This window comes from Mesocricetus auratus, unplaced genomic scaffold (assembly GCF_017639785.1).
Source record: "Mesocricetus auratus isolate SY011 unplaced genomic scaffold, BCM_Maur_2.0 Super-Scaffold_100004, whole genome shotgun sequence".
Taxonomy (NCBI): Eukaryota; Metazoa; Chordata; class Mammalia; order Rodentia; family Cricetidae; genus Mesocricetus; species Mesocricetus auratus.
Window position 1 is genome coordinate 93,602,272 of NW_024429189.1, and position 143,756 is coordinate 93,746,027.

Here is a 143,756-nt window from a genome sequence, read left to right on the forward strand (position 1 = left end):
CCTGGTCTACACAGTGCACTCTGGGAAAGCCAGCACTTCAAAGATGAGACCTTGATTCAAACAAAACAAGAACAAATAACAAAACACCACAATAAAATAAAGAAAGAAGCCATAAGATAGAACATAGTATATAATAGCCATTATTCAAACTTATCCAGACAGTGGTTAGCTTTCTGAGTCTTTGAAGGCAGTCCCTTCATATTTTGGAACACACAGAGCCTCCTTGCTGTTTTAGTATTGGCTAAGACATATAGGAAAAGCCTAAATTGGTTTACTCCTTCTTTGGAATGATTATGCCTCTGAGGCCCAGTTGATTTTCTCTTCATTTTCCTCTAGACATACACAGTCATCTAGTGACAGCATAGGGAACTACAGCTACCCTCCAGCTCCTGAGGAAGTTTGTCTGCTCACCTGTCCTTTTGAATCTGCAGTGGAGGGTATTAGGTTGGCATCCATCACGACAGAGGCCACCTCAACACTGCCATGTGTAAGACTGTCTCCCTGTACACTCCACCAACAGAGATCACCTCAATTGCCATGTATAAGACTGTCTCCCTGTACACTCCACCAACAGAGATCACCTCAATTGCCATGTATAAGACTGCCTCCCTGTACACTACACCAACAGAGAACACCTCAACACTGCCATGTGTAAGACTGTCTCCCTGAGGACTCCACAGAGAACACCTGACAGCCCTCTGTAATATTGTCCTCTTTGCATTCCTCCCACCACAGACCACCTCCAAAGGCCACTTTGTAAGATTGTCTCCTTGTGTCTCTACAATCCCTTACAATCTTTCTTCCCCTTCCATGATTTTCCTTGAGCCTTAGGTGTAGGGGTTGTATTGGATATGTGTTAGTTGGGGATGGGCACTCCACAGATCGTCAATCTGTCCATTTTGACCAATTGTGGTTCTCTGGAACAGTGGGGCTATTTGTAACAGACAGGCTACATCTGTTACAAAAGAAGCTTCTTTGATGAGGGGTGAGAGCTAGCTTTATCTGTGGATACAAAAATGCATTGAGGATACACTAAAGATTGTATTGGTTTGGGGGAAAGGCAATAGTAGGGTCTCCACTCAGATGAGCTCTCCAGCCATGGGTAGTTGGCTAGGATTGAGTTGGTCTTAAATTCAACAGCTGTTGGTCACCTCAAGATAAAAGGGACTATTGCATCATTGGGGATATCGTGCATTGTGGTTGCTGGGTTTCACAGATGGATAGGACCATAGATTGCTCTTTTCCCTTGGTACCTTGCACAGCACCTTCCCATGTATGAGCATTAGTCTTCATGACGGAGGCTTTCCTTTCTGTTCCAGCTCAGTTTCTCCATGTCCTGTGTCTGAAGTGGTGTCTTCAGCAATAAGGTCTGGCCTTCAAGTTCTGGAAGGCAATATCAATAGCTCATATTGTTTTGGGAGGCTCTTGTATCTTCTGACAGTAACTCAGGGGAGGTTTCTCATGCCTTATACTGAGGCTTTTTGGGGGGTGGAACATAGCCACCTCATGTACAGTAACTCCATTTAAATAAATACATGTGGGAAATTTATTATTGCTCACCAAGCATGCCTTCATAAAGCTGAATCACACTTTAGTGAACATTTATTTATGTAGCTCTGAATGGTAAATTGTATATTTAACAGGAAACGCTCACCTGACACCTCAGCTTTTTAAAATGTTACCTTTTTTTTTTCCAAGACAGGGTTTGTCTGTGTAGCCCTGACTGTGCTGGGACCCACTTTGTAAACCAGGCTGGCCTCAAACTCACAGAGATACACCTGCCTTTGCCTCATGAGTTCTGGGATTAAAGGTGTAGACCAACAATGCCCAGCTTAAACTTTTAATAATATGGTTTATATTCAATATGAGGTGTTTTGATAAGAGCTTATCAAATTTGATGATGCATTGATAAAATGTGAACTATTTTTCTACATATCTTAATAACTGAGGATGTAATTCCTGGATTGTGGTTCTATATAACATATGATAAGCAGGTTCAAATTATACACCACACATGTGCATATATATGTTGGGGGGGTTGGGTTTTTCTTTTTTCATACAAGACTTCTTTTTTTTAAGTTCGTGACTGGCTGTTTTGAGAAACATTTCCATCTTGAATTCCTGTAAAAGCAGAACTGTCCATCTCAGCAGGGGTATCTCCAGGAAGACCAGGGCCCCTGCTTCCAGGTTCTGGACGCTCTCCTGCTCATGTGTCTACTCTGTGCTGCCTTTCATTTGAATCTTTTGGTCTTCCAACTCCACAGGTTTATCAGGGGCTGGCACTATAGTGTTATCTTTATTTTCATGTAGAAAGCTGCAAATCAGTTTGGTTCTATAGAAGAAATCATTATCCTTCATTTGCAGACATTCTACCCTGACTATGGTTTCTTCTCCTTCCTTTTTTTTTGTCAAAAGAATCAGTTTCTTCCTAGAGTGGCACTTGTATTTTAGCACTAAGTTTTGTCATTCCCTTCCAGATCCACAGGTTCACCAGCTTCCTCAAACATAACACAAGTCTCAAGAGTATCTTCATAGTCTCCAGCAAACACACAGTGGTCTACTTGCAGGAGGAGCCTCTGGCTGTCAATTCCCAAAATCTTGCATTTATTTTCACATTTGGAGAGAAAGTCTGAATCAATAACTGCTGATAATTCTACCAGAACAAACTGCTCAGCCTCCTCTGTCTCCTCTTTCTTCTCCTCCCAACTGGAATCCATTGCGGCGGCCATAGATTGCACACTCGAAGACACTAACCACGCCCACCCATAGCTGATATCTTGGATACAAGCCACACATGTGTTTTTTTTTTTTTTTTATTGATTTTTCTAGACAGGGTTTCTCTGTATTGTTTTGGAGCCTGTCCTGGATCTCGCTCTGTAGACCAGGCTGGTCTCAAACTCACAGAGATCCGCCTACCTCTGCCTCCCGATTGCTGGGATTAAAGGCATGCGCCACTAATGCCCGGCTTCCATATACTCTTATTTGTGGATGCTAGCTTCAGGCCTTTCAGATTTGACTTTATAACCTGTATCCAAAGAAACCAGGAAAGTAAAAAGGGACCACGGGGAGACCGGAGAGGGGTGAGGATGGGGGGTGAGATCTAGAGAGGGGTAAGTGGAAAACAGGTGCTACAAAGGGGGTAAGAGAAAAATCGAGATGGGAGAAGGCTTTAACTGGGGAGAAGGAAAAAGGATACTATGGGGGAGAGGAAAGAGGAGAGACAAAATAACACTAAGGGTATTTGAAAAAGATGTAGGGAAACATTAGTTTATAAGTTTACTTAAAAACATGTGTGTGGGCCTTGGAAAACAAAACAAAACAAAACAACCAAAAAACAAACAAACAAACAAAAAAGAGTATATGAAATTTGTCTTTCTGGGTCCAGATCACCTAGTTCCAATCATTTTCCTGTAAACCTCGCTTTTCTTTTTCCTTTCTTTTGTTTGTTTTTGAGACAGGGTCTCATGTAGATCTGGCTGTCCTAGAACTAACTATGTACACCATGCTGGACTTAAACTAGAGAAATCCACCTTCCTCTGCCTCCTGAGTGCTGAGATTAAAGTTGTGTCACTATACCTGGCCCAAATTTAATTTTTCTTTACAGCTGAATAGAATTCCATAGTGTATATGTACCACATTCTAGGTCTTTCCGTTTCCTAGTGATTGTGAAGTGAGCATGGTTGAGCAAGTGTCTGTAGAACAGGATATTGAGTTCTTTTGGTACATATAGCTGGATCATATGGGAGATCTACTTTTAGAGTTTTGAGAATTATCCACACTGATTTCTATAGTGGATGCATCAGTTTGCAATTTCACCAAGAATGAACGAGGGTTCCTTCTCTCTGAATCTTTATGAGAATTTGTCAGTTTCCTTCCTTCCCTTTCTTTCTTTCTCTCTCTCTTTCTTGCTTTCTTTCCTTTTTCTTTCTTTGTTCGTTTTGTTTTTCAACACAGGGTTTCTCTGTGTAGCCCTGGATGTTCTGAAATTCACTCTGTACACCAGAGAGAGGAATATAAGGTGGGAAGAGACAGGAACTCATTGCAATCTGAATCTGAGGAGCAGTGTAGGACAGGATCACCTTCTCCGTCTGAGCATTGACAGAGGTGAGAACTCCCTAGTGCCTGGCTGCTTTGCTTTTCTGGTCTTCAGCTTTAACCCAAATATCTGTCTCTGGGTTTTTAATATTAAGAACATTAGAATTCATGCTACACCAGGACTTCATGGACCTCCTAGATACTGTACCTTATCTGGGGTGATTGTGAATGAGAGCGTTTCCACGGTCTTTTTCTCAGAATGCTTGTTATTTGTATACAAAAATGTTACTAATTTTGGTAAGCTAATATTGTGCCTTGCTCTTTTCTGAAAGTGTTAACCATTTCTAGTTTTCTAACTGAATTTTGCCATCTCTTATGTATAATATATACAAATAGAGGTATTTTGACTTCTTCTTTTCCTATTTGTGTCCTTTTAATTTCCTTCTCTTGTCTTATTGCTCCAGCTGGTCCTCCAAGGCAAGGACTATATTGAAAATGAGTGAGGATAGTGAGCAGCCCTGTATCATTCTTGATTTTAATAGGATTGTTTCGAGTTTTTCTGTCGCACCTGCTGTGCGGCCTGCATCCAAGAATGTAGCGAGGTGGTCGGGATAGATGACACAGAGACCGGTCGGTTGCTTTAAGAAAACTTTATGTTTCCCAAGTCAGCTTAGGAGGAGACCCCAGTCCGCTTAGGAGAGCTCTCAGGAGAAGTCTCAGGAGAAGTCTCAGGAGAAGTCTCTCTAAGAAAAAGGAGCTTCCCTTTTTAAGGACTTCTGCCATTCATCTACATACCATTCTTTCCTCCTGGCTGGTGGTCTAATCTCCGGCCCCAGAATCGGGGAGACACCACAGGGAAACAGGAAGAGGCATCTAGCCGTAGGAGGTGTGAAAGGCATGGTATTTCAGTGAGCAAGCCCTTATCTCAGCCCTATGAAGAGCTTTAAAGCACTGAATTGTTTTCAGTAAACATTACACAGATGCCTGCTCCCAGGCCGAAGGGGAAGTGGGTTTCTGCTCAAGGTCTGGTGTCCCCACAATTCACCCCTTTTTATTTTTAAATGAGGCGCTCCTGTCTTAGGTCAAGTAGGGTCACCCTCCCTGGCCCGTCTTTGGGGGACCTTGAACCCCTGTTAGGTGGGAGTGGGTCTTCCCCACAAGTTGCCTGTCATAAGAGCACCCCAACTTTAAAATCATTTGTAATAAGGCTTTATGGCTATCGGGATTGCCATGGGCTAAGGCACTTTGAACTCAGCATGAAGCCAGAACGCCTACTGCCACTGTTACCATTCCTAGGACCCCCACTGACATAGCGCCTCTCTGTCACCTGCCCATCCCCCCGATCTGGGCCATAGCATTCTACCACCAGCCTTTCTTTGCTACAAGGGTGATTTATAGTTACAATTTGACGGTCAAAACAGTGATAAAGTTTACAATTATTTTAAGATCTACTTAGGAAAGCATTAGAGAGTGCACTTGCACAGATACATTAGGTACAATCATTGATGTTACACATGTAGCATTATAAAAAATATGAACAAGAGGCTTGTTGCACTATTTACAGAGTACCAATTTGTTCCTGTGGTGATGTAGTCTGTCGATTTAATGTCAGTAGTATCAGCCGAACATGCAACCCGAGTCAAAGTCTTTTTGTCGCACCAGGACAAACCATATTTCTCCAGAAAAACACATTGTGATTCCAAAAACAGGAACTACCGAGTCTGATATTTCAAGTGACCATGTCCTGTTTAAATACTGAAAAGAGGCTTTTGTCATTCATCACAGTCCATACCAATGTCCAAATGTTTTAAATGGGTCTTTTTTCCCCCAAAGGGAAAAGCTGGCAAAATGAATTCTGTTGTTTTAAGGTGTATCAAAGGCTAGCTGCTAATCTTCCAGTTTTGTTGGCTTTGGGATGAAAACTCACGGGTCCAGGAGGTTGATGTAGCAAGCCTGATGAGACACTGGAAATCTCGAACTGACTGTTTTATTTCTTTTTCGGGCTGTAGATTTGATGACATCAAGGGTCAGGAACACTGATTTAGGAGATCTCGAACTGGCTTGAGCAGGCTTCCACGGTCTCAGGTCCAGTTTTTTCTGTTCCATGCATCTCACCAGATGTTGTGACCGCTACTGAAGCTTTATTCTTTTCCTGTAAGAAAACACAAACATGCCCTCGACCCCAAATTAGGGTCTTCTCTACTGTCTAGTGTATGGATGTTTCCATTTGGCCTGAGTAATAGTTATTTAACTTTTATTATGTCAGAATCTGTCTGAAGCAGATTCCTCACTGGCATTTATATTTTATAAATATTTAAATGAGGAGTAGATTATTTAATGAATCATGTGGAGACTGGGGACATTACTCCCTTTTATTTTTAAATTTTGTTTGAACTGTTGAAGTTGGACCATAACAGTAGAAGGATTTGTCTACCCTCCTTAGTCAACTATCTAGGTGAATTGGGATCACTATTTAGAGTATTAGTAGATGTCCTTTAAAAGGGACATAACCATTAAGTACCTTTGAGAATCATTTAAGGATTGTAAACTATACTATGTCCCAAATAGTCCCTTTTTTTTTTTTTTCTAACCTGTAGCTCTCACTAGCTGACAAGGCCTCGTTTGCATCTGAACTGACAAGGCCTAATTTGTATCTACACAGACACCTTTGGGGGTGGGGGCCTGCCAAAGCGGCAGGACAGTTCCCTGAAAAAACCTCTCTCTCTCTCTCTCTCTCTCTGACTGGCTCTGAGGGCTTAACTTGAATTTTTTTGTTAAAATATTAACCGACTGACTGGATGTTTCTTTTGGCTATATCTAAATCGATTTAGGTAGTTTTTAACTGTTTGAAGGGATTTAAGTATCCCTTTAATCATATCCAAGGCAATTAGAACAGTTGCTTTTGTCAACATTCACGCATTTACATTTCACACTTCATACATACTGACGTGGCCATGTCCATACACACAGACCATGTATACATATCTCTCCTTGCCTAGGTTATGATTAGTTTGTTGAACTGAAACTTCTTTAACAGAACAACTCCAGTCAATCTTTTAATTAAAACTAAAGGTTGAAAAAGTCCTGTATGTCCCTCGTCATTTTTTCATTAGAGAAGCTTTGAGCTACGCTCAGGGGCTACAGCCATACCCACTCCTTGTAATTCTGTAGATGCAAAATGGAAAGGCCAGGCTTTTGCCAAAAGTTTTTAGAGATGACTCACAAAATTGACCTTAAATTTGTATCAATAACCTACCCCATATAAATGTAACCAAACATTTTTATTTTATATACCTTTGTCTTTTTCTTTACTGAATGCTAACATCTCACTTATTAACTTTACCAATTTTTTTTAATTTACCCATCTTTAATCTATCCTCCCATTGAGGATGATCCTCCAATCCACCCTCCAACTGAGGGCAACTTCTTATCTTAGGTTCCCTTTTTTTCCTGACCTTTGTTAGGTGAGGGCCTAGACATTTAATCTAATCCACCCTTTAACTGAGGGTGATCTCTCAGGGTCCCCTTACTTTCCTGACCTTTGTCAGGCGAAGGCCTGGAGATTTAATCCAATCCACCCCCCAACTGAGGGCAATCTCTCAGGGTCCCCTTACTTTCCTGACCTTTGTCAGGCGAAGGCCTGGAGATTTCATCCGGTACCCCTAGCTTGGCACCCCTTTTTAATACATACTTACTTATAGCCTTACTTGTTGGCCAGTCGTTTAAATCTCTGTTTTTCTTTACTTTTCTGACCTCAGTGGATCAGGTGAAAGACTGGAGATTTTTTATTTTATTTCTTATTTTACCCTCCTTTTTTTTTTTTTTTTTTTTTTTTGACTGGGTTTCTCTCTATCCTTTTGGAGGCTGTCCTGGAACTTGCTCTATATACAAGGATGGCCTCCATCCTACCTACCTCTGTCTCTCGAGTGTTGGGATTAAAGGCATATGCCACCAACACCCGACTCTAAAGATCATAGCGAACATCCTTCCAATCTGGGACATTTAAGCCTTCCCCAGTAATGAACCATGGACTGGCATGTTCAATCCATTTTAAAAAGCCTTCCAAGGTTTTAGGCTTTACTGTAGTCCCATGTCCTTTAAGTAACTTTTTAACTTGATACTGTAATTTAAGCTTCCCAGAACTATTCCCCATGGTTTCTTTTTTTTTTTTCCCCCCAATCTTTCCCTGGCCAGAAAAAGAGATGAACCCATTCACTTACCTCGCTTTCACGATCTCGGTGGGATCCTCCAATTGTCGCACCTGCTGTGCGGCCTGCATCCAAGAATGTAGCAAGGTGGTCGGGATAGATGACACAGAGACCGGTCGGTTGCTTTAAGAAAACTTTATGTTTCCCAAGTCAGCTTAGGAGGAGACCCCAGTCCGCTTAGGAGAGCTCTCAGGAGAAGTCTTAGGAGAAGTCTCAGGAGAAGTCTCAGGAGAAGTCTCTCTAAGAAAAAGGAGCTTCCCTTTTTAAGGACTTCTGCCATTCATCTACATACCATTCTTTCCTCCTGGCTGGTGGTCTAATCTCCGGCCCCAGAATCGGGGAGACACCACAGGGAAACAGGAAGAGGCATCTAGCCGTAGGAGGTGTGAAAGGCATGGTATTTCAGTGAGCAAGCCCTTATCTCAGCCCTATGAAGAGCTTTAAAGCACTGAATTGTTTTCAGTAAACATTACACAGATGCCTGCTCCCAGGCCGAAGGGGAAGTGGGTTTCTGCTCAAGGTCTGGTGTCCCCACATTTTTCTCCATTTATGATGATGTTGGCTATAGGTTTGATATATATAGCCTTTATTGTCATGATGTATGTTCCTTGCAGGACTTTTATCGTGAAGACATGTTGAATTTTGTCAAGGGCCTTTCTGTATCTATTGAGATAATTGTGTGATAGTTTTTGTCTTTTAGGTCTATTTGCATAACTAATTATATTTATTGACTTACATATGTTGAACACTCCTGCACCTCTGGGATAAAGCCCACTTGATTGTGATTGATGATCTTTGTAATATATGTACATATTTGGTTTGCAAGTATTTTGTTTGTTTGTTTGTTTTTTGATACAGGATTTCTCTATGTATCCTCGGTTGTCCTGGAACTTGCTCTGTGGACTAGGCTGGCCTTGAACTCAGAGATCTGCCTGCCTCTGCCTCCCTAATGTTGGGATTAAAGGTGTGTGTCACCACTGCCAGGCTGGTTTGCAAGTACTTTATAGAGATTTTTTGCATCTGTTCATTAGAGATATTGGCCTGTGGTTTTCTTTTTGTTGTGTCTTAATGTGGTTTGGGTATTAGAGTAATAGTGATTTTGTAGAAGGAGTTTGGATGTGCTCTTTCTATTTCATTCCTTTTAAAAAACAATTTAAGAATCTAGGCAGTGGTGGTGCATGCCTTTAATCCCAACGCTCAGGAGGTAGAGCAGGCAGATCTCTGAGTTCAAGTCCAGCCTGGTCTACAGAGCAAGCTCCATGACAGACAGGGCTACACAGAGAAACCTTGTCTTGAAAAAACTAAACTAAAATAAAAATTTTAAGAAGTACTAGTTTAGCTGGGTAGTGGTGGCCCACACCTTTAATCCCAGCACTCAGGAGACAGAGGCAGGTGGATCTCTGTGAGTTCGAGACCAGGCTGGTCTACAAGTGCTAGTTCCAGGATAGCCTTCAAAGCTATACAGAGAAACCCTGTCTCGAACCCCCCCCCCAAAAAGGAAGTACTGGTTTTAGTTCTTCTAAACTAGAACACTTCTATGAGATCATCTGGGCCTGGGTAAATCAGAAGGCTTCCCCCTCAGCCCCCAGACAGGGTTTCTCTGTATTGTTTTGGAGGCTGTCCTAGAACTTGCTTTGTAGACCAGGCTATACTTAATGTCACAGAGATCCTCCTGCCTCTGCCTCCTGAGTGCTGGTACTAATTAAAGGTATGTGCCACCTCCTCCTGGAAATCAGAAGCTTTTTTATTAGTACTTCAATCTCCTTGTTTGTTACAGGTCTGTTTAGGTTGTGGATCTCTTCTTGGTTTAACCTTGATGATTTGGATGAATAGAGAAGTTAATCCACTTCTTTTAGGGTTTCTAATGTAATAGGGTAGAGGTTTTTAAAGCACTCCCTTACATGTTCTGCATTTCTTTCATGTCTGTTGTAATGTTTCCCTGTTCATCTCTAATTCTGTTAATTTATGCCCCCACCCTTTTTTAATTGTGCTAGGGGGCTGTGGATATTGTTTATCTTTGCAAGGAATCCGCTCTTAGAGTAATTGATTATTTGTATTATTTCTTTTTTTACTATTTCTATTATTCTTATTTCAAATGTACTGGATTTGGTCCTTTTTTAATCCTGTTTTTCCACATTTTTTCAATTGGGTCATTATGCTGTGATTTTTCTTTGTTTTTTGTTTGTCAACCTGGAGCATGCCAGTGTCATTTGGGAGGAAGGAATCTCCATTGAGGAAATGTCCCCATTGGGTTGGTCTGTACACAGCCTATGGGGCATTGTCTCGATTATTGATTGATGTGGGAGGGCCCAGCTCCCTGTGGGCAGATGGTCCTGGGTTGTATAAGAAAGCAGGCTGAGGAAGCCATGAGGAGCAAGCATTATTCCTCCATCGTCACTCCTGTTTCCTGTCTTGAGTTCCCTGACTTCCCTCAGGGATGGACTGTTATCTCAAAGTGTAGTCTAAAATAAGTCCTTTCCCACTGAAGTTGCTTTTTGTCGTGGTCTTTTTCACAGCAATAGAATCCTGACAGGAACAATCGTTAAATCATTAACGTATGCTCTTTCTGACTTTTTGTATGTGTATGTGTAGTTGTTTTGAAACAGGGTCTTTCAACATAGCCCTTGTTGTCCTAGAACTCACTGTGAAGACCAGGCTGACTTCAAACTCTGCTTCTGCTTCCCAAGTGCTGGGATTAGAGGAATGTTCTACAAAGCTTGCTTCTTCCTGATTTTCCGTCACAAGCTGGAACTCACTATGTAGACCAGGCTGGCCTCGAACTCATAGAGACCACCTACCTCTGCCATCAAGTGTTTGGATTAAAGGAAGGAGAGATGGCTCAGAGGTTAAGAGCACTGACTGCTCTTCCAGAAGTCCTGAGCTCAAATCCCAGCAACCACATGGTGGTTCACAACCATCTATAAGGAGATCTGGTGCCCTCTTCTGGCCTGCAGGCATACATGCAGGCAGAACACTGTATACGTAATAAATAAATCTTTAAAAAAAAGGAAGGCATGCCTGGCTTCTATCTGATTTTTTAAAAGTAGGCACTTAGAGCTATAAACTTCCTTCTTATGATTGCTTTTAATATGCCCCAGAGGTTTTGTTGTGTTATATTTTCATCTTCTTCCAGGAATTTTAACTTCTTTCTTGATTTTTTTTCCCTCTGACCCACTTATCATTCAGTAGAGTGTTATTTAGTCTCTGCAAGTTCAGAGCTTTTGGGGAGCAAATGCTTGAATGGTATCCTAGAATCAGTTCCTAGGAGCAGAGAAAGGGCAGTAGTTTCTTAGAGTAGGTGGCCAGCCCTGCATATTACTGCTGCAGAGACGAGAGTGCCGGCACTTACCATATGTCGATCCCCTGGATGACAAGACTTCCTGACTGGGCAGAAAACCATAGAGAAGGTGGTTAGACACAAGTGTGTACATCACAGAGAGATGAGTCTGGCATGAGGAAACTCAGCAGAGAGTCATAGGTTTTCTGCCCCAAATAATGCTTTTCCGATGATGCAGTAAGCCAGTTCAAGCCGGATTGAAATGGTACAACAACACGTTTATTGGGAGCAAAGCAACTTCCAGGCGGGTTCGCTGGTCTCAGAGATTGTGGCCAGAGAAATTGACCTCCTGAGCCAGGTCAGGAAAGCTTTACAGATTGTGGGAGGGGTGATGATGTATCAAGCTGGGTTTGTGTCCAAGTGTGGTCAAAAGCTGAGCGCTTAGGCAGGGACTTGGGCTGCTGGCAACCTGGGGCAGGGGAGTTGCAATAGTCACTGAGACTGCTGTTTCGGAGCCTTTCCTCTTTGTTGGGAGACTCAGAGAAGGGGAAGTTTGGAGAGAGAGGGAGAGAGGGAGAGAGAGGGAGAGGAAATGGGGCTTCCCAGACCATGCAGGGGCAAACAGAAGGCTCCAACTGAACAGAGAGGACACCATGAGAATCTAACAAGACAAATTTCTTCCTTACTGATTAATCATAGACTACCACTAAAAGGAGGGGGAGCTGGTTGGTGGAGGTGAGAAAACCCGGTGGAATGGATTTGGAGGTGCAAATGGAAGACACCCAGGCTCTTCTGTCAGTTTGAATGTGGACTGGTCCCTCCCCAAGCACCCCAGGCTCACACTTGACACATGGTCGTCCTCAGTTGGTGGCGCTGTTTGGGAAGGCTGTGGAATCTTTAGGAGGTGGAAATGTCCATAGGAAGTGGGTGACTGAGGGTGGGCCTTGAGGCTTGATATCCAAGCCCTACTTGTTATGAAATAATTTTCTTGTACACTGTAAAGGCGCCTTTGCCAACCTATCTTCTGACTGGTTTGATAAAAGAGCCAACTGGCTAGTAGCTAGGCAGGAGGCATAGGCAGGACAGCAAGACACAGAAGATGCTGGGAAGAAGGAGGGAGAAGTCTCAGGGAGTCCCAAGCAGATGAAGAGAGAAACAAGATGAAGTTACCCCTGTTGAAAGAAGGCACTGTCATGTGGCAGGAGGTAGAAATAAGGGTTACTTTAAAAAGTAAGAGTTAGCTAGTAACAAGCCTGAGCTATCAGCTGAGCATTTATAATTAATAAGTCTCTGCATGGTTATTTGGGAGCGGCTGCCAAGACACAGAGAAACTCTGCCTACACTTACTTCCTGGGTATGGATGCCATGTGACCACCCAGCCTCCTTGGTCCTGCCATCATGCCTCCTCTGCCTGCTGTCATGCCTTTCCCACAATGAACTGCATGCCTCTGGAAATGTGAGTCAAAATAACTCCTTTTCCCCTGCTGTGCTTTTGTCGGGGGTGTTTATTACAGTGACTGAAGCATTTCACCGTTCTTTTTCATTTTACAGTTTTATTTAAATCCTAAAAATTGTTGCAAAATCCTATTCATATAGGCCAAGCATTTCCTAAGAGCTAAGGCTGCACATAAGTTTTTGTGTCTCTCTTTGGAGAGAGTCTATCACTTCATATTTCAGTCACTTCCCCGGAAGTGACTGTTTCTCTCTCTCCCAATCTGAGCTTCCTGCCTCTCAGCCCCTTGTAGATGCCCTAGTACTGCATTCTTTTCTGGATGTGGTGCTCTCTTAACTTGACTGTAACCTTTGTTCCAGCAGGCTTGTCTTGTAGTGATTTAGTCGTCGTCTTCTTCTTCTCCTTCTCCTTGTCCTTCTCCTCCTCCTCCTCCTTCTTCTTCCTGTTTTTTGAGACAGGGTTTCTCTGCAGCTTTGAAGACTATCCTGGAATTCACTCTGTAGACCAGGCTGACCTCAAACTCAGAGATCTGCTTGCCTCCTGAGTTCTGGGATTAAAGGAGTGTTCACCACCACTGTCCGGCTGGAGTTACTGATTTTTAAACTTGTGTCAAGTGTGTGTGTGTGTGTGTGTGTGTGTGTGTGTGTGTGTGTGTGTGTGTGTGTGTCTTAGTGCCCATATGAAAGTCTGAAGACAACTTGTGGGAGTCAGTTTTTTCTTCTTCCTCCTTTACCACTGGGTCATTTCCCTGGCCCAAAGCCCTGCAGCTTGTTTTGTGTTTGTTTCGAGACAGGGTTTCTCTGTGGCTTTGGACGCTGTCCTGGAACTCGCTCTGGAAACCAGGGTGGCCTTGAGCTCATAGAGATCTGCCTTCCTCTGCCTGTGCACTGTGGATTAAGCATGTTTGGATACTGTATTCCCACCCTTTTCTTCTGGAAAGACATTTGTTTACTCTAAGTCAAGCTTATTTTTTTTCCTTTATCCTGGATCTTGTAGACTGTTAGGAAAAGTCCTTAAAAGAAAGATTCTGGGAACTGGACTTGTAAAATGGGTGCTCATAGGAAAATGCTCAAAGAGCATATAATGCTGTTTTTGTTTGTTTTACTTTACTTATTTCTGAAGATACTTGGGGGAAATGTACATTAAATACTTTTATGCTGGGCAGTGGTGGTACATGCCTTTAATCTTAGCACTTGGGAGGCAGAGGCAGAGGCAGAGGCAGAGGCAGAGGCAGGTGGATCTTGAGTATTGAGTTGCAGGACAGTCAGGATTATTACACAGAGAAACCCTGTCTTGAAAAACCAAAACAAACAAACAAGAAACCCTCTATACAAGTGGTTCAACTGGACAGTGTAAATACATAGTGTAGAACAGAATTTTGTTTCATGGATCATGCCTTACAAGGTTAGACAGTACAAGCTGAGTCATGGAGGACTTCTAGCTAAATAGGGATTTTCACCACAAAGAATTTGCTGTAGAGGGATTTATCCAGAAAACACAGGACTCTTCCAGCTAGTGCCAGGCTGATTCGGGTGGACAGAGGAAGTGGGAAAACACCAGACATAGGGGTCAAAGCAGAGGGAAGAAAACACAAGTGATATTTTGTGCAAAATGGGAGTAACTCTGAAACGGGAGGGGACCTCTTCTAGGGCCTCGCCCTTTCTTCTTTTCTTTCTTTCTTCCTTTTTTCCCCCCAAAACAGGGTTTCTCTGTATTGTTTTGGAGGCTGTCCTGGAACTCGATTGTAGACCAGTCTGGCCTCAAACTCACAGAGAACCACCTGCCTCTGCCTCCTGAGTGCTGGGATTAAAGGCATGCGCCACCAATGCCAATGTCTGGCTCTTTCTTTCTTTTCTTCTTCTTTTTTTTTTTTTTTTTTTTTTTTTTTTTGGTTTTAGGAGACGGGGTTTCTCTGTATTGTTTTGGAGGCTGTTGGACCAGCCCGGCCTCGAACTCACAGAGATCCGCCTGCCTCTGCCTCCTGAGTGCTGGGATTAAAGGCGTGTACTACCACAGCCCAGTGGCCCTTTCTTTTTTAAAAAATGTATTTATTTTATTTTTAATGTGTATATGTATGTGTCTACATGTACAAATGTTACTCATGCATGCAGGTGTCCTGAGAGACAGAAGAAGATGTTGGATCCCCTAGAACTAGAATTACAGGTGACTGTGAGCTGCCCTAAACTGGGAACAGAACCTCAGTCCTATCCAATAGCTGCAGGGACTCTTGACCCTGAGCCCTCTCTCTGACTCCAAAGCCATTTCTTTTGGCTGTAACTGCTGCCTCTCCCCTGGAGAGCCTAACTTGGCTCTTCCTAATTCCTTTTCAGATTCAAGCAAATTATCTCCTCTCAAGAAAGCAAAGAAAAGAAAAAAAGAACCTTGAGAGTTTTTTTTTTTTTTTTTTTTTTTTGGTTTTTCGAGACAGGGTTTCTCTGTGGCTTTGGAGGCTGTCCTGGAACTTGCTCTGTAGACCAGGCTGGCCTCGAACTCACAGAGATCCGCCTGCCTCTGCCTCCCAAGTGCTGGGATTAAAGGCGTGCGCCACCAACGCCCGGCACCTTGAGAGTTTTTTTGTTTTGTTTTGTTTTGTTTTAAGAACCTGTGCCAGAAATTCATTCAACTTGAGATACTATGTAGAGCCAAGAACTAGGAACTGAGTCAGGTCTGCTCCTCGCTCTTCTGGCGCCCCCTTGTGAATTAAAATGGAACTGTTTTTGTTTGTTTTGGGACATAACCTTGGTTGGCTTACACTACCAGTCTAGCCTGGAACTCACTGAGATCCACCTGCCTCTGCCTCCCAGCTTAATTCTCGAACTGAATTCTTTAAAGTTTTCTAGATCCCATTTTTGCAGTACCAAGGAATCACCTTCTCTTTTGGCTAGACTCTCAGATCACTGACGGACTCCTTGTCATTTCTGAAGCTGTCCCATAGCCACGTCCTGCAGGATTCACGTTTTTTGGCCCTTCAGTGTGTCATTTTCTGGCGACTCAGTACAATAATTCAACCTGCCTAAGATGTCTCAGTGGCACTGTCTTTGAAAGGTTAGCAACAGAGCTTTGCTTAGCTTGTCACGTCTGTTTGAAATGTGTAATTTTTCTTTCTGCTCTGCTGGCAACATACTACAATTTGAAAATGTTCCATTGGATAAGATACACTAAGGTGAATATCACCCAGGTCAAGATAAAGAAAGCGTCTTTCTCTTTCTTTTTTTGGCAGTGTTACCACATTCCTTTCCCCTGAGTAAGAAAAGTATCTGATATTGCTTTTCCAGCATTTTTGGATGCAAGAAAAAATTTGGGGGGGGGGTCGGGAAAAGTTAAGACGGGGTTTCATATAGCCCAGGTTTGCTTTGAGTTTGATTCGTGGCAGATGAGCTTGAATTTTCTTGCTCCTCCCCCACCCCCAAGTGCTGCGGTTACAGACAAATACACGTGCCTGGAAAGTAAGTTTTCTCATCTTTCTAAGCTAATGAAAGAGCCTAGATTTAAAAATTCCTTTTCACTTTGGCATAAAATATTAAATTCTAACGAAAAATTTTCTAAATAAAGTTTAAATATTGAAAAATGTTCCAGTAAATTAAAATTTATCTTTGCAGAACTACTCTATCCAGTAAACTTTTGTTGTTGTTGTTGAGGTATAGGTGAAAGAACAACTTAGATTTTTAAAATATCACAGATGAAGTTTCAGAGGTAAGAGTTCATAAAGGTGTTAAGAGCACGATAAAAAAGATGATGGATCAAGTCTGTAATTCCAGCACCTGGAGGCTGAGGCAGGAAAATGGCATAAATTCATCAACACTGCTTGGGAGAGTCTCGAAAATACAAGACTACTCAAGTGCACACACATTTCGCCGCTTTTGAGAACTCTGCTCACCTTCGCGGACTCGTGCGTCCCTGGCGGTCTCTTTGGGAAATCCATCCTGTTCGCACCTCCCCGGCCGGAATAAAGATTTCTTATTCAAAACGCCGGAAGTGACTACGGAGGCCGGGAGGTTCAGCGTGCAGCATCTGTGACCCGAGGCCGCGATGAGCGACATGGTGGAGAGGACGCTGACGGCACTGCCGGGGCTCTTCCTGCAGAACCAGCTGGGGGGCCCTGCGGCCTCCAGAGCACCCTTCTTCTCCAGACTGGGCGGCCTCATCCGCGGCGTTACTGCGCTCTCGTCCAAGCACGTAGGTGGCTGGGGCGGCGGGGTGGGGTGGGGTGGGCCGGGCCGGAGGCGCCGGTCAGCTGGGTGGACGCGGCCGGGCGTCCGCCCCAAGCTTGGGTTTGCTGCCTGCACCGACCGCTGCGAGGCCGGCTTTCTGATCTGGAGGCCCGAGACCCTTCGTGTGCCCTCTCGGCGTTAAACCTGTGTATATTCCGTGGGGTGCTTTGAGGAGTACATGAGCTGTCAAAAGAGTGAACTTAGCCAGTGCGATTTAAGTCCTGGGCTATGGTCTCATACGAAGTTTCTCTTCCCTGTTGAGTTTTACTTAGTTCCTCCTTTCTGGAGGCATCACACACCGCAACTAACTCCCACTGCTGGCAGGGCTGTTATCTTTGCAGAGCTGGGGGTTCCTAGGCCAGAGCAAAGGCTTGGGCAAAGACGGGCTTTAAGAACGAGAAGTTACAGTAGAAGTTCCTGAACGTGCACGGATTGCGTATGGTACTGATTCAAAGCCTCAAGGAGTGTACGTCTTAAAAACATAATAATATTGTGTCATAATTTCTTCAGCGCATCTTTATCAAGCACAACTATGCGTTAAATAATGAGGAAAATAGAACACGTCTCTTTCTATCAAAGACTTGGTCATCCATTTGGGGCTTAACATAAGTGTAAATAAGTACAATGTAAATGCTAGCAGAGAGGAGCAAGAGAAACAAGATGCCTTTAAAGGTTTAAAATGTGCATGTGTTTTAATTGTAAGTTGGTGTATAGCGATGCTATGTTGGCCAGAGCTTGCTGCACACCCCACAATCATGATTTGTGTACTGAACATACCTTAGTGATTCTATTTTGCTAATTTGTATGAGTGGCCAAATATAAAAACACGTGTTTGTACTCTTGTGTGTGTGGGGGGGTGGAGGGGTGGATGGACGAGGGTGCATATGCTATGGTAGGGTTCAGAGGACAGCTTTGGGTGTTGGTCCCCGCCTTCCACCTTGTTTGAGGTAAGATCTCTTTTGTTTTCTTCTGTGCCATATACTCCGGGCAAGCTGGCCAGGGAGCTTCTGTGGGGTTTGTCTCTACCACCTGTCTCTCTGTAGGAATTTAGGGATTATAGATAAACCTCACTGTACATGGTTTTTGTTTTTGTTTTTTGTTTTTATGAGACAGGGTTTCTCTGTATTGTTTTGGAGGCTGTCGGTCCAGCCCGGCCTCGAACTCACAGAGATCCGCCTGCCTCTGCCTCCCGAGTGCTGGGATTAAAGGCGTGCGCCATCACCGCCCCGCGTATCTGGCTTTTTATATGATGGATTCTGATCCTTATGCAGCAAGTGCGTTTACACACTGAGCCATCTGCCCCTGCTCCTGAATGAAAATTTAAAGAATGTGTCTTTTGGCTTAGGTTGCAGTTTGAAGCTGCACAGGCAGCTAGATGTGGTAGTGATTCACTTCTGATCTTTTTTGTTTTGTTTTTAGATTTTTTTTGTTGTTTTGGTGTGTGTGTGTGTGTGTGTGTGTGTGTGTGTGTGTGTGTGTGTACAAAAGTGCAGATGCCCTCAGAGTCCAGAAGAGAGTGTCCTGCCCATGAGGCTGGGGTTTTAGACCGTTGTAAGCCACCAGACGCCAGAGTGGGTGCTGGGAAGCAAACTGCGGTCCTCTGCAAGAGCAGTGTGTAGTCTTATCTGCTGCATCGCCCCTCCAGCCCACGCTAGTTCTTCATTAGCCATTGGTGTGCAATTTAAAGATAGCATTGCAATCTGGGCGGTGGTGGTGCACGCCTTTAGTCCCAGCACTTGGCAGGCAGATGCAGGTTGATGTTTGACTTCGAGGCCAGCCTGGTCTACAGAGTGAGTTCCAGGACAGGTTCCAAAGCAGGAAAAAAAAAAAAAAAGCATCGTATTTTGGTGCTCAGTGGAACTGTGTGCCTGATACAGCACTTGAGTGCAGGAGGCAGTTCTTTTTTACTGTTTTGTGTGCTCCAGGGATTGAACTCAGGCCATCTGGCATGGCAGCACACACCATTACCCACTGAGCCATATCACCACCCCCATTTTGAATTTTTTTAATTTTATTTTATTTTTTTTCTTTTCTCTCTCCTGCCTGACTACCTGCCTGCCTCCCTCCCTCTCCTGCCTGCCTCCCTCCCTCTCCTGCCTCTATCCCTCTCCTGCATGCCTCCCTCCCCTGCCTGCCTCCCTCTCCTGCCTCTCCTCCCTGGATTCGAACTCAGGACCTCTGGAAGAGCAGTCAGTGCTCTTAACCTCTGAGCCATCTCTCCTCCCATTTTGAATTTTTAAAACCTATTTATTTTTATTGTATGTGCATTGGTGTTTTGCCTACATGTATGTCTGTATGAGGGTGTCAGATCTCAGAGTTAGAGATAGTTGTGATCTGTCATGTGGGTGCTGGGAATTGAACCAGGGTCCTCTCGAAGAACAGCCAGTGAGTGCTCTTAACCACAGAGCCATCTCTCCACCGCCCCCATTTGGAATTTTTTAAAGAAGTTTCTCTGCCAATCTTTACTAGCAAATGAATGAAATGCAGAGGGATAATAGGTTAACCTGAAAATAATTATTCTTTCCAAGGAGGGTTTTATGGGTCAGGGAATATAACTTTTCTATTTAAATTACAATAATTGTATTTTTCAGGAAGAAGAGAAATTAATCCAGCAGGAACTGAGTAGTCTGAAGGCAACTGTGTCTGCTCCTACTACAACACTGGTATGTCTGCACAGTCCACCACACTTGCATGTGAAGCATGGTTCCATGTAGTATGATTTTTTCAAACAGCACTCACTGAGCAGCTATTGAATGAGTAACTGGCTGCTCTACATTGGCAATTGTGAGGCTCTTTGCACATCTTCAGATTAGGACCTCAGTTTTTGTTGTTATAGGTTTTTGGTTTTTTTTTTCATTGACATGTACTAACTATATCTGTATAAGGTACAATGTATCAATTCAACACAATGTACACAATGTGTATTGCTACTTAACATTTATTACACTTGAAAATGTTAGTGTTTGTATGTTTGTAACCCTGTGCTTATGTGTACAAGCCATAATGAGTGTGGAGAAGAAGACAAGTTGGGGGAGTTGGTTCTCTCCACTACCTGTGTCCATAGAATTGAACTCAGGTCATCAGGCTTGGTGGCAAGAACTTTGACTCACTGAGTCATCTTGCTGGCCTGACACTTGTAAAAATGAGGTGTCTTTTCCAACTAGCATTTGTTCATCAAATGTTTAGTGGGTGTTTTTACAAAAGAAATAATAGCCGGGCGTTGGTGACACACGCCTTTAATCCCAGCACTTGGGAGGCAGAGGCAGGCGGATCTCTGTGAGTTCGAGGCCAGCCTGGTCTACAAGAGCTAGTTCCAGGACAGCCTCCAAAGCCACAGAGAAACCCTGTCTTGAAAAAACAAAAAACAAACAAACAAAAAAAAAGAAATAATAAAATATGTATTTATTTATTTCGAGGCAGGATCTTTCTGTGTAGCCCCAACTGACCTAGAACTGATAGGCCAGGGTGACTTTGAACTCACAAGGATCCACTTGCCTCTGCTTCTGGGTACTGGGAACAAAAGTGTGTATTAACACATCTAGACTGTGGAGTCCTTTTTGTGTGTGGAAATGTTTATCCCCTAGGAAAAATCAAGGCCATAATTTTGCATAAATACATGGTCATAAACATGAATATGCGAAGTCTAAGAGAACATGAATGCATCTTTTTGTAGTTATAATACTCAGGGAAATAAGATTCAGTGGATGGTGGTGGCACACACCTTAATCCCAGCATTCAGGAGGCAGAGGCAGATGGATCTCTGTGAGTTCAAGGCCAGCCTGGTGTACAGAATGACTTCCAGGGCAAGCTCCAAAGCTACACAGAGAAACCCTGTCTCAAAAACCAAAATAAAACAAAAAACTCTCTCTCTCTCTCTGACAAATGTTAAAACAAATTTAGTAGTCCTAATTAATTAATATGTTAACAAGTTACCTTTTACTGCTTTACACACAAGTAATTTGAACTTAACTGCATCTCCCTAATATTTTCCTAAGATATACTAACACACACACGCACACACACACACACAGAGAGAGAGAGACAGAGAGAGATACAGAGAGAGACAGAGAGAGAGAGAGACAGAGAGAGAGATACAGAGAGAGACAGAGAGAGAGAGAGAGAGAGAGAGAGAGAGAGAGAGAGAGAGAGAGAGAGAGAGAATACATCATGTGCTGGGGTTAAATGTATGCCCATCATGGCCAGCTATTTTTAAGATTTAAAAATTTTTTGAGACAGGATCTGATGTATCCCTGTATCCTGTATCCAGTATCCCTGGCTGGCCTGGAACTTACTACTATGTAACTGAGGATGACCTTGAATTTATTCTTCTGCCTCTATGTCCTGATGTTGGGATTACAGATAGTTGTTTATAGAACAATGAATTTTCTGTATTCCTCCTCATTTATGATCCTGACATTGAATCCAGAACTAAATGTGCGCCATCATTGCCAAGTTTTAATTTCAGACATTAAAATAATCTGAGCTTTTCTCTGTTTTGAAACATATTTTTATTACTAACAAAACTATGCTATAAATATTGCTAATGCAAATGTCATTCTGATAAAATCTAGTAAAGAATTTGTTTTGGATGGGTGGTAATGCACACCTTTAATTCCAGCACAGCCAGAGCAGTTACACAGAGAAACCCTGTCTTGAAAAACCAAAAAAAAAAGATTTTTAGTTTGTAATGGCCACACGGGTCATGAAATTATGGGGCTGGAGAGATAGCTCAGCAGTTAAGAGCACAGGTGTTTTTCCAGAGGACTTGGGTCAATTCACAGCACCCACATGGCAGCTCACAACTGTCTGTAACTCCAGTTCCAGGGGACCTGACACCCTCACACCAATGCACATAAAATAAAATTTAAAATAAATTATTCAAAAGAGAAATTATGCCTCTCAGTTCACAGTATTGAGTTATTTAAAAAGAGAAGAGTACTTATACAGCAGATGATTATACATCTGTAATATAATAATGCTGAAGAAAGCCTGTGTTGAGTTTGATTTTTTTTTTTTCCCGTGTCTTTTATTCTAGTCTACAACTCCTGGGCTCACACAGTCCTTTGTTAAACTCCTAACTCAGTTCCTCAGTTCCTGAGTGCTAGGGTGATAGGAATCCAGCTGGCTTGCAGTTTGATATTTAAAATTGAATATTTTCATTACAGAATATATTATCAACTTGTATCAATTTTCTAGATGTTTTCATATGATGAAGCATATTCAAATGGATGTTCCCCCCTTTGGTTTTTTGAGACAGGGTTTTTCTTTGTAAGTGCTCTGGCTTTCTGGAACTCACTCTTGTAGACCAGGCTGACCTTGAACTCATAGATCCACCTCTGTGCTGGGAGTAAAGGCTTGTGTCATCACCATCCCACTCAAATTGATTGTAAATGCCAAATATGACCAAAGTGTATGAAATTTTGTCTAGTCAAACTTTTCTGGGCACATAGAATTAAAAATAGCTTCAGGTAGTTTATAGTGTAATTGTCAATAAAATATTTGAACTAACTCTTTGACATCAATAATGTTAGTGATTGTTAGAAGCAACTTTTATTTCTATATTCTGATATTAGGGAATTGTTTTATAATATGTATATTAGTTCTTCATCACCAGGATAAATAACTCCCTTGTTAAATGAGTGTGACATACAGAAAAATGAAAGCATTCGTTTGTTTACATAGTGATTGGATATTTCACTTTTCAGAAAATGATGAAGGAATGTATGGTGAGACTAATATATTGTGAAATGCTTGGATATGATGCTTCTTTTGGCTATATACATGCAATCAAGTTGGCCCAACAAGGAAATCTCTTAGAAAAAAGAGTGGGTATGTATAAGTTTAAGAACTTCTTTCTTTCTTTTTTTTTTTAAGGTATTAACCACTATAAAATGATGGCTGATATATAGTATGTTTCTAGAGCATTACATTATGTATTTTTTCTTTTTTTATAGTCCTAGGATTTTTTTATAGTCCTGGGATAGACCCTCACATACTAAGGCAAGTTCTCTACCACTGAGCTATATTCCACCCAGATTTCCAAGGCTAACACTTTAGAACACAAAGCCTATACATAAAACCAGCGTTCCTGGATATGAATCATTTTGAAGTTACAGGGAAGATTAAAGGGTGCTTGATCATGGGATAGTGAGATGCTACATGCAGATGTAAAACCCAGTAAACTGGACATACAAAGCCAGTGAGTTTCTTATATGTAAATTGTCCTTTAGTAACTCATGCTTTTTTTGGGAGGGGGGTTCAAGACAGGGTTTCTCTGTATAGCTTTGGAGCCTGTCCTGACACTCACTCTGTAGATGAGGCTGGTCTTGAGTTCACAGAGATCCTCCTGCTTCTGCCTCCCGAGTGCTGGGGTTAATTAAAGGTGTGCACTGCCACCACCAGCAGTAACTTATGCTTTAAGAAGCCTGTCTAATTTCATTAATTTTGTTTGTTTGTTTTTTGTTTTCGAGACAGGGTTTCTCTGTATTGTTTTGGAGGCTGTCCTGGAACTCTCTCTGTAGACCAGGCTGGCCTCAAATTCACAGAGATCCACCTGCCTCTGTCTTCAGAGTGCTGGGATTAAAGGCGTGAGCTACCAAACCTTGACTGTTTTCTTTTCTTTTTGAGACAGGGTCTCAGTATATAACCCTAGCTAGCTTTGAGCTCACAGACATCTACCTGCTTCTGCCTCCAGAGTTCTGGGATTAAAGGTATATGCCAACATGCATGTCTGAAAAAAAGGGTTTTTTTACATTATTGTTGAACATTATAGGAGAAGTGAAAAACAACTTCATCTTTTTCATTTGAAACGGGAGGTGTGTTAGATATGAATGTATTTGAATTGTCTAGAATTCAGTCTTGGGAGGAGATGGTACTGGTAGATTCCAGATTCAGGCAAAATTCTAATGTTTATTCCTTGTGTAGTTTTCCTTCTCCATTACTTTTTCACTTTTCTACCTTTACTGTTTCTTCCTAACATTTTTTCAACATTGAGCTATTTTTCTTTATTCCCTTTATAAGTTATCTTTTTTTTAGTTGAGAAAATAGTGATACCCCTTTTCTTTTAATACTTAAAAAATGGGCTGGAGCTCAGCAGTTGGAAGCACTGACTGCTCTTCCATAGGTCCTGAGTTCAATTCCCAGCAATCACACGGCAGCTCACAACCATCTGTAATGGGATCTGATGCTCTTTCTGGCATACAGGCATACATACAGATAACACTCATACATAAATAAGTCCTTAAATATTGAAAGCAATTTTAATATCTTTATTGCATGTGTGTGTGTGCACATGCCACAACACATCTGTAGAGGTCAGAGTCAGCTCTTCCTGCTGTGATGCCCTTCTTAGTGTTAGCCATGTTGGTAAGGGCTCAGAAAACAGGTTTGAATGGTCGCCCATTGTATGCCGCACACTGCAGTCACACTTACAGGTGACAACCTAATTGCTCCAGTTGGAGACTCTCTGCAGTGGTAGAGGAGAGGTTAGAGACAAACATAGAAGTTAATAGTTATAATGTTAAAATTACTTCCATGACCATGGACCATGAGATGTTCTCATAGAGTCAGGTCCAACGTCAGTGGAAACTCAATTTCCCTGATCTCTGAGTCTGGAGTTCTGTAGAATGTCTTTAAATATTAAAGGCTAGACTTTAGTTAGACTTGGCTTTGGTCTGGCCAGTTTTTGTTTTGGTTTCCTTTGCAAAAATACGGGACTTCAGCCTACTCTCTTGTTACCTGATTGACCACTGTGTTGGCATAGGCAGGAATTCCTGAAAACAACAGATAATTGAAAATACTGGGACTAGCAGTGGTGACAAATATCTTTATTCCCAGCTCCCAGGGCAGAGGCAGGTGGATCTCAGTGAGTTTTGAAGCCAGCCATATGCCAGGGCTATATATAAGGATCTTGTCTGGAAAAAAAAAGAAAGAAAGAAAGAGAAAGAAGGAAAGAAAGAGAAAGCTGGATATATATTGGTGGTGTCTGTTTTTTTTTTTTTTTTTTGGTTTTTACGAGACAGGGTTTCTCTGTATTGTTTTGGAGGCTATCGGTCCAGCCCAGCCTCGAACTCACAGAGATCCGCCTGCCTCTGCCTTCCGAGTGCTGGGATTAAAGGTGTGAGCCACCACCGCCCGGCTGGGTGGTGTCTTAACTTGCTTTCTACTGCTGTGGTAAATCACTGACTGTATTAGCTGCATTCTTTAGAGGAACAGAACTGACAGCATGAATATTTACATGTGCAATTGATTGGAGTAGCTTTCAGCCTGTGGTCCACCTAGTCCACAATGGCAAACTCCTGACAGAAAAGCCAGGAATCAGGCAGTTGTTCAGCCCACAAAGCTGGATGTCTCAGCCAGTCTTCCGTCTGTGTTGGGATCCCAAAGAAGATTACAGATATCGTCGGGCTGACAACAAAGATTAGCCATCACACTCACCAAAAGCAACTTGGAGAAGAAAGGGTTTCTTTCAGTTTACCACTCCCAGGCCATAGTCTCACTGAGGGAAGTCAGAGCAAGAACTCAAGCAAAAGCTACAGCAGAGCGCATGCAGGAATGCTGCTTGCTGACTTGCTCCACCATGGTTTGATCCTTGTAACACTCAGAACCACTTGCCTAGAGGTGACACTGCCCCAGTGGACTGGACCCTTCCACACCGGTTATCAATTAAGAAAATACCACCACAGATTTGCTTACAGGCCAGTTGGATGGAGGCATTTTCTTAGTTGAGTTTCCTCTTGAAGTTGACAAAAAGACTAAGGTGCCTAGGTGATGCAATTATTCCGAATAGCTGTTGCTACATTTTGATTTTTAGACTTAACACACATTTTTTATTCCAGTTTTATTTTGTACCATGCACTGCTCTCTGCTTCTTGCCTGAGGGCACAATGTGATCAGCTACCTCCAGTTCTCACCACCATGTCTTCTCTATCATATTGTCTTGTTCTCAGATTGTGAGCCCAAACAAACCCTTACTTACTTTGCTTTTTGTTTGTTTGTTTGTTTGTTTGTTTTTGAGACACCGTCTCACTATGTAGACCTGGCTGCCCTGGAACTTGCTGTATAGGTCAGGCTGGCCTTGAACTCACAATGCTCCTGCCTCTGCCTTCTGAGTGTTGGGTTTAAAGGCATGTACCATCACTCCTGGCTTTAAGTTGATTTATTACATGCTTTGTCCCAAGTTTTAAGTAGCTTTTTGAAAAAGAGTTTGTTTATTTATGTGTATGAGTTTTGTCTACATGTATGTGTGTGCACTGTGTGCATGCCTAGTGTTGGTGGAGTCCAGATTGTTGTCACTTATTATTAACCTGAATGCTGGGATTGCAGGCATATACCAATATGCTCAGTTTTATGCAGTGCTGGGAATTAAACCCGGGACTTTGTGTATGCTAGGCACGCCCTCTCCCAACTCAGCTGCATACCTAGTCCGTACTTCATTCCTAGTCATATCGGATATACTCTGTAAGTCATACTTCATTGTTCTTTATTACATCTATTTTTAAATTACAGAGCATCCTTTCCTTTATTCTTTGTCAAGACAGGCTGTTTGTTGTAACAGAATTAAGGTTTCATTAATATGACCTTTGAACTAGTTTATTGACTTTAGTGTTGGTGACTTGGGTGTGGGTGATACCTTAGCTGAACAGGTGTGTCCTCAGTGAGAAGACGTAGCTTCTGCTAAAAATGCTCCCTGGTCTCGTCAGCTTTTTCCTTCCTTGTGGACGTAATAGCTGTTTTCCTCATCACTGAAAAAATTTCAGTGAGTTATGCTGCTCCTTTGTGGTTATGAGGCTAGAAGCTGCTAAATGATTTCTCATGTCATACAATGGACACAGATGCATGGGTAAGGTTAAGGATAGCTAGCAGTAGTGTCTCTATTGAAAGGGTTAAAAGGCTTGAGAAGAAAGAAGAATGAGGATGAGAGCTAGGTAATCAGGCCCAAGGTACAAGGGGACTAACTGTCTGGGTTTGAGTCATGGTTCTATCATGTAATAGCTATAGACTTTAGGATGTTAACCTCTCTTTTGATTTCATTATTATACTGGCATAGTAATCATACGTACATCATAGAGTTGTTTGGAGAATTAAATTAGGCAAGGCTTGTAGAGTTATTGACACAGAGTAACTAATAAATATCATTGCCAATATAAAAAGTGGCCAGAAATGCCATAAAGCACATGGATTCCATGTTCCATTTGTCCTGATGTCTGTAAAATGTATATTCATCCTTAGTCCTAAAGTATATTTTTGAAATAGAATGCTTAAGATAGCGAGTATATCTAATGTTGTAGACAGTGTGTCTTTCCTCAACAATTATTCTTACTCAACACTGTCTTCAAATTGAGAAAATAAGATATGAGTAACATGATTATATCAGATAGGCTGGTTTTAGACAGTTCATATGATAATGTAAATAAATCATCAGTGACTCAGTGCTAACTTAGTAACTAGATTGTTGAGTAATTATGTGTTTGGCCCTAAGATAGAGAATATTTGATTGATTATGCAGAGATTCTCACTAGAACTCTGACATTCACAGGGCTTTGATTGGTATCTACGTTGTAGAACCTGTAGTTGTGAATGTGCAGGATAAAGAACACCTGAAATCTTCTTAGAGCAGTTTGTTAACCTTGTATTTTATACTTTGTTTTTATATTGCCTATAACTGATACATTTCACTCTTAAAAGTTGGGGTAGATTATGGCCTTAACTTAACAGGGAAGGAATTTTGGGGGGTTACATAGTAATGAAAACTTTTTCTTCATTTTTTAATAGGTTATTTGGCTGTTTCTTTATTTCTACATGAAAGTCATGAACTTTTGCTTCTTCTTGTGAATACAGTGGTAAAGGTACTGTATCTCATTGTATGCTGGTTAGTATGAAATCTTATTTCTGCTGTCATATGACACTTCTCTTTAATCACAGTTACTTAAATTTTGAAAGTGTAGGTGTTCTTATGGCATTGACTTAGAAAAATATCTTTTAAAGACTTATTTTTTACATTATATGTAGGTGTAGGGGCAGATGCCTGTGGGGGTCAGAAGAGGGCATCAGATCCCTTGGAGCAGGAGTTACAGGCAGTTGTGAGCTCCCTGGCACAGGCACTGGGACTTAAACTCCAGTCCTTTGCAGGAACTACCATTGAACCGCCTCTTCAGCACCTAAAAGGGTTTTTTTCTTGTTTGTTTTTAAAACTCTGGTTGGTTTGGAGCTCACTATGTAGACCAGGCTGACGCCCGACTCACAGAGATCTGCCTGCCTCTGCCTACCAAGGGCTGGGATTAAAGGTGTGCACCACATGCCTGGCTCTTTATTTTTGGCATTGAACTTCTGATCCTCCTAGATCCACCCCTCCTGAGTGATGAGATTGCAGTGTGCACCATTACAACTGGTTTATGACCAGTTTATGGAAACCGAACCCAAGGCTTTGTGCATGCTAGACAAGCACTCTACCAAAATAACTACACCCATAGCTCTGTTTTATTTTTCCGTGTGTGTGTGTGTGTGTGTGTGTGTGTGTGTGTGTGTGTGTGTGTGTGTGTGTGTAGGACCTTTCTGTCCTCCTCCCCCTTCTTTCTGAAACAGGATCTCAAAGTGGCCTCAAAGTCACTTTGTAACTGAAAGATGGCATTGAGCTCCTAACCCTCCTACCTGTACCTCCCCAGGGAAGTAGGGATATAGGCCTATGCTGCCTGGATTATGACATTTTCGTACAAGTATTTAGATGATCCTGTGATTTCTGCCTTGTGTCCATTTATGTGATGTAGTAAGTATTAATTTGAATATTTTGAACCATCCTGCACCTCTGGAATGAAACTGGCCTCATTATGGTGCATGATCTTTTGATTTATTCTTGAATTATTAGGTGTGTTAGATTTTGTATGTTTTACACAGGGTCATCATGTTTCCCTGGCTTTCTGCCTGCTTCTCCCTCCTGATTGCTGGGGTTAATGTGTGCTCTATCATACCTGGCAATCTGCAAGTGTTGTTGTTTTTTTTTTTTGGTTTTTTTTTTTTTTTTTTTTTGGTTTTACGAGACAGGGTTTCTCTGTATTGTTTTGGAGGCTGTTGGACCAGCCCGGCCTCGAACTCACAGAGATCCACCTGCCTCTGGCCTCCCCCCACCCTGGGATTAAAGGCATGTGCCACCACACCCAGCTATGGACTTTCTTTTTAGTTAGATTTTATGCATTACTGCTCAAGTCCTGTTGCTTGTTGTTCATATATTTAAATTATCTCACCTTTGTCTGATTTTGTTAGTATGAATCTATAAATTTATTTATTTTAGATTTCCCAAGTTTAGTATAATATAAAATTTTAAAACATGTTCTGGTGATTTTTAAAAATTTTGTCGGTATTGCCAGACTTTGGTGGCACACAGCTTTAATCCCAGTACTCGGGAGACAGAGGCAGGTGGATCTCTGTGAGTTTGAGGCCAGCCTGGTCTACAGAGTGAGTTCCAGGACAGCCTCCAAAACAATACAGAGAAACCCTGTCTTGAAAAAACAAAACAAAACAAAAAAACCAAAAAAAATTTGTTGTTATCTATTAAAATGTCTCCCTTTTCATCTCTAATTTTATTAATCTGTGTCCACTTTCTCTTTGGTTGTTTTCCCTGAGTGTTGATCTCATTTGTCCTTTCAAAGAACCAGATATTCCGTTGAGTCTTTGTTTTTATTTCTTTTTCATTAATATCTGTCCTTATCTAATTTTTTTCCACCTACTGCTTTTAGATTTGACTGTTCTCGTCTAGCCAAGACCCTAAGATACATCTTTACACTATTTATTTGCATTTTCTTTGATTTTTTTAAAATTTCAATTCTATTTGTTATTATGATTACTGCTTGTGTGTGTGTGTGCTCAAGTGTGTGCCGCAAGAGTGCATGTTCCATGTAAAGGTCAGAGGGCAGCACTTTGGGGAGTTGGTTCCTCCTCTGTGGGTTTCAGGGATTGAACTAAGGCAACCAGGCTTATGAAGCATTTACTTTACGTGCTCAGCGAGGTTGTTCCCTTCTTCAACTCTTCTGACTAATTTTAGCTTAAGCTCTATTCTGCCAGTTAGTAGGACATTAACGCCTGCTCCATCCCCAATTCCATTTCCTTGGCTACTCTTTTCCATCCTTTCACCCTAAGGCTATCTGTGTTTTGAGTGTGAGGTGCATGCGTGGAGGCATACTGGGGGTTTTGTTGTTTGCTTTTTTTAATGCAGTATGGCATTTTGTGTCTTTCAGTTGGTGAAATGAGGCAGTTAGTATGTATGCATAGTTAGTATTGCAAGGCGTCTATTAATTCCTGCCATTTTGTTGACTTTGTAGTGTTAGCTGTTTTCTTGATCCTCCTTTACTTAACGTTTTTGTGTGGTTTATTTTTCCTGGACTTCATGAATATGTTCATGTTCTTTTCAGTCTGAAAGATTTCTTCAAGTATCTTCTGTAGAATTTACTTAGTGTTGGGGTTGGAGAGATGGCTCAGAGGTTAAGAGCACTGACTGTTCTTCCAGAGGTCCTGAGTTCAATTCCCAGCAACAACATGGTAATTCACAACCATTTGTAATGAGATCTGGTGCCCTCTTTTGGCCTGTGGAAACACATGCAGACAGAATACTGTATATGTAATAAATAAATCTTTAAAAAAAAGAAAGAATTTACTTAGTGTTTTTTAAATTTCTTCAGCCTTCTCTAAAGTTTTTTTTTGTGCACATTATTTGTAGATAATAGTGGGTTTCATTATGGCATCTTTATACCGGTAGACAATGCAGTTTAGTCATGATTACTCTATTGTCCTCTCTTGCCCCTCTGACTCCTGCTAGTCCTCATGGTCTCCCAGCTATCCCCCCTGCTATGTTCATGACTTTTCCTTGTGTGACCCAATGAGTTTCACTAGTGTTATTTACAGGAGAGTAAGTCAATGCTTATCAGCAGGCATGTGGGCACCTCACTGGTGGCTGGCTACACTGCAGAAGAAAATGTCTACCCTGCCTCCAGACAACTGCCTTATATACTCTTAGGAGGACTGGAGCCCAAGGGCTCTTTTCTCTTCCAGGACAGAGTGTTGATGGCCCATTCTTGTGCAGAGTCTGTGCAGGTAATTACAGCAGCTATGAGCTCAAGAGTACATATCCATGTGAAGGCTGGAAGTTAGCATCCTGTCCTCCTCCCACCTTCTCCCTGGCTCTTACATTCTTTCTGCCCCTTCCTCATGATGTTCCCTGAGCCTTGCAGGGGTGCTGTAGATGTTCCATTTATGGCTGGGCATTTGACCATCATTCAGTCTCACAATGTTTACCAGAGAGTCTCTGTAGTTACCATTACCCTGTTTTTGTTGCAGGAAAGCTTTTTTTTTCTCTCCTTCAGTTTACAGACAACCTTGCTGCACATGGTTGTCTGGCATTTGTCTTTCAGAGCTTGAAATACAACTCCAAGTCTTGCTGACTTTAAAAGTTTTGCTGAAAATCTGTTGTCTTGAGGAGCATGCCCTTACCTGACTTGGTGTTTGTCTTAGCTACTTTTCTCTTGCTGTGATAAATCTCCATGACCAAGGCACCTTATAAAGAAAGCACTTAACTGGGCTTATAGTTTCATAGGGTTAGAGCCCATGAAGCAGAGCAAAGGCATGGTAGCAGGAACAGCTGAGAGCTGGCATCCTGATCTACAACCATGAGAAGAGAGTGCACTGGGAATGGTATGGGCTCTTCAACTCAAAGCCCACCCCCAGTGACACACTTTTTCCAACAAACTTCCAACAGTTTCACCAGTTGAGGACCAAGCATTCAAATATATGAGCTTATGGGGGTCATTATCATCCAGACACCACGGTGTTTCTTACAGCATTTAATACATCTTCTGCCTATTTGACATTTGAGGCTTAAGATGATCAGGAGGTTCTTTTCATTTATCTGGTACCCTAAATGCCTCCTGTACTTGGACAGGCAATCTTTTTCCTTAAGTTTGGGAAATTTCTGCTATAATTATATTGATTATGTTTCTATGCCTTTCTTAATGCACATGATTTATAGATTTTATCTCTTCATTGTGTCCAACAGATACTGAATGTTCTGTTTGTACTTATTGTTTTATTTATATTTGTTGTGATCTGACTGTTCCAATTCCTCTACCCTGTTATTCTCCAGATCCTGGTATTCTGTCCTCCCTGATGGGGGATGTTCTTTTATATATGTTTCTCTTATTGGTTGATGAATAAAACACTGTTGGGCCAATGATGAATAAGGCAGTAAGATAGGCATAACTAGGAGAGGAGGAGAAGTCTGGGAAAGGCAGGCAGTAGAGCCCACCAGGATCAGTTGCCATGTAACTGCCAAAGGAGTTAGGGGTCCAGACCCTTCTCTGGTAAGATAAGACCATGTGGAAATGTTTAGATTGATAGTAATTGGTTAATAATTAAGGCAGAGCTAGTCAATAAGAAGCCCAAGTTACCAGCCAACAGTTTCATAATATAGTGTCTGTGTGCTTATTTGGGGCTGATGTGTGTGCAGCTGTGGGACCAGGCTGGCGGTTAAGAGTCACCTCCGCTTTATCCATTCTGTCAGTGAGGCTTTCCATGGAACTTTTTGTTTGACTTAATTATATTTTTCATTTACAGTATTTCAATTTAGTGGGTTTTTTTGGAATTCTGCTTTTATACCTTGTGTTGACATCTTTATCGAATTCAGCTCTTGATATTCTCTTGAGATTCATTCACAGTTTACATTTGCCCACTTTGAGGTTTTGACAATATAATCATTCTCTTGAATTCTTTGCTTTGAGGCCACTAATATGAACTTAGCAGATTTTGGAGGAGTTCTGTTACTTTGGTTCTCGTGGTTCTGGAGTTTTGTAGTACCAAGTTGGTGGCTAGATTTCTGTTTTTAAATTGCCCTGGTGGAATGGAAGTGCTTGCAGTCTTCAAGAGAGACTGGCTGCATAAGAGGGCCAAAGTACCATTTTCCCTCTGCACTGGAGTCAATTCTCAGCACTCACCTTGGAGAAGAATTCCATCTGCAAACACAGTCAGTGTCATTGGGATAGCCCACTATGAATATGCAGTAATCAAAACCCATATAGAGTGCTATGTCGACTAGCATAATAGTTATTGTGGCTATGAATGGAAAAGAAAAACATTAAGGTTGCTGATGTTTGGGGTAACAGAAACAAATTAATGTTGGGGTGATAGAAAAAATAAAGGAGGGAAAAGTAAGTGGAAATGGGAAGCATTAGTAACAAGGTTAGAATGGGAGAGGAGGCAGTTTTGACTAAATGTTGAATGAAAAGAGAAAGGTTTAAAAAAAGGCAGTTATAACTTAAAACACTCTCGCTTTTAGGAGTCTGAGACAGAGATGGCACAAACTGTGTCAGCCCATGCTCTTTAAGAAGGCCTATGAAGAGGAAATGGACTAGGAAAGAATAAGAAAGGAAGAAAAGGAATGAAGGAGAATAGACAAAGATGAACTTGGCATGCCTGGATGACATTGGATGTTAAGTCAAGGTGGAATATATGTAAACAAGGAGAGCTGGTTGTCATGTAGAGTCTGAATGCAATCCTGCTGCCTGCCTGCTGGTTCCATGTCCCCCTGAGCTCCCAGATGCCTGTCACACCTGTGCGCAGTACTTCAAGAGTCCATCTGAGGACCACCATGAGATGGCTAAGTGGGTGAAGTGCTTGCCTTGCACTGATGACTTGAGTTCTGTTCCTGTTCCTTAGCTCACATAGGGCAGGAAGAACTGACTCCACAAAGTTGTCCTCTGGTTTCTACACACACTGGCACACATGAACTCCGCTCCTCACACATCATACACATGAATACATAGTTTTTGTTTGTTTGTTTTTACGAGACAGGGTTTCTCTGTATTGTTTTAGAGGCTGTCGGTCCAGCCCAGCCTGGAACTCACAGAGATCCGCCTGCCTCTGCCTCCCGAGTGCTGGGATTAAAGGCGTGCACCACCACCGCCCGGCATCACATAGTTTTTTAAAATTTTTTTAAAATTTGATTTAAATTTGATTTTAAAAAAAAATCAAAAAGGTTGATAGCTAACCATACTTCTGGACTTTTGTCCAGTGTCTGGCTCAACACTTGAAACCTGTGTCTAAGTTACTCCGCAGATGAGTTGTGATTAGGATCTTTTTTTTTTTTTTTTTTTTTTTTTTTTTTGAGACAGGGTTTCTCTGTATTGTTTTGGAGGCTGTCCTGGAACTCACTCTGTAGACCAGGCTGGCCTCGAACTCACAGAGATCCACCTGCCTTAGCCTTCCGAGTGCTGGGATTAAAGGCATGTGCCACCAGTGCCTGGCATGATCAGGATCTTTTATTTTACTGTTAAACTAGAGTTTGGAGCCATTACCCACTTCTGAATGCTTTCCCTGATTGATTTTTTTTTTTCGAGAATCTAGCAGAACTGTCAGTCATCCATCATTTTCTAAAAGCCTCAAGCCTTCCTCTTTATCTTTTATCAGACTTTTGATAATGTGAGAATGTCTGTGGTGTGGTCTTTTCTGAATTTGAAGTCATACTATATATGTCTGTATGTGTGTGTGTGTGTGTGTGTGATTGTACATAAATGTTTATACATGTGGAGATCTTAGGTTGACATCAGGTTTTATTCACAATTGCTCTCCAGTTTACTGAAAAATAAATTTGTTTATTTACTGTGTGTGTATCCTGGGGCTTGAACTCAGGTTATCAGGACTTGTGCGCACACGCGCGCGCGCACACACACACACACACACAAACAAATGTTTTTTTTTTTAGTTTGAAAGAGGAGCTAAAGAGATGACTTGGTCCTCAAGTGCAAGCATAAGGATCCCAGCACTCTTAAAAAAGCCATGCAAGATGACACAGTCTGCATTTTGTATCACCTTTCATGTAATTCATGTAATTTTAATTTGTGTGTATGAGGGGGGGCGGGCTCTGGAAATCAATTTAGATTGTCAGGCTTGCTCAGTAGACTTTTTGTTTTGTTTTGTTTTGTTTTTTGAGACAGGATTTTTCTGCAGCTTTGGAGCCTGTCCTGGAACTTGCTCTGTAGACCAGGCTGGCCTCAAACTCACAGAGGACAGTCTGCCTCTGCCTCCCGAGTGCTGGGATTAAAGGAGTGCACCACCACCCTGCAGCGTTTTTAAAAAAACATACTGAGCCACCTTACCAACCTTTCTTTCAAACTTTTAAAAAAATATTTAAAAGTTTATGTTAGATCATTTTATAGACCATATGTGTATATAAGTATGAATGAGCATATACTTTTTATTGTATAAATTCTAAAGCTCCGTCTATATTAACTAGAAAAGTATGTAAACTTGTTTTAGGACAAGTTTGAGGGCAATAAAGTTAGGGGAAACTGGGCTGGAGGGATGACTCAGCAATTAAGAGCACTGGCTGCTCTGCCAGAGGACCTAAGTTCAATTCCTAGCAACCACATGGTGGTTCATGGCCATCCATAATGTGATCTGGTGACCTCTTTTGGTCTGTGGGTAAAACACTGTGTATATAACAAATAAATCTTTTTTTAAAAAAGTTAGGGGAAATTACTGAGTAAGCAGGATTATTATGGTGTTAAATTTGTGCAGACTGTCTCCTTTCTTAATGGCAGGACCTGCAGAGCACTAATCTGGTAGAAGTATGTATGGCACTTACTGTTGTCAGCCAGATTTTCCCTCGAGAAATGATCCCAGCTGTTCTTCCATTAATAGAAGATAAACTTCAACATTCTAAGTAAGTAAATTATTTTAACATAGATGTCTATACTATATATTTCAAAACAAAAATTTATTTAAATGTACATTTTATTTCTTCCTCCACAGTCCCATACATCAGTACAATGTATCTTAATCATATCCACCTCTTACTCCCTAGACCCTTCCCAACACATCCCTTTCGCCTTCATGTGTTTTCCCCCTCCTTCTAGTAATACTAACAACAGCAACGACCTACTGAGTCCAAATAGTGCTGCCCATATATGCCTGGGTGTTGAAGCATCCACTAGAACATGAGCAACCTAATGGTGGCTGTGTCCCAGAGAAAAATGATTCCCATTCCCCCAAGCCACCAATTTACAGTAGCTTTTCAGCTAAGGCTGGAACCTTTTGAGCCTTTCTACTATTCATGCTGGAATGTTAACTGATTTCATTTTGTGCAGGCTTTATTTATTTATTTATTTATTTATTTATTTTTCGAGACAGGGTTTCTCTGTACTTTGGAGGCTGTCCTGGAACTCGCTTTGTAGACCAGGCTGGCCTCGAACTCAGGCTGGCCTTGCACTCACAGAGATCTGACTGCCTCTGCCTCCCGAGTGCTGGGATTAAAGGCGTGCGCCACCAACACCCAGCTGTGAGGTTTTATGTAGATAACCATGTCATGTCCAGAAGACAATCTTTCTTGGTACTCCTCCACATCCTTCAGCTCTTATAGTCTTTCCTTTCCCTTTTCCAAGATGTCACCTGAGCCTTGTGGGGATGGTATTGGTAGTAGAGATGTCCTGTTTAGGGCTGAGTAGTTTCTTAGCACTTTGACCTGTTACAAGTCTCTGCATTAACACTGCCCCACTGCAAAAAGAAGTTGTGCTAAGGTTGATAAAAGCAGTAATTTCTATTTAGAAGACAGCTTGACAATGTGTTCATTTAGGGAAGTAATAGTAGTAGGTTCTCTCATAGAGCCTATGACCCCCAAACATAGACTTTTGACCAGGTTTATAGTCCAGGCATAAATTCCCTCCTGTGGAGCAGGCCTCATACCCAATTAGAGATGATTGGTCACCCGTAACAGTCATGCCACTATTGCACTGGTACATCTTGCTTGGCAGGTCAGTATTGTTGCATATAGGGTCTATCTCTATGGAAGACCTTTGGTACAGTACTATTGTATTTGTCAAGAGTTCTCTAAAGGAACAGAACCAATGGTGTGTGTGTATTTATACACACACACACACACACACGTACATATATATATATATGTACACCCATATAAAGACTTTATTATATTTTAAGTGTGTGTGTGTGTGTGTGTGTGTGTGTGTGTGTGTGTGTGTATGTGTATCTGTGTATGGGTATGTGCATGTGAGTGTAGGTGCCAGCAGAGGCCAAATGCGTTAGATCTAATAGAGCTGGAATCACAGGTAATTGTGAGTTGCCTGATGTGGGTGCTGGGAATTGAACTTGGGTCCTTAGGAAGAGGTTAAGAGCACATATGCTGGGTGTATTGGTACCAAACCTTTGGGCCCAGCACTTGGGAGGCAGAGGCAGGTAGATCTCTGTGAGTGCAAGGCCAGCCTGATCTACAAAGTAAGTTCTAGAATAGCCAGAACTGTTACACAGAGAAAGAAAGAAAAACAAACAAACAAACAAATCACAAGCTGGGCATTGGTGGCTCACGCCTTTAATCACAGCACTCGGGAGGCAGAAGCAGGTGGATCTCTGTGAGTTCAAAGCCAGCCTGGTCTACAGAGCGAGTTCCAGGACAGGCTCCAAAGCAATACAGAGAAACCCTGTCTCTAAGAAAAAAAAATCACATGCTCTTAACCATTAAGGCATTTCTCCAACTATGTATGTGTGTGTAGTATATCTACATATATAGTATAAAATTATTATTATTTATTTTTTTATTCTTTTTGGTTTTTCGAGACAGGGTTTCTCTGTGGCTTTGGAGGCTGTCCTGGAACTAGCTCTTGTAGACCAGGCTGGCCTCGAACTCACAGAGATCCGCCTGCCTCTGCCTCACAAGTGCTGGAAAATTATTATTAAAGAACTTAATAAGTCGACTTTAAAATAGTAACAATAGCAGATTTATCCCTGAAAATTGAGACCCTGGTAATTACTCGGTCCTTGAGACTGGGTGCTTCATCAGTCAGAATAGTCGCACAGTGACTATCTCTCATAGGAGTGGACGGAATTGGGATACAACAGGGAAAACATAACCCATAGTCTCTCACTTCTAAAGCCCAGGTTCCTCAGCAGTCCTGTCTGGTGCTGGAAGCTCAGAAGGTTCCTGGCAAACCCATGGTCCCTAATTCACGTTGAAAGTTTGGAAATGCTGGTTCTTCTGTCAGCAAGGGAAGCAGCAACAGCAGTAACAATGGGCAGATCAACTCTGCAGTAAGATGGAGGCCAAGCCAGCAAAAGGCGGGATGGTTTTCCTTTTGCTGTGCCCTTTTCTTCTAGGCTGCTACTAAAAGTGCAGCCCAGAATTGGGGTGGACCTTCCCAAAGGAGTCCAGGCAGTCAGTACATACCTTTAGATGAGGCTCCATACCCAGATGATTCTGACTTGTGGCAAGTGGACATCAAAAGCAGCTATAACAATTTTGAAAGTTAGTCATCAGAGAGAAAGTTTCCAGGTCATTTCCAGCTTGATTAAGAGCTTGCCATTTGTATTACGACCCAACACAATGTAATACTATTTTGGAATGTTAAATATACTTCTTAAAACAGATGAAATAAATGATGTATAAGAGGAAAAAAACCCCAAGTCTCTAACAAGTTTGTATGTAAATGTTTTTATCAAGCATGTGTAGGGTTGGGAGCTGAGGCAATGGCTTGGTTGGTAAAGTACATGATGTGCAAGCATGAGGACCTGAGTTCACCTGAGCCCTCCCCCTCGGCACTCAGGCAAAAGGCTGGACGCAGAACATAAACCAAAATGTTGGGATCTTCATCAGCAAGGTTTTACCATGTAGTTATGGTGGGCAACCAAGGGCAATGGCAATTGTGTTGTTTTGGGGGCCTTTGGGAACTTCCTGACCAACGACTCATCTAGTAACACGTTTCTGGGAAAAGTGTTGTCTACTGCTACAGGGCACCTCAGCTCAAACCTTTTCTTTTAAACTATATATTTTAATTAGCTTACAAAGCTATAGGTTTCTATAAGCCTCGAGAAGGGCTTGCTGTACTAGGGTGTTCCTGCCTGGTACTGTGAACCTAGTCACAAGCTCTTGTCTTAGAAGGCCATGGGCCATATGGGGGAATGTACTACAGTTGTTTTCCTAAATGGACATATTGTTAAGCTCTCAATATATTTATGTTTAGCCGGGCATTGGTGGCGCACGCCTTTAATGCCAGCACTCTGGAGGCAGAGACAGGAGGATCTCTGTGAGTTCGAGGCCAGCCTGGTCTACAAGAGCTAGTTCCAGGACAGCCTCCAAAGCCACAGAGAAACCCTGCCTTGAAAAACAAAGCAAACAAACAAAACTATATATATATATATATATATATATATATATATATATATGTTTATCATTTTTTTCTAATTTGAAATTATAAGATTATATGTATTTATGTGTGTCCTATGTGGGTATATGCATGTGAGTACAGGTGTCCACAGAGATCAGAGGCATCAGATGCCCCTGGAGCTGAAGTTACAGGTGGTGGTGAGCCATTTATCTTGGGTGGTGGGATTTGAACTTGGATCTTTTGCTTATCTGGTATGTATGTTTCTCTGAGGTTAGTCCCCAGCACTGAAACACAACAGCAAAAGACAAAATCAAAATCAACCAAAGAAGCAAAAAACTAGAAAATAGTTTTTCATTCAAAAATGAAAAAATGTTGCAGTTTTGCTACATGTTTGCTAAACATAATCTGCTACAGATTACACTTCAATTTATTGTCACAAGGCTTTAAAAACAAGTCCCAGGAAGCAGAGGAATAGCTTTTCTTATCCACATGCTCCTTGTGCTTCCCTATCCCTTCAGTATTTAGAGTATCCTTGCCTACTATAGAAAACAGTCTTTATCCTTGTTTAATAAAGAGACAAAAATAGAATTAAGGAAGTACAAAAATTCTCTTGTTTTAATTGGTTACAAAAGTATTCTATGCGTGTTATTGAAAGTTCTGTAACGAGGGATGTTTATAACTAATAGGCAGTTAAAGTTTCTTTGGGGCATAGTGGTTCACACCTGTGTTTGCCACATTTGCGGGCAGAGGCAGGAATGTCATGAGTTAGAGACTAGCCTGGGCTATATAGTGAGTCAATAACTCAAAAGGACTGCAGAGAGGGCTCGGTCGCCACTATGCTTGGGTGTAATCATGAAGCCCTGAGTTTGAATTCCTGGCAGCTCCATGAAATCCAGATTTGACAGCCTGCACCTAGAATACAGTGCTGGAGGACAGAGAGAGGGAGGCCCTGGGTTTTGTGGGCAACCAATCCAGTGAAACTGAGTTAGCAAGCTCCAGGTTACATATGTGGCCCTGTCTCAAAAAGGAAGGCAGAGAGTACTAGAGGAAGATGACTGATATCAACCTGGCCTCTATGCACACATGTACACACAGTCTTCCCTCCCACCAGAAGGGGTCTCTTGACATCTTACTTCTTGTCTTTTTTATACTTTGCTGCATTAGTAGAGTAATTAATTAGTAACAGATACTTGGTGGCCTAGATTACCTTGTTTACATTTCATTTTTTATCCTTAGGGAGATTATACGAAGAAAAGCAGTTCTGGCATTGTACAAATTTTACCTCATCGCTCCTAATCAAGTACAGCATATCCATACTAAATTTCGGAAAGCACTTTGTGACAGAGATGCTGGGGTCATGGCTGCCTCTCTGCATATATACCTTAGGATGATTAAGGTAAGCTTGTGCTCAGTAGTTACCATTGTAACAATATCACTATGGAATGAAAGAAAATGCAGATACTTCAATAAAATGATGAATACTTTATACCATTATCAGACTAGAGAGATGGCCCAGTGGACAAGCAGGAAGGACTGAGACCCAGATCCTAGTACCTATGTAAAAGCTTACATGTGGCTCTCCATGTAAGCCTGTAGCTCTGGTGCTGTGATCCATGTATGCCTGGAGCCCTAATGCCGAGGGAGGCAGAGATGAAAGGGTCTAGGGCTTTCTGGCTGACAGTCTTGTTCTGTGTGCAGTGAGAGACCCTGCCTCAAGGGAATAGGGCAGAGGGTGATAGAGCAGGATACCCAGAATCCTCCTCTGAACTCTGCGTATGCATAGGCACACACTCGTGCATACACATGTGTGTAGACTGCACACATGTCTACTGTACTCTCACATACATATGTTGATATTTACTTTTTTTTTTAACCAGACAAGGTTTCTCTGTATTGTTTTGGAGGCTGTCAGTCTAGCCTGGCCTCGAACTCACAAAGATCCACCTGTCTCTGCCTCCCGAGTGCTGGGATTAAAGGCATGCGCCACCACCGCCCGGCAATATTTACTTCTAAATGTAACTTTTATAAGTTGTTAATGAGTTGAATGCAAGAAAGATGAAGAGTTCAAATCCACAACTGGTCAGACTTTAGAGGACAAGTGAGTGTGAGGTGTCCAACAACAGTAGATACATCTGCAACACAGCTCCCACACCTCAGGCTTGGGAAACATCCTGAAAGGGATGGGAAGATTATAAGAACCAGAGGACCAGGACATCTACTGTGAGATGGTATGGTCTGTAAGGTGAGAGGGAGCTGCACTCATGAAATCTCAGCAACATGGTCACCTAAACAAATTCTAACCAATGACACCAAGTTATATCCCATTGTGGGTGGGACAAATCTCACAAGGTCACACCCCTAGATGAAGACTACAGGCAATTAATGGGTACTGAGAGAGAGAGAATTGGTCTTCTTGAGGGATGAGCCCCCTTATAAACTATCCAATACCAGCTGGTCATCCTAAACACATATACATATGAGCAACACTAAATAGGCCCAGTAGGTTGTTTTGTGTGTGTGTGTGTGTGAGAGAGAGAGAGAGAGAGAGACAGAGACAGAGACAGGGAGAATAATATTTAAAAACAGGTCATGAATTTGAGAGGGAATGGGGCAAGGACATGGGAGGAGTTGGTAGGATAAGAGAGTATTGGAAATGATATAAATTTAGTACTTATGTATGAAATTATATCCGTGGCTACATAGCACATTTGAGGTCATCCTTGGGTTATATGAGACCATGTCTCAAAAAAGAAAAAAAAGGGTAAGAAAAGACATTATTATTAACAGATTTTTTTTTTAATGTAGGAAAATCCATCTGGCTATAAAGATCTGACTGAGAGTTTTGTAACAATCTTAAAGCAAGTGGTGGGAGGAAAGCTCCCAGTTGAGTTCAGTTACCATAGTGTGCCAGCACCGTGGTTACAGATTCAGCTCTTGAGAATACTGGGACTGCTGGGAAAGGACGATCAAAGGTAAGTACTCCAAGACGCATACGACCACACCATATCATAACCTTGACTTAGTCACTGAGCAATTTCATGAAAACCCAATTCTCCAGCACTTCCTTTCCTGGCTTTACTGGTGGTGAATAAACCAGAGTAAGAACAGAGTCCTTCAGTTTACTGGGTCATTCCTCAATTATCCGTATTTTCCCCTTCTGAAACACACTTGCTGAAGGTGCTTTCCACCAAGATGTGACGGGGGACAGAGCTGACTCTTTTATGGTTTTCTCTGACCTTCACATGGGTGCCACAGTGTGTATGCCCACACACGTATACACATGCATGAATATGTACACACAAAATAAGTATATAATTGAAAAAAAAAGGACTAGGTCTTATTTGGATCCTGATTTTCAAGGAAACTATAATATAACTGATAGTTTGAATACAAATTGGACATAAAATATTAGTTTGTGACTATACATACATATATTTGTGTATGTTACAAAGGAACATATTTGTCTATCCATCTAAACCATCCTTATCTTGTATAATTGTACTTGATTTTGAAACATTTATGCCTAAAGCAATGTTGTAGAATTTACTTCAAAAATAATTCTTTACTTACATGTAGGAAGTAGATAAAGTTGGCTGTGACTCAACTGTGGAAGTAGGTAATGAGAACATGGGTTTACACTACTCTTTTGTATGTTTGTTTATTTTTAAATTTTTCCATAGTAGGAATTTAGAATAAAGCCAATATCAGCAACAAAGAGAACTCAGTTTTCAATCACAAAGGAATAAATCACACAAGTATTAAGAATTAGAGAAAAATCTACCCTCATTCATTTCCTGATGCCACCAAATTCTGTTATAGAGAGGTCAGTGGACACTTCTTAGGAAGGACCACAGTTTGGGAGTGGAATAGGTGGAGTAGATGCTATATGGTTTGAGAATTTTTACATCTTACTTATCATGTCTACTCTTGCACTGTTTTGTTGTCTTTTTTTTTTTTTTTTTTTTTTTTTTTTTTGGTTTTTCGAGACAGGGTTTCTCTGTAGCTTTGGAGGCTGCCCTGGAACTCACTTTGTAGAACAGGCTGGCCTCGAACTCACAGAGATCCGCCTGCCTCTGCCTCCCGAGTGCTGGGATTAAAGGCGTGCGCCACCAACGCCCGGCCTGTTTTGTTGTCTTTTTAAGGCTTCACTTAAACGGTAGTTTCTCTATTTTTCAATTCTACGTATGTGGATGTTTTCCCTGCATGCATGTGCACTCACTCCCTCGTGTGCCTGGTGCCATGGAAGCCAGAAAAGGGTCTCAGATTCCCCTAGAACTGAAGCTACAGGTAGTTATGAGCAACCATGTGGGTGTGGGGAGTTGAACTTGGGTCCTCTAGAAGAGCAGTCAGTTTGCTTAACCACTGAGCCATGTCTCTAGTCCCAAATGCTAGTGTCTTAATGCTGAAAATAAAACTAACCAAAACCAGCTTTCTGGCTATATTAAACCTGTGGCTGTCCTTTGCCAACTCTTGCTTCACTTGGAGATAGGAGTGTGCGTGTGTGTACGTGTGTGTTTATACAATTTCTGTCATGCTTTTTGAAATAACAGACTTTTTTTAAGTTCCAAGAATTGTACATGTCATAGTTAGGGTTTCTATTGCTTTGATGAAACACTATGACCAAAAGCAAACTTGGGGAGAAAAGGGTTTATTTTACTCATACTTCCCATATGACAATTCATCATCAAAAGTAGTTATGTCAGGAACTCAAAACATGGCAGGAACCAGGAGTCAGACTCTGATGATGCAGATCATGGACAAGTGCTACTTACTGGCTTGCTCCTTTTCTTTATAGATCTTCCTAAGAGTGATCATTAATAACCCTATGATAGTCAATACTAGGCTGTTTGGAAATCTCCACAACTGACAAAGTAGTCCAAACCTCCTCAATTTAGCTTCAGGCAGATTCTTTTAAGACAAAGGCAGAAACCAGCAACATTCTTTCCCAGAATATCACAAGCATGATCTCTAATCAGTTGCTAAATATTGTTTTCATCTAAAAACCTCTTGAGCTGGGCCTCCACAGTCCACATTGCTCTCAGCATCACTGTCTTCCAAGCTTCTAATTAGGATGGCCCATTAAGCCCCACTTATAGCTTCAGCAGTTTTCCTAGTTCAAAGTCCCACAGTCTTCCACATTTCTAAAAACAAAACACAGCAATAGCTCACTCCCTGGTACCAGTTTCTATCTTAGTTACTTTTGTGTTGCCATGACAAAACACCATAAGGCAACTTAACAGAAGATAGTAGAGTCCATAACCTTGATAGCAGGGATCATGGCAGCAGGCAGGCAGTCATGACACTGGTAAGGAGCTGAGACTTTACATCTAATCCACAAACATGAGGCAGAAAGAGGAGGCTACTGGAAATAGCATGGGCTTCTGAAAACTCAGAGCCCACCCTAGAGACACCTCCTCTAACAAGGCCATGCCTTATAATCCTTCCAAGCAGTTGCACCAACTGGGAACCAAATATTCAAGTATATGAGCCCTTGGTGGCTGTTCTCATTCAAACCACCACAGTACAAGAAGTTCCTGTTCCTACATCTTTACACGTGCCTTAGAATTCTTGCCTTTTGTACTCTTTTTTTTTTTTTTTTTTTTTTTAAGATGGTCTCATGGATTCCAGGCTACCTCTGGCTCACTATGTAGCTAAGGATGACCTTGATCCTCCTGCTTCTGAAGTATCTGAGAGAAAGTCTAACTACATTTAGTTTCTTTGAGAAAAGGATCTTTCTGTCCTAAGAAAGTAATTGTTAACCAGTGTTCAGGCATTGATGTTAAGCAGTGTGTCCATCTGTGTTTTAGTTCTTAGCCTTCTAAGGGACCATCCTTCTCTAAGTGCCTCATCACCTTCACCTCAAGATGCACCCTTCTGAGCCCTCACCAGTTCTAACCAAGCTTACATCATTTCGCCCTATTATATACCATTGAGCTCTAGTTCAAGGTTATTGGAATTCTGCCTGGAAATTAGTAATTTCATGGTACTGTGCTATACCTTACTGGTCTAAAAAAGGATTTAATGTCATCACCTGTTGTCAGGAAATAACTTCAGGGATGTTTATCGATTTTACTAATTTTATTGTCCCTACCTTCTTTGTGGATGAATTTGGAGAATATATACAAAGATGAATAAGAGCTAGGCAGTGGTGGCACACACCTTTGATCCCAGCACTCAGGAAGCAAAGGCAGGTGGATCTCTGTGAGTCTGAGACTAATCTGGTCTACAAAGTGAGTTCCAGGATAGCCAGGCCTACACAGAGAAACCCTGTTTAAAAAAAAAAAAAAAGCAAAAGGTGAATAAGATACCCTTTACCTTCAGATACTTGGGTCAAATGGTAGCTAAGTTCAATTAAACAGGTATGTAGAGTCTAATTCTTACAGAGTAGAAAATTAGAATGTTTTCTCCTTTGTTGAACCAACTATAATGACATTCTATGTTAATCTTTCAGTTCATGGGACTGGAGTGATTGCTCACAGGTTAAGAGCACTTACTTGTTACTCTTCCAGAAGACCTGAATTTAATTCCCACCATCCTTGTGGCAACTTACAGCCATCTGTAATTCCAACACACTCTTCTGACCTCCACAGGCACCAGGCATGCACATGGTACACAGACATACAAGAAAGCAAAACACCATGCATATAAAATTAAAATGCTTTTTAAAATATTTATAATTCATATGACACTATTATTAAGCTCAATGTAGCAAAGTAAAAATGCTACTTCCTAACATGATCATAAAGTATTTAAAAATTTTCTTAGGAAAGTGAATAGTTTTTTTGTGTTTTCTAGCATTGTGCATATTAGGTTACTAATATTTAGCTCAACCATGTCCATAATTGTTTTCATGTTTCTTGAGGGTTTTGCCTCCTTTGATAAGACTTGGCTTGTAAAATTGAGAAACTATACTATACTATAATCTAGGTGTAGTATTGTTGAATTTTGTAGAAGGATTGGTTGTGTCTACTATAGAGAAAGAAATACACAATAAGATGACAAGTTTTAGAATGTCATCCTGGATTCTCATTGAATATTTTTATATGTCTAGACAAAATGAAAGCATGTCTACTTCAAATTGACATTCCTAACTGTATTTCTAAATGAAGAGAAAATTGCTGCAAGAGATGGAAATGTTCATACCACTTTATATGGCTCCAGATCATTTTCATTTTGTTGTTTGTGTAGTAATGTGCTTTCTCTGCAAGACCTCTCACTGTGCATGAACTTTGTTGTTGCTTAGCATTTTCCCCATTGTGTTATTTATTAATTTGTTTATTTATTTTTGTTATTTTGGTTTTTTAAGACAGGGCTTCTATGTAGCTTTGGAGGCTGTCCTGGAACTTGCTCTGTAGACCAGGCTGGCCTGGAACTCACAGTGATCCACCTGCCTCTGCCTCCTGAGTGTTGGGATTAAAGGAGTGTACCACCACCGCCTGGCTTCTGTTTTTAAAAAAATATTTTTTTGCAGACTTTCTCTGCTCTTTTTTTAAAATATGTTTTTATTATAGTCAGTGACCATAAAAACATGAGTGATTGATTTTTAGTAAAGGGTGGAATTTAAATTTTTCTTCCTAAGGAACCTAGTTACCTTTCAGAAAAAGACTAGAATTTGAGTATTTTTATAACAACAAACCAGTTTATATTATCTTAAATAATCTGGATATGTGAAATATTTTTGGTTGTGAGCCTAGTCTTTTTTGTTTGTTTGTTTGTTTTTTTCGAGACAGGGTTTCTCTGTATTGTTTTGGAGCCTGTCCTGGAACTCACTCGGTAGACCAGGATGGTCTGGAACTCACAGTGATCCGCCTGTCTCTGCCTCCCAAGTGCTGGGATTAAAGGCGTGCGCCACCAACGCCCGGCGAGCCTAGTCTTTAATGACTAAGTCATCATCTCTCCAGCTCAAGGATATGTGAAATATTATAACTTAAAACAGAAATACTTTGTTGTAAATAAAATTATAAGAAATAAAATTGTAATAAAATCAAATAAGAATCTGGTTTGTAAACTAGGACAGATTGGGGCAGAATTGGTTGACCTCTGTGTATCGCCTCATTGGCTAAATTACTCACTTTGGTAAAGAAGGAAGTTTATCTCGTGAAAAGACCAAATGAGTTCTTTTTATGTGAAAGTTGTATAACTTTACTGTAAAATAAATTTTTTTCACTTGTCTTCTGTAGATCCTCAGTTTTAAAGAGAGAGAGAAGTTTGAAAAACTATTTTGTTGGGTTAGAATGCTATAATTCTCCCGCAAATAAAATATCTCTTAAACAGGACAAGTGAATTAATGTATGATGTTCTTGATGAATCCTTACGAAGAGCCGAATTAAATCACAATGTCACTTATGGTAGGTAAAATATGAACATGTTTTCCTAATGACTGGTAGTGCTTTTCAGTGTTGGAGCTAAATCTGTGTTATAATAGTATAATAGTATAAATTCCAAAGAAATTTTGTGCATTAATTTTAAGAATGTTCTTTGGGTTAATATAAGCCCTGAAAATAGTAGTTATTTGAAATTGTAGCTTTGAATGTGTGAGTATAGATATGCAAGTATGCATATGTGTATATGTATAGGGCAGTCTTGGATGTTGCTATGCGTATAGATATTCGTGTGTGTGTGTGGGGGGGGTTATGTGGAAGCCAGAGAGCAGGGTGTTACTCCTTAGGAGCTGTTTATCTTACTTTCTGAGACAGGGTCTTTCACTAGGACCTGGAGCTTGCTGAATAGATGAGCTGGCCCGGCCCCTATGTTCTGGGTGTTTTTCTGTCTCTGTCTCCCCAGCACTGGGATTGCAAGCATGTGTCATTGTGTCTGGCTTTTCTGTTGGTTCTGGAGAACTAACAGAGGTTCTCATGTATGTTCCTCATGCTTGTTTGACAAGCACTTTACCAACTGAGCTATCTTTTCAGCTGTGAAATTGAGATGTCTTCTAAATATGTACTTAAATTCCTTATTATAGTTGTCTTTGTTAAAAACACCTGCCAAAACGTCTAATTTTGAAGATAATTCATTAGGTCTGTGACATACTTTGTAATTTCTATTTTAAGTTTTTAAACCATTTAACCAGTTGTTGCATAGTTATTAAATTTTTTTTAATCTGTTAGGGATAGAAAAAAGTAAAATCTAAATTTTGTTTGTGCATAATCTAACCCAAAGTATGAAATATAAAGCTAGTGTCATCAATGTTAGAACATGATAATTTTTAGTTTAATAACTTACACTTGGTTTTTGGATTGTTACTGAAAAGTAAACAAAGTATAAAGCTTTATTATTATTAAGGTCTTTGTATTTATGATCTATATGTGTAGGTCCACATGTAGAATCAGGACACAATTTTCTCTCCATCTAGTTTTTTTGTATTCGAACTCAGGTTGCCAAGATTTTGTGGCAAGTGCCTTTACCCACTAGCCATCTCTCTGGTCGTGATGTATTTTTTTAAATTTTATTTTCCAGTTTAAATTTAGATAAGAAACGAGGTTGCTTCAAAAGTCAGTTCCAGGTCCCTCTCCCATTCCCTCCCCTCCTCCCGTGCCCTCCCCCCAATCCCCCCCTCCGTTAACCCCTCATTCCCCCAGGGAGGGTGAGGCCCTCCATGGGGGTGTCCATAGTCTATCATTTCATATAGGGCAGGGCCTAGACCCTTCCCCAAGAGTTCAGGGTGAGAGTGCACCTCACATTGTTCTATGGGAGTCCAAAGTCCGTGTGTATACTTGGGATGGGTATTGATCTGCTGCCCAAGGCTCAATAGATTCCCTAGGCCTCCTCACTGACACCCAGATTCAGGAGGTCTTGATCAGTCCCATGCTGGATTCCCAGGCTGATGCCTGGGATCGTGATGTATTTTTAAGCTTAGAAACTTGCAGAAGCACTTTTTATCTTAACCACTGCAGAGAGGGGGAGGGAATAACATAAAGGCTGTTCTTTCAGTTATAATCATATATTCAAATTTTTATAGTATTGGAGAGCTCTAGGTGGGAAAGTAGTTTTTTAAATCTGTCAAATAGGAGAGAGGATGTAACTCAGTTAATAGAGTGCCTGAAGAGCACAAAGTTCTGGGTGTAGGGTGTAGGTCACTGCCTGTAATCCCAGCATGTGGGAGGGGAAGGCAGGAGGACCCTCAAGGTTTAAGGTCATCCTTCACTACATAGTGAGTTCAAGGTCAGCCTGGAATATGTGAGACCCTGTGCTATCCCCTTTCCCCATAAAAGAAAATCCATCATATTGGTTTTCAACTTAATTATGCCTGAATACAAATTTTGAAATATTAATATTTCATATAGTAACATCCCAGTAATATCCTGAGCATCTGTACAAAAGTTTAGAGTTTACATGGGTGAAGATAAGTTTTTTTGTTTGTTTGTAAAACAAATTTGGTACCAGGAGAGTTCTGAATGGCAAGAAAAAAATATCAGTTATAATAGAAAAACAGAATATCATCATTTTAAACCTTTATAGTTCAAGGTTCAGCAAATTTTTTTTCAAATAGTGACATGATATTAAATATATTCGATCTTTCAAGTCATATAGATTTCTTTCTTTCTTTCTTTCTTTCTTTCTTTCTTTCTTTCTTTCTTTCTTTCTTTCTTTCTTTCTTTTTTCTTCTTTTGAAACAAAATCTCACCAAGCCTGTGTTGGCCTCAAATCCCTACATAACTGGAGGTGACCTTGAACTCTTGACATTCCTGCCTCTACCTTGTCAGTGCTAGGATTATAAACATGTGTTACCATGCCATGTTTCTCATAGGTTTTTATTGCATAGTCTCCCTTTTTAAAAAATATCTTAATTTCTTCCTGTTGTCTGTGTCCTGTATCTTGCCTGTGGAAGTCAGAGGACAGCTTAGAGTTTGTTCTCTTCTCCCATCATGTGGGTCCTGGGAATCAAATTCATTTCACCCCCTTCTACTCCCTTTTTGTTTTAAACCTTTTGTAAACTATAGAAATAATTTTTAGTTCATAGGCTTACAAAAGTAGGGTGAAGATGGGTTGTGGGGATTTGTCCATTTTAGTACATCACTGAATATACAGTCAGTGTCTTTGGGTTCATTTACTCTATAGTATTTATGTTAAAAATCACCTTGCTTCTTGAATAGTAATCTAGATTCTGATTTATTTTCCTCAGTTATGGAAGGTGTTATATGAAACCTTTTCCTGCAGAATGTTTTTGCATCAGTTGATGTGTGACATCTCATGTGAAGCCCTGCTGGTTGTGTGTTAAACATCTTATAAGCATGCATGATGGAAACGTGTGGTTGCCACAGCCTGGGCTGTGGGGATGGAGTGATTCTGCTGGTACCTAATGTACTTTACTTTGTAATTGTTTTGTATCTGCTAATTCTGTGCTGTACTATGTCTCACCTTTTCTTTTTGTTTTCTTCATTTATTTCTGTTTTGAGATGGAGTCTTGCTGTGTCTTCCTGGTTGGCCTGGAACTCACTATGTAGTTCATGCTGGCCTGGAGCTTTCTGCCTTCCTCCTGTCTCTGCCTCCTGGATGCTGGAATCACAGGCATGCATTACCACATTGTTGCTTTATGTCTCCTTTCAGATGCTATGATTGCATTGGCCTTATAAGACAGTGATGTCTTAATTCTCCCCCCGCCTTGTGTGTGTGTGATATTTGTGTGTGTGCGCGCACCGGTATATATTCTTTCTTGTGTGCAAATGTGGAGTCAGAGGTTGACTTCCTGTGTCTTCCTCTGTCACTCTTCACCTTTTTTTTTAATTTAAGACTTATTTTTAATTGCATGTGTTTGTGTATATGTGTGAGTTTCTGCATGTGAGTGCATGTTCCTTCAGAAGCCAGATTCCCCTGGAGCTCATATCTACCTAGTGTGGGTGCTGGGAACTGAACTCTGGTCCTCTGCAAGGCAGCAAGCATTCTTAACATCTGAGCCATCTTCATAGCCCCTTCTTTACTGTTGTTTTTGAGACCAGGTCCCTTTACTGACCCTGGGACTTACCTCTTGGCTGGACTGGCTGGTCAGTGAGCCTCCTGCTGTCTCCATGCTCTTCCCCCAGTGCTGGCATTACAGATCTACACTACCATGCTCAGCTTTTATGTGGGTACTGGAGATCTGAACCCAGCAAGCACTTCACCCACTGAGCCACCACCTCAGTCCCACTGATCCTTTACATGGCAAAATGCATCAGCTTGTGTTCCTTAAATGAATTTGTATTCTCTTTAATCATCATAGTTATTCTTATGACTGTATCAGAAAATTAAATTTGGATGTTTTCAGGATATACAATAGCCAGTTCTATATATTATAGATTACTTTTAAAGAAGTAGCCTGAAGAGTCTTAGTGATCCCTACCTTTGAAATAAATGGCTGTGCATACTAAAGTTATTGTTTATGTGGTAGAAACTACTTGCAAGTTTATTATTTTTAAGTATTCAGGGAGTGTTAGGAAGATCTTTTTATGCAGAAATAATCTATTTTTTTAAATGTATATGTTAGAGTGTAGGCTTCTTAAGGGCAGGGATTTTTATCTGTTTTGTTCACTGTTGGATCCATAGTGTTAATACCATTTCTGGCATATATAGGTGTTCAGTATATACTTGTATGAATGAATACATTATTCTTTTTTTTTTAACTGGTAATGAAATTTTCTTTTAAGTTGTACTGTGTTAACACAAATAATTGTATAAGATTGTTTCTCTAGAAATTTTTTTATGAATAAGATTTTAGACTAAAGCATATCCTCCAGTTAGTTTTATTTCAAGTTCTACACAAAATTGTTCTTCTATTGTACTTAAAAACATCTGTCATTTTGTATTTTCTTTCTTTAGCTATTCTGTTTGAATGTGTACACACAATCTATTCTATTTATCCTAAATCAGAATTACTTGAGAAGGCTGTCAAGTGCATTGGAAAATTTGTTCTGTCACCCAAAATAAACCTCAAATATTTAGGTAAGGTAATTGGTTCTTATGATGGAAATTGGAGAGAGAGCTTTTGAGATTTGCTGGGTACGTATTTCAGGTCGTTGAACTATAATGTGATCTTTATTTCTAGGACTGAAGGCTCTTACCTATGTTATCCAGCAGGATCCTTCTCTGGCTCTTCAACACCAGATAACCATAATTGAATGCCTAGACCACCCTGATCCCATTATTAAAAGAGAGGTAAATTAGGGCTGAAGAGAGAATGACTCAGCAGTTAAGAGTGCTTGCTGCTCTTCTAGAGGACCTGAGTTCAGTTCCCAATACCCTCCAACGGCAGAGGGATCTGATGCCCTCTCCTGGCCTCCAGGCACATGCACACATGTGGCATACATTCACACAGACACAGATACAGATCCACATAAATAACAATTAAACCTCTTTTTTACAAAGAGAGAGGTAAAATATTTTGAATAGTGTGTGTAAAGTGGTAAGTTTTTAAAACTCATTTAATATTCTTAAGAGAGGTTCAAATGATGGCCAGTGTGTGTGTATATGTATAAGAGTATATTTTAACTCATATATATTTTATTCTTTCTATTTTTAAAATCTCATTTTTATTCTTTGGCAGTCTGGTGTGTATAATGCATGTTAGTCATCTTCATCTCCTGTTACCCTCTCTTACCCCCTCCCTTCAGCTGAAACCCTTCTCATCATGTCTGTGTATGAGTTTAGTCAGAGTTGGTTGCATGAGCATGGGTAGCTCATCACTGAAGAAAGCGGATACCCCTTTCCCAGCCATTGTTAACTGGAAAGCTATTAATTTTCTACAAAGTACTACTAACCTGGGATTTTTATCTTACAAGACATGGTCTTGGTGTGCAGCACAGGCTAGACTCAAACTCGTGATGCCCCTGTCTCAGTCACACAAATGCTAGGATAATAGGTGTGTCACCATAGCCAGCCCACAGGAATGTTTTTAATTTATGAACTGGAAAGCTTAGGTCCAGTTATGTATATGAAGTTTTTTATTATTTTCTTATGTAAGTACAGTGACAAAGGCAACTAAATTCCAGTCCTGAGTTTTGTATTGGTATAAAATAAACATACTCCAGTTATATATAAGTGCATAATTTATGATGGCTATTAAATGAGCTCATTGTTAAATAGGAAAATTGATAGAATTGTATAGAACTATAAGATAGTAATTTGAACTTCATGGAAGAGAAATTGTGCTTATATGTCAAATATTGTTCTGACTTCTTCCTTTTATTAAATTGGTTCAGTGTCTCTTTGGATATCTATCCACATAAAGAGTTCAGTTCATTCTCTTAGAGAGAAATCACTGTATCTTCATTTAAAGTGGTATATGGGGCCTATTTAAGAAAAGTGAAAAGTCTATTTCAGATTTAAAACATAATGAGGATTTTGTTTTTCCCCCAAGAAAAGGTTTCTTTGTATAATATCCCTGACTGTCCTGGAACTTGCTTTGTAGACCAGACTGGCTTGGAATTCACAGAGGCCTGCCTCTGCCTCCTGAGTGCTGGGATTAAAGGCATGTTCCACCATGCCCAGCTATTATAATGAGGATTTGATTTGTTTTTCGTTTTTTAGAAACAGGGTTTCACTATGTAGCCCTCGCTGCCCTGGAACTCACTCTATAGACCAGGCTGGCCTCAGACTCACAGAAATCTGCCTGCCTCTGCCTCCTAATCGCTGGGATTAAAGACATGTGCTATTACTGTCTGGTTTATAATGAGGATTTTAAAAAAGAGACTGTAGAGCTGGAGGGATGGCTCATTGGTTAAGAGCATTTGCTGCTCTGACAGAGGACCCAGATTTGGTTTCCAGCATCCAATGCCCTTTTCTGGCTCTGCAGGTACCAGGCACAAATATGATACACAGATATACATACAGGCAAAACACATATGCATAAAATAAAAACAAACCTCATTTCTTAAAAGAATATTAAATTCCTTAATAACCGAAGTAGTGAGGTAAAAAAAGTAGTGAGCTTGACTGAACACTGAATTATGCCTGAAAACTGTAGTTTTAAAAAGATTATGGGGGGCTGGAGAGATGGCTCAGCAATTAAGAGCACTGACTGCTCTTCCAGGGGCCTAGTTTCACTTCCCAGCACCCACATGGAAGCTCACCAATGTCTTTAACCCCAGGATATAATCCCCTCACACAGACATACATGCAAACAACACCTATGCACATAGAAATAGAAAATAATAAATAAAAGGTTGTGCATTTTGAATTTTAAAGGGTATTTTAAATATAAATTATTTACATATATACATTTACATATAGACATGTATTTCATATTTTTAAACAGTTTAAAAGTTAGAAAGACTCCAAGGGCAGTAAAAAAATTATTATAATTATACAACCCATCTGCTTTATCAGACATACAGCATGCATTTTTGTATAAATAGAGTTAGTTGAATACAGTTCAACATAGTTTCCTTATCACTATTAGCTTTTTGCATTGCTTCTTTATTTCTTTTTTTTTCTCTCTCTCTTAGGTTTTTTTTTAATAAAACAAACTTTTGCCATAGCTCCAGTATATGACCCACATATCAGTCTTTCCATAGGGGAACAGTCTCCTTACTGTGCCCTCTTTGGTCACAGTGTAGATCCTGAGGGTCCTTCTCAGATGCAGAAACACAGATGTCTCCCCGCCTCATGGCGTTATCCTCCCCCAGTTTCCTCATTTCCCCCTCAATATCACTTATATCTAGTAGTCCCCTCTTCCCTCCCCACCTTAGTTGAAGTTTACACGTTTTCCTTTTTTAAATTTTTGGTGTTTGAGAATAGGACCTAGCACCTCCTATTCTAGGCAATTAAGTACTCCACCACTGAGTTACAACCCCAGAAAAACTGTTGTTTCTTTATCCCCTATTAGTTAACTGTTCTAAAAGTTTCTACAAAAACAGAACCGTTAGCTTATTCTAAACTCATTTGTTATATTTGTTGGTGTTATCATGTATAGTTTTCTAATACTGTTTTTATTTCTCTTACTAGACTCTGGAACTTCTTTACAGAATTACAAATGCGCAGAATGTAATAGTTATTGTACAGAAAATGCTTGACTATTTGCATCAGAGCAAAGAAGAGTATATCATCATCAATTTAGTTGGCAAAATAGCTGAATTGGCTGAGAAATATCCTTTGCTTCAGTAGTGACTAATACATATTTTTATACAATGGTTTAAATGGTGGTACAAATGTGGTCACTTGTGAGTTGAGTTCAGGGACACAGCAATTACTTGAATTCCTGATTCTTAAGCCCAGAAATTTGTATAGACTGGCCTTTTTTAAAAATACCTGTTGGAACTTGGTTAGATGTACTCTGGCATAGACAGTGCTATAGCTTTGGCTTAGCAATGATCAATTTTAGAACTGATGACAGAGGCATTTGAAAGAGGTTAAATCTGCTCAGGTGGACACACCACAATTTTGGCCTGTCTGCAGTGTGTATAGATCTTCCATTACTTGCTTGTCAGTAATAGCTGACTCATTTCTTCAAATTATTCATGTTTGTTTATTGACTGCCTGCCATGTATGTATAAGCCTAGTGCTTGGTAAAGTCATGCAAACTCAATTTTTTCGTTAGTGAGTGAATATAGAACCGGGCTGTAGAGCATCGTTGGTAGAAGTTAGAGATGAACCGCCGCACCGGCATGGATTGGATTCCTTTTAAAGGTTGTTATGGAGATATGACTTCAGTGAGTGTCATGAGGAAGTGACTTGTTCTTAACACTGGACACATATGCTCCTGACAATGTGTGGTTTATCCAGACAATGAATGCTGTGTTTTCGGTGGGAGGAGATGTAATGCACCCTGATATTCTCAGTAACTTCCTGAGACTGCTAGCAGAAGGTTGGTAAAGAATTTTAAATTATGTTTTATTACAGTGATTGGGACTTGAGGGAAGCTAAACTGGTTTTTCAATTTTCTTGTAGGTTTTGATGATGAAACAGAAGACCAACAATTAAGAGTCTATGCAGTTCAGTCTTATCTTACTTTATTAGATATGGAAAATACTTTCTATCCACAGAGATTTCTTCAAGTTATGAGCTGGGTGAGCAAAGTCTATTACATACAAATTATTATAGCAACATATTTCCACCAGAAATCATTCAGTTCTTCTTGTCCATTTTCTTTTTTTTTTTTTTTTTTTTTTTTTTTTTACGAGACAGGGTTTCTCTGTATTGTTTTGGAGGCTGTCGGTCCAGCCCAGCCTCGAACTCACAGAGATCCTCCTGCCTCTGCCTCCCGAGTGCTGGGATTAAAGGCATGCGCCACTACCGCCCGGCCTTGTCCATTTTCTTTCCCAATGTTTACCCACCCCCACGACAGGGTTTCTCTGTGGCTTTGGAGACTGTCCTGGAACTCACCCTGTAGACCAGGCTGGCCTCGAACTCACAGAGATCCACCTCCCTTGCTGGGATTAAAGACCAATGCCCAAACCAATATCTACTTTTATATCGAAACTATTTACTTACCCTTTCTTTGTACCATCTCACTGGTCTGGTCTTTGGTAAGGGTGTTTTTTTTTTGTTGTTGTTTTGTTTTGTTTTTGTGTCTCAGACTGTACTCAAACTTGCTGTGTCGCCATGGGAAGCCTTGAACTTCTGCTCCCTTGGCCTCTTCATCCTAGGGTTATGGGCATCTACTCCCATGCTTGGTTTTGTGCTTACTGGGTATCAAACCCCAGCCTTTGTGTATGCTAGGAAAACACTAACTGGGCTACATGCCCAGACCCTTTGTGTATGTTTTATATATAACTGATGTCGGTGGCATTTAGATGTAGTTAATGGGAATATTAAGAGGAAATAATCAGTCATCTTCTCACAAATAGAAGTCCATTAAAATTCATTTTTGAGATGGAACTCAGGTTACCTGCTCTTCTGGGGTTTCTGTCTTTTATTTATTAAAACCTCTTTTAAAATTAACTTATTTTGTTGTTTGTCTGTTTGTTTAATTTTGAGAGGGGCAGGATCTCACTCTGCAGCCTCGACTGGCCTTGGTTCATGACTCTCGTGCTCCATCCCTCCAGTTGGTACGGGTACAGACTGTAGTGCCATATCCAGTGTTTTTGTTCATTTTTAAGTTGGTACTTCACTATGTTGCTTAGATTCTCTTTTTTTGGATATTTTTAAAGCTGAGACTCACTATTTAGCCCTAGCTCACTGGAATTCATGGCAGTCCTACTTTCTCAATCTTCTAGGTGCTAAGATTATAGGCACAGGCCATGATCCCTCCCTGCTCGTTCTTTTCCTACTGTTCTTAGTAGCTATAGCTTTGCTGTTACCTGTTAGCTCATCTTTCTTTTTTTTTTTTTTTTTTGCTGCTACTACTATTATGCTAAAGACATTTACTGTGTAGTAAATGCCATTTAGGAAAGATTTTATATTCCTTGAGTTATATTTATAAGATAATAATTTTATCATTTATAAAATGATTGATAGATCAGTCATGTATGTCACTTGAGTAAGTTAGATGTGAAAAAAAAGTGTATGTAGTATGATCAGTATACTTTTTTGGTTTTGTTTTGTTTTGACACAGTTTCTCTGTGTATCACTACCTATCTTGGAATTCTTTGTAGACCAGGCTGGCCTCAAATTCAGAGATCTGCCTGCCTCTGCCTCCTAATTCTGGAATTAAAGGTGTGTACCACCACACCCGGCACGTGATCAGTATTCTTGATGTCAGTCCTGTGAACTGTCTTTGTCAGTGTCAGCTGATGCTTGTCCAAATGTATACTCTAAATCCTCTCCACAGTCACTAAATTACACTATCTATTGATCAAAACCAGAAATCTGTGCTTTATGAGAGACCTTAAGAAATATTAGAAATCTGTACTTTGTATAATCTTACTCTGACTAACATGTGAGACTTGTTTAAATTCTTACTGGAAAGTAAACCAACTTCCAGCTGGAAGTTCAGAAGAATGCTAACCTATAAAGATATTTTATTTTATGTATTGTTACCGATGAGTTCCAGTTCTTTTGTATTGAGAATACAGTTCTTGATATAATCTAATCTACAATGTTTCTTTGATAATGATCATCATAAAAATGTTTAGTACAAATAGAAGTTCATTCTAGCAGTAGCCTGAATATGGGGCTCTCTGACTTGGTATTTACATATATACCATTGTGTTTTATTCCAGGTATTAGGAGAGTATTCCTACCTCTTAGATAAAGAAAGTCCAGAGGAAGTTATAGCCAGACTCTACAAGTTACTTAAAAGTGACTCCATTTCTTCAGAAACAAAAGCCTGGTTGATCGCTGCAGTGACCAAGCTGACACCCCAAGCACATTCTTCTCATGTAGTTGAGAAATTAATCCAGGAATTCACAGTATCTTTGAATACTTGTCTGAGACAGCATGCATTTGAATTGAAACATCTGCATGAAAATGTAGAACTTTCGAAGAGCTTGCTTCAAGGTGCCCAGAATTGTGAAGACATAGTGGTAAGAATCCTGTGCTCCATTCTGTCAAAATTATGTTGCCTGAACAGAGTAGTTGTGGTATATAAGAAAATATGGTTTCTGTAGCTTGTATGATGAAGTTTGTAGTGTTTCTCACATGGTAGGGAGAGAATTGGAGAGGTTTCATTTAGCACTGGTTCTAAATAGGAGTAGGAGAGTGTCTCGTTTATAGCTTCTGGTAGTGTTGAGATTCAAAAAAGGCTGGGAAAACTGTATGGAGAGGAGATGATGTCCTTGAGTGTAACAGGCTCCTTTTTTTCTTTCTTTCTTTTTTTTTTTGGTTTTTCGAGACAGGGTTTCTCTGTATTGTTTTGGAGGCTATCGGTTCAGCCCGGCCTCGAACTCACAGAGATCCGCCTGCCTCTGCCTCCCGAGTGCTGGGATTAAAGGCGTGCGCCATCACCGCCCGGCGAGTGTAACAGGCTCTTTAGCTTTGTGTGGGCTTAACTTAGAGGTTAGGGTTCTGGAAGATCACACTCATATATTTCCACCAAGTCAGTGATTTCCAGGGCCCTTGTCTCTTGAATTTAAACAGTGAAATTCACATCCCATAGAAGGCTAAGACTCAGGAAGGAGTTTACTGTGGGATCATAGGGCGAAGAGAATTTTAAGAGAAAAAAAAAACAGCCAGAGCTCCTGTGGAGCAAGAGCAGGGCTTAGGGAATGGGGCGCCACTGGAGTCATTGCCTAGGGAAAGATAGTAAGGCCTTCGTGGCTTGAGACAAGGGGTTCAGTTTCTGGTCATATTCACATTTAGCCTCTGTGCAATTGTAAAAAGAGAAGAAAAAAGAAGGCAAATCATTTTGAGAAGACACATCTCAGAGCTACAGTGCTGGGATTAAAGGCTTGCCCCACATACCCGGTAGGAACATTTTCTTCATTGAGGTTCCCTACTCTCAGATGACATTAGCTTATGTCAAGTTGACATAAAACTATCCAGATACAGCTTGGGTCCTCTGGATCCTGTGTCCAAAACACGAGATGTTTTTGACAGTAGCTACTTACTATCTACCTCTGGGAAGCACCAAGGGCAAAAGCAATAGCCTGTATGTTTTAAGCATCTCTTGGACAACCCTGACCAACAACTCAAGACAGCAGATTGGAGCAGAACACAGGATGTTCAGGTTGGACTGTACCTAAAAGTTGAATGTGGCTTAAATGAACTGAGGTCAGGTGGCAACAGGGTACTGGGTTTGTGTGCACAATGTGAATCCTGGTCCAAACCTGGAACTTAGGGGTAGATGTGGGGACTGGGGCAGGGCGGGGAAGAGAGGAGCAGGTAGGCTTGCCTTGCAAGCCACTGGAAAGTGTGTGCAAGATATGAGTGGGTGGAGAGTTTGATTATGGCATGGGGAGGGGCCTGTGGGTTGTGAGCAGGTGGGGCAGGTCTTGACTGAAGTATAGAGGTTGGTAGTGGGCCAGGACAGTGGTAAGACTAGATTGGGCACTGGGTATGTGACTTATCCTAGATCTGGGGTGTTATGGAGGGTACAGTCAGGCTGACTAGACCCTGGAGGAGGATCTCTCCTAAAAAGGTTAAATGATACATGTTCCAAAGTTATATGAATGTGCAGTCTAGTCTTCCAAGTACATGTTTTTGTTTTTGTTTTAATCCTGATTTTTGCTTAACTTTGATGCAGGTGGATGCTTCTTTATCTTTCCTGGATGGTTTTGTGGCTGAAGGGCTCAGTCAGGGAGCAGCACCTTACAAGCCCCATCACCAGCGCCAAGAGGAACAGCTTTCTCAGGGAAAAGGTGTATTTTCATCTCTTTATTGTCAAATGAGTTAGAGGGGCCTATTGTTTGTTTGGTTTGGTTTGGTTTTTGTTGTTATTGAGACAGACTGTGCACACTGGTAATACATTGAGGTCTTTTAGCCTTGGGCTTCCAGATACTGGGTTAAAGGTGTGTCCCAACATACCTGGCTCAGAGCTTAACTTTTAGAAATATGCAATTGATACTGTAATCATTAAAGGAAGTGATTACAGATGCTTATATTTTCTGTGGCTTTTCATTAAGTCTGCTTTTTATCCTGACTAGGGTTTCAGACACTCAGGGAAAAGGTTAGCCTCAAAGTATTCCCAAAGTCATAGACTCCATTTGCATGGGTGACTACTACTTTAGACTTTCAAAAGAACCTGTGATATGCTAGTCATTGTACTGCAGCCTTGCCTGGAACTCATAGCACTCCACCTGTCTCTGTCTCCAGAGTGCTGGAATTAAAGTGTGTGCCACAACACCTGGTGAGGGCTGACACGGAGTAGGGTGAGCAAATCCAGAAAGGTTCCAGAAATAACCCTGGTCACATTTTCACTGTGAATGGTGTAGTGTATTAGGTTGTTTCTCTAGCAAAGTATCTGATTAATGATGTTACAAGGAGTTCACAAAGGCAAGAACTTTATATTTCAGAAACAAACCTGTGACAGGGTCTTTTCCATGACTTTGGTGAAGAAGAAACCACTGGGTCATTTGCATGGTACCTGGGAATTACTCCTATGAAACAGGGGGAGCAGTGTGTATGGTTGATTAAGATCTCAGAGTGCCAACACTACTGAAAATTTCCAGGCTGAAAGATCTAGGTCTGTCTGTCTTCCTTCCTTCCTTCCTTCCTTCCTTCCTTCCTTCCTTCCTTCCTTCCTTCCTTCCTTCCTTCCTTCCTTCCCTCTCCCATCTCCCTCCCTCCTTCCTTCCTTATTTCTTTTCCTTCCTTTCTTTTGTCGGTCAAATGATTTTGTTGAGTGCACATTCTCTATGTTTATCCCTGGCCGTTTTGTTATGAATGCGGTGAGATCAAAGAGTTGCTAAGCTTATTGTTATCTTTTGCAGAAGTATTTGCTCTTTTAAAGCTCTTGATTAAAATATTTTATTAAATGTATTAAAGCAGTATACAAAGTCAGGCAGTAGTGGCGCACACCTTTACTCCCAACACTCGGGAGGCAGAGGCAGGTGGATCTCTAAGTTTGAGGCCAGCCTGGTCTACAAAAGCTACACAGAGAAACCCTGTCTAGAAAAACAAACAAGCAAGCAAAAAAGCAGTATACAAGGTATTAGGTTTAATTATGGCATTTTAAAACAAATTTGTATTCGTTGATTGTCCTACCACCCCTACCCCTTTTACCCCTGTAGCTACATTTCTGGTTTTATGTGTTCTGTTGTGGGCCTCCTTCCTTGGCATTTTTCCCTCTCATAGTCCCCTGTCTAGGTGCATAGCCTAGACCCACACATTCACATGTGTGTGTACATAACACTAAAGACTCTATGAAAGAGCATATGCTATTTGTCTGTCTGGGTCTGGGTCACCTTGCATACTTTACAAAGCTATCTATTTTCCTGCAAATATCCTAATTTCATTTGTTTTATAGCTGAGTAAAATTCCATTGTGTATATGGACGACATTTGCTTTATCAGTTGGTCTGTTGATGGACATCCAGGCTGATTCTCCTTGGTATTGTGAATAGAGCAGCAATAAATGTGGATGTTCAAGTGTCTCTGTAGTAGACTATAAAGTCCTTTGCGTATATGCTCAGGAGCAGCACGGTTAGGTCGTCTGGTGGTTGTGCTTTTGACTTTTTGAGAGGCTTCCACACTGGTTTCCATAGTATAGTAGCACATTAGTTTATAGTCCACCTGCAGGAGTCAGGGCCCTTCTCTCACCACATCTTCACCTCCTTTGTCCTTGTCATTTTCTGACTAGAGGGAGCCTGAGTCTCGGTGTTTTTAATTTACATTTCCCTGATGGCTAAGGATATTGGAGACTTTGAGACAGAAACTTTCTATGTAGTCCTTAAGGTTTCTATTGCTGCAAAGACAAACTAGCTTACAGTTCAGAGGTTTAGTCCTTTACTATCATGGAGGGTGACCTGCAGGCAGCCATGGTGCTGGAGAAGGAGCTGAGAGTTCTATGTCTTGATCCACAGGCAGCAGGAAGTGAACTGTGACACACTTCCTTCATCAATGCCACACCTCCTAATAGGGCCACTCCCTACGAGTTTATGGGGGTCAATTACATTCGAACTACCACACCTTGTATGGAATTCCCTGTGTAGACCAGGCTGGCCTGGCTTTGAACTCATAGATCAGCTTACCTCTCTTCCTGAGTGCTGGGATTTAAGGTATGGGCCACCATGTCCAGCCAGGATGTCAGACATTTTAAAAGAATATTTCTTGGCCATTTGTGTTTTCTTCTTTTGAGAACTGTCTACTGCTCATTTGGTTAGCCTATTTATTGATTGGCAGGGCTTATTGTTTGACTGGTATTTTTGTCATTGTTGTTTAATTTTTTTTCAGCTCTTTATATATTCTAGATATTAAGTCCCTGTTTGAAGTATAGCTTCTAAAGATTTCTCCCATCTTGTAGTCTGTCTATTCACTAAGTTGATGGTTTTGTTTGCTATGAAGAAACTTGTGAATTTTATGTAATCCCTTTTAAATTCTTGGGGCTATTTCCTGTGGTTTTAGGTTCTTACTTAGAAAATACATATTTTAAGTATATTCTCTGTAGGGATCTAATTTCATTCTTCTGCAGGTGGTATCCAGTTTTGCCAGCACCTTTTGATGATGAGGCTGTTAAGTTTTTTCAGTGTCTCTGGGGTCTCTTCCTTTCCACTGGTCTACATGCATTTTTGTTCCAGTACCATGCTGTCATTGTCAATGACTTCATAGTAAAATTTGAGGTCAGCTACTATGATAACTTCAATGGTGTTCTTTCTGCTTAAGATTGCTTTGTATGTTCATGGTCTTTTGTGTTTCTATATGACTTCTAGTTTTGTGAAGAATGTTATTGTAATTTCAATGAAAGTTGAACTGAATCTCTCTAGGGCTTTTTTTTTGTAATATAGCCATCTTAAAATTCTATTCTTTGTAGTTGTTGTTTTTGCATATATATATATATGCCATGTATATGCCTAGTGCCTTCAGAGGCCAGAAGAGGATGTTGGATCCCCTGGAATTGGAATTACAGTTGTGAGCCACCATGTTGGTGATTGAACCCAGGTCCTCTGCAAGGGTAACAAACGTTCATAACCACTGAGCCAGCTCTCCAGCCCCCGTCTTACACATCTGTTTGGATGATGAATCTTTCAGTTTTTACTCTTCCACCATTTTCTCACTCTGCGAGTTGTTTTAGTTTACTGATACTCACAGCTTTGCATACTCTGTGTGACACTTGTTGCACTCCCCTTGTGTCTAAAGAAGTTGAATTGCCAGTTGCAGTTAGGTTTTCTAATTTGTTTTTAAATGGGGTCTTACACAAAGCATATAGTTATTGTTCTCCCCATCTAGAAAAATCAAGAAGTAGGTTCCCAGGGTTGCTGTTAGCTTTGTAGTTATGAGAACTCCAGATTCCATCTCTTGATGTTCTGACATCTCTGCTGTTTCACTTTATGATTCAAGGTGGCTATTTACGCTTCGGCAACCAACTTGCAGCGTAACCAGCAGGAAAAAGGATGTGGGAGAAGAAAATTTTCTTTGCAGAGACTTCCCCCAGACATTGCACTAAAAATGTGTGTGTGTGATTTAATTGACCAGAACATATAAGTCGTGTGGCAGCAGAATCTACAAATGTTTCCTCTAGCTGCCTGTGTGCCTACCTAAGACTGGAGAGTAGGGGAATGGATATTTGATATCTGCTCTGCCCAGTAGTAATAGGAATTTATTGACCCTAATTGAATTGATTTAGGTTATATACATATTCAAAAGAATTAACATGGGGGGCTGGAGAGATGGCTCAGAGGTTAAGAGCACTGACTGTTCTTCCGGAGGTCCTGAGTTCAATTCCCGGCAACCACATGGTGGCTCACAACCACCTTGAATGAGATCTGGTGCCCTCTGCTGGCATGCAGGCAGAAGACTGTATACACAATAAATAAATAAAATATTTAAAAAAAAAAAGAATTAACATGGGACTGAGTAAACATTGCTTTTTATTCCCATTGAGGCACCATCCACTCATTTAAGGTAAAGATGTGCCTACGAGTCATTCATTCCTTAAGCAGAACATGGCTATCACTTCACTGTAGCTCTTTACATTCTTTTATTTTCTTATGATAGCAACAGCTTCTCAGTATGTCTGGTTTATTTTTATTATTTGCCTTTTCTTTGCTTTTTCTTTTTTTGTTTGTTTGTTTGTTGGTTGGTTGGTTTTTTTCAAGATAGGGTTTCTCTGTGTAGCCCTAGCTGTTCTGGAACTCACTCTGTAGACCAGGCTGGCTTCAATCTTTTTGGTTTATCGAGACAGGGTTTCTCTGCATTGTTTTGGAGGCTGTCCTGGAACTAGCTCTGTAGACCAGGCTGGCCTCGAACTCACAGAGATCCACCTGCCTCTGCCTCCCGAGTGCTGGGATTAAAGGCATGTGCCACCAATGCCTGGCAGGCTGGCTTCAATCTTACAGAGATTCACCTGCCTCTGTCTCCCAAGTGCTGGCCTTAAAGGTGTGCACCACCAGTGCCCAGTTTATTTGCTTTTTCTAATTGAATTCTTTTTTAACTTTCTAGGAAAGATAAAATGATAAAAATGAAAGATAAAATAAAAATGTTCATGTCTGATTAGATTATGCATAAAGCCTCTATTCTGGAAAATTGTTGCTGGATTCCAGCCTTTTTAATTATTTCAATAGTGAATGGGATCTCATAAATGTCACTCTTATGCTTTGTTTTAAATGTGAACCTGTTACTGTTTCTAAATTACAGTTCTCAATTTTGAGCCATATGGACTATCATTTTCTTCATCTGGCTTCACTGGACGACAGTCTCCTGCTGGCATTTCTCTGGGCTCAGACATATCTGGAAATAGTGCTGAAACGGGACTGAAAGAGTAAGTTTCTTCACTAAGTTGAGATTTGGTGAGCTTAATTACCTCCAGCATCCTGCTTGCTTTCTGCCTCTGCATATGTCCTCAAGATTATCATTTGCTCATTTTAGGAAAACTTTCATTTTCAAATAATTCAAAAGAAGAGACATGTTCATGACTTTGTTTGATACATTGAAAAGTTCCCAAGACTTATATTCTATATGAGATTTTGTTTCACTTGCTTCTGTTGATTGTTTTCAAGATTCTGATGCTATATAACATGTCTTAGACTTTAAGAGCTTATCTTATCTGCCTTCCAAGACAACATAGCCCATGTATAATATTTGCACATGAGGTCTGGAGAGATGGCCCAGTAGTTTAGAGCCTGTATTGTTCTTGCAGAGAATCAGTTCCCAGCACCCACATCAGGCAGTTCATAACTGCCTGTAACTCTAGCTGCAGTGGATCTGATGGTCTTCTAGCACATACACATAGACACACATACTAATTAAAAACTATAAACAGATTTGCACATAATGCATATTATTGATTATAAAGTTTGAAGAAGCCTATTGGAACTTAATACCAGATAAGTATTTCTTTTTTGTTGTTTTGTTTTTCAAGACAGGGTTTCTCTGTGGCTTTGGAGGCTGTCCTGGAACTAGCTCTTGTAGATCAGGCTGGTCTCGAACTCACAGAGATCCTCCTGCCTCTGCCTCTTCCTCCCAAGTGCTGGGATTAAAGGTGTGCGCCACAACTGCCTAGCCCCAGATAAGTATTAAGCATATTCTTCACTCATTATTTATATCATGCTTCTGAAAAATTATTTTGTAATTATCTTATTAGAAGAGTAACAGAAGCAGGCGTTGGTGGCTCACACCTTTAATCCTAGCACTCGGGAGGCAGAGGCAGGTGGATCTCTGTGAGTTCGAGGCCAGCCTGGTCTACAGAGCGAGTTCCAGGACAGTCTCCAAAACAATACAGAGAAACCCTGTCTTGAAAAACCAAAAAAAGAATAGTAACAGATACAGAGATGAATGCTGAATAAGATGACTGACTGACTGACTGACTTTGTCTAAGGAAGCTCTGTTCTTTGCTCAGAATACCTTCAGAGGCCCTGGGGAGAGAACTTAGCTCTTGCTATGTAAGCAAGAAGACCTGAAATCCCAGCACCCATATGTAAATCTGAAATGGCTGTACATGCCTATGCCTATAACAACAGTATTTGTTGATGAAGACAGATTCTGGGAGCTTGCTACTTAGCCAACCTACCCAAAAGGACGTGTTCCAATTCAGTCATTGTCGTGAGAGAGTAAAGTTAAAAGTTACAGATGAAGGGGGCTGGAGAAATGACTCAGTGGTTATAACACTGGCTGCTGGTGCCATTCCTTGTACACATGGCAGCTCACAATTGTCTGTAGCTCCAGTTACAGTGTATCTGATACCTTTACACAGACACACAGGCAAATGTACATAAAATAAAAGTAAATCATTAAAAATTTTTAAAAAGTGATAGATGAAAACATTTGACCTGTCTTCTGGCCCATCTGTACATATGAATGAGAGCACATGCTAATACACTAATGTGCACGACCTCTACCAAATGTTTTCAGGGATTCTTTGACTACCTTGAAAATGACTGACAGTTCATATATATCATATTTGGGGTCAATTTTCATAATGTTAAGTATCCTTTAACTTTTATGATATAATTAAATTATTTTCAAAAGCATATTAAAATTAATAAAGTGAGATAGTATAATGAAGGGCATAGTGCAGCCCAGTACACTCTAATTCCTGCTGCCATTAATTATTGTCATTATTCTCATAGTAAGTTTACTAAATAAAACTAGTGTACTGATATCATGCTAAGCAATGAAAAGGGCTTTCTCCTTTGTCAATGAGATTCATTTAAAAGAACGTAAGGTCTGATGGGGGTGCCTGGAATGCATGAGCATATAGGATGAAGTGGCTATAAATGTTTCTCAGAGGAATAATATAGATATGATGAACAAATAATAATATGTGTATAAAATGGCAGGAGCTCTAATTCTGTTTTTATCCTTTCCCTCCCTTATCTAAAATCCTTAATTTCTTTCCTAGACATTTAATTTTGGCATTCCAGGCATGGTTTGTGGGTTTGTGATGGTAGGGGTGATGCTTGTTAAGTGTTTTAAACAGAGCAAAGCAGCAAGCAGAGACAGAGGCCCTCCAGATCCAGGGGGAAAGTCTACAAAATGAACAGTGTTAAGGGGCGGGGCTGACTTTATAAGTTCTATACTATATGTCCATTATATGTGCTTTATTACTTAAAAATAGAACATGAAAGGTAGATTGATGTTTTCAAAAAAGATCACAGTTCACACATTATTTCAGATTAGGAACTTGTGTGGTAACTGCAAGGTGAATGTTGAAGATAAGATAATAGCAATTACAGAGAATAATGAAAGTGAAACACTTTTAAATATACAATTCTGCAGAAAGGGGCACCAGCATAGGAAATGGCAGAAATGGCTGATACACTAATTTGGCCCAAGACAGTGGTTTTTTAAAATCCCAGTGTTAAGAGCACTGGCTGATCTTCCAGAGGTCCTGAACAATTCCCAGCACTCACATGGCAGCCCACAGCCATCTATGGGATCCAATGGCCTCTTCTGGTGTGCAGATGTACATGCAAACAAAACATCCATATACATAAGATAAATAAATCTTAAAAAAAAAAGTCCTGATTGAAATTCCTGTCTTTTCATAGGCTGGGACTTGCTCCTTCTCAAATCTCTCATCTCATTGGTTTAGGGCACAAAGCCTAATCCAATGAATAATTTGGATTTTGAGGCTCCTTTCTCTGAAAATGGGCTCAGTCACACAGCCTGGACTTTCCACCTCTAGAGTTCTCAAGCAAGAAGGTGCCAGCCCCCTCTAGGGGAGAGTAAATTCTGGCTCTCCTGCTGCTCTGTAAGTGCTAAGCACATCTTAAACTGAAAATGGACATAGCAGTTGATTTTATATATATATATATATATATATATATATATATATATATATATATATATAGTGAATCAGCTTTCAGGGCAAGATAGTTGCTCTTCTACAATCCCTAATAAGTTGATAATAAAGTCAAGCCCAATTTATAGTCTCTTACTTGTAAGCCCACTATTAAACATTACCTCGGGAGGGAATTCCTGGAGCTGAGGTAAAGTACACCCATAATCTTTGGAGGATTTCTTGCCTAGAATTTACATGTGTGCCTTCTTGGTCTGTCTGATTTAAAATAATACAAAGGCACAATATAGAAAATTATGGCTTATATAATATTTTCCAAATCCAGGCAAGTATGACTTACTAGAAAACAACGTTACCGTGTATATGAAATGGCCATATATATATATTGCCACTTTTAGACTGTTGACTAAAACAAGACAAGATATATGTTGGTAAGAGGTGTGTAAGTAGGTGAAATAATTAAGAAAAATCTGTAGACACCTGTGGCCTTCTCCCATTTGCATAAATACATTCTGCAGTGGTACGTGGTATGGAGGACTTTTAGGAGTACCTTTTGCAGCTGTACCTGTGGGAGGAAGTGGACAGAAACAAGTGTGCCTAGAAAAAGAAGAGGTAGTCACGTCATACCAGTGACAGCTTCTGCTTTGGAGCAAGAATTGTCCTAAACTGGAGTAAAATGAGTAGTCAGAACTTTACACTTTGTTTACACTTTGTGTGTATTTGCATGTATGGTATATGTGAACATGTGTGTGCATGTCTGCACAGGTGCACTGTAGAGGTCTGAGCTTGACCTTGAGGTCTTCCTTGATCACTTTCTCCTTTATTTTCTTAGGCAGGGTCTCTTGCTGAACCTGAAGCTCACTTTGGTCAATTTCCATGGCCTGCTTTTTCCAGGGTTCCTGTCTCTGCCTTCCCTAGTGAAGGCATCACAGCACCCACTTTGCTTTTTGTGGGAGTTTAAAATCCAGTCTTCATGCTTACATGACAAACACTATCCACTGTCACCTCCCCAGCCCAGGCTTTATCCTTCTGGTCATCAGTCAGTCAAGGGGTTGCACTGGGAGGATACTTGATCTTTGGTGAATTCTGAGATGAGCTCTGCCTGACAGAAGTTTCCAACAGCTGGGTCTAAATGGGGCAGTGTAGTACCTGCTTGCCTTTAAAGAATGAAATGCCCCAAACTCAAATTAATCCTAAATGTGAGTACTTTTTTTCTAAATGAAAGAAGTCTTTGGTTAAAGTAGACATGTAGGTAGTGTAACCACTTTGGTATTCATACATCCCCTGGAGTTGCTGCTTCTGAGCATCCTCGAGATGCTCAGGATCTTCCCATGGTTCTTAGGACCACTCCAATCTACCTGTGGCAAGGACCACTGGGTTTCTTCTGAGGGCTTATTAGATAACTGGGAATTGTCTTAGAAAAACCATTTGATACCTGCAGTGGCTAGATTTAGATGTCAGCTTACTACAACCTGTGAAGAGTTTCAGTTGAGAAACTGCTGATCAGGCTGGCATGGGCTTATCTGTGAGGTTTTCTTGATTGTTGATTAATATAGGAAGACCTAGCCCCTTGTATGCAGTACTGTTCCTTAAGCAGGAGAAAGTTGGGTGAGAACAGAAGGGAGCAGTCAGCATAGGGACATTTGTTTCTCTCTGCTCCTGACTGTAGGTGTGGTTGACCAGCTGTCTCAAGTTCTGTTGCCGCAATTATGAACTGTAACTTGGAATTGTATGTCAGACAAAGTTCTGCCTCCTATAAGCTGCTTTTGGTCAGAATATTTTTCTCATGATAATAGAAAGGCAAATGGAACAGTACCTGTAAGAAATGAAGATATTTCTTACTTTTCCCTAAAAACTGAGAGGAGAACGAAACCAATCCTTGTGTTCTTTTTTTGCTGTTGTTTTGTTTTGTTTTTTTGTTTTTTTGTGTGTGTGTTTTTGAGACAGGGTTTCTCTGTGTAACAGTCCTGGCTGTCCTGGAACTACATCTGTAGACTAGACTGGCCTCAAACTCACAAAGGTCTGCCTGCCTCTGCCTCCCAAGTACTGGGAATAAAGGCGTGTGCCGCCACCACCTAGCTTAATCCTTGTATTCTTTATTAGATCATTTTTTTCATTTCATCCATGCACTGTTTAATAGTATTACCTCTTTACTCAGTATGAAATATAATCACATATAAAACCAAATTGTCATGGTCCTAAAGATCACAGGGAATAATAACCAGTCTAAGACTGGCAGGGTGGATCAGTAGGTAACGGTACTTGTCGAGTCGGATGACCCAAGGTCAATCTCCAGAGTACTGACTTTCACACGTGGGCTGGGCATGTGTACACACACGTAATAAACAAATATATGTAATTTTAAAAAACGTTTAAAAATCAATATAAATATTTTTGGATCTTTAAGATTAATTTCCCAATTTTATAGTATAAATCTTAAGTGCTACTTTGAATCATGACAGTGGTACCTAAGTGAGCCAAGATGCAAAAGGACATGTGGCATAAAATTGTCTACTTTTAGGTTGTTGGGAGTTCTTCCCCCACCCCAGCTTGTTAAGACATGGCTGACAATGGAAATAGTATATACGTAAGGTGTTCAATATTATGATATACATTTGCATTATGAAATGGTTGCATTTGCATTAATGAACAGATATATAGGTTTTTACATAAGATCTAAGAGGTAATCCTTGGCTGTTTCAGTCAATACTGATGGCTATATTAGTCACTGTGAACCTGTGGACTCATCTGTAACTTTGGTGACATTATGTGAACCCATACTTTATTTAAATTTTTAAAAATGTTTGTGTATGGATGATTTTTCTGAGTGTATGTCTTTGTACTGTGTGAATATCTGGTGCCCACAGATGCTAGAAGAGGGTATTGATTCTTCTGGAACTGGAGTTACATTTGGTTGTAAGCTACAATGTGGGTGCTGAGAATCAAATCTGGGTCCTCTGGAAGAGCAACCAGTGCTCTGAACCACTAAGCTACCTCTCTAACCCCTAATCTCTAACATGCTTAATTTGATCTTAGATTTTTTTTTTGTTTATTTATTTTGCCTATATGTCTTATCTTGGAGTTTTTGGACTGAGCATCTACCTTCTAACCAGTAGTTTAAAAAAACTCAACTGCTAAAAAGTTTCTGGGGCAGGAAAGGTTAGCTCAGTGGTTAAGGCACTTGTTACCCTGCCTGATGATTTGAGTTCCATCACCATCACCCATATGGTAGATTTGTGTCCACACACACACAATATATAAGTAAATGTAATTAAAGAAAACTTCTGGGCCATTCAGATGTCTTAGCAGGTAAAGGTACCTGTGTTCAAACGTAACAGCCTAAGTTCAGTCTCCAGGTCCCACATGGTAGAGGGAGAGAACTGACTCCTGCAAGGTGTCCTCTGGCCTCCACACATGGCCTGTGGCACCTAAATAAAACATGGCATATAAATAAATAAATGTAATAAAAATACAAAGAAGAGTTTCTAAGTCTCTTTTCCAAACCTGTAGTGCTCACATAAATAAAGCATTTTGGATTAAAAACAAATTTATATATTGGTATGTATTTGAATGTTTTGCTTTCAGTGGATTTTAAAATGAATTTATGTTTATGAATTAGTATTTTATGATTGAGTTTGGCTCTTGTTATATGGCTAAGATCTTAAATCTTGGCCATCAGAGTTAAAGGTCTAGGTGTCTTTGAACAGTAAGTAGAGGAATGAATCCACAGCCCTTCTTTTCTTTTGTTAAATTACTCAAGAAATTAAGTGAAAATTAAATGATATAAGATTTTTAACCAGATCTAGAGTTCTGGTGCTTTAAGTTATTTTGATAGCGGGAAGGGGGAAGTTGGCTCTGATGAAAATAAATTTTAAAAATCTGGGTTTCTGGGAGGCAGAGGCAGGTGGATCTCTGTGAGTTCAAGGCCAGTCTGGTCTACAAAGTGAGTCCCAGGACAGCTAGTACTGTTACACAAATAAACCCTGTCTCAAAAAAAAAAATTGCCGGGCAATGGTGGCGCATGCCTTTAATCCCGGTACTGGGGAGACAGAGGCAGGCGGATCTCTGTGAGTTCGAGACCAGCCTAGTCTACAAGAGCTAGTTCCAGGACAGCCTCCAGAGCCACAGTGAAACCCTGTCTCAAAGCAACAACAACAACAACAAAAATCTAGGTTTCCTTCTGGTCTATAAAATTAACATGAAAGCTGTTTTTTAAAAGGCATAGTGTGGGGGTTGGAGAGATGGCTCAGGGGTTAAGAGTACTGACTGCTCTTCCCGAGGTCCTGAGTTCAATTCCCAGAAACCACATGGTGGCTCACAGCCATCTGTAATGAGATCTGGTGCCCTCTTCTGATATACAGGCAGAATACTGTATACATAATAAATAAATAAATCTTAAGAAGAAAAAAAAGGCATAATGTGTTTTGAAAAAAAAATGCATCAAGGTTCTACCTAGCCAGCAATTATTTAAATTGGCTTGCCTTCTTAATCTCCTTAGGACAAGTAGCTTGAAGCTGGAAGGTGTAAAGAAATTATGGGGCAAAGAGGGCTATCTCCCCAAAAAGGAGAGCGGAGCTGATGATAAAACAGAAATGCCGCATGTCCCTGCAGAGGGCGCAACAATGGAGAATGCTGACCATGCCACAACCAGAAAGGACCAAGCGCAAGGCCTTACCCAGTCTACAGAGGAGAAAGAGAAGCAGTTGTTGGCATCCTCATTATTTGTTGGGCTTGAACCAGAAAATACAATTAATTTGGTAAGTTTTACATTCCTGAAAGAATCTCTGCTGTCTGCTGGTAGCAAGAACTGGATTTCATCTATACATGGTAGGAATGCCTTATCTTTCTGCTCTAGGGCTACCAGTGACATAGTTTTTATACTACTCGGGTGACAGCATCCAGTCCCCTTGAATAAGTTATTCTGTGAAGTCTAGTCTGCTAACTCAGGGCCAGGGTCCACATAATTAACAGGAATGACTTGGGTGGGTGAGAGAATTCTCAGGGGGTTTGACTTAAGGTTGTCAGTAATAGTGGTCTGTCTGTGGGCTCTGCTTGCATAGACCTCATCAAACTGACTGTTCATCACTTGGATCAGTGGTGGCAAATTTGGTAACCATTACTAGTTATGGAATGTTTTGCTGCTGTATATCCTGGTCAGCCTCTGACATTTTATTTTTGAGGTCAAACCAATTTTTCTGCTCTGCTTACTAACATGGACCATGTAATCACAGTTTTTATAGATTATTAAAACACATTTTAGGTCCTCTTTGTTGTAAGGGTAACTTAGGATTCTATAATACAGCTCTGGAAACAAAAATATAGCTAGGTTGTCTGATTTTGTAGTGTGGTAAAGGATGCCAGACAACATTTTTTAAAACCATTACAACTGAATTTTGACCTTATTTTATTTCCTTTTCTAAGTTTGTGGTTTTTAAATGTGGTTTTGTTTTTTTGTTTGGTTTTGTTTTTGTTTTTTCTCTGTGTGACCACCATGGCTGTCCTGGAATGAGCTCTGTAGACCAGGTTACCTTGAACTCACAGAGAGCCGACTGCCTCTGCTTTCCAAGAGCTGGGACTAAAGGCATGTACCACCATGCCTGGCAGTTTATGTTTTTTGAGTCAGAAGTAAAATTTAGCTGATAACTTTAAGAATTTTACCATCTGAATTTGTCAATCTTTGCCTTACAGATTCTTAATGTTAATATATTGTTCATTTGAAATTATAGAAGACAGCCTGGTCTATTAGAGCTAGTTCCAGGACAGCCTCCAAAGTCACAGAGAAACCCTGTCTCAAAAAACCAAAAAAGTAATTATAGAAGATAATTAAAGCTTATGACTAGTAAAGTATATTTTATTTTTTATATTATTATATTTTATTTATGTTATTTATATTCATATTATATTACTATATTTTATTTTTGTAGTTGGGAAAAGCAGACGTCGTGTCTCACAAGTTCAGGAGGAAATCAAAATTCAAGGTAGCCCAAAGTGACAAGACACCCAGCGTTCATAACCCTGCCTCCTCTGCCCTTGACTCAGATGTGGCCCGTGGGGATGATGGCTGTCTGAGTACTTTGGAGACAAGAGACAGTGAACTCAGTTCTGAGTCTCTCGCAGAGCTGCCCTCAGTTGAAAAACTCTCAGGTGTCAGCTCACCTGCACCTTCTTTGTTTGCTGATAACAACATGGAAGTTTTTCACCCTCCTTCATCCTCTGCACCTTCAACTGCAGCTTCGTTGTTGGAAGAAGATCCTGAGTGTGGGCATTCGTGTGCCATGGAAGTCTGTAGTAATGACTCGGTGTCAGTGTCTTCTTACAAAATCTGGAAGGATGATTGTTTATTGATGATCTGGTCAGTCACTAGTAAGACTGGTTCAGAGTTGACAGATGCTAAGTTAGAAATCTTTCCTGTGGAAAACCTCAAGGTAAGACAACGGATAACTTATCTCGTCTGCCTTAAGTAAGTAATGCTTACTTCATTTTTCTGTCTTTGCCTCCAATATCTTATGAATTTGTTCCATATCCTCCTTTCTTCCTTAAAACAGGACTCAGGATACATTATTCTAAAGATCCTCCTTTCTTCCTTAAAACAGGACTCAGGATACATTATTCTAAAGAGCAAAGGAACCCAATAATACTGTATTTGAGAAGGCCATGGGTATTATATAAAGTGAGTTTCTGTAGAGCATAATGAAGAATGTAAGTGGTGCACACCTTTAAACCTAGCACTCTGTGAGTTCCAGGCCAGCCAGAGCTACAAAGTGAGACCTTGTCTCAAAGCCCCAAAAGCTAACAAAGAATGCAGACTTCTTACACTACTTTGATTTGAGTCTTGCTTCTGTGTCTTACTTGCCATGTGACATGGTCAGGTTCCTTAGCTGCTTTTATCTGTTTCTTTGTGTTGAAAGCAAGTGTATTAATATTGTGTTTCTTTGAAGAATTGACTAGGTGATTTCTTTAGAATACTTATAGTGTTAAATGCATATCCTGTGTTCTTGGTGTTTCCAGGTTTTATTCTATGATCTCTCTTCAAGTGTTTTCTAAGTGCTGCATTTACTCTTGTATTCATATTCACTGAAATTAACATTTCAGATTATTTAACAGAACCAAATAGACCATAGAAAAAAGAATATTAAGAGATAGGGCTGGAGAGATGGCTCAGAGGCTAAGAGCATTGACTGTTCTTCCAGAGGTCCTGAGTTCAATTCCCAGTAACCACATGTAATGAGCTCACAACCATCTGTAATGAGATCTGGTGCCCTCTTCTGTCCTGTGGACATACATGCAGACAGAACACTGTATGCATAATAAATAAATAAATCTTTAAAAAAAGAATATTAAGGGGTAAACATATACAGTGTCCTTCTTTCTCTCTCTGATTTCTTATTTTATACTCAGTACTCAGGTGTCATTCTCTTCCATAGCTCCAAAAGGGAGCTATGGTGACTTCTGAAACTGTTATCTGCATCGCTATAAGTGTTCTTGCACAGTTGTGACATTTGACAGGCATGTGTCAGAAAACTAGCCATTTCTTTTTGTGAGCTACAGTATGTTGAATGAGTTATTGTATGGGCAGCAATTCTTGAGTACAAACATGTAGCAGATTTACTTCCAAAATTTAAAGAATAAACAAAAACAATCTGCTTGAATTCAATTAGTAGAATTGAGTAGGGATGGAGAGAAAGAATGGAAGGCAGCTGTATGGTTGTTATAAATCTTTTAGCTTAAGAATCTGTTGATAAGCCAGGTGTTGGCGGTGCATGCCTTCATTCCTAGCACTCGGGAGGCAGAGGCAAGCAGATCTCTGTGAGTTCGAGGCCAGCCTGGTCTACAGAGCGAGTTCCAGGACAGCCTCCAAAGCTACAGAGAAACCCTGTCTCAAAAAGCCAGAAAAAAAAAAAAAGGTAGAGTTTCCTCTGTATAGTCCTAACTGTCCTGAAATTCAATCTGTAGACCAGGCTGGCCTCAAACTCAGAGATCCTCCTGCCTCTGCCTCCCAAGCACTGGGGTTAAAGGCGTGTGCCACCACCACCTGGCTGTTTGGTGAATTTTTGCTCATTGTTTTCATAATGTAGTTTGTTAGTTCCCACATTCATGTGCTTTGGTTCTTTATCGTGTACATGGAAGCTTGTTATCCATACAACACTGTATCGATGCTTTCTTCAGGGTTTTTATTACTTTCGTTTTCAGGTCATTGAGCAACCTGGATGCCTTTTGCCTGGGATGGAAACAGAAAGCAGCAAATCCTTTCAGTATGGTGTGCAGATGGAAAGCCCTTCTGTAGAGGGGACTCTCTCTGGTTTTGTAAATTACCAGATGGTGAAGTTGGAATTTTCCATGAACTTATCCTTATTAGACTTTATTAGGTAAGTATTTTTTGGCATGTTTAAGTTATTCATCCATTATATCTCATCCCTTTTTTTTCCTAGCTAGAGACAATATCCTAGCTCTTTTTTTTTTTTAACTTTAAATTAGAAACAAGGTTGCTTCACTTGTCAATCCCAGGTCCCTCTCCCTTTCCCTCCCCTCCTCTCATGCCCTCCCAACACCCCCCCCATACCCCCTCCTTTCCCCAGGCTCTTAGGGGGTATAAGAATTAAATATTAGACAGTCTTGGGTTAGAGAGATGACTCAGTGGCTTCCAGAGGACTAGAGTTTGGTTCCTAACACCTGTACCTGTGGCTTACAACTGTTTGTAACTCCAGCTCCAGAGGGTCCAGCACCACTCTGGCATCTGTGTAGTACTTGCATACACAAACACATACTCACATACAAACACATACTACATACACATAAATAATATTTTTAAAACCTTGGGGGTGTTTGTTTTGTTTTGTTATTTCGAGGCAGAGTTTCTTTGTGTAGCTCTGGTAGTCCTGGCACTCACTTTGTAGACCAGGCTGGCCTTGAACTCACAGAGATCTGAAGGTGGGGTTTAAATCAGTCCACAAGACCCAAGATAAATGATAAACAGGTATTTATTAGGGAAGCACTTACATAAATAATAGTAAATGACTGCCTTAGTCTTCCTGCTCCAGAACATGCAGTGTCTGCCCTTCCGATGCTCTCACCACAACCCAAGAGCCCCTCCTCTTCCTTATAAGGGGTCATGTCTGCACACCTGAAGCCCAGCCTAGGATGGGGCCACCACCGCAACTTCACTGGCAATGCAAGATGCACTACAAAGATCTACTGCCTCTGCCTCCTGAGTGCTGGGATTAAAGGCTGTGCTATCACTGTCTGTTTTAAAAGCCTTGTATTCTTATAAACCAGGCATGGTAGCTGAGGCACGAGGATTGCCACCTGTTTGAGTATTACTAGGCTGCATAGTGAGTTCTAGGCCATCCTGGGCTACAATTTAAGTCTCAACCCCCTTCTACCCTTATTTCATAATTTGAAAAAGCACAATATGTATGTAACACAGTTTTGTACATAATAATTCTGTTTCTTTAAATGTAGGGTTTTTAAACTATGCAATGTGTACTTGTCACAGAAATTCAAAGGTTAAAAATATAAATAGAATATATAAGTTGTCTATAATTCACCCCTAGATATTCCTAGCATAACATAATTTTTTCAGTGTGTGTGTGTGTTGTATATCACTTTGACAGAAATTTCATTATTCCCCAAATCCAGAGTACACATGATAGAGTAATTTATATTTGAGAATTTATGAAGTTATTTGGTAAAATCCTATTGGAGAAAATTAACATCTAAAAAGAGACAAAATTGAATGACTTATTGGGAGGAAAAATTCAATTTAATATCTTCTGCTGTAGTAAGTTCATCAGGTTGGAAGATAACACTCAGCATTCTAATCATAACTGGTTTAAAAGCATAAACCTATTGGGAATATATTTAATTTCCATGAGTCACATGGAATGTGTTTGTTGGCATCATTGTATTCTTAACAATATAAACTAATTTTTAAAATTATTTTCAGACCATTAAAGATCTCAACTGAAGACTTTGGCAAACTCTGGTTGTCCTTTGCAAATGATGTGAAGCAAACTATAAAAATGTCAGAGCCTCGGGTTGCTTTGACTTCTGTCCTAACAGAGCTACAGCAGAAACTGAGACTTCATGTGGTTGACGTCGTAGGTGGGTAGAATTATGAAAAGGCAGCCCCATGTGAATATGGATTTTTTTCCTGGTGTCATGCATCTTGGAACTATCATTCTTATCTCATACACCTTTAAGATAAGTGTGTTTTCCAGACTGTATTACAGATAATTAACTATCATTTAGCTTTTGTTTTTCTTCTGAACACTTTAAACATTTCTCCATTTGTGTAGTAGGCCTCAAATCAAACCAGAAAGTAGTTCTTGACTCTCAAAATAGTCACATCTCTGTTGCATCAGAGGGTACCATTAGCCTGGCAAGTCAGTGTTGTTACATGCATTGTCCACACTGAGTCTCTTCTTCCCCAGCGTTCTGCACATTGATTGCTAACCACCAGGGAGAAAGCTTCCAGATATGTTTCAGCTTTATCAGTAGGAGACATCCAAAGGAGGGCAAGTGGATATCTGAGTTCCAGACCAGCCAGGATAGCCAGGGTGTGTCACACAGAGAAACCCTGACTCAAAAAAAAAAAAAAAAAAAAAAAAGCCAGGCAGTGGCGGCACACGCCTTTAATTCCAGCACTCAGGAGGCAAAGGCAGGCGGACCTCTGTGAGTCCTGGGTCCTCAATTCTATTGTATCATGTGTGTCTGTTTTTATGGCAGTACTGTGCTGTTGCTGAGAGTATTGAAGTCACTGTGTTGGGTTTAATCTGTGGTTATGGATTTAGTAGTAGTTCTTTTATCAAATGGGATGCACCTGTGTTTGGTGAATATATGTTTAGGTTTGTGATGTCTACTTGATGGGTTGTTCCTTTAATGGTTATAGCATGACCCTATCATTTATGATTAATTGTTATGCTATTAGCATATGTTATACTATGTATATTATGGTATATTGCTATTTGACATTATTATTATCTGTCTTATTATAGTATTCTACTAGCCTGTTACCAAGCCCTTGGGGCACTTCCATTTTTTCTCTGATATGAACAATGCTGCCGTGGGCGTGAATGTTGAAAAAAACCTGTTGATATTCTTGCTCTCAGTTCTGATCATATACTCAGAATGGAATTGCTGAGTCATATGTTTTTTTTTAAATAAATCACTAGATCATTTATATAGAAAACATATCTTTTTACATTAGTAAGCAAAGGTTCATATCTGTTCACATTTTCAGCAATACTTCTGCATATATATATATATAAGTGTTCCAAACAAGTATGAAATACCATCTCATAAGTTTAATTGGCATTGTTCTGGTGATTTATTGATGACAAACATCTTTTCATGTGCTTATGGCCCATTTGTAGATATTCTTAGAGAAATGTCTGTTGAAGTCTGTTTTATTAAATAATTTTCCATTTTTATTCTGTTGTAGGGAATGAAGGGCTGTTGGCATGTAAGCTGCTCCCATCCACCCCCTGCGTTCTGCACTGCCGAGTGCATGCTGACGAGGTAGCCCTGTGGTTCCGCTCTTCCTGCTCTGTTCTTTCAGACTGTTTGTCATGTCATTGTCAAAAGGTGATGGAGACATCCTAGCAAAGCTCTGTTAAATTTTACTTTTTCACATAAATGGTTTACATTTATAAACTTACCAAAGTAAAAAGAACTCATGGTACTCAAGATGGAAATGGGGATTATTGTAAGTTTCAGTTTCTGTGTTTTCTTCTTGGTTTCTGTTAAGAATAATCCCCAAGAAACTGTCACTAATTTTTTTACTCAGGATTGTACAGTATGTTTGGGTCCCCCCAAATGACCTAAGCTAATGTTATAAAATGCTAATGCTTTATATATCACTCAATGTGGAGGAACTGAAAATATTTATTTTGTTATAAGTGTTTTATAACAGGTTTATCCTAGCATTAACTGGTTTCTAATAAAGCCAAGACACAGTTCTCTGCATTGATGCCAGGGACACATGAGATTGGCTTGGAATGTGGTGTTTGTTGTGGTAAAATGTGTGCTCTTGGTTATGTTTTGCTTAGGTCAGTGTTAAACTCAGATGACCTAGCACAAACTGGCAGTTGTAGGAGATCCATGAGCATGCTGGGTATTGGGCAGATCCAATCTGCGATGTTTACTTTTTAACTTATTATACTTAATTTTAAGTAATTTGGACTTAAAGTACATCTGTTTGCTATTAGATTCTTTTGGCAATTAAATTTTGTGACCATATTATAAATGGCCAATTGATTTCTTTTCTGGCTCTTAAAACTACTCATATTCAGTTAATGTGGCTGCAGTAGTAACCATGTAAATATATCATTTTCATGTTATATTTGTGTCTATAAGGCCTCTGTTAGTAGAAGAAGATGTTGTGCCTAGTATATATGATGGGCCAAAATCTTAAGGTTGTATATTAACTGAAATAGTATTTTATAAAAAACAAACAAACAAACCTATGGTGCTGTGGAAAATATTTATTTTACCCTTTCTGGTACTTCACCATTGAAACTATTCAGGTAATACAACTTTTAAGTCATTATGCTAATTATTCAAGCTCATAGGACTGTTTAGCACCCTGGTCAGGCACTCTGGGTTTAGTTTATCTCAATACTTGCTGATAAAGATGCCAAGAGGATTCTACTGAACTAGTTAGTAGATCTCAGTCATCTGTAGCTAGAGTGAAACAAATGTAGTGTTTTTCATTTTTCAGTTATTCATTTTAAAATGTAACATTTTGTTAATTTCTCTTTTAAAAACATGCAGTTAGCTGGGTGGTGGTGGCACACACCTTTAATCCCAGCCCTCTGGAGGCAGAGGCAATAGGAGTTCTGTGAGTTCAAGGCCAGCCTGGTCTACAGAGCAAGTTCCAGAACAGCCAGAGCTATATAGAGAAACCCTGTCAAAACCCCCCTCCCTACAAAACCCACAAAACTTAAATAAATAAATAAATAAATAAATGCGGTTAGACCTTGTTAAAAGAGTGATGGGTGACTAGAATTTCCTTTATATCGGGTTTGTCCCTTTGAGTAGAAAACCAGACAAATTATCGGACTCAGCACTTTTGTGAAAAAGGGATTCTGAAGTAGCCAGCTTCATTAACTTCCTTTCATTGTTGCCTTTTAGCCGCCTTCCCTGCACCTCACTTAGCCTCACTCTCACTTTGACAGAACAGGGCAGCGTTTAGTATAGGACATTCTCCTTCTTGCTTATTCTTCGGGGTATCTAAGTGGTCACCGAAGTTGGGTTGGTAGTGAGACAGTGGGAATAAGTATCTAACATGGTAGGGACAACTATCCCAAGAGAGCATAGTTGTTTTTTTCTGCTTTTGTTACAAGGTATATTTATGAGAGCAGCAGTAATTGTCATGAGACATGCTTGGCCTATGAAGCTGTCTAATAGTGCATGTGTAAAAGGTAGGTTTGGAGTTCAGGGATAAGTTTAGATCTGCCAAAGGGAACATAGTGTCTGTCACTTTTGTTCTTTCTGAACTCACTAAATAAAATGTAAGGTAACAGGGTTTCTACTGAAATGTTTAATATGATGTTTACAACATTTATGATTTTGAAAACTAATAATTATAGTAGAAAAGAGTATATATTTAAAAACTTTGAACCAGTCATTGAATTATGTTCTGAATCGGACATCATCAGCCTTTTTGCATTGTAGGGGATGTGATCATAAAATAGGGAGAATTTGAGATCTAGTCTCTTTACTTTATCATCACAATTCAGCTAATGAGGGTGACACTTGGGAGAAAAAGGGCTAATAGCTTTGCGCTAGGCATCTTTACTGAGGATGGAATGGCAGCAGGCATGAGGCTGGGGACAAATAAAGGAAAACAGAAAGAGCATTGAGAGCAGCTGAAGGAAGCGTCCAGGCTCCTCAAGACTCATCCCCAGGTCAGCAGAAGAACTGCTTGGGGGTGAGGCCCTGTGTTAGTCCTGCTAGAGAAACCGTAGGAGAAGCTGAGCAGTTAGTGAGAGCTAATGTGTCAAGCTGGCCAAGCGGAGCATATGCTTAGCAGGTGAGTATTAACAACATTGTTCTAAAATCTTCCAAACTGATTGTGTAAAAGTGCAGTATTTTAATTTCATTTTACTGTTGGATGAACATGGACTTTGTTGCATGGTAAATCACTAGAAGTGCACTGAATCTATTCATGTGTCTTTAAGCTGTTTTCCTTGTCAGATTCTTAGGACAGAACAATGCAACTGAGTAGCAACTTAATATGCATTTTTTTACTTTGTTTTGGCATTGAACTCTGTAATTTTAAAAACTTCAATTGAATGTATAATAAAAAATGTATCTATGCCTTTTGAGTCTATCTTCTTTATAATTTAAGTAGGTGAAAAGTATTTAATTAGTATATCTATATATATATATATTCCTAAATACATAAAGCCTTCTTGCTCAATCTATAATGTTACTTATATTTATGTTCTTACATGTGTGTGTGGCTGTGTGCGTATAATCATGTAAGTGCTCATGTTTCAGAGGCCAGAGGTCAAGATCAGGTTTCTTCCTCACTATCATATTAGTTTTTAACATTTTTAAGAATATGACTTACCAGCTGGGCATTGCAGCCGGGCATTGGCAGCACATGCCTTTAATCCCAGCACTCAGGAGGCAGAGGCAGGCAGATCTCAGTGAGTTCAAGGCCAGCCTGGTCTGTAGAGTGAGTTCCAAGACAGCCTCCAAAACAATATAGAGAAACCCTGTCTTGGGGGAAAAAAAAATATGATTTAGCCAGGTGGTGGCATGTAGGTGGACTTTTCTATCCTGCCAGTCAGCTCCCAAATAACCACAAAAGACTTATTGTTATGAATGTTCAGCCAATAGCTTAGGCTTATTACTAACTCTTACATATTTATTTATTTATTTATTTATTTATTTATTTATTTATTTATTTATTGCATATGCAGTGTTCTGCCTACATGCCAGAAGAGGACACCAGATTAAATTGTAGATGGTTGTGAGCCACCATGTGGTTGCTGGGAACTGAACTCAGGACCCCTGGAAGAGCAGTCAGTGCTCTTAACCTCTGAGCCATCTCTCCAGCCCCTAACTCATACATCTTAAAGTAACCCATATTTCTAATCTATGTGGCAGTACCTTTCTTCAGCACCCCTTGTTCATCTTGCTTTCTCCCCACATCCCCCTGGTGACTTCTTCATCCCCAAGCTCTCTTTTTCTCTGTCTGCAAGTCCCACCTAACCCATTCCTGCCTAGCTATTGACCATTACTCTTTATTAAACTAGTGAGAGCAACATATCTCCACAATGCACAACAAGACTCGTAACTGTGGCACATGCCTTTTAATCCTAGCACTTGGGAGGCAGAGGGAAGTGGATCTATGAGTTTGAGACCAGTCTGATCTGCAGAGCAAGGTTCAGGACAGTCAGGGCTACACAGAGAAACCCTGTCTCAAAACAATAACAAAGGATATGACTTATTCATACATATGTATTTGGTTCCAACAAAGATCAGATGAGACATTGGTTCCCTTGGAACTGGAGTTAAAGAACAGATGGTTGTAAGCTGCCATGTGAGTGGTAGGAATTGAACCCAGGTCCTCTGCAGGAGCAACAAGAGCTCTTAACAGCTGAGCCGTCTCTCCAGACCCTCCAGGAGCTCACTGACTTAGGCTGCCTGGCACATGGGAATCTACTCATTTTTCCTACCTTGGTCCTGTTGTGCCCAAGTTGCGAAGAACCCAGAGACCACCAGAGGAACAGAACCACTGAACAGTAAAAGCAAGGTTTTATTGCACATCTAACCATGACAGGAACCCCACAGCCTCCAGAGGGAGTGAAGTTACCTGTCTACTGCTAGGTTTTAAAGACAAAAGTTACAGGTTTACATCAGTAGGTATGGCTTGGTTTCTGATTGGTTGACATTTGGGAACAATTAGGAGAATTTCTCAAAGTCATATTTTGGCATGAAATACCTGTGCACAAATTCTCATTTGTCAGTGCTGAGAGGGATCATTTTGTGGTTTCTATGACTTTGTCTTGTTACTTGCAGGTGATCTGAACTGTATTCTGGAGACTACAGGGGAGTTTTTAGTCTCCTCTGGAGTTTCTCTTGTTGCCAAACAGTTCCCAGGAACCAAGTATCTAGGAGGCTAGCGGAGGTCTGGAATTTCTTTGTGTTCGGTTTTGGCCAGAGGATCTGGTGTTTCAGGCCCATGTGTCTTTTCTGTAGCCTGTCATGGCTGCTAAAGCAGGGGGCTGAGTGAGGGTCTGGTCCCTTCAGGTCCTAACCTTTATTATGAGACAGAGTTTTATGCAGCGCAGACTGGCCTTCATCTTTTTTGTCTCCCAAGAGCTAGGATCAGTCTGTACCACCATGTCCAACTAATTATTACTTTTTAATTAATTTTTTCAATGTTTATTTTTATGTGCATTGGTGGTTTTGCCTGCATATATGTGTGTGTGAGAGGGTGTTGGATCCCCTGGACCTGGAGTTAAAGGCAGGCATGAGCTGTCATGTGGGCACTGGAAATTGAACCAGGGTCCTCTGGAAGAGCAGCCAGTGCTCTTAACTGCTAAGCCATCTCTCCAGCCCAGTTACTATTATTTTTAAGGTCATTTCCTATTGTATGGGTGAAAGGTTGCAGGGAGATGGTGGGGCAATTCTGATTTCTCTGGTGGCAGATGATGGAAATGAGGTAAGTGGCCAGACTCCAAGTTACATTTGTAATAGTTTGTGCTCAGTATCCTATCTGTAGTGAAGACATTTTGTTTATCCCTTTTCAGGAAAACAAAACAAAAAACACCACTTAGAAATAAAGGCTTGATTTTTCTTTGCAACCAACATAACACTATTAGCTTCATCGTGGGGTAAAGAAAAGGGAAATGTTGATCGTCTTGGACTTCAGTCCATGAGACCAAAGCGTTCTTTGTATGCCCTCCCCCTACTTTTCTGCCTTAGTACCCTTAAGACCAGATGGTATACTTTATGCACAGAGCACCTTGATTCCCTCCATAGTGTGTCTACTCCTGGGTTATTCCCAGGGAAAGACCAGACGATCCCTGGGAAAATGTTTCCTGGAAACCAATCACTGGTTTCCTAGAATCTTCGCTTCCTACAGAAACAAACTTGTATCAGATCAATTGTGCTTGGGCCACCAAACTAGAAAAGGTCCCGACTGTACCCACCACCAGAAAAAAGCCTCAGGCAGTTCCATATGGTGTGAAGGGAGCTGACAAAAGTAGCGATACCACACCAAACAGTGTAAAAACTACTGCACCTTCCACAGGATGCCGGGCGGGAACTAGTAATGTTGCGCTGCTCAGCGCGTGGGTTAGCAGCGGAGGCGGGCCGGCACAAGCCCCGCCCACCCGCCTGGCAGCCAGTCGACTCGCAGCAGCCGCTCGTCCCGCTACCCCTAGCGGCGGGATTGCGGCACTGCGGCAGAGCTGGAGCCGCGTGCTGGGCGGCAGGAGAGGTGAGCGCACACCCGGGAAGGGCGCGGGGCGGGCGCGTGTTCCGGGAGCGCTGAGGCAGGAGCGGGAGGCCGAGTCTGAGGCTGGGGGTAGGCTCCGCCGCCCTGCCCACCCTTCGGGACCCCGGAGCATTCTGGTCACCAGCTCCTCTCTGCCCGGCCCTTTGCAGGCCGGGTGGCAGCGAGCCAGAGACTCCGGCCTGGACCCGGGCATTACCTAGAGCACAAATGAGATCTGCATCTCACTTAAAAGTGTTGATGGTTTCGGTCCTTCTGTAGACTTGTGTGTTTATCGCTGTTAATCGGCGGGACTGAGCCTGTGGTTCCGGTTCATCTCCAGAATGGAGACTTTGAATTCTGCCCTGGAATTTTGAGTGACGGTCACGGTCTGCTCCAGGAGTGTCCTTTAATCTCTCCTAGCTGCACTTTATTCTTTGGAAACTGGAAAATTAAAAAAAAAAAAAAAGGTGATGCTGGAGGATTGCATTGTAGCTTGCATCCTACTTGAACTCAGAAATAAGGCTGAGTTTATCTCCTACTTTTAAAAAAGGTTAATGCTGGTGATGGGGCACCCTCTAAATCCCAGAATTCGGGAGGGGAGAGGCAGGCAGATCTCTAGTTCTAGGCCAGCCTGCTCTATACAGAGCAAGTTTCAGGTCATCTAGGACTGTCTCACAAAGAAACCCTGTCTGGAAAAACTGAAAATGAATAAATAAATTAAATAAAATATCCTAATACAATATGATCCATAGATATACTAGTTTGATGGTTAATGCCAAGAGATGATAGGAAAATATGAAAATTCTTTTGCTTTCTTCTGATGAAACTAGTATGTTTCCGTAAGAGTAGGTTTTTCTTTCAATTTTTTTTTATTATAAATAGATTCTTCTCATAAAGAGTAGTTCTTAACATGCGCTGATAGTGACAGACAGACCTGAGCAGAGGTGTTTCAGGCTGTGTTTGGTGGCGTGGTGTGCTTGACAACATACACTGTGGTGTTTTGTCACTGATAGAAAGCTGATTGACACAGCACCCAGCCTGTTTCTCTCGCGTCCTCCCCACTTTCCTGCCAATGTGTGACAAAATCCAGGAAAATCCGCATCTAAATAGATCTTAAAACATGGAAGACCTTATCCTACAAAAATAAGGTTTAAATTTGGTCAGGTTATTTTTTTATTCCAAGGGTTATGTAAATAACCAGACATGGAAGTATACTGTCTTCCGGCTTTTAGTGAGACATTTAGAAAGACGTCCTGGTGTTGGGCTCTTGCTGAGCATTTATGGGATGATTCACAACCTCATGAAGAGAAAAGCCAATGCCCTTTCTCTACTCGTTGGTGTCCACATTGCTCCCTGTTTCCGTCCCCTCTGACCTGCTGTTTTCTCACTGTGTGACGTGACTGGGCTTGAGGCTTTGCTGTCATGCTTCAGGTGTCCCCACTAGCCCCTTCCTCTCTCCCTTTCACCTACGCTGCCTTTTACAGATTTGCCTTATTGCACGGTCCCTTCTTCACCACAGTTAGAAGATGGGAAAAGTCCGCTTTAGATCACAAAGGACAGTAACGTCTGGAGGAGGGAGGACGTTGCTGGAAACATGTCCTTAGCACAGGCCCAGATAGTCACGTGGTCTTCCCAAGACTTTCTTGGGGTTGCCCCAAGTAAAGTTCTTTCTTTTTTTTAAGGTTTCTTCATTTATTTTTACTTTTCATGTATGGGTGTTGGCCTCATGTTTGTGTGCCACACAGATGCCCGAAGAGGACATCAGATCCCCTGCAACCAGAGTTACAAGTCGTTGATAGCCACCATGTGGGTGCGGGAATGTTATCAGTGCTCTTAACCACTGAGGTATCTTTCCAGCCCCAGAGTTTGTTTTTATGGGAGTTATTATTTCAGTGTTTCTTATGATCACTACGCTTACTCCAAGAGAGTCAGATTCCAGGTCTGGGACACTAAGAGTGCCACAGAATACCCTCACCTCCTTTCCCAGCCTCCTGAATACACACACAGGCAGGGGACAGAGAGGTATCTTTGTCCTTGTTTCATCACTTCTGGTTATCCAACTGTCCTGTCAAAGTTAAAGTAACACATCTAGCAGGTCTAAACAATGAGCAGATTCTCCTCACAACCCTAGCCTTGCCCTAAAGCTAGTTGTGGATCACTGCTGCACCATTTAGATGCCTGGTGGAAGAAACTGGTCCATAGCTCCCCGCTGTTCTAGGGGCTCTGCATCAAGAATGCATGCTTAGCGTGGGGCCCAAAGAGTCTACTGAAGTTAGTGCTGCTGTTATGTCACATTGCTTTCCTTTTCTCTGTTTGTTTATCTCACCATTTCTTCCCTCTGCCGTGACTCCTGGTCACCTGCCTGCTGTGACTCCTGGTCACCTGCCTGCTTCTCCCTTTTGCTTTAATGGGAAGTGTCCAGAAAGACTGCTGAACCCATCTTTTACATAGAAAATTCAGGTCCCATGGGACGTCAGCTATGAGGGAGAAACATACGCTTAGCTTGTCTCTAGAAAAGTAAGCTGTGACCTCCAAGCTGGGATTTGGTTAATTATATCATCTTAATAGAGACATGTCTCTAGCTGCTTATCCAGGGTAGGACACAGACCCTGCAGATATCTCTAGACATTTGCTGAGATGATAACCCTAGGAAGTTGCCCACCAGCAGTTCTAGAGAAGATACCAGCCTGTGTACCATTCCTGTGGGCCAAAGGTGGTGGCATTTGGGGGAAATGATAAAGTGGGAAAGCCTGGGTCACATAGGTTAGCTGTCTAAGTCAGCTTTTCTGCTGTGATGAACCAGACCAAAAGCAACTTGGGGGAGGAATGGATTTATTTGGCTTACAGGTTACCATAGTGATATTTTATTTGTGCTTTAACAAGTAAAGCTTGTTGCCTGGCAGTGGTGGCGTACATCTTTATTTCCAGCATTTGGGAAGCAGAGGCCAGCCTGGTCTACAGAGCTAGTTCAGGACACACTATGAAGCTACAGAGAAACCCTGTCTTGAAAAACAAACAGGCTGGGCATTGGTGGCACATGCCTTTTAATCCCAGCACTTGGGAAGCAGAGGCAGGCAAATCTCTGTGAGTTCAAGGCCAGCCTGGTCTACAGAGTGAGTTCCAGGACAGCCTCCAAAACAATACAGAGAAACCCTGTCTCGAAAACAAAAACAAAAACCCAACAAAACAAACAAAAAGATTCCCTGAATATCACAGTGTGGAGCTAGCCACTAGTTAGCCATAGAGGCCAGGCAGTGGTGGCCACACCTTTAATCCCAGCACCTGGGAGGCAGAGGCTGGCGGATCTCTGAGTTCAAGGCTACCCTGGGCTACAAGAAACAGTCTAAAAGAAACAGAGCCAAGTAGTGCTGGCTCACCCCTTTAATCCCAATACTTGGGAGTCTCACACCTTTAACCCCAGCACTAGAGAGGTGGAGACAGGAGCTCATGACATTCAGGCAGGATTCGTAGGGACAGGATCACCCCTTTGGTTTGAGGATTCAGTAAAGGTAAGAGGTCCCTCTTGTGACTGGCTCCTTTACTTCTCTGATCTTCAGGCAAGCTTTATTCATTAAGTCAGGAATAAAATGTCACCACAGGTTACAGTCATCAAGGGGAGGGCCGGCAGGAACCCGAGGCAAAAGAAGCCCGGATCTGAAGCAGAGAGTGGAGGAAGGCCGCTTCCTGGCTGGCTTTCTCTCCTTCCTCAGTTGCCATTCTCCTGCAGCCTAGGGCCGCCTGCGTAGCGATGGCCCTGCCCACAGTGGCTGGACCTTGCTGTAGCAGTTGGCTGTAATGCCCTACCAACACGGCCACAGACAAATCTGATCTAGGCAGTTCCTCGGTTGGTGTTCCTGTTCTAAGGCATGGTCTCCAAATTGCAACATTTCCTCCAAGAAGGAAGGAAAAGGTCACAAGGCAAAGAAAATGTTCCAGTGTGGGGGAAAACAGGAACTTTGAAAGATTCTTGAGGGTCACTACCCAGCATGAAAAGAAAAAAAAAAAAGGAGAAAACAGGTGCTGCAAAAAGAAATTTTTAACTGGGCTCACTGTCCGCTGTAAGTGTCGTACACAGCACAAGGCTTGCAGGTTTCAGAGTCTGCCCCTCTGCTGTTGATTACCCTGCCCCTTGTAACTAACCCCTCACCACACTCCCGTTAGCGACCGCAACTAAAAACTTGCTGCCTCACCAAATTGGACATCGGTACCTTGATCTATCGGGGGTTCTCTTTTTGAGGTGAACAGAGATGTCTGTGCGTGCCTTTCACGCAACGGTTTCCTCTTCCCGGTTCCTTCCTGCAGTGTTGACGTCTGAAGCTACGCGTGAAAACAGTATTCATAGAGAGTGTGTGTCAGTGTCCTCAGGGTCCTGACCCTCCTTCTCAGTCACCCACGGAAGACACCAAGATGAATGCTGAGGTGAGTTCTATGCAGAGTGCTTTCAGAAGGGATACTTTTACTGCACTGTGACATATTTCTCTCATAGATTGTCCTTTCCCTTTCAAGTCTTCAGAAAGGCTTTCCCTTAGGCTACCTACTTCTTCATGGGCGATGAGGAAAAATGATCTCCCCTGAGTTTTTATCCGTGCCTGCTGTGGTACACTATGCTGCCTCTCCCTTTCAGTCCCTAGCCATGAAGTGAGGGCTTGTCCTCTACCATGTCCTCCTGGCATAGTGTACTGGCTCCCCAGGCCCATGCAGAAAAGCAGAAAATATCAAGGATATTTTTTCCAATGTTCATTATTTTACCCATTCAATATGCCCAACACCCCCCCCAAAGAGCTTAGAAACAGCCCAAGTATTTTTCCTGTAAGCTAATGGCATGCACATGGCTCTAGGAGAGGAAGTTAGGACCTTCTGGGTTGTTATCTATTTCTGCCTACCTTAAGTTAGTCAATGTAGCAGGGCCAACCTGTTATGGACTGGAACCTCCAGAATAACAAGGCAAAACAGCCTTTTTATATGTTGATTACTTCAAATATTTGCTATAATCAAATATAAACAAATAAATATCAACAAAAAGCTACTATGACTATGGGAAGTATCTCTATGACACGACATTCTGTCTCTGGTCACTTCCTCTTAGGTGCTTTTCTATGACTTCCTGGATTATCCAATGTAGCCACCAACCAGGAGCTGATCTGCTTCCACAGCTGTCACTGAAGGGGATTCCTGCCCAAGGGGAGGTTCCCTCTCAGACCCGGGATTAGGCACAGACCACACCCAAACCCCTGTTTTTAGAGATCCTTTATTAGACAGGGAAGAAAAGTTAAAGTGGCTGCTTTCTGACTCAGACAGAAAATAGCAACAAATGACCTTGCAGGTGTCATTTTTAAGCAGACAGAAGGGGGAGAGGTCTGTGTTAGAATAGACTAGGATGCAGTGGTAAAGGAGACGGGGACAAGGGAAAGGGTGAGGGCATTTGTTCCAGAGGGACTGCCACAGAAGTGGGCCACAGGCAAATGATAGTTTATAAAGGTAGATTGGGAAACCTAGTGTGAGGATGAGGGGTTTAGTTTAATTGGGCATGTCAATTAGGTGAGCCGAAGGGGGCTTTTGAATACTGGACTTTGGTAGTCAGCCTCAGGAGGAGGAAGTGGCCAAATAAGGGACTAGACCTTGATGTCTAGCTTTAGGAATGCAATCTTAACAGTTTTTAGCAAGGCAGAGGGCATGGGGAGAAGGACAAGGCCTGCCAGAGCCACATGCTTGAGTGGGCTAGTGTCCCTTCCGACACAGTCAGGTGGATCTGTCTGAGCAGGTCTTTCCTCTGCACTGCAGTCCACGAAGTAGTCAACTGTGTGGTTTCTAGGGTAGTCCTACTCCAACTCCTATGTCTTGGTTGTCAGCTTTCCTGCTTGCCAGAAGCCGACCTAGCTAGCGCTCTGTTTTGATGTACTCCACTAGATGCCTGGACTGTTTTCAAATCTCACATTGGTCTTTGGTATTTCAGCCTGAGAGGAAATTTGGTGTGGTAGTGGTTGGTGTTGGCAGAGCTGGCACCGTGAGGATAAGGGATTTGAGGGACCCACACTCGTCAGCATTCCTGAACCTGATTGGTTTTGTGTCCAGGTAAGGCCCACTTGGTTTGTGCTCCACAATTCATGGAAATCACAATGAGTGATAACACCACAGGGCATGGATTTTTCTAGACCCAGAGTAAGGGAAAGCCAGTTTCTTCCAAAAACCACACGTAGTGTGGTCGCTAGAAACTCCCTAGTTTGGAGTGCTCAGGGAATTAAAGAGTCAGGGCCCTACAGCTGAGTGTCTGAATGGTGCCCAGGGCAGACCCCATGTGGGGCAGCAAATGGGCACGGTGTTTGTTTACTACAGAAGGTATACAGTAAGGTTTGGCCTGAAAGAAGTCTAGGTGTATGAGGCTTAGTCATTCTGTCCTTCAGAACAGTCATCCTGGTGGCTTTGTACATTATATTCCTTATACCACTCAGGACTATTGCCAGCTTCAGTTCAAGATAAGAAAACGGAGGCATGGAAAGTCTCAGTAATCTTGTTGAAGTTATGACAGCTGGAAAACCCCAGATTACATTTAAAGGAAAGTGCAACACTGTTCTTGTCACACTGGTAATTGAGCTGTAGTTTTAATTAAGTTTTTAGAGATAACATGCAAATTATTAGGTCTCATGGCATTTTAAAACAAAAATTTGTTTTAGTTGCCTCTCCCTCAACTTCCCATTTCCCTGCACCCCCACTCTGAGTCCCTTTCTGCTTTTATTGCACTTTTCTGTTTGGATTTTTTTTCACTCTAACTCAGTGGGAACTAAATTGAACTCTCCTTTTTTCTTCATGGTCAGGTCTGCCCTTGCCCCATTCACCAACTAAGTAAGCATCTGTAATGTTGGATCAGTTATGGAGTAGACACAGATACTGGAGAGTGACTGTGTTGGGGACAAGTTCGGGCAGGTTTCTACTTCCAGTGCCCCAGAGGACATCAGATAAATATTTCCTTCCTTCCTCCTTTTTTTTTTTCTTTCAGACAGGGTTTCTCTGTGGTTATATCTTATTTGTGTAACTAAAGCTTGCCTGAAGATCAGAAGGCGGAGCTAGCCATTAGCTAACCATAGAAATCTGGAGCTCTGTACGGACAGGAAGTAAGATGGCTGGGCGGAGAGAGGAATGTAGGAGGGTGGAGAGAGGAACTCACTTGCTCTCTTCAGTCTGAGGATTTTGTAGAGCTGCTCTGCTTCTCTGATCTTTAAGCTTTCATCCCCTAATATCTGACTCCAGGTTTTTATTAAGACCGATTAGAACTCCTGTTACACTTTTCTCTGTGTAGCCATAGCTATTCTGGAGATCAGGCTGGCCTTGAACTCACAGACCTCCCTCTGCCTCCTGAGTGCTGGATTACAGTGTGAGTCCCTATGCCTGACAGATAAATGTTTTCACGAATAATAAATAACTAGTGGTGGTCCCTGCAGAAGGTTTTTGCATTGTAACTCACAGGACCACACTCTTCCAGTCTGACTGACTTGAGTTGGCCCCTGTCTCCAGGCATGAGAGAAAACCGTGTGTGCTGGAATCTTCTCTTAGTCAGTCCTTTCTTCCCTGTCAGATTCAAGGGGGAGGTGGGGCTGCACGCAACAGGGAAATCATGATTGTTAGCCAGCACACACCAGTGGACCCAACCTGAAGTTAGAATCAAGTACAAGGTGCCCTCAAGGTTGAAGCAGAAACGTTTTTTTCCTTAAGCTGCGAGTTAGCTGCCACAGTGCGTGCCTTGAGACCTCCTCAGCTCCCTAGGCCATCAGGAAGGATGGCCCACTCAGCCCCACTTTACTGCATTCTGCTGCTATTACACTCTTGTCCATGGTCTCCTTGCTGGTCTGTTTCTTCCCTAGAAAGCCTGCCCTGAAACCCTAGACTAGATGTGTCCCTGGCCTCCCGCAGTCTCCCATTCATTTCCCTGCATTTTCCCCACTTAGTCTTTTTGGTGGTGGTGATCCTGCTGCTGCATATGTATGTGTGTCTCCATGCCTCTGTCTGCATGTGAGCTCATTCTCCGTGCATTCCCCTACAGTGCCCAGCCCACACCAGGCAGTCAATAAGTGTTGGTCAAACCTAGCAGTGTGCGTTGGGTAGCTCATGAATTCCTTATTGGCTGGAGCTTCTGCTGTCTGCCCCCATGTTGTTTTGTGGCAGCATCCTTCTAGGACATTCACTTCCTACAGCTTTTACACTGGGTCCAGAATGACATGGCCTTGGCTCTTTTACTACTGTGTTCTCTGTCAGTGACAGTCACCTAGGTTTCCATCCCTGGCCCCCTGGTCAGCTGTGGCAGTTACAACCTGGGCCTGTTGTAATGGAAGCAGGGATGCTTACTTTTCTCATGGTACATACCAAGCCTTGAAGTATGTGAAGCATCTTGGAATATATGGTTGTTTATACATGTGTGAGATGTGGCTTGGTACAGTCGTTGCAGTATTTGACCAGGAGCTTAGTATTCCAGTAGGAAATGACTGTCGCAAGAGTTCTAATTGGTCTCAATAATAAAAACCCGGAGTCAGGTGTTAGGGTAAATACTGAAAGGTCAGAGAAGTAAAGGAGCCAGCCACAAGAGAGACATCTTTCTTTTTTTAATCTTTTTTAAAATTTAAATTAGAAACAAGCTTGCTTCACATGTTAATCCCAACTCCCTCTCCCCCCTTGCCAACCTCCCCAACCACCCACCCAGTCCCCACTCTGCTCCCCAGGGAGGGTGAGGCTCTCCATGGAGGATCCCCAGAGTCTGTCATTTCATCCAGGGCAGGGCCTCACCCTCCCACATGTGTCCAGGCTGAGAAAACATTCCTCCATGTGCAATGGGCTCCGAAAGTCCATTTGTACACCAAGGATAAATACTGATTTACTACCCAAGGCCCCATAGATACCCTAGGCCTCCTCGCTGACACACAAATTTAGGGGGTCTGGATCAGTCCCATGCTGGCCTCTTAGCCATCAGTCTGGGGTCCAAGATCTCCCCCTTGTTCAGGTCAGCTGTCTCTGTAGGTTTCACCAGCCCGATCTTGACCCCTTTGCTCATCACTCCTCCATCTCTGTCACTGGATTCCAGGAGTTCAGCTCAGTGTTTAGTTGTAGGTGTCTGCCTCTGCTTCCATCCACCACTGGATGAAGGCTCTAGGATGGCATATAAGGTAGTCATCAAACTCATTATCAGGGAAGGGCATTTAAGGTAGCCTCTCTACTATTGCTTAGTTTGCCAGTTGGTGTCATCCTTTTAGATTTCAGGAAATCTCACTAGTGCCAGATCTCTCCTCAAGCCTATAATGGCTCCCTCTGTTATGGTGTCTCTCATCCTGCTCTACTCTGTTCTTCTCCCCATCTCAACCTTCCTGCTCCCCCATATCCTCCTCTCCTCTCTTCTTCTCCCCCTCTCTTTTTCCCATCTCTCCCTCTGCCCTCCCCTATGCTCCCAATCCACTAAGGAGATCCTGTCCCATTCCTCTTCTCTGGGGTACCATGCTTAACCTCTACTGAATCCTCAGACCAAAGGGATCCTGTCCCTGTGAATCCTCAGACTGAATGCACAATCCTGTCTCTAGGAACCCTCAAACTGAATGCTCTGAGCTCCTGTCTCCTCTTTCCTTATATTCCTGTCTCCATCCAGCCATATCACTCCTGTCTCTACCTCCCTAGTGCTGGGATTAAAGGCATATGATCCCAAGTGCTGAAATTAAAGGTGGGAGCCACCACTGCCTGGCTCTGTTTCTTTTAGACTGGATCAATCTCATGTAGTCTATGGCTAACTAGTGTGACTAGCTCTGCCCTCTGATCTTCAGGCAAACTTTATTTGTTAGATCACAAACAAAATATCACCACAAGTAACCACAAAGATCCTTTTATGTGAAGTACAAGGATCTGATTCTTTTAACTGGAAGAATTCTGGCTTCTACAAGCTACTGGTGGCAGTGCTGGTGTTCCAGGTCCCCTGACTTCAACCCTAATGCTGCTTGCTTTCCTCACTCTACAACAGAAACAGCAAAGAGAATTTCTTACTTTCCAAAAGCCCCATCCCTGGGCATTTTTTGGGAGGAGGGAAGAAGAGTACTGTAAGTATTGGCTCTGTCTACTTTTGAGACTGTCTGTTGTTCTGAAACAGACGAGAACTTGGGAGCCTTGATGATGTACAGCAGATTTCTTTGGAAGATGCTCTCTGCAGCCAAGAGATTGAGGTCGCCTACATCTGCAGTGAGAGTTCCAGCCATGAAGACTATATAAGGTAGGTTTCTTGATGCAGGCAGGCTTTGCTAAAACTGTGCAAATGGGACTTAATAGTCAGCACAGAAAATTCTGCTTGTCCCGTGACCTACTGTCAGTCAGGCTGAGCAGTGGTGGCACACGTCTTTTATCCCAGTATTCGGGAAGCAGAGGCAGGTAGATCTCTGTGAGTTCCAGGCCAGCCTGGTCTACAGAGTGAGTTCTAGGACAGTCAGGGTTATATAGTGAGACCCTGTCTCCAAAACAGGGGTGAAAGTTGCTTTTGGTCATAGTACTAGGAATAAGTACGTTGGAGACCTTGGCGGATTCCATGGCAGGTGAGGGTGACTGAGGTGGGGACAAACATGTCAGGCAGACAGAGCTTAGTGAGAAGTTTTACTAGAAAGGGAAAGTGGGGGAGAGGAAAGAGAAAAGAGGTGAAGAGACACAGAGACAGAGGACAGAAGAGAAGAGGGAGACAGGAAAAGTCCTGTCTGCCCCAGGGGACGGCAGGAAAGAGAACGTAAGTGGGCAGGGGTCTTTCTTTTAAAGGGTCCTTTGCTCCTGTTCTGCCAGATGACGGGCAGGGCAGCATGACTCTTGAGTCCTGACACATAGTACTCATCACAGTAATAGAAGGGAAACTAGAGTTGAGCATTAATGAATAGTCAAATAGTTTTGTAACTGTGCTTGTTACATTCACACACAGGCGCTGTGTATTTGCAGAGTTGGTCTCTGACACACAGGGCATTTGAAGGTTTACTTGAAGTGTCCTTTCCCTGTGTTTTGTTTTCAAAGGCAGTTTCTTCAGGCTGGGAAGCATGTCCTCGTGGAATACCCTATGACACTGTCTTTTACAGCGGCCCAGGACCTGTGGGAGCTTGCTGCACAGAAAGGTGATGTATTCTCTGACTCTGGAGTTTCTAGGGTGCCATCTTTCTGCCTTCATGTATGCTGCTTTATCTGCATCTGCCTTGATGATAAGAGTTCCCCACCTCCCTCTACCCCCAGGCTCTAGATACACGGGGAAGTGTGTCAGTTAGGGGGATGGGGAGGAGTTTGTAGATTCCTGACTTTGTTCTGATGGAGCAGTGGGTTGGTTTCCACATGTGACAGTGTCATGATGTTGATACTTTGGTTGTACTTCAGATATTTGCTAATGGAAAAATGCCCAAATCAGAGTAATTGATTGTCTTATATGTATATAGTGTTTTTGTTCCACTCTGATTGTCTTATATGTATTTAGTGTCTTTGTTCCATTAAGGGAATATTAAATTTTCACTAGATATCAGTAAATCTTCTAAGCACATTGTATACTTAGTTCTCATATCAAGCTTTGGGGGGTAGAGATCTTTGTTTGCTGTTACTATACCAGAAGATCTGAGGTTGGTGACTCATGAAGAAAAGAGATTCACTTAGCTCATACCACTGGAGGTTGGAAGGCCAAAGTCAAGCAGCTGTGCCCATTTGGTGTCTGAAAGTTTCTTGTTCTCCACACAGCAGAACTAAGAGCAGTTTTGAACTGGGTGCTGGTGGTGCACGCCTTTAATACCAGCTCTTGGGGAGGTAGAGGCAGGTGGATCTGTGTGAGTTCGAGGCCATCCTGGTCTACAGAGTTACAGAGTGAGTTCTAGGACAGGCTCCAAAGCAATACAGAGAAACCCTGCCTCAAAACAAACAAACAAACAAAAAAAGCACTTTGGAGAGACCCCGAGTCTTGATGTCCTATCGTCTATTTTATCCATTCTTCTTTAAGGCTTTCTCCTGAATTTTCTAATTGGGTTATTACATTTTTCAATTCTGTCTTCATTTAATCTTGAGTTCTTGAGTTCTCGTCAGTATTTCCGTCTCTTTACTGAATTCAGTTTTCACATCCCTAATTGTCTGTGTCATTTATTTAGCCTTCTGTTTGTGTTTTCTTGGGCATCATTCGGGTGTTTATTGCTATTCTATTTAAGGTCATTGAGTTCACTAAGTTAATCGTTTGCATGTCTTCTTTAAACTCCATCAATTGTGTAAGTTTGGTTGGTCTTTTTAATCTGTGTCCTGGGGCTGGAGAGATGGCTCAGCAGTCAAGAGAAATGGTCTTACAGAGGACCAAGGTTTGATCCCAGCACCAAACCTGTATGGCAGCTCATAACTGCCTGTCACTCCAGCCCCAGGATTCTGATGTTCTCCTCTGGCCTCCACACATGTGGTACACAGACATAACATACTTACACCCATACACGGTGTCCTGGGATCCATTTAAATAATTCTCATTGGAGACCACTTCTATAGAACTGCTGGCCTTTGAGGGGAGGACATACCATCTAGTCTTTCATATTGTGTTTTTTCCAGTGAGAGCTAAGCATGTGGACTTCTCTTGATTGTGTATCAAGTGTGAGAGTCTAGGCTGCCTCTGTTGAATAGAAGTATGTTTTTGTTTTGGTTGTTACCCAAGTTCAGTTAATTTTCTATCAGGTATGAGGAGTTGGTTAATACCTTCAGATTCGGTGTTGATTTTGGATAGGAGGACAATTACAGTTCCGTGGCTGACAAGAAAGCAGAGATAAGAAAGAAATCAAATGGTATGTGCATGGCTGTATCTGTTTGACCTGGTGTACAAGATGTGCTACCCCGGCTATGCCTAGGAGTGAGGATAGCACGGGTGGGTCAGGATCCTGGCCATTAAACAGGCTAGCTAGGCTAGCAGACAGTCTGTGCCACCAAGGCTAGGCTTGGTGGGTATGGTGCAGGCAGGTGAGGTTCCAAGGACTCACCAGGATAAGCCTGTGCGGAATTGTATGATCTGGTTTAGGTCTGGGGTTAGGGAGAGAGCAGGCTAGAGTCTGGGGAACTCTCTAGACCAGAGCATAGCATGTGCGACCTAGGCTATGCCGGGAGCTTGGATATGGCCTGGATGGCGTAGGATCTGGTGGACTAACCAAACTGGATGGATGCACAGAATATTCCTTCTTCCTTTAAATCTGTATTCAGTGACTGGCCTCTTTTCCTCTCCCACCTTTAAGTAAACACGATTCTACTCTACATTTTCATAAGAACGGCTTCTTACATCCCACATAGTGAATGGCACCATCCTTTTTCTTTCTGCACCTGGCTCATTTCAGTTTCATTAACATAATACCCTCTTGGCTCACCCACATTGGTGGAAGTGATGGGATTTCAGCTTCACTATGTAAGAATAGTGTTCTGTTGTGGGCAAGCCCTGCTTTATTTAGTCTGAACGTGTGATTTAAAGAGTGCGGAGATGAACAAGGGGGTGCAGATATTGTTTGACATTCCACTTTCTGTGGTTTACACATTGCAGTAATGAGATTGGTGGCTCATGTTAGGTCTATCTTGAACCCTGTGAAGAACTCCCACAGTGTTTTCCATACTGTCAGTTAGTTATGAGCCATGCTAGCAATGTTAGGGGTACCCTTTCCTTCGGTTCATATCCTTGTCAGCAATTTTTTAGGCTTTTTTGTTTTGTTTTTTCTTTTGGTTTTTCGAGACAGCGTTTCTCTGTGGTTTTGGAGGCTGTCCTGGAACTAGCTCTTATACACCAGGCTGGTCTTGAACTCACAGAGATCTGCTTGCCTCTGCCTCCCGAGTGCTGGGATTAAAGGCGAGCACCACCACCTCCCAGCTTGCCCTTTTTTATACTAGCCATTCTAAACGGAATGAGGTGATATTTCATTGTGAGTTATATTTTCATTTCTCTAATGATAAACATTCGTGTCTTCTTTAGAAAAATTTCTATGCATATTACCTATTTTAAATTTTGATTTTTATTACCATTTTCCCTGTTGAGTTCTCTATGTATTCTGGATATTAACCCCTTACTAAATCTATATTTTGCAATTATTTTAATTCATTTTGTAAGTAGTGTTTTTATTCTGTTGTCATTTTTGTTTGATACTGTGTCATTTGTGTTGATTTAGTCTGTCCTGTTGTGGTCTTACCTGAGCAGTCTTTGCCTAGTCCTCTTATGGTGATTTGAATAAGAAATAGGCTCAGATTTGAACACTTGGTTCCTTCCCAGTTAGTGACACTGTTGGAGAGGTTTGAGAGTTAAGTCTGGAAGTTTGAGATTATATTGTCCTTTTTCTGGTTGCCTCTGTCTTTATTTCTTCTTTGTGCTTTTGGCTAAAGATGTGTTCACTCGCCGGGTGGTGGTGGCGCACACCTTTAATCCCAGCACTCGGGAGGCAGAGGCAGGTGGATCTCTGTGAGTTCGAGGCCGGGCTGGACCGACAGCCTCCAAAACAATACAGAGAAACCCTGTCTTGAAAAAACCAAAAAAAAAAAAAAAAAAAAAGGTAGGTTGACAAGCTCGCGATAAGGGTCTGCACACAGAAGTCACCACCTCTGTTCTCAGCCTTCTAGGCAGATAACAGGTTATGCATCCCTCCCTTTTAAGGGACAGTCCTGTGTAACAGTCTTGGTTAAACAAACCCTAGTGCTTATCTGTGAGCACAGGAACTTCTGTGCCTCCCGCAGATACCCACCGTTGTCGGCGTAGTTTCTCTGTGTGTCGGCAGCTGCTTCCAAATAACCATTCAGAGATGACTTATTGATTATAAATGCCCAGCCAATGGCTCAGGCTTGTTGCTAGCTAACTCTTACATTTCAAGTTAACCCATGTTTCTTATCTACTCTCTGCCCTGCGGAGGTACCTTCTTTCAGCACAGCACATTCATCTTGCTTCTTTCTGCATCTCTTGACTCCCGAGACTCTGCCCTGAAAATCCTGCCTAGCTATTGGCCAGTCAGCTTTTTATGAGCAATGAGAGCAGCACATCTTCACAGTGTACAGAAGGGTTATTCCACAGCACACTACTAACCAGAAAATAAGTATTCACGTGGATTTAGAGATGGTAGAAGCCTACGCACATTAATGTCAGCTGGGGTGTGTAAGGATAGGTGGTGTCGTCCTAACGTGTGTTCTGGACACTATCTGTATACATACTGTATCCTGGTCTGGAGGAAGAACGACACAACCTCCAAACACACAGCTAGCTGTACACCGTGGGTGATGGCCACCTTTTCCTCCGTCCTGTCACGACAGGGAGAGTCCTGCATGAGGAGCACGTGGAGCTCTTGATGGAAGAGTTTGCATTCCTGAGAAAAGAAGTTATGGGCAAGGAGCTGCTGAAGGGGTCTCTTCACTTCACAGGTCAGTGCGGGGCAGGGTTGCTGGTCCTCGGGGAGGGAGGTCCCAAAACCTTCTGTACTAACACCAGAAACCATCCAAATTAGAGTTGTCACCTGGGCCTCTTAGAAGTTCTCAGAGCCCCGGGCCCCACTGCTCAGGTGCAGCTTGGTTCTTGACTTCACACTGCTTCTGCGGTATCATTTCAGGTCATACCAAAATGAGGAAACGTTAATAAGCTTAGTGAAGCTGAAAGACAAGAAGCAACTGAAGAGTCAAGTGCAGACTAGGAGAGGAACAGATCCCCCAGCACCTCAGTGGTATCCATCCGCACACATAGTTTATGTCAGAAGACATTAAAGGAAGGGTCTGGAGAGATGGTTCAGAGGTCAAGAGCACTCACTGGCTGCTCTTCACAGACCCAGGTTTGAGTCCCAGCATCCGCATGGTGGGTTACAACTGTTTAGAACTCCAGCCCCAGGGGGTCTGACAGCCTGGGAGGCCCTTCAAGCGCGTGGTGTACAGACACACATGCAAGCAAAACACCCATATACATAAAAATGAAGGGAAAAAATTTAAAAAGACATTAAAGGCATGGTCTAGTGACCACTTTAGTGTTATCTTTATTTAAATTAGCTTTGGAGAACTTCATACAAGAACAATAACGTCTATATTAGTAACTTTTCTACTTATGACAAACACCTGACACAAGCAGCTTCAGGCAGTGTTCCTTCTGCTGGCTGTTGAGGCGTCAACACAGCCCCTTGATGACGGAAAGGCACTCTGGAGTGTTTACATTGTATCTCCGTCTGAAGTGGAGAGACATGAGTGCAGATACCTCGCTCACTTTGCCTCTTTCCACCGTTTGTTCAGTGCAGAACTTCAGCCCATGGTGTGGGTGCCTCCTGCTTTCATGGGGGTTCTTCCTCCTCTCGCAAATCTCTTCTGTCCCTTAAAGACATACCTAAAAGTGTGACTCCAGGTGGAATCAGGTTTTCAGTGAAGATCAATTGTCCCTCTGCTTTTGTTCTTCCCTTAATGCGATTTAATCGCTTGGTGCATCCTGGAGTGAGAAGCTGAGTCCACCATGGCAGGGATGCTTCTGTCCCGATCTTACAGGCAGAATTTTTCTTGCTGATATTTTAACTAGGGCTGGAAAGGGAGTTCAGGGCTAGAATGCTGGCTGGCCTAGCACAGAGAGACTCTGGGCACAGTCCTCATCACTGCAAAAATGAAACAACTAGTTGGAGGCTATTTTTCTATAGAATACTGTAGGTGAAAACATTTCAGAAAGGATTGGGAGTAGATGTTTGGAAAGGGGTGTGTTTTCATACATCTTATTCGGAACAGCTTTTACTTCCTCCATCAAGTTACAAGGACATTGCCAAAAACCAGTCATCCTTCATGTGCAATTTGGATTTTTATGGCAGTCATTCTTTGGTTTTTTGAGACAGGGCTTCTCTGGGTAGCCCTGGCTGTCCTGGAACTCATTCTGTAGACCAGGCAGGTATCATACTCACAGAACTCCACCTGCCTCTGCCTCCAGAGTGCTGGAATTAAAGACTTGCACCACCACCAACACCCAGCTTATTTATTTATTATGTATACAGTGTTCTGCAGCACGCAGACCAGGAGAGGGCACCACATCTCATTATAGATGGTTTGTGAGCCACCATGTGGTTGCTGGGAATTGAACTCAGGACCTCTGGAAGAACAGCCAGTGCTCTTAACCTTGGAGCCATCTCTCCAGCCCCATGTCAGTCATTCTTCAAGTATCAACTGTAGGTAATTATCCAGATCTTACGGTCACGTTGAATTGAGTTCTTTCTGGCCCACCCTTGAGTGTCTGTACCTCCCTTCCCCAAGGCACAGAAGGGCATTACTGAGGGGCAAGAATGTCTTCTGTCTTGAAAATTACATGAGAGTTACAACAGGAAGTGGCTTGGCCATTAACTTGAGCAAGAGACTGCTGAGAATGTGGTATGTGTTGTCTTAAAATGAAACTGAAGTTCTTGAAGCCATTGTTCACTCTTCTTGTGGTGTGGAAGACATGAACTCAGAAAAGCGAATTTGACAAAGGTCACACTTAGTTCCTTAGTGCTGGGGTTAAACTCGTGCACCACCACCACCGCCCAGCAGAGACCAGATACTGAATTAGACTAAATGCATGAATGTTTTCTTTACACTTCAGGTTGTCATGGTGACATCCTCCTGCCATCTGAACAGGCAATATTACAAAAATCTAAGTCCCAAAGACTAAAATGTCATTGTTCTCCCACTTACCAGATCTCTTTAAATCACTTATTGAAAGTATAAGTATGTATATATATGAATATTTATTTTCATATGCATACCTAATTGTATACAGTATATTAGAAATAGAAATGTGAAACTTTCTAAAAACTTTTTCTTAGAAAAAAATTGTACGACATACTTTAATCGTGTTTTCTCTCTTAATTCCTGGTGGCTCCTCCACTGTACTCACCCAATTCTCTCTCTTTAAAACAAAGACAAAACAACAAACTCCTTAATTCTCTCTGGCTGTACTGACTCCTGTTGCTCATCTGTCTTGTTTTACTAACAACATTGAACTAAAGCAAAAGCAGGCGGATCTCTGTGAGTTCGGGGCCAGTCTGATCTACAGAGATTTACTCTTATGTACATTGGTGTTTTGTCTGCATGTGTGTCTGTCAGATCTTGGAGTCACAGACTGTTGTTAGCTGCCATGTGGGTGCTGGAAATTGAACTCAGATCCTCTAGAAGAGCAGTTAGTGCTCTTAACCACCTAGTCGTCTCTCTAGCCCCTAATAGTGTGTGTTTTTAAAAGAAAAGAAACATTTTAGCCACCTTGTGTCTCATCCTTTTATTGATCACTGTACACACGTGTGCCATGAGGCAGGATATCAGCTGTTCCCTTCCCCGGCTTCCCTGGGCATGAGTTTTTGTGAGACAGACTTTTTTTCCCCCAGCTCTCTTAGCATGTGTGGTTTCTTGCAGCTAGCCCACTGGAAGAAGAGAAATTTGGCTTCCCCGCATTCAGTGGCATTTCTCGCCTGACCTGGCTGGTCTGCCTCTTTGGGGAGCTTTCTCTTATTTCTGCCACCTTGGAAGACCGAAAAGAAGATCAGTATCTGAAAATGACTGTGCAGCTCGAGACCCAGAACAAGGGGTGAGTTGTGAGAAGTGGTAAGAGAGATTTTTTAACATCCTCAGGCAACACAGGGTAACTCCAGAGAGGTAATTCCTTTAAGGGTTATTTACTTACTGTTCTGTTTATCTTAGAGATAGGATGCCATTGTATAGTCCAGGCTAATCCCAAACTCCTAGGCTCAGGCAGTCCTCTGTCTCGGCTCTTGAGTAGCAGCACATACACAGGCGTGTGTCATTGCCACCATTCTGCGTTTTAGTCAGGAGGAGGTTGAGGTGCAAGAAACATGTTGGTATTTTGCATTGCCCCAAACCTTAACTCTCTGTTACTTGGAAAGACATATGAAGTTGTTTTAGGTATATAAAACTGTTTGGAATAACTCAAATTTTATCTAGAATTAATGTAAAAATAGTGAGTAGAGTACATTCAAATTAATCTTAGTCATGATCTTCTTTTTCTTAATTTTTTATTTTAAATTTTTTGATTTTGATCTCACTATGTAGCCCAGGCTGGCCTTCAATTTACTGTATAGACTGTATAGCCCATCTCAAACTTGAGAACTTCATACTTAGCTGGAATTACCAACACGCCCAGCTTGTTCTGTGAACTTTGCAAAATACACATGGGAATAAATTTTTAGATAAAGTTTTATCAGCTGCTTTTGCTACTCTTTAATATTCAATGATGTATTTGCCTGAGACAACAATCGGCTTAGGCAGAGATTTCTTTTTTCCATGGCCAGGTATCATAGCTCTGCTGAAAATAAGAAGACATACATAGGTGAAGGAATATCTTGGAGAGAGTTGAGTATGAGTCACGTGAGATAGTGAAGTGGGTATAGAGGTGCTTTGTTAGCAGCAGGGTGGTATTTGCTTGCTTGTGTTCTTTGAGAATCCAGTGAAGTAACTCTTCAGAATTCACAATGAGGTCACAACAGTTCACAGTTCTCCATGGCTTGTGACTGCCTGCCTTCCCTATCTTGATTCCTGTAAAGGGAAGCTTTTTCCTTGAGAGAAGCCTTCCCGCCAGCCTGGTTCTAGAGCCGCATCAGTCCCAAATAAACACACAGGAGGCTATATTGATTATGAAGCTGTTGGCCTTGCTTGTTTCTTACTGGCTAGCTCTGACTTAAGTAATTACCCCATAATTGTTAATCTAAGTAAGTCTCTTACCGGAGAAGTTTCCAGGCTTCCTACCCCATGGCGTTAGATCTCGACTCTCTTGTGTTTCTCCTTCCCAGAGTTCTCCTGGACTCCTAGTCCCACCTATCTAGATTCCTATTGGCTCAACAGTGCTTTATTGACATAAGACTTCCCCAACATCTCCTCTTTTCTGTTTAAACAAAAAGAAAGGTCTTAACTTTAACATAGTTAAATTGTATATAACAGAACAGTTATCAAGTAAGAACATAGTTATAATATTTTAGCCAGATTTAAAGAAAATATCATCCATCCCATCCTTGTGAGTCCAAAGTTCTATGTAGCTTATCTTTTATCATAACTAAGGAAAACTGTAACTATAACTATCTGTCTTCAACTCCATCAAAGACCACAGAAGGATAATATATAAACACTAGGATTGACAGAGACATCTTGCTACCTGGACAGTCACCCAAAGTTCCTCTGTATTGTTGGGGCATCCATCTTCAGCCCATAGGTCACAATGTGTCCAGCAGATTTCTCAGGAAAGCAGGAAATTTCAAACTGTCCATCTGCATCGGCAGTCTGTCAGTCATTTCTCTGTGTCCTGCAGAAAGTCTTGTAGACTCTTCCATGAAGCAGGAACCCTGTAAGACTGAGTTCAGCAGTCACTTTCTCCTGTGGGTCCTGCATGTCCAGATTATACAACAACAGTCAAGCAGTACAGGCACAAGCAGTTTCTTGCCCAAATGGCTAATCTTGCCATGTTAAAGCAAACTCCATAACAAGTTTCTTCGATGCCCATCTTCCTCTCAGACGTAATTGGTACTGCCAGGAGCAGACATTTCTCATTGTCAAGAAAAACCCTAAACCATTTTAAATGCCATTTTCTGAAGGGCTTTGAAAGGTTTGAAGACTATCTATCTGTCTCAAATACATCTCTATATATCTAGAAAACCTAACTTACCTAACTATAAGTTCTATTATAAGTAACTATCTATAGTCTGTATTCAATTATGCATTACATTTAAAAAGATCAGTATAAGCACAATACTTAATCAAGAGGAGAAATATACACATCACAAAATTGACCTTGAATTTGTATCAATAAATGAAAAACCATACCTATACCATAATTCTCCTTTTTACCATTAAAAATAGATTGGTTGTGATCATTAACCAATTATAAACAATCCCATATAAATGAAAACAAAGGTTTATAAACAAGATGGGAATTAGGACGTCGCTCATTCCAAACTGCTTTGTGCTAGAAGGGGGCGCTGTTCATACCATGGGGATCATGACTAAACTCAGAAACCTGTATAAGTCCTTATTTTTGTGGTCTGTAAAGCTGCATCATCTTAGCTGTTTTAGTTGTTGGAACACCTGGTCCACTGCTTCTGGGGGTCTTGGTTCGTCAAACCACAGAAGCCTGGGAGGAATCCTCAGCTTTTCATTTTCTGTAGAAACATAAGCAAAATCTCCTTTCCCAAGTAACATATTCTTATACCTAAATTTTGAAGTCAAGGCATTTTTAAAAGATATAAGTTGAATTAATTTAGCAGCATTTATAATCAAGTGTACATTAGCAGTTGTTTCTTTCTGAGCAATCAAAAAACTGAAAAACACAATAGCGTACAAAGATTTTCCATCTTTGTGTGGCTTATTTATTTTCTTTTTATGCCGAGTCAGGAAGACTCCAGTAAGCGAGCTGCGTGAATCTCGGCTTGTCCCTAGCAAAACAGAGCCCACCTGAGAAAAATGCTGCTACCAAAATTCTGTGCTTCTCTCTGTTCTTCTGTTTCTAAAATTCCTTTAAAGCTTTTGTTGTTTTGCGTGGAAATTCAATCCCGCTTCTGACAACCATTATGTAAAGAGAAGCTTTTTCCTTGAGAGAAGCCTTCCCGCCAGCCTGGTTCTAGAGCCACATCAGTCCCAAATAAACACATAAGAGGCTATATTAATTATGAAGCTGTTGGCCTTGCTTGTTTCTTACTGGCTAGCTCTGACTTAAGTAATTACCCCATAATTGTTAATCTAAGTATGTCTCTTACCGGAGAAGTTTCCGGGCTTCCTACCCCATGGCGTTACATCTCGACTCCTGTGTTTCTCCTTCCCAGAGTTCTCCTGGACTCCTAGTCCCATCTATCTAGATTCCTATTGGCTCAACAGTGCTTTATTGACATAAGACTTCCCCAACAGATTCCCTTAGAGCAACCCTTAAGACTCAGGTTGCAAAGCTGTGATTACACAGAAGTCCCCCAATGGCAAACAAATGGCAGACAAAATACATACCTGATTATGTTGGAAACACACTCACTTGTAGCCTTGGGCACCACTGAGTCTCCACAGTGAGCCAGCCTTTCAGGGAAGATGGGTCTGTCACCTGAAGTCAGGTTCCCTGTGTGGGGTTTTTGTTTTTGGCATGTGTGTGACATGTTTGTGTGTGTGCTGACACGTGTGCACTTGCATGTGGAGGCTGGAGGCTGATGTTGAGTCTCATCTTCCTTGACCAGTCTCCACCTTATTTTCTGAGGTCTCTCACTGACTCTAGACCTTGTGGATTCCGTGAGCCTGGCTAGCCAGTGTTCAGGGATCCTGGCTCTCCCTCATGGAATTACAGGTGGGCCACCAGGCCAGTACAGCTTTGGTGTGGGAGATGAGGGGTTCAGCTCTGGTCCTCATGCTTTCACCACAAGCCCTGTATGCCTTTACCTTCTCTCCGGCTCTGTCCAGTGTGCTTTTTAACATGAGGAATTTTTTGTCTTTGCAGTCTGTTGTGCTGGATTGAAGAGAAAGGGCCCGGTTTAAAAAGAAACAGATATTTAAGTTTCCAGTTCAAATCTGGATCCCTGGAGAATGTGCCCAATGCAGGAGTCAATAGGAACATTTTTCTGAAAGATCAGGATATATTTATTCAGAAGCTCTTGGGCCAGGTGTCCTCAGAGGACCTGGCTGCTGAGCAGAAGCGTATCATGCACTGCCTGGGCCTGGCCGAAGACATCCAGAAGCTCTGCCGCCCTCAGAAGTAAGGAGGGAGCTGCCATACCTCTGAGAAGGGCCAGGGTTTGGTTTCACCAACAGTTATCCATAGCTCTCACAATTAAATGCATTGGATAAACAGAACGAGCAGTTTTGTGAACTGTGTTGGGAGTAATATTTGGTGCTGGGGCCATTCCGTGGGAAAAAGGGAAGAACCTTCTGAGGTCACGGTTTACATTTTATTTTGCCTTCCTAGTAGTAGCCCGTTGATATAGCCAACACTGTTTTCATTCTTGTGGAAAAGCTTGCTTGAAGTCATCCAGGCTGGGAAAAAAAGTGGATTTGGAGATCTACCCACACTCCACACTTCTTACCTGGAGCTGTCTCACAGTCACAGGGTCATCCTATCTTAGTGACCAGTGGGTAACTGTGAGTTACTCAAGGGAAGGGGTGTTTTGGTGGAAGAGTGCCAACAGTAACAAATGACAAGGATGTGAGTAGAAGTGTGAGCCCTCGAGCTGGCAGTAAGGAGATGGGCAATGCAGTGGCCTGGAGCCAGCCCTGGTGACCGTGGTGCTGCAGCAGCTGGGCCTACAGGAGGGGACCCTGGGGAAAGTGTGACCTGGTAGCACAGGCAGCACCGCGGTCCTGAAATTGTTATTTGACAGAATTATAGCTTGGCCAGTTCTGTAGCTCAGTCAGGCTAAGTACTCAGAAGGCCACTGGAAAGAGGTGACAGTTTGCCAAAAGATGTTCTGGTGGCAGCCTTCGGGGACATGTCTGCAGTCTCGGCTGCTCGGGTCCGTCAGCCTCCGCTGCCTCGAGCTGAGCAGAGTGCCACAGATCTGCACTGTTGCTCCTCTCGCATTTTCTCCAAAGCCTACTTTGTTTTTTTAACTGACTGCTTTTTTTAAATAAACAAATTTCATTATAACATTTTCATACATGGGGATCATAGACTCTGCTCACCTTCTTACCTGCCTATTAGTCTGCTATGGTTCTACCCTTACTGAATAGTCCTCTTCCTATTCCTACTGCCCTGTCATTTATGGATACAAAAGAAAATGTGTGCCCTGGGTGGTGGTGGTGCACGCCTTTAATCCCAGCACTTGGGAGGCAGAGGTAGGCGGATCTCTGTGAGATCAGTCTGGTCTACAAGAGCTAGTTCCAGGACAGCCTCCAAAGCCACAGAGAAACCCTGTCTCGAAGAAAAGAAAATGTGCAAATTTTTTTTTTTTTGAGACAGGGTTTCTTGTGTAGCTCTGGCTATCCTGGAACTCACTCTGTAGACCAAGCTAGCCTTGAACTCTGCCGCCCCAGTGCTGGGATTAGAAGTGTGCACCACCAACTCCTAGCCAAAATGTACAATTTGAGGAGAAAAAAGCTCCAGGAAAAGTCCTGTGCTCAAGAGAGATGAGAAGTTTAAAGAAAAGCCTGATGTGAAATGGAATAGAGAGTGGTGCCCTCTGTGAGAAGACCCTACCCAGCCAAAACAACAACAAAAGCCTGAGGAAACTCCTAAAAGAAAGTTTATTCAACAAAGGAAAGCATCCCCCAGTTGAGGCTTATGCAAACGTAAGGAAAGCGCAGGCTCCATCCTAGCGGAAGCAGAACTTGGCAGCTTCAACATGGTTCTGCCTTAGTCAAGGATACAGGAGTAAAGGGTTATGGATTCTCCTTCCATCGTTAAGGAAAGCTGGTGAAGCCGGGCACGTGCCAGTGGAGTCACTGCATGGAAGCCCAGAGAGGCCATTTCTTGAAGCTGGGAAAGTGAAGCCTGGATCACCTTGGAGACCCCAAGATGTTGGCGATGCCAGAGCAATGGGATACCTGCCAGGGAGAGCTGCAGAAGGAGAGGAACCAGACTCCTTCTGCAGCTTCTGAGAGAGAAGTGCGTCACAGTCAGCAAAGCTGGAAGGAATGGAGTCTGAGGAGCCGTCTAAGCCCTCGACATCAGACACGGAGACGCACAATTTGGGGTTTGCCCTGCTGGGTTTCTGTCTTGCCCTGGTTCAGTATTTCCTCACGATGCCCCCTTTCCTCCTTTTCAGAACAGTTATGTGCCACTGTATGTTGGAATTATGTAATTTTTTTCAATTTTAGAGGTGATTACAATTAAGTTATTGCCTTGAATCTCAGAAGAGACTTTTAAACAGTGTTGAGACTGTTGCGGACTATGGGAACTTTTGAAATTGGACTGAATGCATTTTGCGTTGTTATGGCTGCAAGCCTATGGGGGCCAAGGAATAGAACGTGATGGTTTGAATGACGCCCCCCAAATAGGGTCATGCATTTGAATGCTTGCTCCACTGTTTTGAGAAGGGCTAGGAAGTATGGTCATGTTGGAGGTGTCACTGGATGTAGCTTTGAGGTTTCAAAAGTCCACCCCAGATCCAGTCTGTATGTCTGATCAAGATGTAAGCTCTCAGCTACTGCTCCAGCACCATGCCTGCCGCCATGCTCCCTGCCATAATAGTCACAGACTCACCCTCTGAAACGGTAAGCAAGCCCCGATTAAATGTTTTCTTTTACAAGTTGCTTTAGTTAAGCACACGCCTTTGGTCTCAGCACTAGGTTAGGAAAGGCATGTGGGTCTCTGAGTTTTAGGCCAGCCTGGGCTACATAGAGTTGTAAGACAGCCTGAGCTACATAGAGTCCCTGTCTCAAAAACAAAGTAACTTGCCTTGTTCATGGGGTCTTCACAGCCACACAACAGTAACTAAGACAGTGATCATACAGAATGGGTGTGGGAAAGGCATCCTGACAGGCAGAGATGGGAGCCTGCCCTTGTGGCTGGTGTCCATTCTGTAGCCACAGGAAGCTGGGACTGGACACGTGGGGCCCAGCGCCACAGGACCTTCTCAACCCAGATAGAGTATACACTTTCTCCTTCAAACTGAAGACCCTGATGTTTTAAGCAGAAATGGGTAGAGTTATGTTTTAAGACAGTGGCTGTGATGGAGTGTGGACCTAGAAGACAAGAGGGAGTCTACTGTAATCCAGGACAGGTGACACACATCAGGACTTGGTGACTGTGGGATGGAGAGATCCAAGTGTGGACAGTGACAAGGAGAGGAGTCAGGAGTGATGCTGGGACATACTTCAGGTCCTGCATGAATGCTGGTACCATCTCGGGAAGGCAGCTCCTAGGGTGAGAGACTGGACACTCATGTGTTGAAAGGGCCACACGGGGAGAGAAGGCATCCTAATCCCAGACTATACTCTGGGTCATTAAGAGGTATGCAGCCATGCCTTACTGAGCACTTAGATTTAAGAAGAGTCTTGTCTCATCATGTTATTTTTAAATGTATTATCAGTGGATGTTTGATTTGTATATTATATCCCATACACCCAATTTTAAAATATGTGTCTTGGGTGAAAAGGTACCATAAATGGGAAACATGTAAGATGCCGGGCTATAGTGATGGACTGGTGAGAAGGCTTGGCTGTCCCAGAGACAAGACCTGATGCCTCTTGGTGTGGGAAACAGGACCCAGCTGTTCCCACTAAAGCATGTTTATAATCTCTAAGACATTATGGAGCATAATTTAGAGAGCACGTCTTGGGGGGAGCAGTGTGACTCTTTTCTCCATATTAAAATATCCCTTAGTGAGGGGGGCTCTCAACACTCAGAAAGCTTGCATTACCACTACCTGACTCACGAGACCCTGCCATAAAAAAGCAGGACAATTGCTAGACAAGAGACCGATGGAGCTGCCTTCAAGCTGAGCAGGGGCAGGACGCAGCCTTTGCAAGCTACCAGCTTCTTGATGGTATAGTCACTTTTGTATATGCCCCCATAACCTGATATACTCACTGCTTCAATCAAGATGGGTGGACAAAGTCTGTTCACATCTCCCCAGGAAGCTGCACAGGCCAAGGGCCTGCTTTCTGTTTGGGCTTAGAACAAGGTATAGGGAACACTAAGTGTTTCTCGACCATCATCCCAGATCCTGAGTTGACAGTTAAGTGACGGATCCTGGCACACTGCAAGCAACCTTTGTGTAGCTGATTTTTTTACTCTTTGGGAGCCCACCACACATTTCCTTAAGAGACTTACTCTTACTTATGAATAAGCTTGGCTTGTTTCTAGCCAGCTTTTCTAACTTACATTATCCTGTTTCTCTTTAACTATGTTTTGCCTCTGGGCCTTTCACCTTTCCTTATTCTGTGTATCTTCCTTTCCTCCTTACTCCGTGGCTGAACCTGGTCCCCTCCTCTCCCCCTTTTCTCACTCCATGCTCATCTTTCTTCTCTAGAGTTCCCCTCATTTATTCTCTCTGCCTGGCAGCCCCACTTATCCTTTCTCCTGCCTAGCTATTGGCCATTCAGCTCTTTATTAGACCAATCATGTGCTGGCAAAATAACAGAGCTCTACAGAGTTAAACAAATACAACATAAAAGAATGCAACACATCTTTGAATCATTAAACAAATAATCCACAGCCTAAATAAATGTAACACATCTTAAACTAATTTTCCACAACACCTTTATCCCAGTTTCCCTGTGACTACAGCAGCACCGCATCAAGGTGGCTGCAGGGGTTCAGGATACCAACAAGGCCCATCCCTGAAACAGCCAGCCCCTCCTGTGTTCCTCACAGCGGTCCCGAGGCACAGAGGGGCAAGAGAACACTTACATATCATCTTTACTACTGCCACCCCTCCCACAGAATCCATAGGTGCTTACACACAGACCCGATCTCCAAACGGGCATTCTATCTCTTCTCTTGCTCTTCTGTATCCCCTGCCTTGATGGACATGGTATCCTGGGTAGCTGAGGGGAGTAACCAGGTGTGATGCTAATACCGAATGTCTACTGGGCACTCAGATATTGTACCAGAATGGTTTTATTTTTGAGTATTATACAATTAAGTTTACAAATGATGAATGTTATATACATGGACCAGAGAACTCTATTTAAAGACATAAGAAGCTGCTGAGAAACTATTCTCTACAACAGTACAGAGCGAAAAGTAGATTCTAGTGACCAGAAGCACATGGATATAAAGAACAGATTGACTTTACACTGCAGACCAGTAAGTTCCTCTCTCCTAGGTGGATGGTTACCCATGTGGAAACTTCCATCAGCATGGCGCTTCGGAGTGTGGCGTCCACACTGAGGTGGCAAGAGGGGGGAGAGCAACAGCACTGTGGCCACTTCACACCCCAGCCAGCATCTCTCCACCGACACTGGGACACAGTGGGTCTCCCACTACAGCCGACTCAAGTGGCCTCAGTCTCCTTGCATCACAAGAACATCAGAAAGATCCTCTGTGCCTTCTAGTTTCAGATTCTGAGGGAAGATAAGAAACACAAGGCTCTGATGACTGGGAACAAAACCCTGACATAAATTTTAGTTGAGGAGCCGGGTGGTGGTGGCGCACACCTTTAATCCCAGCACTCGGGAGGCAGAGGCAGGTGGATCTCTGTGAGTTCGAGGCCGGGCTGGACCGACAGCCTCCAAAACAATACAGAGAAACTCTGTCTCGTAAAACCAAAAAAAAAAAAAAAAAAAATTTTTAGTTGAGGAGACAAGGTAACTACAGAGAATGAGGTCTGTTTCATCACTACAAGGAAAATCATCTCATGGCAAATCACCCGGCGGTGGTGATGACTTCCACAGAAGTCCATCTGCCTCAAGGGAGCTAAGAGATGCAGAAGGGAGGCCACCAAGAGCCTTGCACACATGACTAACCTGTCTGCCTCCTCCACAGGTCCACAACCTCGTCCCCCAGCTGTAGTATCTGTGGCAGCTGCCCTTCCACCTCTGCTCAGCAACCATCTCGAGTGTCTCATCCCCACCTCAGGCAGTGTTTTCCTCCCTTGTCTTCTCCCTACTCCCACCCCGCCTCAAAGGAGCAGTGGTGAGATGTGCTGCTCTCAGCATCTGCCCCACTATCTTCCCTACTACACCTGCCTGGTATGCTGTAGCTCAGGTTCTAGAAGCCACGAGAGCATGGGGACTTCAATGAGAGAACACTGACCTATGTAGAGCCCTGAGTCTGATCTCTAGCAGGGAGGGGTGGGAAGGAGTGCTTCCAGTTTGACCAGTCAAGTTTTTGCTGCTGGCTATGGTGGCAGAAGGAAGCGGGAACATCTATCCCTGAATCCTAAGCTCTAACCACGCAGCACAGCTGAGGGGCAGTCACTAGATGGACAGGGTCCACATAGGAGTGACTAAGAGTAAGAACAGGGGGTTGGAGAGATGGCTCAGTGGTTAAGAGCACTGGCAGCTCACAGCTCTGTCTGTAACTGTAGTTCAGGGGATCCGACACCCTCACAGACATACATGCAGATACCAATGCACATAAAATAAAAATGAGAGTAAGCAGGAAGATGAGGGTGTGGGGTGGAGTATTGGGGAATGCTTTCCTTGGGGGGTGCTAAGCTCTGAGTCATCACAGAACTCTGACCTTAGGAAATGTCAAAATGGTCCAAGTCCAACCCCATATTCAGCCTGATGGCATGAGCTGTGACCATGTTGCATTCTTCAGATCACTAGTCCTCTGAGGCCTCTAAAGCCTGCATTATCTATCACTAGGGGAGGGGAACAGAGCTGCCAGAGCTGGTGACCTGGGTGAAGCACACTCCTGCTCCAAATGGGACTTTGAGCCGCAGCCCACTGGCCTTCTTGTTAAGATGACAACAATGCCCTCACAGTTAGTTATCCAGGTAGGGTTTCAGCCTTTCTTCACGCTCTTGTTATCTGGTGTTTGTATCAGGAACGCCACAGAACACTTCCACGGCCATATCCCTTAACCACAGGTAGTGGTACATGCCCACCACCCTGGCCCTCAGAAGCCTTTCTTTTGTTTTTAAAGCTGGGTGGTGAGGGCACCTGCTTTTGATCCCAACACTAGGGAAGCAGAGGCAGGCCGATCTCTAAGTTCGAAGCCAGCCTGATCTAGAGTTCCAGGATAATCAGAGCTACACAGAGAAACCCTGTCTCGAGGGAAAAAAAAAGATTATCTACCTACCTACCTACCTACCTACCTACCTACCTACCTATCTATATATCTATCTAGGTTTTTCAAGGCAGAGTTTCTCTGTGTAACAGGTTATCCTAGAACGTACTTTGTAGACCAAGGCTGGCCTCAAACTCACAGAAATCCACATACCTCAACTTCCTGAGAGCTGGGATTAAAGGTAGGTGTGTGTGTGTGTGTGTGTGTGTGTGTGTGTGTGTGTGTGTGTGTGTGTGTGTGTGTGTGTGTGTGTGTGTGTGGTGTAAGGCCAATGTGTCAGAAACTCCTGAGCTGGAGTTGCCCAGTATGGGTGCCGGAACTGCACTCAGGCCCTCTGAATAGGATGATGGGCTCTTACTCACTGGGGTGACTCCTGGAAGATCTGCTATAAAAGCTCCAGTGAGCCGGCAGGAAAAGGCAGAGTCAAACACTCCTGTACTTACTCCATGACCTACCTTTTCATTGGCTAAATGCAGGAGACAGGCAAAAGCCAGGGGTATGGAGAGGTTCTGAGCCATGAGCGGGGGCAGCCTGGAAAGAAAGGTGGAAGCACCGAGCAGGTCATATAACCCAGAGGAGACTTCACACACAGCTACAAACTACTGAGAACAAAGGACAGGTGTTTACACACAGCAAGTCAGGGCAGGGGGCCTGCCATGCCGAAAATCCCACCGAGAAGTTGGCCAGGACCGGGAAGGGATATGCACCCCCAGTCCTGCCTGTTGGCACACACCTCTTCTGCAGGTCCTTCGTGAGTCCACTGAGCATCTTCTCGTCAGCCACTTGCTCGGGAGCCCCTTCTTTTCCATTGACACTGTGGTTTGCCTAACCAAAAGAGCATATTTATGGATTGAGCACTTAAATTCATGCTTGAAACAACAAAAACTTGTACAACTCTATATCCAATAAAGAAAAGTGAACCAAATGAAGCAAGGATAAACTCTTACTTATTTCTAGAAGACCTAAGGAGATGTTTTAGTTTGGTCCCCACACAAGCACTCTTAAGAGGTATTGGGATTTTTGTCTTGTTTGTTTTTGTTGCTGTTTCTTTGAGACAGGGTCTCTCTATGTAGACTAGGTTGGCCTGGAACTCACTATGTAGACCAGGCTGGATTACAACTCACTATGTAGACCAGGCTGGTCTGGAACTTACAGAGGTCTACCTGTCTCCAGCATGTGCCACCATGCCTGGCTGAGGTGTTGGAATTTTAAAGAGAGGTTATGAGGCCCCCAAGGTGTGGTTGTGGATAGTGGACCATATGTCCTTATTCTTTCTTTCACATTCTAGCCACCGTACAAGTGATCTGACCCTTCCTGGTGCTTCTGTAAAGTATTACAAGACCACACAGTTTAGAGTCCTCCATAACCATGAAATTCACTGTTCTGCCAGCAGATTGTGTATGTGGCTAGGTCCAAACAGTCAGCCACTCAGGGTTTGCCTTACTCTCAGGAGAAAGAATCTAGCAATGTGACTATTTTTCCAGGGTTCTTGTTGAGAACAAACATTCCAAATCAGAACATCAGCTCAGATCTTAAACACTTACACAGTTTATTCCACAAAAGGTTACGTTTCAACTTATGTTGCTACTGGGTAAGAACTCCAAACGCTCATCAATACTGGAAAGCATTCAGTTGCTAAGGCAGCATGAAAAGCTTCCACTCACATTTTCATCCCCAGGAAGGGAAAACAATGACCAAGGTACTGACTTGCCATGTGACCTGCCCACTTCTGCGCTGGAACAATTTCTTTTGTAGAAGCATGATGTCTTTTTTTTTTTTTTTTTTTTTTTTTTGGTTTTACGAGATAGGGTTTCTCTGTAGTGGAGGCTGTCGGTCCAGCCTGGCCTCGAACTCACAGAGATCCGCCTGCCTCTGCCTCCCGAGTGCTGGGATTAAAGGCGTAGGCCACCACTGCCCGGGGCTCAGGATGTTTTTCTTAAACTTTGACTGTATCTCTCTGCTTTGGAGCCATGAACTGTAAACATCAGCTCTCCCTCCTACACACGGGAACTTATAGAACCTGAGCGCTGCCACCTACCTCTGTGTCAGCCTCCTTTCTAGAAAACTCTGTCAGCAGACTCCACATGTTCTGCTTCAGCTTCTTCATGTCCATCTTTTTGGCAGTTTTGGCATACTGAATTTCTATTTTATTCACCTGAAATAGGAGTAGCAAAGCAAAATTAGGCAGAAGAAAAACATTCACTATCAATTTACTGTAAAAAACAGAAGTCTGGAATGAAAACGTTGGAAATCAAGAAGGAATCCAGGCCAGGCATAATGGCACATACCTTTGATCCTAGCACGCAGAGGCAGAGACAGAGGCAACTGGATCTCTGTGAGTTTGATGCCAGCCCGATCTACATAGTGAGTTCTATGATAGCAAGAGCTACAAAGTAAGATTGTCTCAAAAACAAAAAACAAAAAAAACAGTTTCAACTATGAAATTATACACAGCTGAGAGTCCCTCACCAAAAAAACCAAAACATAACAAAAAATCCACTTCTTTTTGTTTTTGCCTTTTGTATTTTGTAATTTGGTTGGTTTTTAAGACAGGGTTCTCATGTAGCCAAGGCTGGCCTGGACTTACTATGTAGATCATGAACTTCTGATCCATTTGCCTCCAAGCTGTGTGCTGGAATTATAAGTGTGTACTGCGATGGCCATTTTAATGAGACAGAATTTAAAGAGCCAGTGTGGGGATTGAACTTAGGGCTTCACATATGCTGGGTAAACTCTCCCCAGATTCTAACTTTTTTTTTTTTTTAAATCAGAGGTAATTTACATCAAGGCTAAGAATTCCAGGTTGGAGAGATGGCTCAGAGGTTAAGAGCACTGGCTGCTTACAACCATCTATAATGAGATCTGGTGCCCTCTTCTGGTGTGCAGACATATATGCAAGCAGAACACCGAGTACATAATAAGTAAATCTTAAAAAAAAAAAACAAAAACAAAAAAAAAAACAAAGAATCCCAGTGTAAAAGAGATGAGTAGACCAAATATTAGGTAGCACCAAGCCTGGCGCTTGCATGGGACATATGGATGTTTAACATAACATGAGCTGAATCTGGCCAAGACTGTTAAGAGGTGCACGGATAAGCTTGTGAAGAGACATGTAAAGACAGGCTCACTGCCACAGCCTGCACTCATACTATACTGGTGTGATCAATCCACCCCTACCTATGACCTGGGCGTGGTTCTCAGCACTGCAAAGGTAAGCAAAAATTAACAAAACAAGAGAAGGTATTTGGAAAGATGTCAGTTCCACAAGGCCTAACTAGTTGGTGCCATGTATCAGCTCAACCCTGTCTGAAACTCAGCTGCCTGGAGAGCAGGAGGTTAAGATGGAAAAGGAAGAGGTGGAGGCAGGCTGACACTCTCATCTGAAAGCCATTAAACAGACTTCCAGGAACCAGGCGATTCCTTGCCGCCTATTCCTTACCTTCTGAGGCTCAGCCACCAAGTTTGACTCTCCGTAAGTTGTGATGTCTACTCCTTGGTTTTCAGAAGAAACTTGACCATTCTCCTGTGACGTCTTTGGTGTACAGAAAGGATCAGATTCAAGGTCAAAGGTCCCAACTGGCCCCGCAAATAAGTCATCTGACTCTTCATCATCACTGTCAGCAGCCTGGGCAAGGAAACAACTCAAGGTTGGCACAAGCTGTCGATGGAGCTTAGAAACCACCAGAAAGAGTCCATGTACACAGAGCAAGCAGAGACCTCCTGAGAGTCCACCGGGTGAGGCCCACAAGGTGGACTGCTCAAATTGCTTCTTCCTGTTCATGTGACCCAACCAGAGAGAGCAGGGTCTGTCATCAGTCTGAGACTTCTGAAGCATGAGTTCAAAGGAAGCAATGACCACAGAGACCACTGTCACCTTTGCTTAGTAGCCAAGAGCACAAAACAGGGACTGGGCAAATAGCTCAGCAGCAGAGCACACACACTCCATGTGAGGTACTGAGTTCCAACCCTAGTATACAAAAGCAGCACAGGAGATCCTGGATACTACCTAATTTGGTAGTAGGAGTCACGTCCTTATATATTTTGGATACAGGGTCTCATGCATCCCAAGATGACCTTAAACTTGACTTGCAGCCAAGGATGGCATGAACTTCTGATCCTCCTTCCTCCACCTCCTGAGTACTGGGATTACAGGGTGTGCCCCAGTGTGCTGTCTGAATGAAAATGGCTCCACAGGCTCATAGGGCGTGGCACTGTTTAGATGTGATCTGGTTGGAGGAGTTGTGGCCTTATGGACACAAGTGTGTCACTGGGGGTGGGCTTTGAGGTTTTCAGCTTAAGCACCCAGTGCCTCTGCTTCTATCTCTCTTCCTGCTGTCTGTCATCCAGATGTACAACTCTCAGCTACTTCTCCAGCACCGTATCTCCCTGTGTGCCAACATGCTAAACCTCTGAACTTTAAACCAGCCCCAATTACATGTTTTCCTTTATAAGAGTTACTGTCAGGCTGGAGAAATGGCTCAGCAGTTAGGAGCACTAGATGCGCTTACAGAGGACTAGATATTCAATTTCCAGCACCCACATGGCAGCTCACAATTGTCTGTGACTCCTCTTTCAGGGGATCCAACACCCCCATACAGGCAGACATGCAGACAAAACTCCATTGTACATAAAATAAAAATTATAAAAAATAAAATAAAAATTATACATATATAGTTACTGTGGCCATGGTATACCTTCACAGCAATAGAACTCTGACTAAGACACCTGGGTTTATATGGTGTCAGGGATCAAACCCATAGCTTCATTCATAATAGTCTACAGTTCCAGTCCACACAAAGTCATTCTCAGAACCAAGCCCAGAGTGAACAGATCAGAGTTGTGAGATAGGCAGGGGGTAGAACTCTGAACAGGCTGATTCTTACAGGCACTGAAGTTGGAGAAGCATCAGCTAAGAAGTCAAGACTAGATTTCCATTAAAACACAAAGTCTGTCTCTCCCCCCAGAAAGGAAGGAAACACACCAAGTGACTGTCCAGTTCCTTCCCCTCCCCACCTGCAGGGTCAGAGGCTTCTGTCTTCCTCCCATTACTTCTATTTGCTGTTTCTTCAGTAGACTCACAATGAGAAACAAATGATTTAGAACCAACCAAGGTCTGAAGGTGAGGAGTGACGTGTACAAGCCCTCCTGATAAATACTTCCAGATTGTTCTTGGCCCACTAGACCACACCACCTTCACATGTCTATGTGTTTTGTCTTATAGACAAGAACAGCAGTTAGCACTGTGTTGTGCAGGCCAAAGACCCCATCCACATGTCAACTCATTAGCAGAGGTGCCCACTGCTTCCTGAACTCAGAGGATACATAAAGTGGCCACACTGAGCTCATTTCTCAGCCCTGTTCAAGTGGTCTACACCGAGACAGACTGTGCACCCAGAAAATGCCTAGTAGACCGAGGACTCCTACAGTTGTCTGTATTCAGAAGGGACAGTGGAAACCAGGAAAGAGACCACTGATGGAGGAAGTTCTGTGTATATGTCAATAAAGTACTGTTGGCCAATAGGGAAGCAAAGATAGGTGGGACTAGGAGTCTAGGAGGATTCTGGGAAATGCAGTGAAGAGCTCTCGCCATGTGATCTCCCGGGAGCAACAGGCGCTCAGGAGTGCACCCTCAAAAAGATAAGTTCTTATAAAATATATATTAGTAATTATGGGTTAATAATCAAATCAGAGCTAGCCAATAAGAAATCAAGCAAATGGCCAACAGCTTCATAATTATTATAGTGTCCTGTGTGTTATTTGGGGGCTGAAAGCAGCAACAGGAACCAGGTGGCGGGCAGGAAAACTAAACGCTACAGAACACCCTGCATTTGGAAGAGGCAAGAGTTCTTCTCCCCTTACCTGAAGTCCAGGGCAAAAGTTGGAAGTATCGTTAGGGTTGTTGTAATCATAGTCTTCAATTTCCTCGTAGTGCTCAGTCTTTGCCTTCTGGTCTTGGCCCATCTTAAGTAACTAGAATGGGGGGGAGGGAGATACAAAAAGAATTTTCTAGAAAAGCAGCTACTGAACAAAGTTGGGGGATATAACGCTTGTTTCCTATGCTCAGCTTCTAGCACAGTGTAGAATGACATGACCCTAGAGCAAGAATCTTAACAGGCTATATAGTCTACCCTAGTCTCCATAGGACAGATCAACATAAGACACAGGACACAGAGCCTCTACTCACCCTCAAACCAAAACACTTCCTCCTCTGATCTGCAGTTTTATTTGAAAGCAACATTGGCCACCTTGCCTACAGCTTTTTGAAAGAAATTGAACTTGTACTTGAACAATCCTGCTAAGAACTCACTTCCTTATTGCAAAGGCAGACTACCAGGGCTGGGGAGGACTCTGTACAGTACTGGCCTTGCAAGCATAGGACCTAAGTGTCCAACCCTAGTTCAGGAAAACACAGCAATGGATCCCTATAACTCTGCTGGCCAGCCAGTTGAGCTAATTGGTGATCACAGGGTACAGTGACAATGTCTCAGAAAAGATAGAGCCAGGAGGATGGTGGGGGAAGGTGCTTGTTACCAAGCCTGGCAACCTAAGTTCAATCCTCAGATCCAAGGTGGTAGATGGAGAAAACTGACTCCTCAAATAACCAACATAGAGGCTTAATATTAATTACAAATGCTTGACTGATAGCTCAGGCTTGTTACTAGCTGACTCTTACACTTAAATTAACCCATGTTTCTTCTCTATGCTTTGCCGCGTGGCTTGGTACCTTTCTCAGTTTGGCATGCCCATCTTGCTTTCTCTGCATCTCCTCACTACTCTTTGCTTTGCCCTTCTTCATCCCTGCATCCTTAGTTTGGTCGCCCCGCCTATACTTCCTGTCTGGCTACTGACCAATCAGTAGCTTATAAAGCCAATTGGTGCAACAACTCTTCACAGGGTGCCAGAGGATTATTCCACTGCAGCTGCTCACCACACAGCAAAACCAGAAGCACCCTCTCCTTCTCCTAATTACCCATGAGTCTCCATTCAATCTTTCACAGCCTCACAGAACAGCACCTCCCTCTGGAAGGGCTCAGTAACCACAGTCCTCAAACATCTGCAGCTCTCACAGCCGTGGTCTGCACTTGGGATATATGTCTTGAGTTAAGGGCAACGGGTGGAGATGGATTTAGCTTCCAACACTATCTTGACTATTCTAATACAATTCTATACTTCAAACCCAACCCCTTGTAAAACAATATTTTCATAACACAAATTCAAAAATAGTATCAACATTTAGAGAGTTAAGAAATGCCCCACATTCATTCTTCCACTGTTCCTCATATGATATAGAAGTTCTGCACTGGAACACCCTGCTCTGGGTATGTGCTAGCTTGCCCCCGCCAGGCTCCCAGTATCCTTTTCACAGTGGAGCTGCGCTGAAGAGAAAAGGATCTCCAGCTCCCTCTGCTGGCCTCTCATGGGGACTGTGATTCTGAGTACAAGAACCACCAGAGTTCTTTCTTCCATAGGGAACAATGGAATATGGTGGCTCATCCTAGCACTTGAGAGGTGGAGAGGCTGGGCTACATAGTAGTGAGTTTCAGGCTAGAAAACAAACAAACAAGTAAACAAGCAAAAAAAAAAAAAAAAAAAAGAAAAAAGAAAACAAAAGAAAAACTCCTGCACCCAGGAAGCAGAGGCAGGAGGATCTCTAGGAATTCGAGGCCAGCCTGGTCTACAGAGCAAGTTCCAGAACAGCTGAGGCAAACTAGAGAAAGTGTCTTTAAAAAATAAAAATGAGGGGCTGGAGAGATGGCTCAGAGGTTAAGAGCACTGACTGCTCTCCCAGAGGTCATGAGTTCAATTCCCAGCAACCACATGGTGGCTCACAACCATCCACAATGAGATCTGGTGCCCTCTTCTGGAGTGCAGACATACATGGAGGCAGGATGTTGTATTCATAATAAGTAAATAAATCTTTAAAAAAAATAAAAATAAAAAATGAAAGGAGGGAGGGAGGGAACCAGCGAGATTGGGAAATCAAGCCACCAAAGCCAGGTCCTACAGTACAATGGCTTTATTCTCCTTCACCTCTGATTGTGCAAGCTACCACCTTGGCTATCCTACTGAAAGGTTCATGAGAAAGCCTACAGGGAGGTGGCTACCCCAGAGGCTTCGGCTGCGTGCTGTGCCTCGCCCTTGCTCTGCCATTCTGCTCCAGTCTGTCTGTGCCTTGAGCACACGTCCCTGCTGGGGCCACGGCTGCTGGCGGTACGGCTGTGGCTCAGCGCTGTTGCAGCATGTCTCTCAAGCTCGGCAAAACATTTGTTAGTAACACTGGTCAGAAAGAAAACACGCCAGTCTGTGTGGGTAGAGTGAGGCTCATTGGTGAATTCAGGAAAATATATGGATATCACTAAAATTATGTGTTGACTGAACATAATGGTGCACAACTGGAACCCTGGTCCTTGAAAGTGATGAAGCATGAGGATCCCAAGGTTGAGGCAAGTTAGGAATATATAGTGAGTTCCAGGCCAGTCTGAGCTACAAAGTGAACACTGTCTCAAAAGAAAACAAATAAAAGCTGGAAAATGTTCTATACTGGCTGGTTTTATGTGCCAACTTAACACAAGCTAGAGTCATCAGAAAGAGAGAAGTCTCAGTCAAGGAAATGCCTCCATGAGATCCAGCTGTAAGGCATTTTCTCAATTAAGTGATCAATGGGGGAGGACCCAGCCCATTGTGGGTGTTGCCATTCCTGGGCTGTGGTCCTGAGTTCTGTAAGAAAGCAGACTGAGCAAGCCATGGGAAGCAAGCTAGTAAGCAGCACTCCTCCATGGCCTCTGCATCAGCTCCTGCCTCCAGGATCCTGCCCTGCCTGAGTTCCTATCCTGACCTCCTTCAGTGATGGACACTTCTGTGGAGGTGTAAACTGAATAAACGCTGTCTTTCCCAACTTGCTTTTTGATCTGGTGTTTTGTTGCAGTGGCAAAAACCCTGACAAGGACATACTCCTTGGGAAATTCAATCCCTAGATCCACAAAGAGACAAAAGAACTTCAGCTCTTGCAGAGGAGCAGACAAAATAACAAGGAAACTACTCTTGCAGTTGACCCTGCCAAAGTAGGACAGCCAAAGCTGTGTGTAACCCAAGGCAGAGCACGCCAAGGTACCGGCTTCCAGTCTCTGCCCTCTCGCTCCACCCCAGCCACCTGCTCTCCGGTGATTCTTCCTGACTCTTCCCTTTTCTCCAAGGTGCTGCCCAACAGTGACACTACAAGCCACCTGATCTGCACAGGCCATCAATGGGCAACAGCTTAAAGGAAGGGAGGCATCATCCTACCCTTATGCCTGGCTTGAGGTGGAGCTGTACAAGAGCATCTGTTTCATAGTGGAAATCTGTGGGAAGAGTGGTGACTTTCCAATTCTGGTTCTCCAAAGTGGACTTGGTCAGAGTGGTAGCAGCCTATTCAAAAAAGGAAAAAAAAAAAAAGAGAAAAGAAAAAGGTATTTTTTCATTTAAATTAAAAACAATCTTATTTTACATACCAATGCCAGTTCCCTCTCCCTCCCGTTCTCCCATACCCCAAACTATCTCCCCATCCCACCCCCATCCATCTACTCCTTACAGAGGGTGAGGCCTCCCATGGGGGATCATCAAATCTGTCACATCATTTGGGGCAATACGGAGGCTGAGCAAATTATCCCTCAATAGGGAATGAACTCCAAAAAGCCTTAATAACAATGATATATATCATTTTAAAGGAGATTAGGAAGGACTGGGTATCACTCTACTACTTGCAGTTCTCTGAGTAACTGCTGGGCATGAGTAGATGCCTATAGTCGCAGCACTCAGAGGGCTGAGGCAGGCATCCTGTCATGAGTTCAAGACCAGTCTGGGCTGTAGAGGGCATGAGACTGGGCAACATAGTGTCACCCTGTCTCACTTTCTTTGGGACTATTTCTCAGTGGTCCCTAAGGGATGAGGGAGAAAAGAGTATGTGTTTATCAGTTAAAGTTATAGCTGGGCACCAGGGCACATCTGGGGAGTAAAGGCAGGAGGACCAGAGGTTTAATGTCAGGTTTGAGGGTAGCTTGTGCTACATGATACCCTATCTCTAGAAAACAAAAAATTAAATACACAGTAACTTTCTACTTATTTCTTTGTTATGGAGTCTCTGTATGTAGCCCCAGTTAGCCTGGAACTCAGAGAACTCTGCCTCCTGAGTGCTGAGATTAAAGGTGTGGATGTCACACCAGGCTGTACAGTGGTTTTTGAAAACCCTGTCAGAAAGAGCAAGAGGAGTACAGAGTAACCTCAGAAGGCACTAATGCCTGGCACAAACCTTTGTTTTCCGAAAATATGCATCAAAATCAATATCATCATCAAAATTAATTTCAAAGTCTTTCTTTGCACTCTTCTTTTTGTTCTCCACATGGGAGGCAGTATCTTCTGCAGAAATAAAACAGTTAATAACACTATTCACCTCTATGCCAACATTATTCTCATCTCACATCTACAATGGCCTTGTCAAGCTAAGGCAGCATGTGTGGCTAAGCATCACTACAGTGGTGGAATACGGCAAAATCACAATCCCAGGCCCATCCAAATACAACATGTGTGTTACGCTAGGTATAAGCTTCAGTATATACTCCACTTTTCTTTATAGAGCGTGGAAGACTCTAGGGCTACTTCCCTTGGGTCACTCCACTACTTAAGTTGTGCCGGTACGAGGAAGCAGAGTGAGGTCATGAGGCCTGTCCCCCAGACTCAAGAGGGTTAACTCTTGCCACTCAACATTAACGGACCCTCCAGTAGCTGACCACTGTGCACCAGGAGGCTGGCTCAGCTCCTCTGCTTCAGCACCTCCTCAGACGATGGGAAGAACAGAGATCAGCAGCATCTCTTTTCCCTGCTAACTCACGACTGGCAGGCAGTATGTGCTGCATGGCATTGTCTCACAGTCCCACCCCCAAGTACTTACGCTTGGGCCGAGGCCCAAAGCGCCAGTGATCTGGGCCAGCCCACATCTTCATAGTCCGGGGACTGAAATAGGAGTATTCTCCAGGTTTCATGGATAAAAAGGAGGACATGGTTTGGATGTCTCTGTCCCTGAGGGAAATAATTTCTTCCCTGTAACACAATAAAACCATTTGTTCATGTACACTGCACAGAACATAAACCATGCATTTACATGTAAAGAAGCTGGTGTTACTAGAGATGCTACCTCACCTCCTTTACCGCAAAGGGTCACCTTCCTCCTTTTCAGTTTTTTATACTTTATTGTGTATGTATCAATGTATGTGCACCATGTGCACACCTAGTGCCTCCAGAGGCCAGAAGGCAGTTACAGGGTTGTAAACCACCATGTGGACTCTCTAGTCCCAGAAGCAATCTTTTTAAGTCCAAGCAAACCCTTCATTAAGAAACCACCAAGTTTTTTGTTTTGTTTTTTTTTGGTTTTTCGAGACAGGGTTTCTCTGTATTGTTTTGGAGGCTGTCCTGGAACTCGCTCTGTAGACCAGGCTGGCCTCGAACTCACAGAGATCCACCTGCCTCTGCCTCCCGAGTGCTGGGATTAAAGGCGTGAGCCACCAACGCCCGGCAACCACCAAGTTTTTACCTGTTGCATGTTTTTGCCTAATTTTCTCAGTGTTTAAACTATACAAACATGCTGGCTGTTCCGAAATGCTTTATAGATATTTTACCCATCTGAGAGACAAGGAAACAGGTAGAAAGTCAAAGACTTCTTGTTTGTTTGTTTGTTTGTTTGTTTTAGACAGGGTCTCTCTATGTAGCTCTGGCTGGCCTGAAACTCACTACTGGGCTGGGTATGGTGGCAGATACCTATAATCCCTGAACTAGGGAGGATGAGACAGGAGGATCTTGAGTATGAGGTCAACTTGGGCTACACAATGACATTTAGTCTCAAAAAGCAAGCACAGAATGCTAGGGCCAGGAGCTGGATGCAATTCTGTGAATCCAGAAGTGGTTTTTCACACACACACACACACACACACACACACACACACACACACACACACACACACACACACACACACACGGTTTTTGCCGCACAACATGACAACCCTAGTTCCCATCCTCTCCCACAGGTACTACTGCCTTAGTTCCTCCTGAGAGTGAAGAGGACTTTCCAGTTTACATAGTTAGCCCCTCAGACACCTGGAGAGTCCCTTCAGTAATCTGTTAGGTCACCCAGCTTCATCTGCTGTGTGTGACACATGTAAGAGGCCTGGCAGCCTGGCATCTCTGGGGCACGAGGGAACACTCTCCTCAGGCTGAGGTACTAGGAAGCACATCAGTGCAACTCTGCCACCCTGTGAGGATAAAGGTGGGAGTGAGGAGGACTTAGTCTCTCGTGACAGTAGCTTTGCACTGGCAATGAGCTGACCATGAGTGTTATGACACACTCTACAGAGTAAAAAAAAAAAAAATCTTTAAAAAGGGGACTGGCACAGGGAGGGATGGCGCACACCTTTAATCTCAGCTCTGGGGACACAGAAGCAGATGGATCTGAGTCTGGGGCCAGCCTGGTCTACAGAGTGAGTTCCAGGACACTCTGTCTTGAAAATAAAATAATAATAATAATAATAAGCCGGGCGTTGGTGGCGCACGTCTTTAATCCCAGCACTCGGGAGGCAGAGGCAGGCGAATCTCTGTGAGTTCGAGACCAGCCTGGACTACCAAGCAAGTTCCAGGACAGCCTCCAAAGCCACAGAGAAACCCTGTCTCGAAAAACCAAAAAATAAATAAATAATAATAATAATAATAAAAGCAGACTGGTTTTCTCCATAGAGTCTCAAGAAAAAAAACAAAAATGGACAAACCAAAAGCACAACTAACCAAATTAAAGTCCAAGAGACTGTGTATTTCAAAATTAATTTTTAAAATTAAAATACAAAAACCTTCACATTTCAAGTCTGTTGTACCCTATACTGTCAAGGACAAGGACCTAGGCTGTGACACAGACTCGTGTGTAGTTCCAGAAGAAACACAGATGGAACAAGATGGCTTCAGAGCCTCTCTATTTCTCTGCTGTCAGCTTTTGGCACTTAGGCATGTACACGCAAAGGTGTGAAGAGCCTGTCTCCCTTCCCAACAGCCTGACCTGATGTTATACAGAGGCCCTGTAGGCTTCTAGAACTCTTCAACCATCTGGGTGACAGGTATTCCTTACCCAAGTCTATAGAACTAACCTAATGTGTATTATATCTGTACCCTGAGGCTGCTCCTCCTAATCTTCACCCTCTTAGGGGACCATCTCTGTCCTACCGTCCCCTGACATTACAGGCCACTCCTTCAGTCTAGCTGTCCTAATGCCACTGACCTGAGGGTTCCTGCCAGTCAGCTCAGAGGCTCTGTCAGCCAGCAGAATACTTCACTATATTAGCCAAGGACAAAGTCAGCTCTATAATGAAGTGGATCACTAACATGAAAAGCCAGGCGTGACCCTCAGCCACAGGGCTCAGCCTATGTGTGTGATACGGCACACCAGCCCAGGTAACTGGACCCGAAAGCCTGTGTGGAAACTTCTGGGACCCAGGGGCCTTACTGGCTGTTTTGGACCTGGCAGAGCTCCTTCCAGCTCCCCAACTCTTCATGATCCCCAGCTGCAGAAGGGTCTGGCTCATCATTGTCATCAAAGTCTTCCATCGGGGGCCCATCAGGGACATCCCCATCATCATTGTCTTCAACCTCAGCGTTGATGTCAAATACCTGATCATTCTTCTTAAACTTGTCCATCAGGACCGAGACAGACTACAAAGAGAACACAGGGCTCTTAGGACCACCCAGGCTCATTCCAAGAGAGCAGCCATTTTCAGCTTCTCCTTTTCCTGCACTGCACCCCCCAGGCCCCACCCGCTAGAACCAGCACTCTCACAAGGAAGTTTACATTGTACAGTGCAGGTGAAGTTGCATTGTGTTGGGCACATTTAGCAATACACGAAACAGGAATCTGCATTCATTAACTGCATGTTTGGACAACACGGTTTTCCATGGAGACCATTTATGTTGGAAGTTGTAATAAGTAGGCCACAGGGGGCCCTGCTAAAAATACACAAAGGAAGGCTTTAAACACGACAGTTTCTCAGGAAACAGTGTGCCAGGGGACTTGACCCTAAAAAGAAGCCTGACAGCAGCTGGAGACAAGCGGCTGCTATGGTCAGCACGGTCAAGAGCAAATGTAACCCTCAGGAAGCAAGTAAGACGTGGAACTGACCTCACAACCCACAAGTGCAGGATGGGCCTGCTGAGGCTCACAGCCCTCCCTCCCCGCTAGGCTGAGACGTCCCACAAAGGTGCCAAAGAAAATATTTTCCATACTCTTGAATAAATAAAATTGATGCTACAGTTTTGGTTCCCACTGGACAGAACTAATTTTGGACTAACTAACTGAAACCACCAGCCACTGGAAAATGCCCCAAGCCCTTATAAATCCAAAAGTTGACCACACCTCATTATGTGTTTCACTGTCCCATTTAGTAAACTGGAACCCGGCCAGAGAAGGGCAGAGCTGGCGGTCTTCCACACACTGCTGCAAGGGTGCTAGGGGACATGGAAAGGATGACAGGTGGGTCGACTGAGTTTGCCACTTTAGAAAGACACAGAGGGAGAGACAGTCACCTCACTGTCCTGCAGAGGCTGGACTGCCAATGTTGTCTGGTTGCCAACCTCCTGTTGCCGAACCATTTGCGGTTACAGGCACTGGTGCACCCACAATGGGGCCAAGCTAAATGCCATTCCTGAAGCTTAATGTAAAGGAGAAATCGGAGGCATGGACATTTGATTCTGAAGCAAACTGTATAGCTGGGAAATGTACAAGTCTTTTCTTAAAAGCACTGAATTCCTTAGTAATCATGTGATGGTACTTATTAACACATTACAGATGACATACGTCAGAGGATCACAGTCCTAGCTGAGGGCATAAACACAGAAATAAATTGTCAACACAAACAGTTAGGCTGATCAAAACATCTGCAAGAATAGAAAGAATGGGCCAGGCGGTGGTGGTGCATGCCTTTAGTCCCAGCACTCAGGAGGTCAGCCTGGTCTACAGAGTGAGTTCCAGGACAGCCAGGGCTATACAGAGAAACTCTGCCTCGAAAAACAAACAAAGAATGAATGAACTGGGAGTAGTAGTGAATGCTTGTAATCCCAGCCCTCAGGAGGTGGAGGAAGGAGAAGGAGGTACAAGGCCAGCCTGGGTAAATAGAATGGGTGCCATAACATCTGCATGTCAGCCCAGAGGGAGCAGATCAGCTTCATTCAGCACACAGAACTGATCACAGGCACGCACGGCTATGGCACAGCAGCACACGGCCGCCACACAATCTTGGAAGAGCTCCGCTCAGCAGCAAAGAATTGGGGGGGGGGGTGAGGGGAAGGTGCTGGAATCTTGTCACATATGAGGGAACTACTAAGAGGACAGCGCAGTTTTAGACTGACATGGGGTTTGGGAATAACTCACAATATCCCCTTCTCAGGACCCTGTGAGCTGGGAACAAATAAGAACACGGCATCTCTGGCTGGATAGATGCCTCTTCCCTTCATCCCAGCTCAAGCACTGGGCCTCCTGTAAGCCTGTGAACAGCAGAGGTGGCTGTAAACACTGAGTACATGAGGTCCATGAAATACAGGCACAGTGATTGCTCACTGTTTAGACTCCGTACTGCAGAGAGGGGGAAGTGAGTGGGATGGTAGGCACTGCCAAACATCACCCAATTTGGCTTTCCAGAAAAAGCGAACACAACAGGGTACCCCCATGACTACGAGAAGTTTCTCTAGTGACTCAGATGCACTGATGATAAAGGGTGACTCTACTCACCTTTTAAATCTGTCATGTCTACACAACCTAAATCTGGCAACTCGAGAGGCTCTTCCGAGGAGAGAGTCTGCATGTCAGAAGGGAAAAGCAGCTCACTCCTATAGTCCTGGCAGTGAAGGGTGGAGAGAAATACGCCAGCTGTGCTGCACTCATCAAACGAGGCCGCAGTCTTCTGAAACATAGGATCCACCTGCGTGCGAGAACAGGGAACCAAAGAATGACGGCAGGCGGCAGGAGGAAACAAGCTCACCCCCAGGACTAGCTAAAGACTGGACAATCCTGGCTGAAGAAAGGCAGTACATGGTCAGATGGATGAGTCATGAGAAGTATACTTTAATTTCCTTATCTACAACACACACGAACAGATACCCTTCTGCTAGTTCCCTTCCACGGGTGGTTTCTAAATAGCTACTTCCAACAAGTCCAACACAGTAAAATAATGTCAAATTCTGTTGCCTTAACAAGCTGTTGGGTTAGAGCTAATTGCAAGCTAATTGCTAATTGTTTTGGGGATTTCTATTTAAGGTGGGGTCTTACTCTATCCCCAGGTTGGCATCTTAATCTTACTCAAAAGCCTTCTGCCCCAGCCTCCTAAGTGTTGGTATTATAGCTATATGAAACCACATCTGGCTCACTGCTGTTGCTCTGAACAGAAATCTCTAAGATTTGGAAGAACCCAAGCAGAATGACTAAGTGAAGGACAGGCAGAGTCGGAAGGGGCTGGTGGCTGAGCAATGGCTGCCAGAGGTTAAAGGAGGCCCTAAGGCTGGGTCACGGAGAGGGGTGGCAGTCATGTGACACCAACCCAAAAGCAGAACACATCACAAACACAGGGGCAGACAAGGCAAATGTATGTGAGGCACAAACGGAGGAAGTGACCTAGGGTCCTACCAGGGGAGTATACTGGGCTTAGGTCTTATAGATGCTTTGGGATGTGGCTTCCAAGGAGACACAGGGCTTGGGTCTGATAACACAGATGTGGCTCCCTGACCTTCCTTGGAGGCTGTGATCCTGCCCTCCTCATGACCCAGTCTCAACATCCTGGGCTCTAAAAAGGTCGTTTCACCTCTACACCCTCTCATCTCTGTCGCCATCCAGGCAGCATCACAACTCCATAATCATTCTCCCAGTTCACTTACCCTTCCACCCCGAGCCACTCACGTGACCCACCGCTGCAGAACACTGGTCCTGTCACCTCTAGTTCCTTCCTCAAATGCTAACCAGGCATGTTCTCCCATCTGGAGCCCAGACCTATAGGTCATGAGTCAGTCTACAGTTAGTGAACCAAATCTAACCTTTCTTCAAGATTCAGCCATGCCATAAACCCTGACCTACTGACTGCTCTGCCAAATCGGTCGGAAACCACATGGGGTGCACACTTCCTCACCTCACACTTCCCATCTGCTTCAGAGACATTGATGTTGCTTAGGTTCTGCTCAATGGTTTTGCAGGACGTCTTCTTCTTTGGCTTTGCAGTCTTCTTGGTTGTTTCTGGTCCAACAGCACTTCCATCTAAAGAGTAATACAGTTCTTGAAAATCCTCAGTTATCATGATTTAAAAAGGAAATCCCCTCAAGTCAACAAGCTGATCTAATCTGCTGCTTACAGAAAATTGGATTACTAGATAACACATTTCACTTCTAATAAAAATCCATTTCCTGGGCTAGAGAGATGGCTCAGAAGTTAAGAGCACTGACTACTCTTCCAGAGGTCCTGAATTCAATTCCCACATGGTGGTTCACAGCCATCTGTAATGAGATCCGGTACCCTCTTCGGGAATGCATGCATATAGACAGAACACTGTATACATAATATATACATAAATCTTGTTAAAAAATCCATTTCCGGCCAGGTGGTAGCGACACACACCTTTAATTCCAGCACTGGGGAGGCAGAGGCAGGTGGATCTCTGTGAGTTCAAGACCAGCCTGGCCTATAAGAGCTAGTTCCAGGACAGCCTCCAAAGCCATAGAGAAACCCTGTCTCGAAAAAACAAAAAACAAAAATCCATTTCCAATCTGCGATGACGGCACAAGCCTTTAATCCCAGCACTTGGAAGGCAGAGGCAGACCTCAGTGAGTTCGAGGCCAGCCTGATCTACAGAGTAAGTCCCAGGACAGCCAGGACTGTTACAGACAAACCCTGTCTCAAAAAACAAAACAAAACAAAAAATCCATATCTGGTCGGTCAGGTGGCAGTGGTGGCGCAGGCCTTTAATCCTAGCAACTCAGGAGGCATAGGCAAGCAAGCAGACCTCTGAGTTCAAGGCCAGTATGGTCTACAGAATGAGTTCCAGGACAGCCAGTGCTACACAAAGAAACCCTGTCTAGGAAAACCAAAAAACAATCATTTCCAAAGACACCAGCAGAAGCTACTGGGTCAGTGTTTATTCGGTCTTGCTAAAGAATGTCTAAAGCTTTTATTCAGTCCTTTTAAAGGAAAGGAGCTCCTGTAAGGAGAACCAAAGGCCTTTAGGAAACAGTGAGACTGCCCTGAGAAACCCAGCATAAAAGGCAGCTGTGACGGCTGCCTGGGTTGGATGAGGCTCAGTTCAGTTCCCAGTAAGACACCCATCCCAAGGGACAAACAGATATATAAAATAATTCACCATCCATCAAGAGTTCTCTACAGAATCAAGCAAGTCACATTTCCTGTATCTTCTCATGGAAAACCACATTCTAGAAATATTGCCCAGTCCAACTAGAAGTAGCCCTTTACCTCCAGACCCCAGTCTGTGTACCTGCACCGTGGCTCTCCGCTTCTTCTTGAGATGGTGGGTCTTTGCCCAGTCCTCCAAGAACTCTGTACACATCAGCATGGACAGCATCCACACGAACGGCATAGATCTTGGTGCTGGCATCCAAGGTGCCAGCAGCCACCTAGCCCAAAAGCACAACTGACTCAGGAAGATGCACAGGACAGCACTTTGGACAATGGTAAAACTCAGCTGGATTCATAAAATATTTATTGAAGAGGAAAAAATGAAAGGTACTAAACTGGGGGGGAATAAAAATCTGTTTTGAGCCTGCACATAGCCCTTTGAGGGAAGGACGTGAAGGAGCCATGGTAGTACTGTCTCATCAGGAAGGCTCCTGTGTATTTGCAGACTTCAAGTGTGTTACACTAAGCATTAGAAATAATCACTGAGTCGGCTGGAAGGAGAGTACCCGTGCTTCTTACTTTAAAGTTGGTTGGTTCTGTGTCCTTCTGCTTAAGAATCTCTGACATGAAATCAATCAAATGCAAGCCAAAAGCATTCTTAGTAGTGATTTTCTAGGGGAAAACATTACAAAAAGGTTTATTACTCACAGGCTTCTCATAAGCTCCTGTAAATAATGACACTAGAGTTTACATACAAACACTCCCATTGACCTCAGTTCCCACAAACACTTGCAACACAGCCAAATCCACAATGCACCTCACCCACACCCCCCAGCTGAAAACTGAGAATACATGAGAGCTCACTGGGCACAGGCCTTGCTCTAAGAACTCTGCAGAAGCCTCTGAGGCAGGGAGTCACCCGGTTTATAAGTCAGAAAAAGAAAGTTCTAATGCTCCAGAACTCATTATTAGCTTCCAAACTCACACCTTTGTCAGTACGTCATGTTGCCATGTTAGATATACGACAACCAGGAAGCCAATCATAAGCAGCAGCATCAAAGCTGCCACCAGAAACAGTAAAGCCACCCTGAGCAAACCAGGGTTAGGAAGCCACACCAGAGAATAAACAAGTCATCACATTGCCTACCTAAATCAAAGCCCTGTCTCCCTATGACCAGACACAAAATCAGGTACAAATTAGATACCTGAAATTAGGTGAGGCAGAAGGATCAAAGGTTCAAGGCCACCTGGAGCTACAAAGCAAGATTCTGCCTAAATAATTATAAACTAACAAATACTCACATTTTCAGTAGAAAGCTTGATACAAGTAGAGTAATGTTCTGTAATCTGTGTGTTTGTAAACTTAGATATGGTAGTTGAAGCATCAGTAGTCCTAAATGAAAAATAAAAATTCTAGCAAGGATCTACAATATAGTTACTTCAAAACACAAACCCAGGAGGCCAGCAAGATAGCTCAGTGGGTAAAGGTACTTGTGTCCAAACCTGATGACCTGAGATTGATCCCTGGAACACAGAGTAGGAGAAAAATAACTCCTACAAGTTGGCTGGCCTTCTACATGCGTGCACGCACACATGCAAACACATAATACACATATTAAATCAAAACAAAAACCCCAATGCCCAGAACCAATAAGGTACTAAGGAGGCACCAGGACCCATACAACCCATGTTACCCAACAGAACCAATGCAGAAATGTGCTCACCTGTTAGGGGAGGCTAGCATGTGAGAGGAGTCCGAACTGAACTGCAGGTCAAAGACCCTGGAGCGTCTCCGCTGCATCCGCTCTTTCTCATCGTCATTCTGAGGAAAGTCTTCAAGGACTGGGGTGTTAGGAGTACTGAGAGTGGGCTTCGCAGGCCGGGACACCCGCTCCAACGGTGATAAAATACCGTGCTGGTGTCCATTGGTCTTTGGAGAAGAGTTGTTCATTGTTTCTGGCAGTGACAGAACAAAATACTTGTTCAAGAACCTTCAACAGAATTATTTCCTTTATCAAAAGGGGGCTTGGGCCTGCCATGGGGCTCGATGAACATTCTCTGCTAAGTCCTACAATGCATGATGCTAGACACTCTATAGTTTGGGTTTCTTGGAGGGGTGGCAGTGGAGTGGGGAGTAAGGAGAAAGGTAAGAGGACAAACACCCGCTTCATAGCTCTTGTCATTCAAGCACAACACAGGATAAACACAATGAGGCAGGACTGGAGATGGAGTTGAGCGGTAGAGCATTTTGCCTAGCATGCCTAAGGACAGGTTACATTCCCAACACCGCCAAGGGCCGAGAGATAGATGAGACAAAGTCGCTGCCTTTGATAAGCTCACAAACTAGCAGAAGCACATCTGTCACCCACAATGTCAGGCCAAGGAGACACTGGTGTTGAGCAATGATGAGGGTGGTCTACAGTCATAGAGGCTGGGATCTAATACCAGCTCCTCCGTGTCTTGGCAGGAAAATGGAGAAAAAAACATTCAAAATATGCAACACACACACACACACAAACACACAGCGTATTCCCAAGAATTGGCCACAAATCACATGCAAACTACAAAAGCTGACGGGCAGTGACTACATTAACCAATCAGACAATGCAGCCTCACCAAAAATGAGAAGTTCCCTCATCTGTAAAGTGATACCACAGGAAATTCTTTTAGAGTTTATTTTTATTTTATGTGCATTGGTATTTTGCCTGCATGTGTGTATGTGTGAGGGTGTCAGATCCCCTGGAACTGGAATCAGAGACAATTGTGAGCTGTCAATGTTGTGTGCTGGGAATTGAACCAGGTCCTCTGGAAGAGCAGTCAGTAATCTTAACCACTGAGCCATCCCTCCAGTCCCAACTACAGGAAACTCTTAGAATCATCTAGGAAATGCTTTTGCCAGAAATATTTAACTTAAATGTAACTAATACTTTAGATCTAACCACCACCTTGTAAGAAATATAAGAGCAGAGGAAAAAGCTAAAGGATACAAACAAACATCTAGCTAAATCTAGAATGGGGGCAGTTTACAAGACAATAGCTCACACCTGTAATCCCAGCATTTAGGAGACTGAGGCAGGAGAGTTAGCTCAAACCTACCCTGGGCAACACAATGAGACACGGCTCAGAAAATGAAATGAATGAAAACTTAATGTCATTAAAGACAAGAACACTGGTAGAAGCGGTAGTTTCTTGGTTAAGGCATGCCTACAACAACCCAGCAGGGACTGGCACCTCGACTGAAACTGAGGCTTTTGATTTGAAGTCTAGTGGCGCACGCATCCCATTATACAGTAGCCGCCTCTACTCGTGTCTGCACTGCTTACTTAGAGACAAGAAAGCTCCGCCATCCTGGGGTACTGACCCGGATAAACAGTGCTGAGATACAAACTGGAGTGTGCCAGGGAGCACAGAAAAGAAGAGCTGGGCTGAGAAGCACATGTCCATAATGCTGGAAGCCAGCAGAGCATTGCAAGTTGGAAGCCAGCCTGGACTGCGTACAAGCCCTAGGCAGGCAGGGGCTACACAGTGACATCCTGTCTCAAAACAAGTAAAAGTAACAAGCCAATTACCAAAAAAGCCAGGGGAGCTCTTCTGGATGAGAAGAAAACAAATGACATATAAACCAAAAGCAGCAAACAGACTCTCAGTCAATCCCTGCTCAAAAAGATAGCTAAGAGCGCTTTGGGGGAAATTTTGGAAATCTAGAATAAAGTTTAGACCTTAGTCTAGGAAACTGAATTTAATATCTTAGGTAACCACTTTGAGGAGATGTGTGAGAGACAACTAAGTATAGAGTGATTTGAAGAGTGTAACTTGCTTTAAAGGTAATGGCAGTAAAACATCAGCAATCGTTGGACTCGCTAGTGCACAAAGAGTGTTCTGAAAAGATGGAAACGTGTGTGTGTGTGTGTGTGTGTGTGTGTGTGTGTGTGTGTGTGTGTGTTGGGTATACATGTTTTGGAGAAGGGTGAAGCAGGAAAGGAATAAGGAAGATGGGAGTTGTCAGTAAAGTCACTTTTGGGGGGGAGGAGGGGTTCTTTGGTTTTTTCAAGTCAGGGTCTCTGGGTAGCTTTGGCTGTCCTGGAACTCGCTCTGTAGACCAGGCTGGCCTTGATCTCAGAGATCCTGCTGCCTCTGCCTCCCAAATGCGGGGATTAAAGGTGTATGCCACTGCCTGGCAAGGTCACTATAAATACAGTAGTCAGTGGAGACTTTACCAAAAAGCTTACACCAGAAACAAAGCCACGCACAGTCTGGGAAAACCACGTGGAAGCAGGGGCACAAAACAAAGGTCAGAGCATGCCCAGTGTGACAGAATACACTAGTCTAAGCAGGAAGGCCTCTCTAGGGGCAAACAAATCCTCAGGCTCTCCAGGGCCAAGACAAGGAAGAAAGAGCACTAGACAGAGCAATAGAAGACCAACTTTCAGGAGCTTCAGAGCATGACTCATGACCACTGTAATGACTTTATTTAGATAGGGTCACATGTAGCCCAGGCTAGCCTCAAACTCACAACTGCTGAGGATGGCCTTGAAATTCTAATCTTCCTGCCACCACCTCTTGCACTCTGGCATTACAGGCATATGCTACTATGCCTGGTTTGTGTGGCACTGGGGCTCAAACCCAGAGCTAGGGGTTTGAGTAAACCTCAATGTTAGGCAAGCATTCTACCAACCTAGCATCCCCAGTTCTGACTTTGCCTCTTAAATGCAGTGAGAATGGATACAACTGGGTAATGAGGAAAGGAGGAACAAAATGAGCTAACTTGAGCTTCAGGAGGACAGAGGATTTCTCTGGTTGTCATAGTGAGAACACCCTGAAGAAGTTCTAGACTTCTCCCATTCCCCAGCCATCCAACTGCACTACAATATCTAATTGTAGAATTCAGGGGACAATTTCAGGCTAGATGAGTTTGGGAGTTATTCATTTACCACACTGGGTGAGCTCTCTAAAATACATGACTGAAGAAGGGCTGATATCTCAGAAGGGTCCCAGAATACATCAAAAACTACAGAACAGGAAAGAGCAACCAGCAAAGGGGCTGGAGAAGCACAAGTCATGGGAGAAAAACAGACAAGGATTCTACCAACTAAGTCACTTATTCTCTGTTGTTTTTATTGCCCTCGTGTATAGAATACAGGTGAGCTGGAGGGTCAGTAATGGAGAAGGCACTGGAAAGCTAAGGAAGAAATGGTTATCTAGAATAGAAGGAATGAAGCAGGAAATGTGGCATAACTGATGGGTAGCTTTGAAGAGTCCCCAAAACCAACCATTTGGCAACTCCCGGTATTTTTCTCTGGCCACTGTCAAGTCTATAGAACAGGTTATGTTTAAATTAACCAGGAAGCCAGGCATTGGTGGCGCACGCCTTTAATCCCAGCATTCGGGAGGCAGAGGCACGAGGATCTCTGTGAGTTCGTGACCAGCCTGGTCTACAAGAGCTAGTTCCAGGACGGTCTCCAAAGCCACAGAGAAACCCTGTCTCAAAAAACCCAAAATAAATAAATAAATTAATTAATTAACCATGATTGTGGGGTTTTGCCAAGAACCTGTAAAGAAGTAAGAGGACACAGAGAAACATGTGATTATATTGACTGACCAGGAACGTAACATAAATAAGGAAGGAACAGGACACAAGATGGTAATAGGCAGAAAAAAGTGGCAGAATAAAAGCCTGAAGGCTGGGAGTAAGAGAAAATGAGCTGGACACATAGAGGTGGTATTAAACACATGGGGGCAAAATGGTACCATTATTACTAATGACACGTTCATGGTGTGACTATGGCAGTGACTATGAGCTACTGTTTAGAGCAAGACACAAGATTCCTGGAAGGAGATTAAAAAAAAAAACCACAAAGAACCCTTATTCCTAACCCTAAAAGAAACAGAAAGCGCTGCTTCAAGTTTGGCTCCATCACTCACTAGTTGACAAAACTTTAAGCAAGCTCTCTATATGTATCTGTGCTGCATTTGCTTCACCACTGCCCAAAGAGGAAGAACATACACCGGGCTTTGGCTGGTAGGTTGGCATGGAGTGGGAGAGAGGGGAAGAAAGCAAAGCAGCAAGGGAGGGAGAGCTGAGCTGGGCGCAGATCTCGCTGTTCCAGAACAGGTGATACAATGTAACTACAACAGACACAACATTTTATAGGAACACATTAAAAATAAAAGGAGTCTGGGAGGGCCACGCCTTGGTGGCCCACGCCTTTAATCCCTGCACTCGGGGGACAGCGGCAGGCAGGTCTCTGAGAGTTCCAGGCCAGCCTGGTCTGCAGAGCAAGTGCCAGGATAGGCTCCCAAGCTACACAGAGAAGCCCTGTCTGTGTCTGGGGGGAGGGATATATAGAGCTGTGGCAGCTGTGGTAGAACGCTCACCTAGCACGAACACAAGGCACAAGACCTACACAACAAAAGGAGTAGACACAATAAACAACAAATGGTTGTGTATGGGAACAGGGACGAAAGGCAGGAGAAAAACTTATAACGCTTCCTGTAAGTTGAAGAGTATAAGAGTATAATCAACACAACTTTCCTTTAAATCCTCTGATCCTCTCTGTGGTGGGTAGTATGCATCTATTCTAATTCAACAGATGGTTACTGAGTCAAAAGCATTTCCCTCTGCCTATTCATGTCCTCCCATTCATTCAACTCCTCTGCTCTGGTTCCCATCCCTACCATTTCATAAGAACAGTCTTGCCATGATTAGAGCAGCTTGCATGTGGTCAAACAGTGTGAGCTCTTCCTCCAGGCTTCGGTTTTTTGTTTGTTTGTTTTTGAGACCCAACAGCATTCGAAATAACTAATGACTTTTTTCTTCTTGAACTGCTCTTGGCTCCCGTGACCAGTGCCTCCTCTCATCCGGCCTCTCTGTGCTGGTGCGCGATGTACTCTCCACGAGGTCTGTCTAGTATTCTCACCTGTACCCATGGCTTTATGATCTATATGATGGAGAAATACAAATCTACCTCTCAGGCAGCCTATGGATCTCTGTCAAACTCATCCAGGAGATACAGACCCCTTCACCTGAGCACCCGTCCAGGAAGTCACAGGCAACATGTCCAAAATGAAACTATTATTCCAAACCTCTTACCAAGGTCTTCCCAGGTCCTGCCTACCATCCAATCTCACTAACCTTAGTTATGACCTTCTAGTTAGTCCCTTGCCCAGTCCAGGCTCTTTCCTGAATCTTCACTTTCATGCACACTGCTCTCGCTGTAACGTTCTTCCCAATGTCTGCCTAAAAACCTCGAGCCCACAATTGAGGAGTCACAGCACTAGGCCTTATCTGTCAAGTATTTCCTGTACTGTCTCGACTTGAACACAAGCTCCAAGAGGAAAGGGGTACCTTGTTTTGCGCGCTATCCGCGCGCCACGCTCCCTTTCAAAGTGGGTCTCAGATAACACAGGCTAGCCTCGAACTCGCTATAGCTGAGAATAACTTTGAACTTCTGATCCTCCAGTCTCTACCTCCAGTGCCCAGGCTTCTTCTGTTGTGAATCTCCTGACCGAAGGAAGGTCTGTCCCAAAGGGAGCATTCAAAACTTTTGAACCAGTTCCAAAATAAAGTCTCTCAACACAGAGCGGTCACCACTTCGCTTTCACAGCTCCCCAAATAACGTCCAGTCCAGAAAAAGCACCACCTCATCCTCCTAGCACCGGAGCGCGGGGAGCAGAAGAGCCCGGCCGCCACTTGCAGCTGCGCCCTGATTGGGCCAGAACCCCACTTCCCTCCTCTCCCTTCCCCCGCCTCCGCGCTCAGCCCCCGACCCCCGGCCGAACCCAGCTGAGCACATTCGTCCCTTCCGGACTTGCCCACGCGAGCGCCCCTCAGTCCTGACCCTGCCCGCCGCGCCTCGACCCACTCGAGCTCACTTGGGAGTGGAGTTCTCATCTTAGCTCTTCAGGTCTCCGGAGTTGGTTTTAAATTGCGACCGCCAAGCGTGGAAGCGCGGTAACCGCCGCGTGACGTCACGGGAGGGCGTGGTCGGGGCGCGCCTGCGCAGACCGCATAGGCTGCTGGTAAAAGGGTGGTCATGAAAAGCTGGCGGGAAGTTGCTCATAGAAGTCTGTTCCCAGTGAGATTGAAGACAGCGGTAACCACGCTGAAGTAGTTTGAAAACACCCCGGCGCCAAACGCTAGGCGCGGAGTAGGACGTGTGGATCCCGGGGAGGAAAAGCTCTGCTTTCCTAGAATTTGGGTTTTAATGCTGAGGCAGGTTTCTGAGGAAGTAACTTTGTTTGCTGTGTGGGTACCAAAAGGCTATTTTTATTCAAAGTTCCAGGGGGGCAAGAAGGAATGTAGAGCAATGTATTCATGTGTACAACCCCCCCAGAGCATTATGTATATGAATACACCTCCAAGAGCATCGTGTATACATGTATACACCAACCAGAGCATTGTTTACCTGTGTATACGCCCCCAAGATCATGTATGTATATGTATACATACCAAGAGCATTGTGTTTACATGTGTATACACCCCCCAGAACATTGTGTATGCAAGTATACACACACACCAGAGCATTTTTTTTTTTTTGGTTTTTTCGAGACAGGGTTTCTCTGTGGCTTTGGAGGCTGTCCTGGAACTCACTTTGTAGACCAGGCTGGCCTCGAACTCACAGAGATCCGCCTGCCTCTGCCTCCCGAGTGCTGGGATTAAAGGCGTGTGCCACCAACGCCCGGCCACACCAGAGCATTGTATATGCCTTTGTGCATACACACTCCTTAGAACATATGTGTACACATATGTATACACTTCCAAGAGTATTGTGTATGGATGTGTACACACACCCCGGAGCATTGCATATGCCTTTGTGCATACACACACAGCTACACACTCCAGAACATTGTGTGTGCATGTGTGTATATATACACACCAGATCACTGTGTGTACATGTATCTATACTCACACACCACATACAGGAACACATTCAGACAAAAACACTAATGTACATAAAAATAAAAAATATATATATAAAGTTGTCAGGCTTAGCAGCAAGTATCTTTAAAGACAAACAAACATTTCTGAACTGTTCTCTCTGGTGGATACCCCACAACAGTGGGACTAAGGAAAGAAAAGACTACAATGTTCCTCACCTTCCTGAATGCTACAGTCAGCCACCCAGGAACTGCACAATTGCGCCCAGGACTGGATGCTCCCCATCTTATCCATTACTGGTTTTGCCTCTGAAGAATCTCTGCAGGCCCCTCACCTTTCCATTCACATCACTCCCTTCCCAGTGAGCCTAGAATGGTGTTTGCCAAGTGTAAATCTGATGTCATCCCACTTTCTCCCAGAGGTCTAAAATCCCCTCAAAGGTTCCTTTGTTCTGGGAACTTCCAAAGGGGCCTACAAGGACCTACAGGGTTTGTCCCTACCCCCACTCCCATAGACTCCAGCCTCACTTTGATCTTGTCACCCCCCTTCCTCCACCCCCTCTGGCCATTTTTCAGACTTGCCTTCATCATGCCTGCTCCTACCATAGTTCCTCTGCATGCATGCTCTCTTCCACCTAGAATTCTCTCCATCTCCATCCTCCTCCAGTTAGCTCAGGTTTTGGCTCCTGCCAGTTCCCTAAGAAAGCCTTCCCAGATACACTGAAGGCTACTTATTGGAGGCTTTGATGTTCAAACTAAGAGCAACAAGTATTGGAGGAGTAACAGGTGGCTCTGAATTAGAGTCCCTGAAGAACTGGGTGGGAATCTCTGACAAAGGAAAGATGCTGGTGACCCACTGGAGGCTATTATTCCGGGGCAATAATGAGCCTCACAGGCTGACTGCTGGCTCTGTGCCAGCTTCATACCCAGTGTCTGTAG

The 143,756-nt window shown here is 42.7% G+C and overlaps 3 protein-coding genes and 1 pseudogene across 7 annotated transcripts in view; 2 read left to right on the forward strand and 2 right to left on the reverse strand.

The window, feature by feature from the left end:
- Positions 1-2,074: 2,074 nt before the first annotated feature.
- Positions 2,075-2,735, reverse strand: LOC101844534 (annotated as a pseudogene).
- A 14,202-nt stretch (positions 2,736-16,937) lies between these two features.
- Positions 16,938-80,973, forward strand: Ap4e1 (adaptor related protein complex 4 subunit epsilon 1). The gene is made up of 21 exons (XM_040746238.1): positions 16,938-17,149; positions 19,776-19,847; positions 22,890-23,013; positions 27,958-28,031; positions 35,763-35,884; positions 40,569-40,728; positions 42,138-42,304; positions 47,607-47,680; positions 52,125-52,247; positions 52,351-52,460; positions 55,248-55,387; positions 55,994-56,106; positions 56,190-56,308; positions 58,403-58,705; positions 60,364-60,478; positions 65,411-65,534; positions 73,012-73,270; positions 74,438-74,938; positions 76,704-76,879; positions 78,457-78,614; positions 79,954-80,973. The coding sequence occupies exons 1-21, from the start codon at positions 17,003-17,005 to the stop codon at positions 80,112-80,114; spliced, it is 3,342 nt and encodes a 1,113-aa protein (XP_040602172.1). The 5' UTR covers positions 16,938-17,002; the 3' UTR covers positions 80,115-80,973.
- A 4,873-nt stretch (positions 80,974-85,846) lies between these two features.
- On the forward strand, positions 85,847-108,729 carry Blvra (biliverdin reductase A). 2 transcript variants are annotated; one of them, XM_005068577.4, is made up of 8 exons: positions 85,847-85,971; positions 90,271-90,387; positions 91,922-92,040; positions 96,083-96,202; positions 96,979-97,076; positions 101,233-101,340; positions 104,314-104,485; positions 108,377-108,729. In XM_005068577.4, exons 2-8 carry the CDS (start codon positions 90,376-90,378, stop codon positions 108,633-108,635), a joined length of 888 nt encoding a protein of 295 aa, XP_005068634.1. In that variant the 5' UTR covers positions 85,847-85,971; positions 90,271-90,375; the 3' UTR covers positions 108,636-108,729. The 2 variants fall into 2 exon arrangements, with proteins under 2 accessions (XP_005068634.1, XP_040602173.1); XM_040746239.1 differs by lacking the exons at positions 85,847-85,971; positions 91,922-92,040.
- Positions 108,730-113,416: 4,687 nt separating this feature from the next.
- Positions 113,417-143,756, reverse strand: part of Ncaph (non-SMC condensin I complex subunit H) — a 33,690-nt gene continuing 3,350 nt past the window's right edge. The window contains exons 2-19 of one of the 4 annotated variants that reach the window (XM_040746241.1): positions 141,813-141,953; positions 135,665-135,896; positions 135,243-135,333; positions 134,520-134,612; positions 134,080-134,218; positions 132,727-132,851; positions 131,340-131,529; positions 129,969-130,060; positions 129,066-129,271; positions 126,477-126,625; positions 125,838-125,944; positions 124,835-124,957; positions 121,412-121,522; positions 118,992-119,177; positions 117,591-117,707; positions 116,286-116,377; positions 116,008-116,083; positions 113,417-113,880 (exon numbers count right to left, since the gene is read on the reverse strand). In XM_040746241.1, coding sequence (XP_040602175.1) covers positions 113,821-113,880; positions 116,008-116,083; positions 116,286-116,377; positions 117,591-117,707; positions 118,992-119,177; positions 121,412-121,522; positions 124,835-124,957; positions 125,838-125,944; positions 126,477-126,625; positions 129,066-129,271; positions 129,969-130,060; positions 131,340-131,529; positions 132,727-132,851; positions 134,080-134,218; positions 134,520-134,612; positions 135,243-135,333; positions 135,665-135,896; positions 141,813-141,831 — 2,208 coding nt within the window. In that variant the 5' untranslated portion in view covers positions 141,832-141,953 and the 3' untranslated portion in view covers positions 113,417-113,820. Of the gene's footprint in view, positions 113,881-116,007; positions 116,084-116,285; positions 116,378-117,590; positions 117,708-118,991; positions 119,178-121,411; positions 121,523-124,834; positions 124,958-125,837; positions 125,945-126,476; positions 126,626-129,065; positions 129,272-129,968; positions 130,061-131,339; positions 131,530-132,726; positions 132,852-134,079; positions 134,219-134,519; positions 134,613-135,242; positions 135,334-135,664; positions 135,897-141,285; positions 141,402-141,812; positions 141,957-143,756 lie in introns of those variants that run through there. The other 3 variants (XM_040746240.1, XM_040746243.1, XM_040746242.1) reach the window with 3 other exon arrangements.

Bases quoted from the DNA above. Each gene is read 5' to 3' on its own strand.
- Ap4e1 (XM_040746238.1), top strand. From the start codon at position 17,003: ATGAGCGACATGGTGGAGAGGACGCTGACGGCACTGCCGGGGCTCTTC. The intron at 40,729-42,137 runs GTAAGCTTGTGC...TTTTTAATGTAG, and splicing joins TATACCTTAGGATGATTAAG to GAAAATCCATCTGGCTATAA. The intron at 78,615-79,953 runs GTGGGTAGAATT...ATTCTGTTGTAG, and splicing joins TCATGTGGTTGACGTCGTAG to GGAATGAAGGGCTGTTGGCA.
- Blvra (XM_005068577.4), top strand. The intron at 92,041-96,082 runs GTAAGGCCCACT...GTTCTGAAACAG, and splicing joins CTGATTGGTTTTGTGTCCAG to ACGAGAACTTGGGAGCCTTG. The intron at 96,203-96,978 runs GTAGGTTTCTTG...TTGTTTTCAAAG, and splicing joins AGCCATGAAGACTATATAAG to GCAGTTTCTTCAGGCTGGGA.